The sequence below is a fragment of the Pinus tabuliformis genome, chromosome 3_2 (genome assembly GCF_031772625.1).
Source record: "Pinus tabuliformis cultivar Carrire ecotype Pingquan chromosome 3_2, CPIR1, whole genome shotgun sequence".
In the NCBI taxonomy this organism is placed as follows: domain Eukaryota; kingdom Viridiplantae; phylum Streptophyta; class Pinopsida; order Pinales; family Pinaceae; genus Pinus; species Pinus tabuliformis.
The window spans coordinates 458,706,616-458,850,794 of NC_142302.1; the positions used below are offsets into that span (position 1 = coordinate 458,706,616).

General features: G+C 36.0%; 3 pseudogenes across 1 annotated transcript; all 3 read right to left on the reverse strand.

The window, feature by feature from the left end:
• Positions 1 to 8,512: 8,512 nt before the first annotated feature.
• On the reverse strand, positions 8,513 to 59,996 carry LOC149181279 (oligopeptide transporter 4-like; annotated as a pseudogene). The gene is made up of 3 exons (XR_016257532.1): positions 59,555 to 59,996; positions 10,165 to 10,347; positions 8,513 to 9,184 (listed from the first exon to the last, which is right to left on the reverse strand). The product of XR_016257532.1 is annotated as an oligopeptide transporter 4-like (transcript).
• Positions 59,997 to 61,133: 1,137 nt separating this feature from the next.
• LOC149181280 (oligopeptide transporter 4-like) lies at positions 61,134 to 68,938 on the reverse strand (annotated as a pseudogene).
• Positions 68,939 to 121,328: 52,390 nt separating this feature from the next.
• On the reverse strand, positions 121,329 to 125,447 carry LOC149181281 (oligopeptide transporter 4-like; annotated as a pseudogene).
• Positions 125,448 to 144,179: the final 18,732 nt, after the last annotated feature.

Below are 144,179 nucleotides of genomic sequence, written 5' to 3' on the forward strand. Positions count from 1 at the left end.
TCACCGGACATTTCACCTCTAAAAAGAGGATGAGTTCCAGAGGCTACCTGGCGCTCTACAGGCTCTGCCTAAAGAAATAACCAAGTAAACACTTAGAAGTCTTTGACATACACATACTTGAAGTTTAAGGTCTTGCGGAATGAGACAAGTAACTTTCTGTAGCTGAAAAGGTGATTATGTGTGTATGCAAGTTATATTTATTTGTTGTTTAATACTTTATATGAGTTTTTTTTAGCATATCATCTTCAGCAAATAAAGACACCAAAATGATAAAGCAGTTCACCCCCTCCTGGGCTACATCTGCTGGACCAAGCCTCTCCAACTAGGCTTGTCCTCTTGTATTAAAATTGCTACAAAGGCTAATACAAGAATATGGGTGTCTCAAAGGACAGATCTGACTGTAAATACAGAATCAGAAGATAGGAATTAGCCAAACATGCTCTTTCCCAAACACTAAACAATGAATTTTGTACCTTATACAGTACTTTCCCCAATTGGCCCTCGTGGCCCTTTACACTTGAATGGAGAATTTCGAGGTGAATATGACCTCAATTGGTTCTGAAACCTCTGCCATTAGACTCAGAAGGTCGAAAATAGCAGACATAGGCTTTTGAATCACCAAAAACGGATGAACATAGCCCCCAAACATCTCATGCACTGAAATAGCCCTGGTGGCCCTGAAAGCTTCCCTGAAGCTAAACAGTGAGAAGAATGCCTCAGAAGGCAAAACGAGCTGTAGAAATGGATTCACAAGGCTGGAAAACTTCAGGAATGACCTTCGTTCCACTTCCAATGCCTGCACAATTCCCAATGCAGCTCCCAAACTGATTTGGCCCTGGTGGCTCCTGGAACTTCCACGAAGCTAAAACACCTGCAAATGACCTCATATGGCTGTGAAACCTATGCCAATGGCTTCAGAAGGTCGAAGAGACCCAAAATCAAAAAAAAAATTCATCCAAAACCGCCTTTCCTAGCCAAAGTTATGGCCATTTAATGATCCCCTCCAGTTTAGCCTAAAAGAACTCCAGCTAACTGTAGTGGAGGTAAGTTAAGTCCGCCAATTATGGCGGGTCCGCCAAATTTGGCGCCACTGCCAAATAAACTGCCAGTCTAACTGCAGTTGCATTAAATGCGCATGTGACCAGCTGCCTCGGATTACGTGCCCGGCGGTTAGTGTGCTGGCGGTTGAGGACAAGCTCCCGGTTCTGCAAGCCATGGTCATATGGGTGGGGGCTGGCCCCCTTCATTTCCCGCCAAGAACCGGATTTAAACTTCAAATACAGTTTGTTCCATCCACATAACAACAGTTGCTCACGTGGCCCAACGGTAAGGTGTTCTGTTATGGTAGACGAGGTCGTGGGTTCAAACCATGGAAGTGGCAAAAAATTTTAAATGCATATGCGCCCATTGTTGTTGACGTCATCACAGCCACGTGGCGACCTCTAGGCATGCCACGTGTCAGTTTGTGATTGGCTGTTGTGAAAGGAATATTCCCTGAAATATTCCAAGGAATATTCTACGGAATATTCCTTTTTCAATTTTTTTTCAAAATTCAAAATTCTAATGTTATTAGGCAATTCTTATTTTTGGCATAACTTTCTCATACGGCGACCGTTTTTCGAACCGTTTGCGGCACCAGAATCAGGAAGATGAGCTCTTTCCGGTCGTTTAGGTTCTAATCAGTTCTAAGCACTTTCATTTTTTACCATTTTACGACACTTGGTCCTGAGCTCCTGATCACACCTCCCAAATGAGAAGGCTTTTGGTCCCCAAAAGCTCACTGAATTTCTGAACTGAACTGTACAGCACTTGAGGAACATAAATATCCTCTTCCGTTCAGCAAAAACAGCATACTGATGCCAAAATGTCCTGCCTTATTAACTGTCGTCATGGTGAATGTTGTTGCATAAACCAAGGACTCGTCGAATCCCGACCAACCTTGTTCGCCAGACAAACTGAAAGTTTGCAGAAACCAGCAATGAAACTTGCTGATATATGAGCTGAAATATTTCTCTAAACATGTGGGTTTGCCACTGTCACGATGCCCATCCATGGCACCTCTGCTCCAGAAGAAGAACTGCCTCCCAAATGAGAAGGCTCTTACAGAGATGAAACACTTCATCATTTCTCCTCTTTACAATCTTGGAGATCAAATTAACTTTTTCCAAGTCAAGATTACATTACATGCATGGTTAAAAACAAAGTAATCAACCCTTCAAGTTAATCACACATACATGTTTAAAATACAAGGAAATCATCATGATCCCTGTGCTCATGCATATCATTCTCATGCATGTAGTTTATCCTTCAACTTTCTCTTAAGTACAATCATAAGTACAAGATCCTCGATCACATGTACATGTACTTTCAAAACTGAAATGAATATAACTTTCGCTACGATAGAGTGAGTCTCATACTCAGCTTTTCCATCCTGCAACTTGCATTCCCTTAACAATGAAATCCATTCAATCAAAAGACATGCACCTTCAATTGGATAAGAATTCTAACCATTTCTTACCAATCCATTTCAAAGGCGCTTCCTTTAACTGCACATCGATATCAACATGTGTATCATCCTGACACATATCAATAATGGAAACTTCCTTCCCATTTTTGCCATACTCTTGCTCCAATTTCTTTAACTTTCGTGGAAGCATTGTTGGATTCAGAGTCCAACACCTTTCAGCAGTATGTCCATGCTTATGGCAGTAAGTGCAACACATGTTCACCTTCTTGATAGCATGATTTACATTGTTCAATGGAACTTTGGCTTCTTGCCTCCTTTCCTTCAAAAGTTTCCTGCATGTTGCCATTCTTTTCCAACATCTAGAAACACTATGGTTAAACAGACCACAAAAAGAACATGCAATTATTTTCCAATGCTTGAGTGGAAATTTTCCATGCTTTACATGATCAAAGGAAATATGATTGAAATCAGATTTATACCTTTGTCTTTCACCTTCATTACATTCATGAGGAGGTGAATCAAACGAAGAAGAAGCTCCTTTTGGAACACCATCAATCCCTTCAATGGTTTTAGAGCGTTCACCACTTCCTTGTTCAAGTGCATGCTTATGCACACCTTCTTCCTGCAAGGTCTGTTTCAAACTATTGCATTCCTCAACGATACAACCTTGAGATAAAGAACCTGAAATGAAACTCCTTCTAGGAACTGTTTCAATTGCCTTCATGGCTGCTTTGGAACTTTCTCCACAAGATTGTCCATAGCCAAGACCCAAATTCTTAGGCCTTACCTCAACCATTATTGGCTCAACTATACCCTGTGCATGTTTTCCCAATCCTTTTCCTTCATATCCCATTTTGGACATCAACTTGGACCCTATGCCTCTGGTATGTTTCTCAAAAGAACCAGCATAAACATTCTTATCAGAATTTGAAGACAAACTAGAATTGTTTACCTCTTCTTCAAGCTAATACTTGGCTAAGGCTTCTTTGGCAACAAGGAGTTGTGTCTCCAACTCATGCATCCTTTCCAGCTTCATGTTTGCAATATGAAGTTGGCCTTCCATTTCCTGCAATTGGTTAGAAAGCAACTGCTTCTCTTCCCTCATGGAATTCAACTGCTCTTGAAGTCTAGAGCTCTTTCTTTCATCCTCATACATTTCTCTCACCATATTCATCATGATGAAAAATTCTTGCTTCAAGCCTTCATCAAAGAATCTTGTGAAGGAGGACGATTTTGAGAACTCACTTATGGAAGTTGTCATTATAAAAATGAACAAAAGAGCTTCAGTAAACTCACAAAACAAGTAGTAAAGCAGTCAATCTCCAACACTGCTTAAGACACCTTTCAAGCTACACAATCAAGCTAGTGATGTCAGTCAAGCAACCTAGTGCTCTGATACCATTTGATATGAAAATGGAATGTACTTGTTTAAGGGTGCAAGGTATCCATTTCCAATAATTTCTACTGTGAGCTAGACACTCCAAATGACCTCTAAAAATGTATAAACTTATTATTTCTTATACAAAGATAGACTGTAGGGGCATTCACCGGACATGTCACCTCTAAAAAGAGGATGAGTTCCAGAGGCTACCTAGCCCTCTACAGGCTCTGCCTAAAGAAATAACCAATTAAACACTTAGAAGTCTTTGACATACACATACTTGAAGTTTAAGGTCTTGCGGAATGAGACAAGTAACTTTCTGTAGCTGAAAAGGTGATTATGTGTGTATGCAAGTTATATTTATTTGTTGTTTAATACTTTATATGAGTTTTGTTTAGCATATCATCTTCAGCAAATAAAGACACCAAAATGATAAAGCAGTTCACCCCCTCCTGGGCTACATCTGCTGGACCAAGCCTCTCCAACTAGGCTTGTCCTCTTGTATTAAAATTGCTACAAAGGCTAAACAAGAATATGGGTGTCTCAAAGGACAGATCTGACTGTAAATACAGAATCAGAAGATAGGAATAAGCCAAACATGCTCTTTCCCAAACACTAAACAGTGAATTTTGTACCTTATACAGTACTTTCCCCAATTGACCCTCGTGGCCCTTTACACTTGAATGGAGAATTTCGAGGTGAATATGACCTCAATTGGTTCTGAAACCTCTGCCATTAGACTTAGAATGTCGAAAATAGCAGACATAGGCTTTTGAATCACCAAAAACGGATGAACATAGCCCCCAAACAACTCATGCACTGAAATGGCCCTAGTGGCCCTGAAAGCTTCCCTGAAGCTAAACAGTGAGAAGAATGCCTCAGAAGGCAAAATGAGCTGTAGAAATGGATTCAGAAGGCTTGAAAACTTCAGGAATGACCTTCGTTCCACTTCCAATGGCTGAACAATTCCCAATGCAGCTCCCAAACTGATTTGGCCCTGGTGGCTCCTGGAACTTCCACGAAGCTAAAACACCTGCAAACGACCTCAGATGGCTGTGAAACTTGTGCCAATGGCTTCATAAGGTCGAAGAGACCCAAAATCAAAAAAACATTCATCCAAAACCGCCTTTCCTAGCCAAAGTTATGGCCATTTAATGATCCCCTCCAGTTTAGCCTAAAAGAACTCCAGCTAACTGTAGTGGAGGCCAGTTAAGTCCGCCAATTATGGCGGGTCCGCCAAATTTGGCGCCACTGCCAAATAAACTGCCAGTCTAACTGCAGTTGCATTAAATGCGCATGTGACCAGCTGCCTCGGATTGCTTGCCCGGCGGTTAGTGTGCTGGTGGTTGAGGACAAGCTCCCGGTTCTGCAAGCCATGGTCATATGGGTGGGGGCTGGCCCCCTTCATTTCCCGCCAAGAACCAAATTTAAACTTCAAATACAGTTTGTTCCATCCACATAACAAGAGTTGCTCACGTTGCCCAACGGTAAGGTGTTGTGATGTGGTAGACGAGGTCGTGGGTTCAAACCATGGAAGTGGCAAAAATTTTTAAATGCATATGCGCCCATTGTTGCTGACGTCATCACAGCCACGTGGCGGCCTCTGGGCTTGCCACGTGTCAGCTTGCAATTGGTTGCTATGAAAGGAATATTCCCTGGAATATTCCAAGGAATATTCTACGGAATATTCCTTTTTAAATTTTTTTTCAAAATTCAAAATTCTAATGTTATTAGGCAATTCTTATTTTTGGCATAACCTTCTCATACGGCGACCGTTTTTCGAACCGTTTGCGGCGCCGGAATCAGGTAGACGATCTCTATCCGGTCGTTTAGGTTCCAATCAGTTCTAAGCACTTTCATGTTTGACCATTTTACGACACTTGGTCCTGAGCTCTTGATCATGTACACAGAGATCAACCAGTTAACTAATTAATCAACCTAAATTAACTCATGCATGCACAAAATTCGAGTTACCCAGTTGAGATTGGAGTTCAAGGGAAGGTTATTATCAGTTGTACAATATTCTAAATTGTACATCTCATGCATGCAGTTGGAGGATTGACCTAAAGGAATTACGCAACCCAGATGAGGTAACTTCCTATTTAATAGGGCTAATTCCAAAGCAAACAATGCAAGGAAATAGGATCTTGGAGGCTTGAAAATTTGGCTAAGTGTTGTCCAAGGTTAGTCAGACAGGAAGAGGATAGAAGATACAGGTACAGGTTGAGAAGAGCATATTGTATTCATCCATATCCTTTGATTAATGCAATACATATAGTAAGAGGTTTTGAGCAGTTGCTTTCCCCTAGATAAATCTATGTGCATGTGTGTTGAATCTTGATGCATGCTATTGATTCTTGTTCTTGATCATGAATTTACTTTCGCATATTGATAGAGTAGATTCTTATGTTTTTATTTAGCAAAGTTCATGAGCAGATTAAATCTACAATGAAACTTCTACACAACTATAGAAATATTTAAAATAACTACAAAGAAATAAGAAATGTTTAAGGTTTTAGTATTGAGGGCTAGGGGGAAGTTGGGTGAGAGATACCAAGGTGCACCAATCGATGATCAAGAGACAAGCCCTAAAGGATGAGGGACCAAGCAAATTGACAAACCTATTTAAGCTCAATCAAGTTTTTGAACCAAGTTATCTATTTAATTTTGAGCATTCAAATTTTATTTAATTGAAAACGCAACCTAAGTTAAAGGCAAATCCTCCTATAATCATTAACTAGGTTATACTCTTTGAAGGCCTCATACAAAAGCTTAAGTTATTTTTTATATCTCTTTAGATCCAATACAACCTGAAGTGGTATCAAATTAATGATTTATTGGAACTATGTATTTCATTTTACATGTGTATATTTATTTCTCTTTACATGTGTATATTTTGGTTTAATGGCATAATTTAGAGCTATATTTAATTTTTATTGTGTTATAGTGTATATTGTGTATGTAACAAAAATGTTTGTCCATTTTCACTTAAGAACTAGTGAGTGAAATAATATGTGGTTATATTAGGTAAAACTTTTATAACACAATAAATGAGTATGGAATATTATATTTTGTGATTTGTATATAATAGAAAATGAAGCATCTATATATGTTGAGGTGATTTGTATATACACTTCTGAAAATTTAGAGCAAAATCATTAATAGATTAATAAAATAAAATAATAGAGTAATACTTGTTCTTGTAAAGCCACATGGTATAAAAGTCACTTACATATAGAAACTATTTACAAAACATATAAATATATATTCACGTATTTTAATATGAAAGTATTTAATTGAGAGCTAAAATTAAACTTGTGTTTACATGTTGGTCATCAAGGCTTTAGAGATAATCCTATAGCCATTATTATCATTCTCAAAACATAAGAAACTCGGAATTCAACCATCATTAGCTACCTTAGTATCCTTAGGTATTGTCTTCTCCTTTGATATAGTAAATGTGAGATTGAGAAACATGTCATTTCGAAGCTCTGGAGGATTATGTGGCTAGTTATAGCGAGTCTTTTTCCTTCTTTCAATATCTTGAGCAACACAGTGCATTTCCCTTCCATCAAAGCATTGGGTTTGCTTATACTAAGCAGAAAAAGAAAGAGTAAATAGGAAGCTCACTACTCATAGAATAGGGAGAGCCCCTTTGCCAATACTCCACTAGTTGGTGTAGTTGTGCCACGTCCAATTCCCCCTTCTACACCTAGAGCGCAATCTACATATAGAGATTCATACAAATTAGAGGTTTGAAAATCCACTAGAACAACTAAATGGGTTGCTTTTGATTAAATTTAGATCCATTTCTTTTCTTCCAAATTAGAAATAACACTCAATTCTAATAAGCTCGCAAGTTTCTTGAAATTCAATTGTCTAACTCTATTTTTCACTGAAAAGAGAATCCTTTCATAAGAAAGTAATGGGCAACTTGAAAGTCTAAGGCATAGACGATATGTCACCAAAAGGGTAGGTTTCCGTGAGATTGAAGCAAGTAACTAATCACAAAATTTGTAGGCACAATTATAGACAAACTCAATAGACCTACAAAAATACCCATGAGGTGTAGACCACTTGGTTTGCATGGGTTTAGTCTGTGCGAGGTCATAGGTTTAAACCTCGTGGGGAGGGTTGAGGATGGAAGCCACTTTGGTGAATTAAAATTCCCAAAGGGTCTCCAGACTTGACCGAATGGCATACAATATTGAGGACAAGCATCCCATTATGGGTGGATCTATATTCTTCCATCCAATAAAAGAACTAGCCCCAACCTAGAGATAACTTTAAAAAAAAAAAAAAACATAACTATAAAAAGAGAAAAAATGTTTTAGTTTCTATTACAAAATAAATCTTTTAATTAAATTATAATAAAATAGATAATTCAATGATAATAATCCAAGCTCCCCTAAATAAGATATAAAATATTATTTATTCAAACCTATAACAAAAGTTGGAGGAAGGGCAATTTATAACCATTGCCAAAAGCTTAACTTTTAAAAGATTTGTCCTATTTCTCTTTATTGTGTTGGTAATGTGAAAAATGTAGGTGAACACTTTCTTTCTATAATAATTATTTAATAAAAATATGTGCTATTAAACAAAGTAAAAAAATGAATGTAGAAGAGGTTTTTATTGAATTTTATATAATAGAAAACTACGTATTCACATATACATTGATAAGAGATGATGACATATATACATGTACATACTTGCCAACGTAAAAACACATAATGCAAAAACAGTGACCATCAAATCAGAATTAATACATAGGCTAACCATCCACTTGGATACCCTTAGCAGTGGGGCAGATAGCTAAAGGGAAATTCTCCCCTCTTGTTCCCCACCAATTTATGGATATGTTTTCCATACCCAATGCAAAGTATAGCAATATAGCCATAAAGGCCACACCAGCATCCAGACCTACAAAGAACACATAATTGTAACCTTGTAAAGATAAAATAGTTGAAAATGGTGCCAACGGTGATCCAAGATGTGTGGTTGATTGCACTGCCTAGAGGCATTACGGTTGTAGATCCCATCAAAACTGGCATGTTGATTAGAGGAATTCACTTGACATTTGGAAAGGCCTTGTGCACCAACCACACTATAACTCGAGTAGCTGCTCCACCCAAGAAGAACCAATTTACCTTTGGATACACTACAAGCTTGCCAAATATTCTTTCAAATATCCTTTCACGACCAACCAAACCCCATATGGTTGATGCATCGTAGAACACATGATCATTGGGACATGTCCATGGGCTACTTGGAGGCTCCAACATCCACCATGAAACTCTAAGGTTCACTGTTCCAGCCACTAATGTGCTTATAAACTGCATTGCATCCACAAGGCATCAGTAAACAAAACAAAACAAATGTGGCGAGCCACTAACTTGATCTTCTACAAATAAAGTAACTATGGAAAATTCATTCTAATTTTATAAAAAATGGAATAGCTTGTCCTAAAGAACAAGAATTCTAATGTGTATCTATAATATAGTGTGTTTATCTATAATATGTTTGGAAAGTTTCATAATGGTAAAGAAATTTGAAGCTAAACAGAAGCATGATGATTTGGTTGACATTTTGAACCATCTAATGTGGTTTTGAACCTTTGTCCTGAGAATGAACCACATTTTCAAACCATCTAATGTGGTTTTAAACCTTTGTCCTAAGGATGAACCACATTAGATGACATTTTGAACCATCTAATGTGGTTTTGAACCTTTGTCCTGAGGATGAACCACATTTTCGAACCATCTAATGTGGTTTTGAACCTTTGTCCTAAGGATGAACCACATTAGATGGTTCGAAACGTGGACCAATATGGTTCACGCTTTTCGAACCATCTAATGTGGTTTTGAAACTTTGTCCTAAGGATGAACCACATTAGATGGTTCGAAAGGTGGACCAATATGGTTCACGCTTATCTGGTCAGGAAAAAGGAAAAATCATGTTTAATTTGCTTGAAGAGTTTTTTTTTTTTTCGACTATGGTTCACACTAGGCGTAAAAGAGATTTGATCATGTGACTTTCCAATTGGCAAGATACTTAACAAAGTAAACTCAACCACTTAAACTATCATTGAGACTTGATTTACTTAAAAAATTACTATTACTTATTTTATAATTATTTATGTTTCAATATGAAATTACTAGATTTTTTCCAACTGAGGGTTAAAATAGTATTAGAAGTGAAAGAAAAAAAACAAGACATGATGCTTATGTTCATAAGTTGGGTGAGTGCCATGAGCATAAGGATATATCTATATATTAAACTTTGAAGGAGAGTGAGTATTTTCAACATAGCATACCTGGAAAAGAAACATAGAGCGTGGTGGGATTTTCATGTAATGGCCGAGCTTGAAGTCTGACAGGAAAGCAACTGCCTGTTGCATACTCGTGTAACCATAAACCTGGAAGCAAACGTTGGCAATAAGCTTCCCGGGGAGGATATATCCCATTATGTATTCGGTGATAACGTTCAAGCCTGGTTGCTGTGCCAGAACCAAATAAGAAGATAAAGTATACAAAACAACCAATAAATTTCATCTCAAACAAACTGAAAATCCATGTACTTACCTGAATAGTGGTAGCATTGATGATACCTATGGGAAGAGTGAAAGATCAAGCGATACCACAGCTAAAAAAAAGTGGTTGTACCACTTTTTTTTGTAACTTTTGGTAAATTTTGTAGAGTTTTAAAATATTTACTATTCACTTAATAATTATTGATAATTAAAAAAAATTCTAGAAATTCTATTATCGAACAGACATGCATTTCAAAGTAATTAATAAATTTACATAGTATGATTGAGCTCCAAATCATTAAAATGCAAATAAGATATTTTACAAACTATCTCTATGTTAGAATTAGCATTTTGAGGACCATGAATAAGTTTACATGGTGTTACTCACTTCCAAATCATTATAATGTTTATTTTGGAACACGATTTCCAAATTATTAATTGGGTAGTAGGGATTTAAGCTCCACAAAATATTTTAGAATATATTTAGTAATAACCAGGATCAAAAATAGATGTTTATCTCAAACATAGTTATCTCTTTTATTTTCTTTCATTAAATTGATTAATGAAAAGAGAAAGAAAAACATATAAGTGTGTCATATGAACATGGGTTATGGTTTACTTGACATGTGATATTAGTAAGTTATCATATTGTACCAATGCCTATTTAAAAGTTTTAAAAATGTTGTTACATGTTTAGTTTAGTTTATTTTATTAATTAAATAAATGTATATGTGCTTAACCCTATATTAATTCATATATATATATGTGTGTGTGTGTGTGTGTGTGTGTGAGAGAGAGTTGTTCTATCCACCGCTTTAATAGAAAATAAAATAATTATTAATAGAGTGTTTAATTAAATCTAGATATAATATTATAATTTTAAAATATAAAATAAAATTATATAAAATAAATGGTTGGTGAATACAAATAGACAGCAATCTATGATAAAACACGTATTTTGTAATCCTTACTTAAATTTAAAAAAGTAATAGAAACTAATTTAAATTATAACTCTCTTTGTTAATTATCGTTGTTATTGGCTTAGTCGAAAATGACATTTTTCATGATATTTTTTCTAGTTAATTTTAATTGAAATGGGATATACATATTTAAAAACTTGAGTTTAAATTTTAATTTAAATTGTTTCATTTGCATAATTAGAGTCTCTCGGGTTTTTATAGTGCTTTTAATCTATTTATGCATTCCAAAATGTATATTAAATAACAAAAAATCTTGAAATTGTATTGTCGGATTTTGGTGAATTCTAGTGAAAAAAACTATATCATCTATAATTTAGACTACACAATTGTTATTAATTATAACAAGAATTAATATATGAGGTTAACATATATATTTTAAAAAAATGTAACAACTACACAATTGTTATTAATTATAACAAATTAATATATGATTTTAACATATATTTAAGAAAACATCTAACAATATTCTTAACTATGGAGATTCACTCCCACTTTACCATAGATATTCTCAACTTCTAGGTAGCTTTTCTTATAATACCATGGCTCACCAATACCACGTGCACTTTACCATGGATATTCTTAAGGTCGCTTTTCTTACAATACCATGGCTCATCAGTACTACATGCACTTTACCATGAATATTCTTAACTTCTAAGTAAATTTTTTTACAATAACATGGCTCATCAATACCACATGCCCAATATGACACGCGTTGATATGTTATTTTCTTCAATTAATTAATTTGAAAACAAAAATAGAGATAAATCTTAAGCTTTGATTTATGAATATACTACTACTAATATTTTGGCATATTCCATGGAAGTTAAATATCTACCATCCACCTAATAATTACTAATAATCAAATTATAATTCTAGAAATTCTATTATCAAATAGACATGTCTACCAACGTAATTAATAAATTTACATGGTATGATTGACTTCCAAATCATTCAAATGCAAATAAGATCTTTTATAAACTATCTCTATGTTAGAATTACCATTTTCAGGGTGATGAATAAGTTTGCATGGTGTTATTGACTTCCAAATCATTACAATGCAAAATAGATATTTTACAAACTATTTCTATGTTATAATTACCATTTAACTATGTTATGTATGTTTATTTTGGAATAAGGTTTCCAAATTATTAATTGGGTAATAGAGATTTAAGCTCCACAAATATTTTAGAATATATTTAGTAATAGCCAGGATCAAAAATAGATATTTATCTTAAAAGTAGTTATGTCTTTTATTTTCTTTCATTAAATTGATTAATTAAAAAGAAAAATACTCATATAAATGTGTCACATGAACATGAGTTATGGTTTACTTGGCATATGGTATTAGTAAGTTATTGTATTGTACCAATGCCTATTTAAAAGTTAAGAATCTCCGTAGTAAAATGGAAGTGAATCTTCATCTTTAAAAATGTTGTTACATATTTATTTTATTTAATTTAATTAATTAAATGTATATATGCTTAACTCTATATTAATTCTTTTATAATTATTATTAAAAATTACAATTTAAATAAATTTATAATCGAGTCAAATTTTTATTATTTTTCAATTATGAAAATATGAGATGTGTTATGAGGTAAGCGCTTTGATTTTTATCCACATTTATCACTCATTTAATTTATATGACTACACTAATATATATGTAAACAAAATTATTCACAATATATTTTATGAACATTACGCAAATAAAAAATATAATAAATAAATACTCGCATTTATCAATAATTTATAAAATTTATTAAATATATTAATAATTTACAATTTTTAATCTCATATATATATATATATATATATATATATATATATATATAGATATATATATATATATATATATATATATATATATATATATATATATCTATTTCTCAGAGAGAAAAACCATCATAGATTATATTAAGAAAATATAATAATCTGAATACATAGAAAGAAGCCAGCAGATTCCTGATACTGTTAAGTTTCAGGTGTGTCCAAGCAACTGATTACCAGATACCAAAGAAAGTATTTTCCTATCAGTCCAATTACTTACAGATTTTTCATTTTCAAATCAAACACATATTCCTTGATACACTTAGATGATTTCAAAGATTTTGACTCCCACAAAAAACAAAAACAAAGCAGACTAAAAAACTTAATTTTTATAATTATTATTTAAATTAAATTTTTATACATGAAAAATTGTATTCCTATAAATTTATAATTAAGTATTTAAAAATTAATTCTTTCTAAATATTTCATTATAAAATCGACTTTAAATTTTGAAAGAAAACTCCACATTCAAAATTTTGAAAACAAAATTCGATATGAAATTGCACATATTAATTTTTTTTTAAATTATATATGAAAAAAAAAAAAAATCTAAAATATATTTTAATATACATATCTTTCATTTATATATTTAACTGGTAAATATATAACAGAATTATACTTTTGTTAAGAATTAATTCTTTCTAAATACCTTATTACAAAGTTTACATTATTCATGTTTGACAAACATTTTATATATTTTAAAATACATATCTTTCATTTATATATTTAAAATGAAAGATATTTAACGTTTAAATATATAACAAAGCTATACTTATGTTAAGAATTATTTTTTTCTAAATATCTTATTACAAAATTTACATTATTCATATTTGACAAACATTTTATAGTTAAATTATTTAAAATAAAATTCCATATTAACTTATATATGGTTTATATATTATTAGTTTATTATAATAAAATTATACTTATATGATAATTGTTATAACATTTATATATTATTAATCTATTATAATAGAATTATACTTATATTATAATTGTTTATATGCAATTTAAATATGTATAATATAAATAAAATAATAAAATGTAACACTTCTAGTTAGTACTAGTACTTTAATTTCCTTTTTTATTTTAGATGAAACTCGAAGGTAAAAGACTTATCTATGTAAATTTTGGAAAGAAACCTATATGACTGTGTGGATATTTCTTTTGTTCCTTTAAGAAGAAAACTATAGTTTTATTTTGGTAAGAATTGGATTTTTGGAGAAGTTATATAGGGATTGTCTAACTTCCAAATAATTGTGACGGTTATGGTTTTGGCTTCTCATTCTCGAGATAAGTAAATCTCGATGAATGAGAGGGGTCTTCTTGTTTTTCCTTTTTTGGGAAATATTCTCTGTGGGAAAAGAAGGAAAAGGGCAAAGGAAGAGACTCAAATAGACCAGGTTATTACATAAAGGTGGTATAGTATTACCCCTAGTGGAATAATTCTTGAGTTGGGTTGAACCAGTGGAACTATCCATTTACAGACTAAAGTCAGGAGAATTTTAGGTTGGAGCGGGGTGGTCTCGATATCTCGAAGTTTGACCAAAAGAGGGTAGAGTCACAGAACTTTTGGAATCTTAGGGGCTCATGGGGAGACACAGACATAATCACCGGTCTCGTTGGAAGGGAGGAGAGCACTTCTCTGGCAAAGCTCCTGGATTGCAAGAACCTGAAACAGACAAGTACATCTAACATTGTGTGCATGATTAGTAACTGACTATATGAAAGGTGATGAAAATGTTTTTTTTGCCTAGTAGTTCATTTGAGAATTAGACTGTATAAATTTGTAATTACAGAACACTAGTTGAGAATGCACTGAAAGCTAACCTCTTCACAAAAGCGCAGTAAAGACATGTAATAAGAATAACATACTTAGTCAACCATGTTGCGGTGAAAGGAAATAAATTTGATAACAATAGCTTAATCATGAAAATTTGGGTAGGTTTAGTTCCACCTCAGCAAGAACCCCAAGGCAGAAATAGTCCACTACCATGTTCATCGGTAATAATCGTGTGGGTCAGGAAGAAGCCCAGAAAGGACTTTGACCCTAACCCCGGCATGAGTTAGTTTGTTATAAAAAGAAGGAATTCTTCTACTGAAAACTAAAGAAACAGTAACTACATTACAAAGGCGGAGTCAAGAAACTAGAGGAGTAATTCCTCTCTTGATAACCAATATCTATATTAACGTCATGCAAATTACATAAATAACATTTAGTTTGGGAAATGGGAATATAACAAGTTCAGAGACATATTGATTTAATTACGAATGTTACCAGTTACAAACAGAAAAAACTGAGCACAACCACAAAAAACCATGTGGGCAAGCTATCAAAATTACAGTTCAAAACCCCAAATGCTTGTGGACTGTAGCCGTGAAGGAAAATGATAACCAGTATTTAATTACCACCCTAGAACCAAGTTAAAGATCCCCGACTGCAAAGGCCTATTAACAACACCATAATGTAGTAAATTAGCTAGCTTAAGACCACTGGGAATGACTCTGACAGCTCGAATAGAGTTATGCCAAATCCAACCCACAGCTCGAACAGAGCTATACCAAATCCAACCCATCAAGTGCACGGCTCAGAACTAAGTAGTCTCACAGAAACCCTTTCTGGGTCAAAAGTTATGAAGACAATTTCCATAGAGAATTTGCATTAAAGTCACCATAGGCATCAAAGTCTGTGTATGCTCTCGAAGGCAACACCTAACCAAAGAAACTAGTGTTAGACTCTTAACGGGCCGAGTAACTACTAATGCAACTAAACTAAGAAGGAACTCTTACTTACCCGTAAAACAATGATAACATACCCTTGTTCACCATCTTTCCCCGATAAAACCTAAACATGTCCGCACAAAATTCCATTTTAATTGCAACACTGAAACGAGAAGGATACCAATGAACCATGGAGGGGTGATAGAGAAATTCTGCATTATATGGACCTTGCCAATTCCAGAGCCACCGTCGACGGTGAAAGGAGAAAATGAGCTCGAATGCCAGGGTTTGGGGATGGGGTAATACCTAACCAACCCACAAAGAAATGATCAACATCGTCCAATTCATGTAGAAATTCCTTGTAGATTCAAACTACAAATTGTAACATGCTAAAACAATTGACTTGAATCTACTCTACTCAGCAGCGGAAACAATAAATGATCGTTGAAACCACGGTGCATAAGAGAGAAAGAATGCAATCACACATAACACAATAATTTTGTGGGGAAAGCCAAACCTAAAACCCCTGCTATCTGTATATTGCATTAGTCATAAAATATTAGAATATTACAATGCATTGCTGAAGCCCGAGCAACCTCCACACTATCTCTATCTATGTCACTGCTTCCCAGGCAAGCTCAAGCAAATACTTAGCTAATTGTGCTCCCTGCCAAGCTCATATTTCTTTGTGTATTTTCCTTGGGAATTAGCCCATATTTAATTGGGAAATTCTACAAATATGAATTGTGTAATCCTCATAGGCCTTCCTCTAATTACATGCACCATATGTACAATTTGGATGATTATACAACTAATAATACATTGGCCTTGAACTCTAATCTCAATTGGGTCTTTCTTTGATCTGAAATGCATGAGTTAATTATGAATGAACCTTTAGTTTGTTGGTTGATCATTGTTGGTTACATCCCACTACTACAAGTTACACCCAACTACTAGATCTCCCACTAATTCCTCCATCAGTTGAAACTAGTTTAACTGAATTTAACTCAGTTAGACTAAATTAAATAATTACAACTCAAAATAAACTCAACCAGGTCTCTTATAAAGTAGGAGACACTCTACATGACTCTAGTTAGACCCTCAACTCACATTAATTGAGCCAACTAAGTTAAATTAAATTATTTAACTATTACAAGTTTTCATGAGATGTGGAATTACAATTTAATTCAAGGAAAAAATGAAATTAAGATTTGTCTTAGTGTTATTTTTAACATTTCCTATTGCTATTTTCAACACTCCCTCTCAACAGGAAAGGAATTCAACTCTCTCCTTATCTAGTACCTTTGGAATATTCTGCATCCAAAACTTGTCATTGTTGTTGTTGCTACTGCAACATCTATAATCCAAAAAAGGCATCCAAATAAAATAAATTGAATCAACCGTGCCTCCAACTATCTATTAGGAAAAATGTGCTGCTGCTAACTCTTCTACTGAGCCTCCTGCTCTGATGTCAATAATTCTCTGCACTACTCAGTATCTGACTAACAATAATCCTCCTGCTACTGAGTACTATGGGCCCCCATAGCAAGGCAATGATCCATGAAACAAAAACACCTCCATGGATCCTACGCAATTTCTGAAACTCTTGGACTAAGGTTTTATATCGCCCAACGCCACACCTAGAGGTTTGGTTGCATGTGCTCTCTCTGCCCACTTGGCTTGAAATTTTCCCCTACTAGAGGTCTCTTGATCCAGATTTAAACAGGAACGCAACAAATTACAGAGATAACCATATACACAAAGATGCAGCGGAAATAATACTTCATTTCATTAATGGAAAATACTGACATATGCTTACAAACAGAAATGGCACTAAACTAGCTAGGGCGATGGTAGCTTATCTCTGAGAAGAGATGTGATGGCTACATGCCTCTGAACTGTTCTGAACTGTATTACAATGAGGCTCGAAGGCCTATTTATTGTTGAGAAACAATGGAAAACCCTTCACATACCGAAACCTAACCCTAGAAGATGAAACACCAAATTGTGGGCCCCGTTTGGGTAAATTGGTACATCAATTTCCCGGGGTCGTAACTTTGGCATACGATCTCCGTTTGACGCGTACGATAGCTCGTTAGAAAGATCTATCCGAGTACTACCACTTTGGGAGGCAACATAGGGCTCGATTGCCCCAGAATTCCAAAAAAACGTCGTTTAGGGCCTCAAAACGGCTCCGGAAGTTCAGGACCCGAAAAACTGCTAAAAATAGTAAACTGTGCTACAATTAAGGAAACTGAAAATGCTGAGAAAGACAATGGTGGGGGTCCAGGTGGACCTGGCAGGTGGCCACCAATATCCACCTGGATCATTCCTCCCCCCTTAGGAAGCAATGGTCCCCATTGCGTTGAGCTCCTCCATGAGATGAGGAAACCTCTGCTGAACTTGTTCCCTGGTGAGCCACTTGCCCTGCTGAAGGAGTTGGCCTGCTTTGACAACTCGATACAGTTGGATATGCTGTTGGCGAGTGTTCTTGATCTGTGTGTCCATGATCCGATCAGTTGCAGCTTGTTCCATGCAATCGGGATTTAATTCTGTGGGTTTGAGCTGTTCTGCAATGTCGGATGTGTCTAGCAATGGTGGAAAGTATGGCCGAAGGCGGTCCACATTGAACACTGGGTGCAGGCCAAGGAATGGGGGAATGCTGAGCTCAAATGCATTGTCTCCCATAGCCTTAGTAATGGTGTAAGGACCATATCAAAGTGGTCTCAATTTCCGATAGGCTCCAGTAAGGCGTTCCTTTTGCAAATGCAACCAGACTTTGTCGCCCACCTGAAACTTGTGTGGCACCCGGTGTTGATCATGTCGCTGCTTGTACTTGGCATTTGATTTCTCAAGAATGTCATGGACCTGCTGGCGAATATGTTGGATGCGCTCAATGAAGCTGGTGGCCTTATCTGTTTCGGACTGGACATGAGCTGAATTCATGTGAGTAGCTGCAAGTGGCATGGCCACATCAATGGGGCATAGTGGCTGGAATCCTAAACCCACCTGAAAAGGGCTATGGCCAGTGGAGCTGTGAAGAGCTCGGTTGTAGCTGTGCTGAACATAGGGGAGGCTCTCGTCCCATGTGCGTGGATGCTTTGAGTTATACATGCGCAGAATGTGCACAATCATCCTGTTGACAACCTCTGTCTGGCCATCAGTTTGAGGATGGAAGGCTGTGGACTTCGTGAGTTTGGTGTCCAGCATTGACCAGAGACTGGACCAAAATGTGCTGAGAAACCGACTGTCCCGATCTGAGATGATAGACTGTGGGATCCCAAAGTGCACCCACACTCGTTCAAAGAAGAGTTTAGCAGTGGCTTCTGCTGTGATATTCTTCTTGCAGGCCATCATAATGGCCATCTTTGAGAACCTGTCGACGACCACAAAAACACAGTCATTTCCATGCTTAGTGGAAGGAAGGCCTGACATGTAATCCATGGAGATGGATTCCCAAGGTCGACTAGGGGTAGGCAACGGGGTATAGAGGCCTTGCTTCTTAATGGTCGGTTTGGCAATGGCACAGGCAGTACATGATCGGATGTACTTCCCAACATCCTGTCGAAGATTCGGCCAATAGAAATAGTTTTGCAGTACTGCCACTGTTTTCTCGACCCCGAAATGCCCAGCAGCCCGACTGTAGTGTGCTTCCCAAATCATCTTGGCACGCTCGCTTGAAGGAACACAAAGGTGACCGAGGTGGCATAATAGGGCATCCTGGAGGTGAAAATCTGCAACCTGCCGACCCTCCAAGAGTGTCTGGTATGTGTGGCCGAATTCTGGGTTGCTTTTGTAGAGAAGTGGCCAATCAGAAGTCTCGTGCCCGCAAGAGTTGAGCACGGTGGTTAGCGCCATGATCGGTGGTCGACTGAGGCAATCTGCAACATTATTGGTGCTGCCCTTTTTATACTTGATATTCAAGTGAAACTGTTGCAGGTATGTAGACCACTTCTGATGGCGATCATTCTGCAATTTCCCTTGGGTCTGTATGAATTGCAGAGGTCGGTGGTCTGTGTGGATGACCGTTTCCTTCCCCAAAATGTAATGCTTCCATTGTCGGCAGGCCTGTACAATGGAATACATCTCTTTATCATAAGTGGGGTACTTCCGGACTGTGTCTGAAAGTGTTTCACTGTGATATGCCACTGGATGTCCATGTTGAGTAAGGACTGCCCCAATAGCATAGTCAGAGGCATCTGTCTCGACCTCAAATGGTTGTTGTAAATCTGGTAACGCGAGCACTGGTGCCGTGCAGAGGCGATCCTTCAACTCCCTGAATGCCTTCTGTTGAGATTCAGACCAAAAGAATTTTGCTTTCGCCCCGCCCTTGGTGACTTGACTCAAGGGCCAAGAAATATGAGAAAATCCCAACACAAACCTGCGGTAGAAGTTGGCAAGACCTAGAAAGCTGCGGAGCTCTGTTAGAGTGGTTGGAGAGGGCCAATCCCGAATGACTTGGACCTTGGCTGGATCGACATGCACCCCCTGTTCATCAATGATGTATCCCAGATACTGGACCTCGGTCATGCCAAAAGTGCATTTCTCCAAATTGGCACATAGCTTGTGTTGCCGCAGTGTTTGGAGAACCTGTCGGATGTGGTGGAGGTGCTCTTCCCAACTCTGGCTGAAGATCAGAATGTCATCCAAGTATACTACTACAAAGGAGTTGGTGAATGGCCGCAAGATGTCATCCATTAGCCTCATAAAGGTTGCAGGAGCATTCGTCAATCCGAAAGGCATGACCAACCATTCGAAGAGGCCCTCCTTGGATTTGAAGGCAGTCTTCCACACATCTGAGGGTTCAATTGGTACCTGGTGATATCCTGACTTCAGATCGATCTTGCTGAAATATTTCGCCCCCTTTAGTTGGTCTAGGAGGTCATCAATCCGCGGGATCGGGTACCTATTACGGACAGTGATCTTGTTCAGCGCCCGATAGTCAATACAGAGTCTCCACGTCCCATCCTTCTTCTGTACCAACACTATCGGGCTCCCACAGGGCGAAGAACTCGGGCGGATGTGACCTTTCTGTAGGAGCTCCTGAATCTGCCTCTTGATTTCATTGTTCTCCAGAATGGAGCGCCGATAAATTGGTCCATTGGGTAGCGGCGCACCTGGGGTCAGATCAATGGAGTGCTTGACTTGACAGTGCAGAGGAACCCCTGCCGGGGAGGTGAAGATGTCTTTGTACTCCTCCACAATCTTGTCCATTTGTAGCTGCCGTGCAGAGGGACCTCGTTTGGAGGCCGCGGCCACTGTCTTCTTCTTCCCTTGAGGGCGTATCATCAGGAAAACAAATTTTTTGGTTTTGGAAATGATCTTACTGCATTGTTTTGCAGTAATCAATGAGATGGCGGTAGGTGGTGGTACCTCTGGTATCCTGAACAACTTATTTCCCAATGTAATAATAACAGCACGGGGCCTTGATTCATACATAGCATGTCGCTTCCACAAGTATGGTTGTCCTAGTAATACATCACAAACTTCAAGGGGAGCAATGTCACACAATACCTCATCCGTGAAGGGCTTGATGTTGTATGGAAGGCGACACTGCTGGCTCACGCGAAGATCTCGCCCTTGGTAAAGCCACCCAATGGTGTATGGTTGTGGATGTGCTGTGGTCGGTAAGCCCAACCGCTTCACGACCTCTGCCGAAATGAGGTTCTTTTGACTCCCGCTATCAACAATGAACTGTATCGGGGAGCCCTTAACCCACATCTGGGAGTGGAAGAGACGCTCCTCCTCCTCTGGATCTTCGGGTTCATTTTTCTGGATCTTTGCGGTAGCAACAGTGGCGCTGGGATCCGCATCAATGATCTGCTTCCCTTTTTCATACCCCTTATCGGGTTCTGACTCAGAGTCGGAACATGCATCTGATTCTGAAACCTTTAGCTCAGCCACCAGTGACTGTTTGGCCCGACACTCACTTGTGTTGTGAGTGGAGCTCTTATGGAACTCGCACCATTTTCCAGTGTCCTTTCTCGGCTTCGCGGCGTTGCTCTTTGCTTGCAGCTTCAGCTGGTTGTCTTGGGTTGTCCCGCCTTGGCTTTGTCCTTTGTTCTGTGGTTTAGGGGCACCCTTCCCCTGCTTTGGATTCGCAGATCCAAAGTCTCGCTTCTTTTGTTTAAACTTCTGCTCGACTTTGACGGCATACCGGTATGCTGCGCCGAGCGAGGGGATGTTTAGGAACTGTATTTCTTCCTGGATGTACTTGTGCAGGCAGCCACGGTATTTGAGTATCAAATGTTGCTCCGAATCCTTGATACCCAACTTTGTGCGAAGGGTATGGAAAAGATTGGTGAACTCCGGCACATCTTGGTCCCTTCCCTGCCGCAGCGTGGTCCACTTTATGTATTCATCCTCATAGCTTCCGACAGGGTAGTACTGCTCCTTGATGGCATCCCGGAACGAATCCCAGGTGGGTGCGGCTGAAAATAGTGAGCCAGTACTTTCATCCTTCTGCTCGCAGTAGGTTTCCCACCAGTCCTTGACGTGGGGGGCTGCTTTGAGAAGAGCAAAAACAATCTTTTCCCGACTCGAAAATTCATGAACAGAAAAATAACCCTCTAGCAGATTTAACCATTTATCTACGGCATCGGCGTCTATCTGACCCTCGAATATGGGGATTTCAAAATTAACTTGTACCTTAAAGGGTGTGGCGTTTCCAGAGGAGCTGCTGGAAGCCGATGCGCCGCTTCTGGGTAGCCGCTGAAGGATCTGCGCAAAGCTGTCCATCATCGCGTTCCGTTGTCGCTCGAGCGCTTCTTCGAGCAAGATTTTGATGGGATCTCCTGCCCCCTCGTCTTTCTTCTCGTCCGCCATGGGAGGCCGTCGGGATTTGCGAGGCTGGTCTTGCAAAGGTTCAACCAGTTCAAGCCCTAACTCCTTATATCCCGACCTTGTTGGGGACATGCAAAGAAAAACAGAGAAAAAGCAGACCGCTCTGATACCACTGATCCAGATTTAAACAGGAACGCAACAAATTACAGAGATAACCATATACACAAAGATGCAGCGGAAATAATACTTCATTTCATTAATGGAAAATACTGACATATGCTTACAAACAGAAATGGCACTAAACTAGCTAGGGCGATGGTAGCTTATCTCTGAGAAGAGATGTGATGGCTACATGCCTCTGAACTATTCTGAACTGTATTACAATGAGGCTCGAAGGCCTATTTATTGTTGAGAAACAATGGAAAACCCTTCACATACCGAAACCTAACCCTAGAAGATGAAACGCCAAATTGTGGGCCCCGTTTGGGTAAATTGGTACATCAATTTCCCGGGGTCGTAACTTTGGCATACGATCTCCGTTTGACGCGTACGATAGCTCGTTAGAAAGATCTATCCGAGTACTACCACTTTGGGAGGCAACATAGGGCTCGATTGCCCTAGAATTCCAAAAAAACGTCGTTTAGGGCCTCAAAACGGCTCCGGAAGTTCAGGACCCGAAAAACTGCTAAAAATAGTAAACTGTGCTACAATTAAGGAAACTGAAAATGCTGAGAAAGACAATGGTGGGGGTCCAGGTGGACCTGGCAGGTGGCCACCAATATCCACCTGGATCATCTCTACTTGAGTGGATGTCTCCACTCAATCTCCTCTTTCCTTCTCCAATTCTAGCTGCTCCACAACTTGTTGAGGCTACTTTTGAGGTTGCTTTTGAGGCTGCATGGTGAGAGGTAATTTATGATCCCTCTCAAACACCAAGTCTCTAACCTTTTCCTTGCTCCTCAAGGCTTCGCATGCATCTTGTACCTCAAGTGCATATAGGTTTTTGACTCGCACACCGATCTATTTCACCTGTCCCATGGCAATGTGTCTAAGGAAAACCTTTCCTTTCCTTAAAATCACATCTTAGCCACAACCTTCCAATACCGCGATGGAGACAAGATTCTTCTTTAGTCCTGGAACATACCACATATGTGAGGCTGAGATGGGAGCCAAACTCCCTATGAGAAGTAACAGTACCAATATCGGTCGCGCTATAGATCCCATCATCTCCAAACTCTATGTTTTGCTTGAGGTCTTTCTCCTATCAGTCATTGAAGAAATCTCTATTCCCCTTCATATGGAACGACGAACCACTATCGAGATACCACATGCTTCCCATTATAGTGTTTGTCATGCATGCAATGAGAGTAAAATCAAGTTCGAATTGTGAAGCTAGAGCTTCACCTGATGCTGCTACTGCAGGTACCTTCTTGATTTCTTTCTTATGTGGGCATTTCATGGCATAGTACCCGAACTCGTGATAATGAAAACACTTGATGTTCAACAAGTCCTTCTTTTTTCCGCCCCCCCCCTCACCTTGGGACAACTTTCCCTTGGATTTTTTTTCTTTGCTGACTAATGTGAAGTCCTCTTCCCCTTCTTTGGATGAGGTCCCATCTTTGGTATTCTGTTGAATCTCTTCTTGTACCAAGTCAGACCACAATCGCTCCCTCTCTGGTAGCTTCTCCCTCCCATTAACTCAGTCCTAGTAGTTGTGCCAACTCTTGGGAAGTCCTAGAAGTGTTAGGCTCACCAAATTGCCTTCAACAACTACAACACTGATACTTCCATTGTCATCCTAACATTGGGTGAACTTGGTCAAGTATTTCGGTATTGTGTCGCCCTTCTCCATCTTCATTTTTCTGAGCTTGTCCTTCAGTGCCAACTTCCTGTGGTCAATGTTACTTTGAAACAGGTCTTTCAATGCCTTGCACATTGCAAATGGAGTTTCCTTGCCGTGGAGGTTCGAGACAATATGATCTCGAACTCCTTCTAGGTTAATCCTTCTCACCTTTGCCACACACTTCCTCCATTCATTCAAATCTTGAGCATTACCTAGCTTAGGAATATCTTTGTCTATGAATTCCTTAAGCCCGTTGTCTTCCAACACTGCCCCCATCATGTCTTTCCAAGCAATATAGTTTGAACTACCCTCAAGGGCATATTCCAGTCTCAATCTGTAGAACAACATCCCACTGGCTCTAAAGTATGATACTGTAAATTCAATTTCTCCTGCAAAAGACAAACTCGTATTCTCCTCTTCTATATTGACTTCTGCTTTGATACCATGTAGACATTTCTACAAATCTAGCTATGATATGATGTATAAATTTCTACAAATATAGCTATGGTACCATGTAGAAATTCCTTGTAGATTTAATTTGTTGTTTAAATCTAAAAGGAATTTCTACAATTCACACCTTGTCCAAACCATTGATCTGAGCCACCTACTTAGATCTCTATGAAGTGTGATCCAGTTGTTCAAAAATTTCAAGATTCGTCTAGTTAAGGGAATAAGGGTCACATACATTACAAAAGTTAGGTTTGAGACTTACGTCAATACTACCATATCATATAAGATTTGTATGCATAGAAAAATACGAATAAATGAATTAATATGAAATCAACACATATACAGTGAATGTGAATTCAACTTAGCACTTACAAATTACATCAAGTAATTGAGTTTACTTGGTATAATAATAAAAGTCCTTAAAAAATTACTATTAAGCATTTTCATATTAACCAAAAATAGATTAGATATGTTGACATGTTACATAAAAGAAATAAAATTTAATGATTAAAATATTTTTTTAAATATACATATGTATTTTCATATTTTGACCTTATATTTTATTGAAATATTAAACTTTTCATATATATATATATAAAGATTAAAATATTTTTTTAATTTACATTTATTTCTTTTTTATATTTAATTTTTATATTTTACAAAAGTATTAAGCTTTCATTATATATATAAACCAAACTTAAAGATTAAATTATTTTTTTAATTTACATATGTTTCTTTTATATAATTATTTTTTTATATTTTATCGAAAAATTATATTTCTATTATAATTGTTTATAAATATATAAAAATTTGTATAATTTGAACTTGAATGGTTATATATATAATTGTTTCAATTGCAAACACAGTTGATTTAGTTTTTTTTTATGTTTTTTCAGTTGCAGATGTTGCAAAAGTAGCAACAATAGTGAGAGGTGGTGCATGCAGTATGTTCCATAGGTGTAGGATAGAGGTGGTTGATAATCCCTTTCTTGCTAAAAGGGAGTATTGAAAATGCGGCAAGAAAATCTCAATTTTGATTTTTCCTTAATTAAAATTGAGGAAATTTGAAATTCAACTTCAACAGACAACTTGGAGGAGTTAATTGAGGTGACATAGTGTTGGTCAATAATTACCATTGATGAAATATAAATCTCTTGATGGACATTGATTTGATGACATATGATGTCATGGTTGGAGGTCACCAAGGATGATGCATGGTTAATGACATGAATGCCACCATGATCACATGGAAAACTTGGAGTCATGATGATGACACACTATGATGAGGACAGTCTGCACAAAAATTTATGCACAGTAAACAAAACAATTAAATATGGACACCGTGAAGGCATCCTCTCGAAATGAACTCTACACCATCTGAAAGAGGATTGCTTCCCCTTTCCAACGAGCCCTCGCACACCTCCAAACTCCTGGTGGTTAGAGAGAAATCGAATTTTTAAGTTGGAAAATATATATATAATTATCTATCTGACCTACACTTTACAATCATGTCGGCCTATTCTTAAAGACATGTCTCCTCACTTCCTTTGCCAAAACCACTATAAATATAGTTTCAAACCTCATTCCTTTAGCATCTTTCGATCAACCAATGCTTAGAAAAGGAGTCGTAGTTCACAACTCGTGAACACAAAAGGAGGCAGCATTAGGAATGCCAGCGGTGGATCTTTGGTTTGGGTCTTAAATATTACTGATAGCATGGAAAACCAAATTTGATCACCTTTAAGCATCTAAACAGAAAGTCTCGAACTATGTATTATCTCATACACCTCGGCCTTCATACCTTTGAATTGTGGTGGGTTTGATTCTGCAACATCTCATTTGCTCGAACTATGATTATAGTAGCTCAGACTGTGGTGACTTAGATCTCTTGTTGTACCCTATCATACCTCGAACTGTGTATAATACCTTGGACTGAATACCTCATTACATGACTATTCTTTTTTACTATTATTTTTTACTTCATTACATGACTACACCTCGGCCTCATTGCATAATTGTTCTCTTTCTCGGCCTCATTACAGGACTATTACAGATAGTTACAGTGACTGTTACAGTTACTGCACCTCGGTCTTTATTACAGATAGTTACAATGAGGAGGCCATCTAAGGCACTATAGCTTTGCTCTAAACTACAAGCCTTCTTCTATACCCTCGGACTATGACTCTTGTACACTCAGACTGTGTCTACAACTCCAGATCAGGCAGCCTTTTCTACATGTACTGGTGGTCATCTACTACTAACAGAGCTTGGACTGTGGTAAGACAGTGGCTTGAAGAGATTGAAGGTGTTATCACCCAAAAATTTTCAAAACATCATTGTGTCAACTCTGCTTTTGGTCATGATTTCAAGGAGGTCTAAAAGTCATTTTAGTCTTGATAAAAGGGTAAGTGATAAGCGTTTGAAGTCTTAAAATGTCATCTTTCATTTCCAAATAAAGTCCTTTAGGTTCACTTCATGGTCAAATAGGTCACATTTTCCATTTAGAAGTCATTCCATTAAGTTTAGGATTAAATTTTTGCAATCATACAGGAATTCGAAGTTTTGTAGCACAGCTACTTCAAAAAAAGGTGATTTACGCTATGAAAACAAGCAGTTTCGTAGCGCACTATGAGGCAAAAACCCTGTTTTTATGTTTTTAGTAGTCAACTTCCAAGGGGGTTCTTGAGCAATTGAAAACTCATTTTCGAAAAATTAAAGAATTTTTTCTTATAAACATTCTTATCTACAAAAACCTCCTCCATTTTTGTAGCAGCTATCAGGGATCAAGAGATAGGAGCTCAGGAGTGCAACCTTCTTTTTCAGGAAAAGCAAAGTTACTTTTATTGGTTGATGAAGTGGTTGTTGCTTTCCACTCCCTCATCTTGTCACCTTTTTCTCCACATTTGAATACCATTCCTTAAACAAGTTACCCAAGCTCCTCTCTATCATTTACTTTTCAACCTTTGCATGTATCAACCTGCTGTCACTTTTGAAAAGTTAACTTTGTGACAAACAGCTTGTTGTCCAAAATGTTCTTTACAGGTGTCATATTTTTAAGAGGGCAGTTTGGGTTATAAATGGAAATTTCCATGAAGATGAAAGGATAAAAATAAGTCTATCATGGATGACCTCAGCTTCACACAAGCTTTCATCCATATAGGTTACATGTATTTCTACGAGGAGCTGCAAGGGGGTTTGTGTGTTTCTTGGACTGTTTTGAGCTGTTGGTTTCAAAAGGAATTTTCAAGAAACTGAAGATGAGTTTCAAAAATATGAAGGAGGTTTTTTCTAAGAGCATAACCCGGAACAAAAACCTCTTTCAAATTTCTCCCAAGTGCTACCAATTTGGAGATTCGAAGTTTCCTTTGAGAACCATTTTCAGAATTATGAATTTTTCATGTTTTATACATGATTTATAATGCAGATTCTGGACAACTGAAGTTGGTTTTCAAAAAACTGAGAGAGGTTTCTCTTATAAAAATTCTTATCTACAAAAAGCTCCTCCATTTTCGTAACAGCTATCAGGGATCAAAATATATAAGCTCTGTCTCAAAACCTATTTTCCAGATAAAAACAGTGCAAAAAATGACAAATTGATAGGTCAGTCTTTCATTAAAGAAGCTAGATTTGTAACGATGATGAATGTTTAGTTGAAAGCTACCAACAGGATATTGAAGAGGAAAATTGAAGACCTAGAAATACAACTAACCAAATCTAGAAAAGGGTCTACAGCAATAATGAAACAAGGTGTTGAAAAGGGGCAGTGAAGGAGATATACTAAAACAGTTTTGGCACATAAAAAGAGTTTTGGCATATAAAAGGAAGGGCATCTGTGAAGAAGAACATCTCATAAGGTTAAGTTGTTTTGATTTTTTGTGATCAGATTAGTCTTTATGAAATTTTGAAAATTCCCAAAACTACAGATTTTTGAAAACTGTGTTGAAAAAAAAGTTCATACACAACAGTTTCGTAGCGCGCTATGAAACTGCTGAAGGTGACTATTTAGCACTTTATATATGCATTTCGAAGGTAAAGTCTGATAAATTCCAAGTTTTGAGGTTGCTGGTAGACATGGGATCATATATGAAGTTTCAGATGGCAGTGATGCAAAAAAGAAAAGTTCCAAGAAGTATTCCATAAGTGATGTAAAAACTGTGCTTCGAAAACAAACTATTTTCGTAACACAGTCATGTTTTCATCCTCTTTACCATATGCCCGAGTTTCCTTTTTACATAGGTGGAAAATGATGTTTCAATGGATTATTAATGCATGCCACCTATACACCAGCAAAACTGCTTGAAGATAAGCATAGAGGGTTAAGGGCCTTAAAAGGAGGAACTCTGTCTCCTAGTTTTCAGGACAGTTAGGTCATGACTCAGCAGGTTTTGCAACAACACTGTGGACATCATCAAGCTCGAAGACATGGGTTGGCAGCTGATTAAAGAATGTATTGAAGACCCAGATAATGTTGTTGAAAGCATGTTTTAGGATTTTTACTCCTATTTGTATTAAGACTCTTAAAGACAGCTAGTTGTCAAGTTGTAATTAAGTAGTTTGTTTTGTGAATGGATAGGTGTCTAAGTTAGGAATTCAAATTCCTCTAAAGGTGGATCATAGTATCCAAGGATGGAAAACTCTATATTAAGCTTTAGAATCAAATTCCTCAAGGGTTGTTAATTTCATTAGCAAAAGAAAGTTGTGTTATTGTAAGAAATTGTGGTTTTCATACTTAATACAGAGATTAGTTTGACTACTCAAGATTCACAAGGAGTTTAAGTGATTGATGTTTCTTATGGCCTTGTTCAATTACTTATTTATAGTGGTATGAGCTTGTGATACTTAGAATTCATTGTAAAATGCTCAACTTCCTTCACATGCTTGTAAATTTTGTTGTTTCATTGTGTTACTGTTTTATTTATAAACCTAAACTCTAAGTGCCTTGACTTCCATGTTTTTCTGATCATGTTGTTTTGTTGAAGATCATCTTGACTCCATAGCCCAATAGATGTTTGCTAATCCTTGATTCAACCAGCAAACCATTATACATTTGTCCATTTTGTTCCTAGAGTTAGCCATCTAATCGTTAATCAAAAACCTTAAACCTATTGAGAGAGCCCTCTTAGGTTGAGGAGGCTAAGCCTCAACCAAAAGATTGGTTTGAAAGAGTTACTCAGAGTCTGCTTGATCCGCAGCCTATCAAGGCCAGATTTTGTGATAACATTTTGGTGCATCTGTCGGGAGCCTGAAGATTACTCATTCTCGAAATCAAAAAGCTGAAATTCTGAAGGTAGCAGGAGCTCAGGAAGTTGTTCGAGGCTACATATACCTTGGAAACTCCACACATCAAATAGCAAATTGGAAGGTGACTCCACTGCTATAAGATCAGTAACTTGATGAAGTTTCAATATGACTGCCATTGCAAGAATGAATGCCAGGGATGCCCCTATGAATCGGTCTCATATCCCTGGTTTTCCAAATCCTATTCCAAAGGTTGAATGGTTAGATGATCTTCCAATATTCAAAGATGAAAAGAAAGACAATGCTGCTCTTCATTTGGTTAGGTTCCATATGCATGTACACAGTCTTAAGGTTTAGTTCCATGAAGATTGTCTCATGAAGATGTTTATGACCACTTTAGAAGGAAAAGCATGGTCTTGGTATAGAGGCTTGGAAAATGGTTCATTATATTCGCTTGCTAATTTCCATGATGTATTCTATGAGATGTATAAAGAGTGTCATCCCTTCTTATTGCTGGTCAAAGATTACTGTAAACATTCTATGAGTTTTATTCAATATTTGGAGGATTGTTATGCTGATGATGAATTCATGGATGAAGAAATTTTAGAGGCTCTTCATAACAATACATTTCAACACCAAGAAGAAAGGATAACTTCCCATGAAATGCAACATGAAAATCAGCAGGGGTTTACTTATGAAAACCATGTTACACCCTCTAAGATTAATGTAAAGATGCAGCAAACTTGTCAGCCTTTTGATCATAAAGAGTATGAAAATCATTGCAAACACCAAGAAGAAATACTGGAAGATAGCTTTTATAACCCTCAAAGAGAGGAAAAGGTTGATTTTTTATGTCATACTTTGCAGTAGCTTACATCAAAGAATGATCATAATAATGAGGAAAATTACATTGTTTGTGGGAATCATTCAGAAAAGCAGTTGGATAGCATATCAAAGGAATCTTGTGTGGTTGAGAATCAATTGTCTGAAGATATAGAATGTTATGATGATCATCAAACTAACCATGTCCTCTTTCACCCTATAAATGAATACATGGCAAAGCTTTGCACACCAGTATTTCATTTTCATTTGCATTATGAAGATCATATACATTATAAGTTGATTTGTTCATCTCACTTTCATGGTTATTTTGAGGTTAAATGCAGTCAAGAGCCTAAAATATCATAAAAGTCAATTGATTGGCTTTATTGAAAATATCATGTTGCCTGATGTAAAGTGGAAATTGCAGCTGATAGGGTAGGTAGGAATGTGCAAATAAGCTCAGGGTAGGTTGATTGAGCATTTTTTAGTAGGAACAGTCTGAGTCCCTCTTGCAGAAATCATTAAAGCTTGGGAAGCAGATTGGGAAAAATTTTAGAATTTTATTCTAAAGGATGGATCGTAGCACTGGAGCTACTGGTTCTTAGTGTACCACTGGGGCACACTATCCCTAGTGGAGCCGCTGTTATCACCCAAATATTTTCAAAACATCATTGTGTCAACTCTGCTTTTGGTCATGATTTCAAGGAGGTCTAAAAGTCATTTTAGTCTTGATAAAAGGGTAAGTGATAAGCATTTGAAGTCTTAAAATGTCATCTTTCATTTCCAAATAAAGTCCTTTAGGTTCACTTCATGGTCAAACAGGTCACATTTTCCATTGAGAAGTCATTCCATTAAGTTTAGGGTTAAATTTTTGCAATCATATAGGAATTCACAGTTTCGTAGTGCAGCTAGTTCAAAAAAGGTGATTTGCACTACGAAAACAAGTAGTTTCGTAGTGCACTATGAGCAAAAACCTTGTTTTTATGTTTTTAGTAGTCAACTTCCAAGGGGGTTCCTGAGCAATTGAAAACTCATTTTTGAAAAATGAAAGAGGTTTTTCTTATAAACATTCTTATCTACAAAAACCTCCTCCATTTTTGTAACAACTATCAGGGATCAAGAGATAGGAGCTCAGGAGTGCAACCTTCTTTTTTAGGAAAAGCAAAGTTATTTTTATTGGTTGATGAAGTGGCTGTTGCTTTCCACTCCCTCATTTTGTCACCTTTCTCTCCACATTCGAATATCATTCCTTAAACAAGCTACCCAAGCTCCTCTCTGTCATTTACTTTTCAACCTTTGCATGTATCAGTCAGTTGTCACCTTTGAAAAGTTAACTTTGTGACAAACAACTTGTTGTCCAAAAAGTTCTTTACAGCTGTCATATTTTTAAGAGGGCAGTTTGGGTTACAACGAAAGGACAAAAATAAGGCTATCATGGATTACCTCAGCTTCACACAAGCTTTCATCCATACAGGTTACATGTATTTCTACCAGGAGCTGCAAAGGGATTTGTGTGTTTCTTGGACTATTTTGAGTTGTTGGTTTCAAAAGGAATTTTCAGGAAAATGAAGATGAGTTTCAAAAATATGAAGGAGTTTTTTTCTAAGGAATAACGAGGAACAAAAACATCTTTCAAATTTCTCCCAGGTGCTACCAATTTGGAGATTCGAAGTTTCCTTTGAGAACCATTTTTAGAATTCTGAATTTTTCCTATTTTATACATGATTTTATAATGCAGATTCCGGACAACTGAAGCTAGTTTTCAAAAAGCTGAGAGAGGTTTCTCTTATAAACATTCTTATCTATAAAAAATTCCTCCATTCTTGTAACAACTATCAGGTATCAAAAGATATAATCTCTGTCTCAAAACGTATTTTTCAAATAAAAACACTGTAGAAAATGACAAATTTATAGGTCAGTCTTTCATTAAAGAAGCCAAATTTGTAACGATGATGTTGAAAGCTACCAACGGGAGATTGAAGAGGCAAATTGAAGACCTAGAAATACAACTAAACAATCTAGAAAAGGGTCTACAACAATAATGAAACAGGGTGTTGAAAAGGGGCAGTGAAGGAAATATATTAAAACAGTTTTGGCACATAAAAAGAGTTTTGGCATATAAAAGGAAGGTCATCTGTGAAGAAGAACATCTCATAAGGTTAATTTGTTTTGATTTTTGGTGATCAGATCAGTCTTTATGAAATTTTGAAAATTCCCAAAACTACAGATTTTTGAAAACTATGTTGAAAAAAAAGTGCATACACAGCAGTTTCGTAGCGCGCTACGAAACTGCTAAAGGTGACTATTTAGCACTTTATAGATGCATTTCGGAGGTAAGGTCTGATAAAATCCAAGTTTTGAGGTTGCTGGTAGACATGGGATCATATATGAAGTTTTAGATGGCAGTGACGCAGAAAGCAGAGTTCCAAGGAGTATTCCATAATTGATATAAAAACTGTGCTACGAAAACAGACTATTTCCGTAACACAGTCATGTTTTCGTCCTCTTTACCATATGCTCGAGTTTCCTTTTTTCACAGGTGGAAAATGATGTTTCAATGGATTATTAATGCATGCCACATATAAACCAACAAAACTGCTTGAAGATAAGCATAAAGGGTTAAGGGCCTTAAAAGGAGGAACTATGTCTCCTAGTTTTCAGGACAGTTAGGTCATGACTCAGCATGTTTTGCAACAACACTGTGGATATCATCAAGCTCGAATACATGGGTTGGAAGATGATTAAATAATGTATTGAAGACCCAGATAAGGTTGTTGAAAGCATGTTTTAGGAGTTTTACTCCTATTTGTATTAGGACTCTTAAAGACAGCTGGTTGTCAAGTTGTAATTAAGTAGTTTGTTTTGTGAATGGATAGGTGTCTAAGGTAGGAATTCGAATTCCTCTAAAGGTGGATCATAGTATCCAAGGATGGAAAACTCTATATTAAGCTTGAGAATCGAATTCCTAAAGGGTTGGTAATTTCATTAGCAAAATAAAGTTGTGTTATTGTAAGAAATTGTAGTTTTCATACTTAATACAAAGATCAATTTGACTACTCAAGATTCACAAGGAGTTTATGTGATTGATGTTTCTTATGGCCTTGTTCAATTACTTATTTGCAGTGGTATGAGCTTGTGATACCTAGAATTCATTGGAAAATGCTCTAACTTCCTTCACATGCTTGTAAACTGTGTTGTTTCATTGTGTTACTGTTTTATTTATAAACTTAAACTCTAAGTGCCTTGACTTCCATGTTTTGTTGATTATGTTGTTTTGTTGAAGATCATCTTGACTCCATAGCCCAATAGATGTTTGCTAATCTTTGATTCAACCAGTCCACCAGTATACATTTGTCCATTTTTTTCCTAGAGTTAGCCATCTAATCGTTAATCAAAAACCTTAAACCTATTGAGAGATTCTTCCTAGGTTGAGGAGGCTAAGCCTCAACCAAAAGATTGGTTTGAAAGAGTTACTCAGAGTCTGCCTGATCCGTAGCCTATCAAGGTCAGATTTTGTGATAACAGAAGGACAGTGGCTTGGAGCTTGTACCTGGTCTATGGTGTTATTAATTGAATTTTCAGCAATAGTGAAGTCTAGTGGAGGATGTGGTACAATGAAGAGTAAGTGAAGTCAATTTCAAGTATTTATGGAATAGTGAATAATTCTATCAAAGACATCCAAGTAAGTACATCACACATTCTCTATTAAAAAGCAAATAGGATTGTTGTCCTAGGGGTTGGAGCCCTTAAACACAAGCTTGAAGCCTTGAGAAGAATAGGGTCGAAGCCCTAGAGGTCAGAGCCTCATTAAAAAGTCCAAGTTGGTACGTGGTTACAGGTTGGTCCCTGGAACTTTGAGGGGTTGGTTCCGTCAACTATTATTGCACTCAATTATTTGAAAAAGAGGATTAAAGTCCTCTCTTAATAAAGTTATTATTTATTTCATTTTTTATTATAAATATGAAGAATCTAAGTGGTAAAAAGAACAATTGAAAAGAAATATTGATTCACCCCCCTCTCAGTATTTCCAACATTTGGAATCGGAGCCAGCTTCTTCATCATCAACCTAACAGTTGGAAGAATGATTCACATTCACAATGAAGAATCAGGAAATGACCGGAAAGATTCCCTTGTTTGATGGTACAAACTTTGGTTTTTGGAAGAAGAGGATGTCCTACTATTTAATGTCTCTTCGACTTGAAGTATGGAAATCTGGTTTGGATGAGTACAAAGCTCCTCCCACTCTTTTGACTGATCAAGATGGAAGGAAATATTACATTGCAAATTCCAAAGCTTTAAATTCCATAACTATTGGAATTACTGACTCTGAATTCAAAAAATTCATGGGTTGTGATTTTGCAAAACAAATGTGGAACAAACTCATTGCTTTATATCACGGGGACTCCAAAGTTAATAAGGAAAAGATCCAAACTCATAGAATGCAATTTGAGAGTCTTAAAATGGATGATGAAGAAGATATTGCGTCAGTCTTTCTCCAAGCAGCTGAAGTCGTCAACTCACTTAAAAGCTTAGAAGAAAAATATTGAAGAAAGCACAATTTTTCAAAAGGTATTCAGATCTCTTCCACATAGATTTGACTCCAAGGTAATTTCCATAGAAGAAATGAATGATTTGGATACTTTAAAAATGGATGACCTTCATGGAATTCTCATTGCTTATGAAATGAGAAAAAGGATCCCAAATTCCAAGGAAGCAACATTGAAAGCTTCAAAATCAAAAAAGAAGGGGAAGAATTGGAATACTAGTAGTGATGACTCTGATACTTGTAGGTTTTAACCCCGTACAGAAATTACCTGCATACGAATTCTAAATCATAGAAAAATAAACAATGCGAGAGCATAACACATAAAACACATATACACAGAGATTTTCCCCTAGATCACAAAACCGGGACTACCAGCTTGATTTTTCATTATATTCCTTTCAATGTTACAATACATATTTATACATGCCGAAGCATCCAATACCATGGACCGAAAACCATCGCGTCCAAAACCAAGGACCGAAAAACCATAGGTAGGTTCGCCCAACCTAATATAGTGTCCAAAAAAAATTTTCCCGGGGCAGCCCCATAGAGGGGGGCTACCCGCCCCCCTCAAACCCCCGAACAGGGGGGGCTGCCGCCCCCCCTATGACCCCCCCGCTGCACAATCAACGCAACAAAGAGGGGGCTCCGCCCCCCTCTAACCCCCCCAGTTCACTATGTGGGTTAGTCATGGAAAGAATATAACACAACCCAACAATCTCCCACTTGTTGTTTTATTTCCACAGGAGAGCTTAGTCATTTTTCCAGCCTTGAAATGCCCATTGTTTCTCTACACCAAGAGAACTTCTTAGAGCTCACCGATTTTGTCAATGCATCTGCAGTATTCTTCAAAGTGTCCACCTTTACCAGCAACACCTTTTTGTCTTCTATCATATCCCTCACAAAGTGATACTGAACATCAATGTGCTTTGTCTTTGAATGATAAGCAGGGTTCTTTGCCAAGAAAATTGCACTTTGGCTGTCACAGTCTATTCTTATAGCTCCCTGTACTAACCCCATACTTGAACACAATCTCTGCAACCAAACTGCTTCCTTGCTTGCATGAGTGGCTGCCATGTATTCTGCCTCTATAGTTGATAGTGCCACTACAGATTATTTCTTACTCATCCAACTGACTACACCTCCAAATAGGTTAAACACATACCCACTTGTAGATCTTCTCTGATCCAGATCTCCAACCCAGTCTGCATCAACAAAGCCACGAATATCCAACACTCTGTCCAATCCTGGTCTTCCTTGGTAGCACAAACCATAATCACTAGTGCCACGCAAATACCTGAAAACCCACTTCACTGTTGTCCAGTGCTCCGTCCCTGGTTTTGACATAAACCTGCTCAATACTCCCACTGCATGTGCAATGTCTGGTCTAGCACAGACCATTGCATACATCAGGCTACTGACTGCGCTTGCATATGGAACACGGGACATGTCCTCTTCCTCTTCTTGTGTCTTGGGACACTGTTCAACAGATAACCTCACACCTACAGGAATAGGAACCTTCACTGGTTTACTATCCTGCATATTAAACCTCTGCAGTATTGTCTCGACATACTTCCTCTGGTTTAACCAAAGCTTCCTCTTTGCCCGATCTCTTTTAATTTCCATGCCCAAAATATAGTTTGCAGCACCAAGATCTTTCATGTTGAATTTGGAGGACAATTGGGTCTTCAAATCCTGTATAATTTCTTTGTCATTTCCAACTAGGAACATATCATCCACATACAAGACCAGATAAATAACACGGTCACCAATCAATTTAAAATACACACAGTGATCTGCTTTGCTTCTGGTGAAGCCAAGTCCCCGTATAAATGTATCAAATTTCTGATACCACATCCTTGGTGACTGTTTTAACCCATACAGAGACTTCTTTAACTTGCATACCAGTTCTTTCTTACCCTTCACCGCAAAGCCTTCAGGTTGCTTCAAGTAGATTTCCTCTTCCAAATCCCCGTGAAGAAATGTTGTCTTCACATCCATCTGTTCTACCTCAAAATCAAAAGCAGCAGCAACAGATAAAAGTAATCTAATAGAAGTTACCTTGGCAACAGGAGAAAAAATATCACCAAAATCAATTCCCGGCACTTGGGAATATCCTTTGGCTACCAACTGAGCTTTGTATTTATCCACCTTCCCTTTTGCATTTGTCTTCTTTTTGAACACCCATTTGCTGCCAATGGGTTTCCTTCCAGTCGGCAACTCCACCAGATCCCAAGCCTCATTTTTGTGCAAAGATGCCATTTCGTCAACCATGGCCTCTTTCCAGAGTTTTCCATCCTCTAAATCTACTGCTTCCTTCACAGTTCTGGGATCATCATCAATAATAGACAAAGAAAAATTTGAACAGAAAGCAGAAGGACTATACCTTTCTGGCTGCCTTCTTTCTCGAATTGATCTTCTCACAGCCGGAGTTTGTGGCTTTTCATCTTCTGATTCCTCCTCTACTGCAGAGTCTGATTCTTCCTCCTTTAGCTCAAACTCTATCTTCTCAGGTTCCTTTGGTTGGACTTCATGTTTAATAACATCTTTCACCTCTTTGAACACCACATCTCGATTGTACACAACAACCTTCCTTGTTAATGGGTTCCAAAGCTTATAACCCTTTAAACCATCCTTATACCCAATAAAGATGCACTTTTCAGATTTACTATCCAACTTGGTTCGTTTCTCCTTTGGAACATGTACATATGCATCACATCCAAATACCCTCGGATGTGAAAGAGGGGGTTTCTTACCAGTCCATACTTCTTGTGGAGTCTTATCCTCCAACGCTGATGAAGGTGACCTGTTGACCAAGTAACATGCAGTATCCACCGCCTCTGCCTAGAATTCCTGTCCTAACCCGGCACCACTGAGCATGCTTCTTGCCCTTTCCATCAACGTCTTATTCATTCTTTCTGCGACTCCATTTTGCTGTGGTGTATATGGAGTAGTCTTCTGCCGTGCTATACCACACTTCTTACATAATTCTTCAAATTCCTTGCTGCAAAACTCTCCACCATTATCTATCCTCAGCACCTTTATCTTCTTCTCTATCTGATTTTCCACCAGAGCCTTAAATTCTTTAAACTTGTCAAAGACTTAAGATTTCTTCTTAAGGAAATATATCCATGTATTCCTTGAGAAGTCATCTATAAATGATACATAGTACACAGACTTACCCAGTGATGGAACTTTCACAGGTCCAAACACATCACTGTGCACAAGCTCTAATATCTGTTTCACCCTCTTAGCACCAGAAGGGAAACTCACCCGATTCTGCTTCCCATATACACAATTTTCACAGAAATCAAAATCCAGAGAGCTATTACTCATACCTTCTACCATACCTTTACCATGAAGTATTCGAAGACCCTTCTCTCCAATATGTCCAAGCCTTTGATGCCACAGCATGGTCTTCTCTCCAGAGACCACTAGATTTTCAGCTCCACTTTCAGGAACCATAGAACTCTTGCATCCATCAACAACAGTGCTACCTTGCAGCTTGTACAGAGTTCCAGTCCCAACTCCCCGCATCAATACCAGTGCTCCCCGAACCATCTTGCAGGTATCCTTCTCGAACACTGTTTTTACACCTGCATCATCCAACTTGCTTACAGAAATCAAATTTCTCGCCAATGCGGGAATATGCAAAACACCCGGAAGTGTTCTAACCCTTCCACCTTGCAACTTCAACTTTACTTTTCCGCGACCAATGATTCTAGCCTTCCTATCATCTCCTAAGAAGACATCACCACCATCGTATTTCTCATACTCGCAGAACCACTCTCTATGGAGAGTGAAATGAAAGGATGCACCTGAGTCAATCAACCATGCCTCATGATCTACATGTGTACTTGAAGAAGCCAAGTACACATCCCCACCTTCATCTGAGGTGGTTTTCGCCTTTGCAGAAGGAGCATCATCAGATCCCTTTCCTTTATCAGGAGCTTTAGATTTACAGTCCCTTTTGAAGTGCCCTTCCTTTCCGCATTTCCAGCACACCACCTTTACAAGTTTTCCTGGAGATTTAGATCTCCCTCTAGATTTAGATCTCCCACTCAATGACTTATTTTTGTTTCTATTCTGGGACCGTCCTCGTACAGACAAGGCATCACCATTCTGGCTCTCCATATTTTTCCGTCTCATCTCCTCCGTCAGCAAGGCTGAGACTATTTCATCAAACTGCAAAGCAGTTGCATTGCTACCTATTGCAATAACCAGACTATCCCATGAATCTGGTAGAGAACACAACAAACTGATGCACTTATCTTCATCTGAAATTTTAATATCAACGGATGCTAACTGACTTACCACAGTATTAAATGCGTTCAGATGCTCTGTCACCGAGTCTCCATCTTTCATCCTCAGGTTATACAGCTTTTTCCACAGGAACAGTTTATTCACCAGAGACTTCGATTAGTACAAAGTCCCTAACTTGTCCCACAAAGCCTTTTCCGTAGCTTCCCCTGATACATTCAGCAATACTGAATCTGAGACACACAATCGTATTGTGCTCTTTGCCTTCCGATCCAACTTCTTCCATTCTTCATCGGTCACTCCCGTTAGTTTAGTACCTGGATCTACCACGATCCACTGACTTTATCCACCAACAGATCCTCCATCTTGAGTTTCCACAACTCAAAACTCTAACCATTGAACTTCTCGATCTCTATCTTTCTACTGCTCGCCATCTTCTTTCACCACCAGAATCGATCTCACAAATCTCCCACTAAACAGGGTCTACCATAGGCCTGAGCGAAACCCCTCAGCAACAAAGGTGTCCCCTTGAAGCCAAAATAGCTCTGATACCAAATGTAGGTTTTAACCCCGTACAGAAATTACCTGCATACGAATTCTAAATCACAGAAAAATAAACTATGCGAGAGCATAACACATAAAACACATATACACAGATATTTTCCCCTGGATCCCAAAACCGGGACTACCAGCTTGATTTTTCATTATATTCCTTTCAATGTTACAATACATATTTATACATGCCGAAGCATCCAATACCATGGACCGAAAACCATCGTGTCCAAAACCAAGGACCGAAAAACCGTAGGTAGGTTCGCCCAACCTAATATAGGGTCCAAAAAAAAATTTCCCGGGGCGCTGCCCCAGACCCCGTAGAGGGGGGCTACCCACCCCCCTCAAACCCCCGCTGAACAATCGGTGCAACGAAGGGGGGGCTCTGCCCCCCCGGTTCACTACGTGGATTAGTCGTGGAAAGAATATAACACAACCCAAAAATACTGAATCTAAACTTGCACAGTTTGAACGAAAGCTAAGAAAAGGATCAGAGTGAAAAGGCAAGTATCCTCTCATTTTTCTTAAATGTGGAAGGATGGGTCACTATGCTGCAAAATGTCCTCATAAATATGATAGTGATGACAAGGAGGAATATAAAAAGGGATGTACAAAAAGAAAGATTTTAACAAGAAGAACTTCTTCTCCAAACAAGACGATCCTAATGAAGATGAATTCGTGATCACGAAGAAGAAATCAACTAAAATTATCACTTTTCACAAAAGAAATGATGATAAGTCAGATGAGGAAAATGACTATGCTAGAAGCAAAGAAGTGTTATTCATGGCATTTACAAATGATGATGACTCTGAACAAGAAGGCGAAGGAAATGTGGATGAGTTACTAATGTGTGCCATTAAAGAAAATGAGAAATTATGAAAGAAGATTATTTCTCTCAAAGTAGAAAAGGAATAAGCAAAAAGAATGGAAGATTTCTTGAACAATAAACTAAAAGAAAAAGAAGATATTTGCAAAAAATGTGAAACTAAAATTGTTTCACTAAGAAAATAATTGGATCAAGTTAAAAGGAGTTGGCAAAGCTCTCAAACACTTGATAACATCCTTAATGCTCAAAGATCTCAATATGACAAATCTGGGATAGGCTTCAAAGGAGAATCATCAAGTACAAAGGAGAATGTGAATAAGATAATCCAAAGAAGCTATGCTAACATTCTTTCTAGTCATCCAAAAGAAAAGAAGTCATCTCACCAAGAACAAAAATTCACCTTTATCAACCCAAGGAATGAAGGAATGACAACTCTAAGGAAGAATTCTACCTCAAGTCAAGGTTATTCTAACAGGTACCAAACAATCTTTCTTGGTTATTGTTTTCATTGTAAAAACTTTGGTCATCAAGCCAAGCATTGCAAGGCTCGTAAAGACAATGCTTCAAGAAATAAGAATCAACAAAGCAAGCCACTTGGCTCAAAGAATAAGGACAAATTAAGACTTACAACTCTTCTGATTCTTTGGCTAAGTATGATCCAAGTTGCTCATTATGTAATGATTATGGTCATGATGAACAAAATTGTCCATTCAAAAAGGAATATCTACAAAAGGATGAACCCACTCTTGATAAATGTAGCCTAGCCCTATGTGCTGATAGTGATGAAAATCAATGGTTCGTAGACAGTGGATGTTCAAAACACATGTCAAGTTACTGAAATAAATTTACCTCCTTAATCAAGAAAGATGGAAATGTGTCTTTTGGAAGTGGATCGACCAAGATAGTTGGAAAAGGAACTGTTGCTCTCATCAATGGAAAATGAAAAGCCCAAAATTCATTGTTGGTGGAAGGACTCAAAAACAATCTTTTGAGTGTGAACCAACTTTGTGATCAAGGACATAAGGTTGTCTTTAGTAAAAAAGATTGTGAGATAAGGAGGTCCTCCTCAGGTGAACTTATAGATAAAGGGATAAGAACACCAGATAATGTATACATTTTGAACAAAATTCAAGAAGATAAATGTTATGTAAGTCAAGTAGATGAAAGTTAGCTATGGCACAAATGATTGGGACATATAAGCTTTGATAACTTAATCAATATTAGCAAAAAAATTGCAGTAAGGGACATTCCAAAAATTATCAAGCCAAATCGATTTGTTTGTGGACCATGTCAACATGGAAAACAAACAAGAATCAGTTTCAAGACTAAGGAGTTCTCTACATCAAAACCTTTGGAGATCATACATGCATATTTATGTGGACCAACCAGAACTGCAACTCTACAAGGCGAAATGTATTTTTCTTTATTTGTTGATGACTATACTAGAATGATGTGGGTATACTTTATAAAATTCAAATCTGAAGCTTTTGAATGTTTCAAAAATTTTAAAGCTCTAGTAGAAAATGAGAAAGAATCAAAGATTAAATGCCTTAGAACAGATAGAGGAGGAGAATTTACTTCAAAATAATTTGATGAATTTTGTAAAGTACATGGAATCAAGAGAAAACTCTCTGTTGCTAGAAATCCCAAACAAAATGGAGTAGTAGAAAGAAGAAACTGAACTGTATAAGAGATGACAAGAACAATTCTACTAGCAGCTGATTTGCAGCCCAAGTTTTGGAAAGAAGCAGCCGGGACAATAGTTTATACCTTGAATCGAACTCAACTAAGACCAAATAATGACAAGAAACCATATGCAATATGGAAAGGGAGACCTGCTTCGGTAAAGTACTTTAGAATCTTTGGAAGCAAATGTTTTATGAAGATCAATGATGACTCACCAGGAAAATTTGATTCTCGGGTCAATGAAGGAATACTCCTTGGATATTCTACAAGAAGAAAAGCTTACAAATGCTACAATAATCAACTACGAAAAGTAGCAGAAAGCATTGATGTAAAAATTGATGGAGCTCTTCTAGAAAAGGAAATTGAAGTCCATGAAGAAGATTATATCCTTAAAGAATTCAAAGAAGAAGAGTCAGCAAAAGAGGGAAAAGATCAAGAAAATAAAAAGAACCATCTCAAACTCCTTCAAAAGTGAAATTCCTCCAAAAACATCATCCGGAAAAGAAGATTATTGGCAATGTATATGAGGGAATACAAACTCGAAGAAGGATGATGAATACACCAAGGAAAGATGATGTTTCTCTCTTATCTATGATAGAACCAGAAACTTTTACTCAAGCAAGTAAGGATCCTCATTGGGTGGAAGCCATGGAAGAAGAAATGTCTTAAATCGAGAACAACGAAACATGGGATATGGTACCTCATCCAAAATATAAAAATATAATTGGAACCAAGTGGGTGTTCAAACACAAAATGAGTGAAGATGGACAAATCATCATAAATAAGGCAAGGCTTGTTTGTAAAGGTTATTCACAAACTGAAGGAATTGACTTTGAAGAAACCTTTGCACCGGTAGCTCATATGGAAGCTATAAGAATGTTTTTGGAATTTTCTTGCTCAAAAGGATTCAAATTCTATCATATGGACGTAAAATCAACATTTCTGAATGGGGAACTCAAGGAAGAAGTCTACATGGAGCAACCAGAAGGGTTTGATCTAGCAGAAGGAAAAGACTTTGTATGTAAGTTGAAAAAGGAATTATATGGGTTGAAACAAGATCCTAGAGCTTGGTACACAAGATTAGATCACTATCTACAACAAAAAGGCTTCAAAAACGGGGTGGCAGGAAGTAATCTCTACATGAAGATCGACAAGGATAAATTACTAGTCACTCTTCTATATGTTTATGATCTGATTTTTTCTAGCAATGATGATGAGATGAGCCATGATTTTTCTCAAAATATGTCAAAAGAGTTCGAAATGTCAATGATTGGTGAGTTATCTTACTTCCTTGGACTACAAGTATCTCAAACCACAATAGACATGTTCATATCTCAAGAAAAATATCTTAAAGACATGCTTAAAAGATATGGGATGGAAGAATGTGCACCTATGAGCACACCAATGACCACAGACTGCAAATTAAGCAAAGCTGATGAATCCCCCTTGGTATATGAAACTCTTTACAGGTCAATAATTGGAGGTCTCATATACTTAATTGCTAGAAGACCCGACATTATGCAAGAAATAGTAATGGTGGGAATATTTCAATCAAATCCTAAGCAATCCTATTTGTTGGTTGTGAAAAGAATACTCATATACTTGAAAGGAACTCCTGAATTTGGTCTTTGGTGTCCCAAAAGCACAACTCTTACAGTTATAACTTACAATGCTTCTGATTGGGTAGGAAGCGTGGACGATCAAAAAAGTACCAGCGGAAATGCATTATTCATGGGAGATTGTCTAATATCTTGGCTCAGCAGAAAGAAATCATCTATATCTCTTTCCACAGCTGAAGTCAAATATATAGTTGTTGCAGATTGTTGTACACAGATACTATGGATGAAGGAAGCTTTGAAGGATGACAACATAGAAACTAAACAGCTAATCACCATCTATTGTGACAACACTAGTGCCATCAGTTTTAAAAAGAATACAATCATGCACTCAAAGACCACACATATTCCAATCAGATATCACTTTTTCCATGAACAGGTCGTTGAACAAAACATCAAGTTGGAGTACATCAATACCAAAAACAAATGTAAACTTTGAAATGGGAACTGATATTGTTACCTGTTTCATAGAGATAGCAAAAAAGTGACCCGATTTTCAAAAGGGGCGATGCAGAACACACATATTTTTTTTAGAGCATAGTTTTTGACACTTTAAATTTTTTTTATGTACATTACATTTTAGAATGTTAGTGATTTGCATGCTCATTTAAAAAAGTGGTGATTCTACATGAGGCCCTTTTTTTAAAAGACCTATCTTTTTACTTTAAATTTTCTAATGTATGAAATGTAAATAATTTTTTTTATATATTTTACAATTTTTAACACTTTAAATTTTTTAATGTATTAAGTGTTGATATTTTTTTTAAATATTACATTTTTTTACATTTTAAAATTTTTTATGTCAAATTTTTTTTGACATAAAAAAAAAAATATATATATATATATATATATATATATAAAGACAAAAAAAACACATAAAAAATAAAAATAAATAAATATAATTAAGTAACTAAAAATTTAAAAAGCATTAACAAAAAAAAAATTAAAAATTAAAAAGAAACTAGATTAGAAAAAAAATTAGAAAATTAAAAAAAAAACCAATAAAAATCTAAAAAACTATTAAAATCAAGATTAAAAACATTTAAAAAACATAAATGCACGTAGCTCCGTCACACAGGGTCGCACCCCCATGGGTGGCCGGGCGGTGGCTATCCGAGTTTGAGAATCAGATACCACCCCCATGGGCAATCGGGCAGTGGCTATCCGATTCCGAAAATCGGACAGCCACCGCCCGACCACCCTGGGGACGCAACCCTGGGCGGTAGAGCTGCACGCAGCTCCGCTGCCCAGGGCAGCACCCCCACGGGCGACCAAGCAATGTCTATCTGATTCTCGGAATCAAACATGCAGCTCCGCCGCCCAGGGCCGCGCCCCCATGGGTGGCCAGGTGGGGGCTATCTTATTCTCAGAATCGGATAACCACTTCCCGACCACCCGTGGAGGTCGCTATCCGACTCTCGGAATCGGATAGCCACCGCCCGGCCGCCCATGGAGGTGGCTATACAATTCTCGAAATCTGATAGCCACCGTCCGACCACCGCCCAGTCGCCCGTATGCAACTCCAATACCCAGGGTCGTGCCCCCACAGGGGGACGGGCAGTGGCCGATAAAATTGTTCTTTTTCAAATAAAATATACATTTTTCTAAATATGTTAATTATATTTTTTTAAAATATAAATTTTAAATATTTTTTTTTAATTTTATATACATTTGTAAAATATTTTTTTTAATATTTTAAATGTTATTTAAAAGAAAATCAAAAATATATTTCATTTTTTTTTTAAATGTTTTTTTTTTTTTTTTTTTTTTTTAAATTGAAATTTTAAATCAATGTGAAATCCAAATTTTAAATTTTAATTTTTTTAATATAAAATTTGAAAGATTTTCTTTAGTTTTTTTTAAATCAAAAATATAATACTTTTATAAATGTTTTTTTTATTATTATTATTTAAATTTGAAAACATGTAGAAATCCAAATTTTAAATTTTAATTTTTTTAATATAAAATTTGAAAGGTTTTCTTTAGTTTTTTTTAAATCAAAAATATAATATTTTTTTAAATGTTTTTATTATTATTATTATTTAAATTTTTTTTTTGTAAGCTTAGGTGGGACCTTCTCATTTTACATGTCCGTTATTCACCCCATTTCCAGGGAGGGTAGCACAAGAATCGAACCCAAGATCTCCGGTTCGGTGAGACTTCATTTCCACGGCCATTGCCACTTGAGCTACCCCATGCAGACATTATTATTTAAATTTGAAAACATGTATATTTTTTAAAATTTTAATTGTTTTTGGTTTTTTTTTTTAATTTCAGCATATTTTTGGGTTTTTGGGGTGTTTTTTAAGTGTTTTCAATCTTAATTTTATTAGTTTTTAATTTATTTATTTGTTAATTTTCTATTTTTTTTAATCTAGTTTGTTTTTATTTTTTTAGCTTTTGTTAATGCTTTTTAAAAATTTCCTATTTTTACTTAATTTTATAGTTTTTTTAATTTTTTATGTTTTTTTTTTATTTGAAATTTTTTTATGGTTTACGAGATTAAAAAAAAATTGCTTTTTTTTAAATATGTTTTTCTTATTATTTATTTCTTTATATTTTTTAAATATTTTAATTCTTATCTTTTATAGGCTAATTTTGTTTTTTTTTAACATATTTATGTTTTTTTTTTTATATATATTTTTATTTACCTTTCGCTATTTTTTTAACCTTTTTTTTTGTTTTTTTTCATTGCTTTAATTTTTTTTTTTCTAATTTTATGTTTTCATTATTCTTTTGAAATTTTAATGTTTTTCGGAGTCATGATAAAAGCTTTTACATCATTATTTCAAAATATTGAAAATTTACCCTTAAAAAAAAAGGTGTTTTTCCAGCGTCAACACTTTTCGTTTTGAGGGTGTTTTTTGCACAATTTTTTCACAAAAAATTTGTTTTCACTGTCATCTTTAAAACATGTTCAAAATTAACCCTAAAAAAAACCATCGTTCCAGTATACACACTTTTCATTTTTAGCACTGTTTTTCATGTTCTTTCGAGGGTTTTTTTGGCCAAAGTTCCCATTTTGAGTTTATAGTTCCCGTTTCAAAGTTTACATTGTTAAAAGAACAAATTGCAGATATCTTCACAAAGCTTATTCCACAAGAAGCATTTGAACAACTTCGCCAAAAGATGGGGGTTATTGCTCTTGCATCACATTAAATAATCATCTTCACAAGAGTAGGGCAACATGTCAGGGAGAGAAGCATGACAAAGAAATCAATTTGATAGGGGGAGTACTTGGCCACCCCATTTGCCATTGATGTCAAAGGGGGAGAGGATGTCCAGATATTTCCATCAATGACAAAGGGGGAGACTGTTGGTCAATAATTGTCATTGATGAAATATAACTCTCTTGATGGAAATTGATTTGATGACATATGATGTCATGGTTGGAAGTCACCAAGGATGATGCATGGTTGATGACATGAGTGCCACCATGATCACATGAAAACTTGGAGTCATGATGATGACACACTATGATGAGGACTCTTTGCACAAAAAATTATGCATGGTCAACAAAACAATTAAATCTGGACACCTTGAAGGCATCCTCTCGAAATGAACTCTAGACCATTTGAAAGAGGATTGTTTCCCCTTCCCAAGAATCCCTCACACTCCTCAAAACTCCTAGTGGTTAGATATAAATTGAATTTTTAAGTTGGAAAACATATATTTAATTGTCTAGCCGACCTACACTTCACACTCATGTCGGCCTATTCTTAAAGACGTCTCTCCTCACCTCCTTTGCGAAAACCACTATAAATAAAGGTTCGGACCTCATTACTTTAGCATCCTTCGATCAACCAATACACAAAAAAAGATTCGTAGTTCACAACTCGTGAACACAAGAGGCAACATTAGGAAGGGCAGCGGTGGATATTTGGTTTGGGTCTTAAATATCACTGACAGCATGGAAAGCCGAAGTTGATCACTTTTAAGAATCTAAACACAAAGTCTCAGACTATGTATTATCTCATATACCTCGACCTTCGTACCTTTGAACTGTGGTGGATCGGATTCTGCAACATCTCCTTTGCTCGGACTGTGATTATAGTAGCTCAGAATATGGTGACTCAGATCTCTTGTTGTAGCTTATCATACCTCGAACATTGCATAATACCTTAGACTGAATACCGCGTTACAAGACTGTTCGTTTCGGCCTCATTATAGGACTGCACCTCGGCCTCATTACAGGACTGCACCTCAGCCTCATTGCATAACTATTCTCTTCCTCAACCTCATTGCAGGGCTACACCTCAGCCTCATTACAGGACTATTACATACATTTACAATGACAGTTACAGTTACTCCACCTCGGGCTTTATTTTAGAAAGTTACATTGACAAGTCCAGATCTAAGACACTATACCTTGGCTCTAAACTACAAGCCTTCTTCTATACCCTTAGACTATGATTCTTGTATTCTTGGAATGTGTCTACAAATCCATATCAGGCAGCCTTTTCTACATGTACTGGTGGTCATGTAATACTAACAGAAGCTCAGACTGTGGTAAGATAGTGGCTTGGATAGACTAAGGGATAGTGGCTTCGAGCTTGTAGTTGGTCTATGGTATTATTAACTAAATTTATAGCAACAGTGAAGTCCAGTGGAGGACAAGGTACAATGAAGAGTAAGTGAAGTCAATTTCAAGTATTTATGGAATAGTGAATAATTTTATCAAAGACATCCAAGTAAGTACATCACACATTCTATATTAAAAAAGCAATTAGGATTGGTGTCGTAGGGGTTGGAGCTCCTAAACACAAGGTTGGAGCCTTGAGAAGAATAGGGTCAAAGCCGTAGAGGTCAAAGCCTCATTAAAAAGTCCAAGGTGGTGCTTGGCTACAGATTGGTGCCCTCAACTAGTATTGTACTCAATTATTTGAAAAGGAGTAATAAAGTCCTCTCTTAATAAAATTATTATTTATTTCATTTCTAATTATAATTGTGAAAAATCTAACTGGTAAAAAGAACAATTGAAAATAAATATTGATTCCACCCCTCTTAGTATTTCCAACACATAGCACTTGTCACTTAGTTAAGAACAATAAATTCGAGTTAATGAGTTGAATTTATGTTTACTTGAGTTGATTCCTAAAAATTAAGAGTCTAACTCAGTTAATTTGAGTTAGGGGCATAGAGTTCAGTTGTGTGTAGTGGGTTTCTAAATTTTAGGGGCCTAGCTTGAGTTAATTTTAGTTGTAACAATTTAATTCAGTTAAATTGAGTTATGGTCACTTAAACTAGTTCCAATTATTGGAGGAACTAGTGGGAGGTCTAGTAATGGGGTGTGTACACAGTGATCAACCAGATAACTAATTAATCATCCTAAATTAACTCATACAAGCACAAAATTTGAGTTACCTAGTTGAGATTGGAGTTCAAGGGACGTGTATTATCAGTTGTAGAATATTCTAAATTGTACAGCTCATGCATGCAGTTGCAGGATTGACCTAAAGGAATTACGCAATCCAGATGAGGCAATTTCCTATTTAATAGGGGCTAATTCCTAAGGAAACAACTCAAGGAAATAGGAGCTTGGAGGCTTGAAAATTTGGCGAAGTGTTGGCCAAGGTTAGTGAGACAAGAAGAGGATAGAAGATACAAGTGCAGGTTGAGCTCAAGGTTGAGTAGAGCATATTGTATTCATCTAGATCCTTTGATTAATGCGATACAGATAATAAGAGGTTTTGAGTAGTTGCTTTCTCCTAGATAAATCTATGTACATGTGTGTTGAATCTTGATGCATGCTTTTGATTCTTTTTCTCGATTGTGAATTTAATTCCGCAGATTGGTAGAGTATATTCTTGTCTTTTGATTTAGAAAATTTCATGAGGAGATTAAATCTACAATTAAATTTCTACACAACTATAGAAATATTTAAAATAACTATAAAAAAAAAAGAAAATTTTAAGGTTTTAGTATTGAGGGCTAGGGGGAAGTTGGGTGAGTGACACCAAGGTGCACCAATCGATGATCAAGAGAAAAGCCTTAAAGGATGAGGGACTAAGCAAATTAACATGCCTATTTAAGATCAATCAAGTGTTTGAACCAAGTTATCTATTTAAATTTGAGCATTCAAATTTTATTTAATTGAAAACTCAACCTAAGTTGAAGGAAAATCCTCCTATAGTCATTAACTAAGTTATACTCTTTGAAGGCCTCATACAAAAGCTTAAGTGTTTTTTTATATCTCCTTAGATCCAATCCACTCTGAAGTGGTACCAAATTAATGACTTATTGGAACTATTTATTTCATTTTACATGTGTATATTTATTTCTTTTTACATGTGTATGTTTTGGTTTAATGACATAATTTAGAGCTATATTTAAGTATTATTGTTTTATAGTGTACATTGGGTATGTAACAAAAAAATTTGTCCATTTTCACTTAAGAACTAGTGAGTGAAAGAATATGTGGCTATGTTAGGTAAAACTTTTATAAAACAATGAGTATGGAATATTATATTTTGGGATTTGTATATAATAGAAAATGAAGCATGTATATATGTTGATGTGATTTGTATATACATTTCTCAAAATTTAGAGCAAAATCATTAATAGGTTAAAAAAACAAAATAATAGAGTAATACTTGTTCTTATAAAGCCACATGGTATAAAAGTAGCTTACATATAGAAACTATTTACAAAACATATAAATATATATTCACATATTTTAATATGAAAGTATTTAATTGAGAATTAAAATTAAACTTGTGTTTATAGGTTGGCCATCACGGCTTTAACGATAATCCTATAGCCATTATTATCATTCTCAAAACATAAGAAAGTGGGAATTCAACCATCATTAGCTACCTTAGTATCCTTAGGTATTGTCTTCTCCTTTGACATACTAAATGTGGGATTGAGAAACATGTCATTTTGAAGCTTTGGAGGATTATGTGGCTAGTTATAGCAAGGCTTTTTCCTTCTTTCAATATCTTGAGCAACACAATGCATTGGCCTTCCATCAAAGCATTAGGTTTTCTTATACTAGGCTGAAAAAGAAAGAGTAAATAGGAATCTCACTACTCATAGAATAGGGAGAGCCCCTTTGCCAATGCTTGATCAGGTGATCATGTCCTAAGTGGAAAAAATGCTCAAATTTTGAATTGCTCAAAAGTGGTTGAAACCAGAACGATCGGATAAGCCTCGTTGAAACGATCCTGTAGCCGTGAACGGCACTCAAATTCAACACCGTATGGAGGATTTATCGCATTTTGAAAATGCCCAATAAACTGCAAAATTTGAATTTAAAAAAAAAAAAAACATATATATATATATATATATATATATATATATATATATTCCAAGGAATATTCGTGGAAATATTCCATTTTGGAGGACCAATCAAGGGCCGACACGTGGCAAGCCTAAAGGCCGCCACGTGGACCCAAGTTTACAAAGTTTATTGTGGGAAAATTTTGGTGGACTTGGCAAGCTTCAAGGCCAGGTCGAGACCACAAGCCCGACCAGCCCACCTAACGTTGGTTTCTAACAACTATGGTGCTCATATCCTATTTCAAGTTTATTTAAAGTTTGGTTGGGGTGGAAAAAGGGCCAGCCCCTAACCATATGACCTAGGCGTGAAAACCACACCCTAAACCCGACGAAGATGGTTAAACCCGACGGTTACGTCCATGTGGTCACATGCGCGAAGATCCTGCCAACAATTACAATCCATTTGGTAGTCAGTTAGGCTGACTCCACCAATTTAGGCGCAGTTGCCAAAAATAGCGGAGCTAACTGCAGTCCAGCCAAGTTTAGTGGAGTTTCTTTAGGGGAAACTGGAGAAAACTTCTAGAGGTCATAACTTTGGCTAGGGAGATCCTTTTTGGATGATTTTTTTTTTTTATTTTGGGTATTTTGAGCATTCCAGAGCCAATGGTATAGGTTTCAGAGCCAACAAAGCTCATCTTCAGGTGTTTTTTCAGCGAAGAAGCTTGGAGAGCCATCAGGGCCTAGAGAGTGTTGGAGCTATATTGGGCCATGGTTAGCCATTGGAGGTAAAAAAAAAAATCATTCTTGACTATTTTCTATGTTCTGAACTCATTTTCACAGCTTATTTTTCCTGTTTAGGCTTTCTTATCATGGTATAACCATTTTGAACGTCTATTAAGAGTAAGGACATGCCCATTTAGGGGCCTTGGACCCGACAGATGTAGCCCAGGAGGGGTGAATTGCCCTATCAACTGTTGTGTTATATTATGTGAATTTATCTTGCTATGTTTTTCAGATTTGATATGATAAACAGTAAATTGAAATAATCCTCCTTCACACATAAGACTCAGAAATTTACCAAAAACACTTTGTTTCAATTGCAAGACATCAGTAACAGTTTGCACATATAATTTAATGGAAATGAATACCTTGCACAGCAAATACAAGTAGTTTCATTTTCAAATCAGTTGGTATCGGAGCTCAGTTTTGAGTATTAGTTTTGTGCAAAGATATTTTTTATTGTTTTGCAAGTTTTAATGCTTACCAGGCTTAAGCTTCAAAGAGGGAAAGGACAATTGGTTAGAGCACAAGATAATCCTCAACCAAGGAGGGCCAGGGTGCCATTATCTCCACCTTCTGATTCACCCTCAATAGCCTTAAAAGAAGCTTCAAGTATGTCTGAAAGGGAAGGAGAAGTTCCTGAAGACATGGATCCAAGAGAAGAAGAACGGGTATTCAGAAAAGATTTTTTGGACATCACTGAGATGGTAAGAATCTTATACCAGGAAACAAATGATAGGTTGGTTGGAGAAGGGTCTAAACATCAGAAAGAAGGAGTGGGATCTTCAGGAGGAAAGAAAGGTGATGATAATTCAAAGAAAGTACATGGAGGAAATGGTGATCCACCATCTCCATCATCATCCTCTTCCTCTACATCTTCATCCTCTACCTCGGTAAATCAACCTCATAAGTCTAAATCTTCTGGAAAAAATCCATTTTTAAAGCTAGATGTTAAATTTGAATTACCCATGTTTAATGGTGAAGTCAATGCAAAGAAACTTGACAACTAGATAAGACAGTTGGAAGTTTATTTAAGGATTCAAAACTTACATGATGATGACACCAATATTCAGTTAGCCTCTTTAAGGATGGAAGGAGCAGCATTGGTATGGTGGGAAGCTGAGACCAAGGATGAAATTAAGAAACATGGTAAGATTACTTTATCATGGGCTGAATTTATTTCCGCAATTAAGAAGCAATTTTATCCTCTTGCTCATTTACAAAAGGCTATAATGAATTGGCAAAGTTTTAGACAACTTAAAGGACAAAGTGTTCAAGAATACACCCAAGAGTTTAGGAGAAGAGCACTCTTATTAGGGGTAGACTTACAAAGTCAAGACACTTTGCTAAAATATATAGGTGGTTTGCACAGCTACCTTAAACATACTATCCTTATGTTCAATCCTACTAGTCTAGACGAAGTTTGTGTACAAGCTACACATTTAGAGACTAGAGGGAAAAACACTTTTGATGGAAATGAGGGTAGTGATTTTAAAGGCAAAGGAAGAAAAAGGATTGCAAACTCTAGAAAGGAAAAAGGGAAATTCTTTTGCAAGAACTGTTCAAAAACAAGCCACGATGAAGACCACTGTTGGAAGCTTCATCCGGAGCTGAAACCAGAGAAATATAAAACCAAAGACAAAACCAAAGAAAAGGAAAAAACTATAGCAACTGTTGAATAGGACTTAGGGTCTGAATCAGGTGATGAGACAAAAAGTATTGCCATGGTATTAAAGAACATAAAGGGGAAAGAGGTTGTACAAGAAACAAATCCCAGTTCTAGCACATTAAACTGTCACAAAGAAACTCAAAATGAAAAGAGGAGGATAGAGCTATTTCATGTGAGGATAATCTCAAACCACATAAAGATAGACACACTTTTTGATAGTGGATCTCAAGCTAGTCTCATCTCAGAAGACTTGGTCAAACAGCTGAAACTTGAGACAGTTCCACATCCAAAGCCTTATCCACTTGGGTGGATATGCAAGGATGCAAACTTACAAGTCTCAAAGAAGTGCATCTTGTGCTTCACCATAAAAGCTCATTATGTTGACTGGGTTGAACTGGATGTAGTACCGCTTGACATTACACGTGTTGTATTGGGTAGTCCATATTTATTTGACAGAAAGGCAATCTTCCATCGCCATGAGAATAAGTATCACTTGTTCAAGGATGGAAAAGAGTACATTGTGAGAGCACATAAGAAGAAGCTAGAATCTTCTTTAGTCCATGCAGGGCAATTGAAAAGGCTAGTTAATGCAAGTCAAAATCTGACTTTGTTGATGGTTAAACAACAAGATTTTGTACAATTTCCTTTTCATATTATCGCTGATATAAATGATGGTATGTTTCAATCTAATAATAGTTTGTCTTTGAAAGAAGATGACAAAAGGTTGCACAAGATACCTTTGGTGTCGATCGGTGCAGAGAACGAAGTGTCGGTGCAAAGCGGTGCAAGATTCCATGAGAAGGAAAAGCATACAAGCAAAGTGGGCACACAGTTCAGCATGGGTCATTGTTGGTTTCAAAATCGCAGATTGGTATGGCGAGAAAACTTGGTCGGGATTCAGCGCAAGTACAGGGCTCATTCAACAAAAATTCGCCATGTGAACAGTTGGCAAGGTGAAATTTATTCTAAGTTTTCTTTGAAGTTTGACCATTGTAGAAACAGTATGCTTTCTGCAAAATATAGTTGTTGTTCTACAAATTTCAAGAATTTGCATCATGACTCAATCAATTTTAGCAACAGTCGGTCAGTGAATTCAAGGGAAAATTTATCTTTTTATGAGAAGCTCAATTTGATGAAGTCGGGAAGATTTCAGTTATTCAAGGTTGGAAGAGTGGAGAATCAGTCTCCTCGTCTTCATTTTCAGTAATCAGAGAGCTTTTGGGGTCCAAAAGCTTCCCATTTGGGAGGTGTGATCAGGTGATCATGTCCTAAGTGGAAAAAATGCTCAAATTTTGAATTGCTCAGAATTGGTTGAAACTAGAACAACTGGATAGGCCTCGTCGAAACGATCCTGTAGTCGTGAACGACACTCAAATCCGACACTGTATGGAGGAGTTATCGCATTTTGAAAATGCCCAATAAACTGCAAAATTTGAATTTAAAAAAAAAATATATACATATATATATATATATATATATATATATATATATATATATATATATTTTGAAGAATATTCCATGGAATATTGGCGGGAATATTTCGTTTTGGAGGACCAATCAAGGGCCAACACATGGCAAGCCCGGAGGCCGCCACGTGGCCCCAAGTCTACAAAGTTTATTGTGGTAAAATTTTGGTGCACTTCGCAGGATTCAACCCCGGGTCGGGTGGCCGCCAGCCCACAGGCCCGACCAGCCTGCCTAACGTTGGTTCTTAACAACCATAGGGCTCATATCATATTTGAAGTTTAGTTAAAGTTTGGTTGGGGCGGAAAAGGGGCCAACCCCTAACCATATGACCTGGGCGCGAAAACCACACCCTAAACCCAGCGAAGACGGTTACGTTCATGTGGTCACATGAGCGAAGACACCACCAACAATGATGGTCCATTTGGTGGTCAGTTAGGCAGAGTCTGCCAATTTAGGCGCAGTTACCAAAAATAGCGGAGCTAATTGCAGTCCAACCAAGTTTAGTGGAGTTTCTTTAGGGGAAACTGAAGAAAACTTCTAGAGGTCATAACTTTAGCTAGCGAGATCCTTTTTGGATGAATTTGTTTTTGATTTTGGGTATTCTAAGCATTCTAGAGCCAATGGTACAGGTTTCAGAGCCAACAAAGCTCATCTTCAGGTGTTTTTTTAGCGAAGAAGCTTGGAGAGCCATCAGGGCCTAGAGAGTGTTGGCGTTGTATTGAGCTATGGTTAGCCATTGGAGGTGAAAAAAAAAGTCATTCTTGACTGTTTTCTGTGTTCCGAACTCATTTTCACAGCTTATTTTGCATGTTTAGGCTTTCTTATCACTGTATAACGATTTTGAGCATTTATTAGGAGCAAGGACATGCCCATTTGGGGGGCTTGAACCCAGCAGATATAGCCCAGGAGGGGTGAACTGCCTTATCAACTACTGTGTTATATTATGTGAATTTATCTTGCTGTTTTTCTCAGATTTAATATGATAAACAGTAAATTGAAATAATCCTCCTTCACACATAAGACTCAAAAATTTACTAAAAACACTTTGTTTCAATTGCAAGACATCAGTCACAGTTTGCACATATAATTTAATGGAAATGAATACCTTGCACAGCAAATACAAGTAGTTTCATTTTCAGATCAATACTCCACTAGTTGGTGTAGTTGTGCCACATCCAATTTCACCTTCTACACCTAGAGCACAATCTACATATAGAGATTCATACAAATTAGAGGTTTGAAAATCCACTAGAACAACTAAATGGGTTGATTTTGATTAAATTTAGAGCCATTTCTTTTCTTCCAAATTAGAAATAACACTCAATTCTAATAAGCTCACAAGTTGCTTGAAAGTCAATTGTCCAACTATATTTTTTACTAAAAAGAGCATCCTTTCATAAGAAAGTAATGGGCAACTTGAAAGTCTAAGGAATAGACGATATGTCACCAAAAGGGTAGGTGTCTGTGAGATTGAAGCAAGTAACTAATCACAAAATTTGTAAGCACAATTATAGACAAACTCAATATAGTTACAAAAAAACCCATGAGGTGAAGACCACTTGGTTTGTGTGGGTTTAGACTGTGCGAGATCATAGGTTTAAACCTCGTGGGGAGGGCTTGAGGATGGAATCCACTTTGGTGAATTAAACTTCCCAAAGGGCCTCCAGGCTCAACCGAGTGTCATACAAATCTTAGGGATACACATCCCATTATGGGTGGATCTATATTCTTCCATCCAATAAAAGAACTAGCCCCCACCTAGAAATAACTTTTAAAAAACAAAAAAAAAATACTATAAAAAAAAAGAGAAAAAAAAATTAAGTTTCTATTACAAAATAAATCTTTTAATTAAATTATAATAAAATGGATAATTCAATGATAATAATCCAAGCTCCCCTGAATGAGCAATAAAATATTATTTATTCAAACCTATAACAAAAGTTGGAGCAAGAACTATCTATAACCATTGCCAAAAGCTTAAGTTTTAAATGATTTGTCCTATTTCTCTTTATTGGGTTGGTGATGTGAAAAATGTAGGTGCACACTTTCTTTCTATAATAATTATTTAATAAAAATATATGCTATTAAACAAAGTAAAGAAATGAATGTAGAAAAGGCTTTTACTGAATTTTATATCATAGAAAACTATGTATTCACTTATACATTGATATGAGATGATGACACATATACATGTACATATTTGCCAACGTGAAAAACATAATGCAAAATCAGAATTAATACATAGGGCAACCATCCACTTTGATACCCTTAGCAGTGGGGCAGATAGCTAAATGGCAATTCTCCCCTCTTGTTCCCCACCATTTATGGATATGTTTTCCATACCCAATGCAAAGTATAGCAATATATCCATAAAAGCCACACTAGCATCCAATTGTAACGTTCCCACAAAGCCTTGCGATATTTAAAGATAAAATGGTTGAAAATGATGCCAACGGTGATCCTTGATGTGTAGTTGAGTGTACTAGATAGAGGCATATTGGTCGTACCTCCCAACAGAACTGACATGTTGATTAGAGGAATCCACTTGACATTTGGAAAGACCTTGTGCACTAACCATACCAAAACTGGAGCAGCTGCCCCACCCAATAAGAACCAATTTAACTAGGGATACATTCCAAGTTTGCCAAGTATCCTTTTGGGACCAGCCAAACCCCATATGTCTGATGCATCGTAGAACACATGATCAGTAGGACATGTCCATGGGCTACTTGGAGGCAAAAGATCTGTTTGTCATATATCTTTCACCGACTCTAACATCCACCATGTAACTCCTAGGTTGACTGTTCCAGCCACGAATGTGCTTATAAACTGCATTGCATCCACAAGAGATCAGTAAACAGAATAGAAAAAATGTAGCCAGCAACTAACTTTTCTGCAAATAAAGTAAATATGGAAAATTCATTATGATTTTCTAAAAAATGGAATACCTTGTTATAAAGAACAAGAATTCTAATTCTAATGTGTATCTATAATACAGTGTATTTATCTATAATATGTTTGGAGAGTTTTATAATAGTAAAGCAAAATTTGAAGCTAAACAAAAGCAATGCTAGATTTTAGACTTTTGTGATCCATAATAATAACGAGATTGTTTTTCGAATTGATGACATTATGACTATTTGGTGGACAATTCGAACCATCTAATGTGGTTTTGAATCTTTGTCCTGAGGATGAACCATATTAGATGGGAACTTGGACCAAATCCTCATGATGTGATTAATTAGAAAGACAATCTAAAGTTTAATTTGCTTGAAGAGGTTTTTTTTTTCAATTATGGTTCACGCTTATGCGCTGAGGCCTAACCCAAGGGGTAGAAGAGATTTGATTCTATGACCTTTCAATTGACAAGATACTTAGCAACAGAAAATCAACCACTTGACCTATCCTTAAGGCTTGATTTACTTAAAAAATTGCTATTACTTATTTTATAATTATTTATGTTTCAATATGAAATTACTATCTAGATCTTTTCCCAATAGAAGGTTAAAATGATATTAGAAGTGAAGAGAAGAAAAAACAAGACGTGATTCTTATGTTCATAAGTTGGGTGAGTGCCATAAGCATAAAACTTTGGAGAGTGAGTATTTTCAACATAGCATACCTAGACAAGAAACATAGAGCGTGGTGGGTTTTCATGTAATGGCCGAGCTTGAAGTCTGACAGGAAAGCAACTGCCTGTTGCATACTCGTGTAACCATAGACCTTCCTAGGGAGGATATATCCCATTATGTATTCTGTGATAATGTTCAAGCCTGGTTGCTATGCCAAAACAAAATAAGAAGATAAAGTATACAAAACAACCCATAAAATCTACAAAACGACCAATAGAATTTCATCTCAAGCAAATTGAAAATCCATTTACTTACCTGATTCGTAGTAGCATTGATGCTACCTATGGGAAGAGTGAAAGATGAATCAATAGCACAAGCAAAAAGTAAACCCCATCATGGTAGTTGTACCACTTCCTTGCAAACCTCGCAGAGTACGATGCCAACAGCCAGATTCCCACACAAGAGAGTGTAGAACCACCATTTTGGGATATCAGGGTATTTGCGCATCAATTTAGTATGGATATCAGGCTTACTGTTTTTGGATGTTGTTATAGTGTGCTCCCATATTTCCCTGCACCATAAATGCATGTCCGACCATAATTGATGGTATGGATATTATCAATTAGATTGTAAATTTTTTGGAATATTTCAGAATCTGATATAATAATTGGTAGTATGAGTATTTTTAATTAGATTGTAGATTTTTGTTAATTAGATGGCTGCAGGTCATGACAATGAAGAAGAACATAGTACAAGACATCCCCTTTCCTTAGTGTTTTTCATGCAATAACCTGAATGTCAAACACAACCTTCTCCATTACCAATTCTCAACATAGTACAAGACATCCCCTTTCCTTAGTGTTTTTCATGCAATAACCTGAATGTCAAACACAACCTTCTCCATTACCAATTCTCAATGTATAATTAAATGAAAAGTAACTTAATAGGTGGATTGGCTCATTAAATTTATTTATCAATTTCATCGCAAGGGTATGAAAGTGATATGTAATTCCCTCTAGAATCATGTTACATTGATGCTTAAGATGAGTTAATATGGATTAAAATTAACTATTTATTAAGTAATAGATTTATTAACATAAACATAATTTACTTGAAATATAATAAAGAACTTTATTTATACTCGAACAAGGTGGAATTTGATAAAGAAAAATAATTGAACTTAGAAGCTCATTTTGTTACTTAGTAAAAATATGCCAATGATATCTAATTCCCTCTAAACTCATGTTATATGGATACATAAAATAAATTTATATTAATTAAATTTAACCATTTATCAAATAGTAAATACATTAACATAAACACACTAAAAAGCTAAAAAACTTTGGAATAGTCTACCCAGGCGGAGGACGGCTAAAAGTGGCCGGAATATCTGAGCAAAAAAATTCAAAAAATTTTATAGAGGCAGTGTTTGAATCGCATTTTTGATGGTTGTGATGTCCCCAGATATACTGTAAATATTTATTTCACCACAGTAAAAACACATATACTGTAAATATATATTTTACCACGGTAAGAAGATATATTGTAATATTTTGTTTTATCATAATAAGAAGCAAATTGGTGATTATGGTTGTTAATGTTAAGTTTCAAATCTTATTTGTTTCAAATTTTATTTGTTTCAAATCTTATTTGTTTCCCTAGGTGTATATATTCTATTTTTCTACTCAATTATTTTGAATTTAAATTTGTAAACGAAATGTATATACTCTATTCCTCGGTTTTATGAATTTAAATTAGTGAAATTCATAAACTTCTTAAAAAAACACATTTTTTCCTTACTCTATCTTTTGGAATTTAACTTTGTAAACTTCTTATTAAAAAACACATTTTTTTCACCACTAAATCCATTCTCTATTAATAACTTCCTCTGTAATCACACACAATCTAAAAAATAATATATTTCACTGCAAACACTACCTAATACCTAAGTTGTTACTACAATGAGCCAAGCTGGTAAAAAGGAGATATTCCTCTTGTAGAAGACCTTAATGATGTTGAAAATGCCCATTGCATAGGCCAACCCATTACCGAAGGCAGCCCCTGCAGTGGCAAAGATTGTGATGAGGACATGCTCCTTCATATTGAATGGCCCTGGATTCAGAGACACCTCCCCTAACAAAGGCACTCTGAATCTCCGCTTTGGCAGAGCCAAGGACATGAAACGCCCAAGGGGAAGCGCTGCCACCTGCACTGAAATCTGTGTGATGATAAGTGGTGCCTTCCTGCAATAAAAGAATTGGTTCAAAAATGAGAGTAGCACGCATGAAAGCATTCCCAGAACCCACATTCGAAATGTCCATACAGGAATAGTTGGATCGTCTTCTGTACTCACAGTCATTGCAACCTACTCCACTAGTGAATTCTCATTCTCCTCCTCTTTACTCACTTCCAATGATTTCTCCATTGCCATTCTAATTCTCTACACCACAACAACAAATACCTGCTTAGACCTTAATAGCCTGCCTTAACCTATCCTTATAGGTTGAGATCTTTGTCCATCACTGAGCTGATATATCCACCCCTTCAGTAGAAAAGCGCAGCATATAACACAAAACTCAGCTTATTGAACACAGCACAAGTAAAATCACACAGAACACTTGCTCATTCGATTGCCAAAGAGGGTTTTTATATATAGTGGAGAAGTTTCTGGAGTCAGTGGCTTCTTCAGGAAGCTATCTAGCTCTCGAAACTTCCGCTGAATTCTCCAAAAGAAGTTAGACTCTACATTTAATGTAGGTGGTTGGAATTATTAATGTTTTCCAACACTCCCCCTTAATTCCAACCATATGACAAATATACTATAGCACAATATATAAGACAATGTAAACATACTCTTAATTTTCATGCTTGCTGGTCTAAGTCTCAGCTAGGCTTACAATATAATCTTGATTTTCTACAACACATAACTTACTTCTACAAAACTCAAATTTTGCCTTCCCAAGAGGCTTAGTGAATATGTCAGCTACATTCTCATTTGTATTACAGTATATTAGAGAAATTTCTTTTGATTGGACATTTTCTCTTACAAAATGATATTGTGTGTCTATATGTTTTGACCTTGCATGACATACAGGATTGTTCCCCAGTTTGATGGTGCTTTGATTATCACATCTGATCACTGTAGGTTCTTGTTGACCTTCACCAACATCTTCAAGTATTCTTCTGAGCCATATAGCTTCACAGGTGCCACTACATAATGCTTTATATTCTGCTTCAATTGATGACAAGGAAATTGTTGCCTGTTTCTTACTGCTCCATGATATAGCTCCCGATCCTATATTGAAGATGTATCCAGTGGTGGATTTCCTGTCATCTGGATTTCCAGCCCAATCAAAATTAGAATGACCTGTCAATTCAACATTACAAGCATTAGTATATTCAATACCAAAATTGATAGTTCCCTTTAAATATCGAAGGACCCTTTTTGCAGCTATCCAATGGCTTTCATGAGGCTTAGCCATGAATTGACTAAGTATGCTTACTGCATAAGCAATGTCTGGTCTAGTGGTAGTGAGATAATTCAGACTTCCCACTAATTGTCGATACAATGTTCCATTCACCTCTTTTGTTCCATCATCACTTCTTAATTTGATATTTTGTTCCAATGGAGTACTCACTGCTTTACATCCATTCATATGAAATCTCTTTAGTACTTCATTTGTATATTTGCTTTGTATGATTAAGGGTCTTCCATCATCTCTCCATACCTCAATACCTAGACAATAGTGCATCTCACCAAGATCCTTCATCTCAAATTCCTGTGATAACTTCATTTTTATATTTGTAATCAATTTATCAGCACTCCCTGTTATTATTAGATCATCAACATATATAGAGAGCAATACTATATCCCCATTTCTATCTATCTTGACATACAAATTAGGATCATTTTTACTTTTTTTAAATCTTTGCTGAAAGAAGAATTTGTCGATTTTCTCATACCAATATCTGGGAGCCTGTTTTAGTCCATATAAGGCCTTTTTTAACTTGCATACAAGATGTTCTTGACCATTCTTTACAAATCCTTCTGGTTGAACAAGATAAATCTCTTCTTTTAAGTCACCATTTAGAAAATCTGACTTTACATCTAATTAGTTGCCAATGCTATCATTATTCTGATTGTATTCATTTTTGCAATCGGAGCAAAGGTATCTTCATAATCTATACCTTCTTTTTGTGAATAACCTTTTGCAACCAATCTTGCCTTATACTTGTCTATGCTACCATCTGCATTAAATTTTGTCTTGTACAACCATTTTGATCCTATAGGGACTTTATTTTTAGGTAATTCTGTTAATTCCCAAGTTTCATTTTTCATTATAGATTCATATTCTTCTTTCATAGCTTCCATCCATTCTTTATGATTTTTGGCTTGTTCATAATTTAAGGGCTCAAAAACAGTCATTACTTGAGACATTAAAGCATAATATTTATACCTGATGGGGGCTTGAATTTGTCATGTTGACCTTCTTAGAGGTTCATTACTTTGTGGAGTACCTTCTCCTTTTCTTCTCTATGGAGTGCCTTCATCACTTCTTTGTGGACTTTGATTCCTTGATGTGTCTTTTGGAATGTCCATGTGTTCTTGTACTTGAGTTGATTCCACAACTTCTTCTTCTTCCTTAAAGTTTTCATAAGGAGACTGCCATATATTATGTTCATCTTCTTTTATTTGTTTATCTACATGCTCATGAAATATAACATCTCTACTTGCAAAGACCTTGTGAGTACTTGGATCATACATTTTATATGCTTTTTGATCAGTGCAATATCCAATAAAAATACATTTGATGGCTTTGGCATCTAACTTTCTCCTATCCTTTTTAGGAATATGAGCAAAGGCCTTGCATCCAAATATCCTTAAATGAATAACTTTAGGTTTAAAACCATAAAATGCTTCAAATGGTGTTTTGTGCTCAAGATACTTAGTAGGGCTTCTATTTTTAAGATATACAGCTGTATTAATGGCTTCAGCCCAAAAACTATTAGAAAGTCCTTTACTTTTTAACATACTACGAGCACATTCAACTAATATTCTATTCTTTCTCTCAGCTACTCCATTTTGTTGAGGTGTATGTGGTACTGTAAATTGTTGCATAATTCCATTTCGTTTGCAATATTTGATAAAAGCTCTTGAAGTGTACTGACCACCTTTATTTGATCGAAGAATTTTAATGCTCTGTCCTGTTTGCTTTTCAATCATACTCTTGAATTCTTTAAAGTATTCAAACACGTCACTTTTGTTTCTTATAAAGTACACCCAGGTGTATCTAGTGCTATCATCAATAAATATAAGAAAGTAATATGCTCCACCAAGTGACTTAGTTTGCATTGGACCACATACATCAGTATGCACTAGTTCAAGTATTTCACGTTTTCTTCTATTTTCATGCATAAGAAATTCTTCCCTATGTTGTTTTCCTAGTGCACAACCTTCACATTCAAAGTGTTCACCCTTAATAATTGGAAGACCTTCTACCATCAATTTCTTTTGTAGTAACATTAGGTCATTATGATTTAAGTGTCCATACCTTTGATGCCAAAGCTCTATAGTTGACATGCCTGTTGATGCCAAAGCTTGATGCCCATTCTTCATTGCATCCAACTTGTATAAGCCTCCAACTCTCATTCCTTTTGCAACAACCTTGTAGTTGTCCTACACATCCTTTACCAAACAATGTGATTTCACACATTCAACTTTTAAATGTTGATCTGTGATAGTAGAGACTGAAATTAAGTTCTTCTTTAATCCTGGAACATACACCACATTTTGAATTTGTTTTTCTTGTCCATTAGGCGTCATAACACTTATATCACCATATCCTTTAATTTCATGTGATCTATTGTCTCCTAAATAGATGTGTCCACCATTATTAATCTCATGATAAGTATCAAACAATCTCTTTTGCATGACATACGGATTGATGCACCAGAATCTATAAACCAAGCATTATCATCATTAGTTTCTGCTGATAAAGCAGCATTGGACACAAACAATTTAAGATTGCTAAAGTCATGACTAATTGCTTCATCTCTATCAACATAATTTCCTAAGTGCCTTCTTTGTTTAAATTGATCAAACCTTCTTTTCATGCAATTCTTAACAAAATGACCAGGTTTTCCACAGTAATAACACACATCATCTCTACTTGATTTGGCATTTGTCCTTGGTAAAGGTGTACCTTGAAATGATTTTACCTGTGGCATTTTGCCTTTATTTTTCTCCCATTGTTTGCCTTTGAAGGACTGCTTCCCTTTGGCCATTAATGCCAAATCTAAATTGGGAGATTTTTGTTTAAGGCTTCTTCTCCGCTCTTCTTCCTGCATAAGTATACCTGCCAACTCATCAAAAGTAGGAGCCTTCTCTCTAGCTGAAAGACCAGTTATAAACATTTGATATTCATCAAGCATTCCATTTAATGTCATAGTAACCAAGTCTGTACTAGATATTGATTCACCAATGTCACCTAATTTATCCTTTAGATCTTTAATTCTAGAAATAAAATTACTAACACTTTCATTTTCTTCCATCTTAATTGAAAGAAGCTTACTCTTTAAATACAATATTTGATTTGTAGTCTTCGTCTCATACAAATTTTTGAGAGTGTCCCATGTCTCCTTGGATGTTTTGCACTCTCTAATGTGTGGAATAATGTTGCCCTTAACTGTCATCTACAAAAGCACCTTTGCTTTGTTTTCCCATCATTCCCAATCTTGAATTGCAACATCTGTGGCTTGAGGGGACACTGGCTTAACTTCAGCCCTAGACACAATCGTCCATGTACTGTTGCCTTCCATCAAAGTCTGCAACTTAAACTTCCAATTTGCATAATTTTCATCGTCTAACTTGTTAGAGTCAGATAAATAAGATTATGCCAATACATTAGCCATGTTACATATTTTCACCATACCAATCACCAAAAAAAAAATTACTGATTTTCACAAATATAAACCCTAAAGCATAAATCATAAAATTTTATCCAATATCATTGGATAATATGGCTGCCTTTTCGGAGAACATAAACAACTCTACGTGACTTTAACCTTTCAACTTTGGAATACGATTTTTTTCTTTTTTTAACCTTTCAAATCATTGGTCAAACGAACTTTGAAGAGCTAATATAAAAAACAAAAATATTGGCCCCACTCGCTTGTTTTGGGCTACAACTCCTCCTTGGGAATTGAAAATCTTCAGCTAGATTTCATTGGCAGCAAATGGCTCACGAACCAGTTGACTGCACAATCACAATGGCTCCACTTGCAAACAAATTCTCACCAGAACTGCACAACACGGAGTCTTCTATGCACCAATGTTGTCTCCTTAATCATCCTCTACACCAGCAAACTTCTCCACGCAGACTGTAACTACTCTTCAAATTTCAAATTTGAAGCTTAGGTTAATAAAGATGAAAAAAACATTCAAGATTTAACCCTTGCAATATATGATCACTACCGAAAATCCACAAGAATCAATGAAACAACAGTAAAACAGGTGCAAAAGATAAGGAATAATTTATATGTGACTTTTTCGCCTACAAAATTTGAAATTTTATGAAATTACCACCGAACACAATGTCAAGAATACCACAGGAACTTCTAGTTCAGCTCCACACCCGCAAAACTGAAGCAAGAATCAATTTTTTGTTTGGATTTCAGATGCTGCGGGCCAACTTTGCATTACAGACAAGTTCACAGCTCTTCACCAGCACTCCCTTCGAACTTCACACATATTGCACTTTCTCAACAACTCCTCTTGCAATAGCGCTCTCACGGCAATGCATAGATCTCTTCCATCAAACAAGCTAAAAACTCTGACCACCAAATTACCCTTCACCAAAAGCTTGTGTTGCACACATACACACTGGTTCAGCAATCTCTCACTCTAACTTTGATCACTCCCACACAAGAACCTTACACTCACAGCACTCAACCTCACCTCGCTCTGACACCAAATCAGAAAGCGCAACATATAACACAAAACTCAGCTTATTGAACACAGCACAAGCACAATCACACAGAACACTTGCTCATTTGATTTCCAAAGAGGATTTTTATATACAGTGGAGAAGTTTTTGGAGTCGGTGGCTTCTTCAGGAAGCTATCTAGCTCTCGAAACTTCCGTCGAATTCTCCAGAAGAAGTTAGACTCTGCATTTAAAGTAGCTGATTGGAATTATTAATGTTTTCCAACAATTGCAACCTTCTCCACTGGTGAATTCTCATTCTCCTCCTCTTTACTCACTTCAATGATTTCTCCATTGCCATTCTAATTCTCTACACCACAACAACAAACACCTGTTTAGACCTGAATAGCCTGACTTAACCTATCCTTATAGGTTGAGATCTTTGTCAGTCACTGAGCTGATCTATCCACCCCTTCAGTAGAAAAGAAAAGGATTATTAATATTTATTTAATCAAATAAAAAGATTATTAATGTACTATCTAATAAAATTTTGATATAAAAAATAATTTTATAAATTAAAAACGTTGTATAGTATTTAAAAATAGTTCAAGAACTCTTACAGTAGTAGTGTTTGAATCATGTTTTTTTATCGTGGTAATCCAATCATATTTTTGATGGTGGAAATGCATTCAGCACCATCAAAAACCTTGGGACATTCAAAATCTTGAAATTTGACAGCTATAATCTCCATTTACAAAAATCATTGCCCGATTTTATCAAAATATTGTCAAAATTTCCATGGTTTCTGGGACAAAAAAGCAGTCTGATAAGATTACAGCATTAAAAATAATATATAAATATAAATTAAAATGATAAATTATATATAAAATTATTAAAGTTATATAAAATAAATGGTTGGTAAATGTAACTAGACATCCATCTAAGATAAAATACTACTTATCTCACAAATCATCTCATATTACTTAAATTAAAAAATGCCATATTTTTTTGTAAATTATAACTCTTTTTTAATTATTATTAATTAGAAGAAGAATTAATATATGAGTTTAACATATATATTTAAAAAAAACATGCAAAAATATTCTTAACTATAGAGATTCATTCCCACTTTACCATGTATATTCTTAACTTCTGTGTAGTTTTTCCTCATAATACCATGATTCATCAATACCACATGCCTAATATGACAAGCGTTGATATGACTTGTTCTTCAATTAATTAATTTGAAAAAATATTACTTAATAATTAGAAATAAATCTTAGCCTTTGATTTGTGAATTAACTACTATGAATATTCTAGCATATTCCATGGAAGTTAAATAGATTCTACCATCCACCTAATAATTACTAATAATTAAATTAAAATTCTAGAAATTCTATTATCAAACAGACATATTTATCAAGTTAATTAATAAATTTACATAATATAATTAACTTCCAAATATTAAAATACAAATAAAATATTTTACAAACAAACTACTATCTCTAGGTTAGAATTACCATTTTGAGTGCAATTAATAAATTTACACGGTGATACTGACTTCCAAATCATTACAATGCAAAAGAAATTACACACTATATCTATGTTATAATTACCATTTAATTAAAAAAAAATTACAAACTCTATCTATGTTATAATTACCATTTAATTATGTTGACCGTCTCCAAGTGATTATACCTGAAGACTTTGCTTGGACAGATGGTAACTCCTCCTTGAGGGCACTTTCTCTTTATATTCTCTACGCGAGCATCCATGTATAGAGGAGCTAAAGGTGTTTGGATACATGTGTTAGTAAATAAGTCAACTTTGCCCATAAGTCAAACTTGAGGGTGGAAAAACTAAGGGTTGTCACTCATTTCAGTGAAGAATTATAGGGGAGGGGAATGTAGGTTTATTATGGTAGAGGGTTTTCAAATTATTAATTGGGTAGTAGGGATTTAAGTTTTATATAATATTTTAGAATATATTTAATAATAGTTAAGATTAAAAATAGATATTTATTTTAGAAGTAATTATGTTTTTTATTTTTTAAATTAAATTGATTAATTACAAAGAAAAACATATAAATGTGTTATATGAACATGAGTTATGGTTTACTTGGCATGTGGTATTAGTAAGTTATCGCTTTATACCAATATTTATTTAAAAGTTTTTAAAATGTTGGTACATGTTTATTTTATTTAATTAAATAAATAAATGTATATGCGCTTAAGTCTATATTAATCTTTTATTTATATATATATATCTTTGTTTGTCACTGAGTTGATTTATCCACCCCTTTAATAGAAAATAAAATTATTATTAATAGAGTGTTTAATTAAATCTCAATATAAAATTATAATGTTATAAAATCAAAACCATTTATAAAAATTTATATATAAATATAAAATAAATTATTAAATTATATATAATTAGTAAAATTATATAAAATAAATGGTTATGAATACAAATAGATATCAATCCATGATAAAATAAGTATTTTGTAATCTTTATTTAAATTTAAAAAATGAATAGAAATTAATTTAAATTATAACTTTTTTTAATTACCCAGCTGTAAAAAGTTTCCTCCAAAAACAACTCCCTCCAAAAACAACTCCCTCTACGATTTTTAGTCCAGTAATTGAAGTAGAGAAAACGATTAGCTTAGAAGTTCTTCAGCAGTACTTTGTTGGAAGCTTGAAAGGTGCTACAAAGAATATTAGTGGTAAATACTTTATCCAAATCTATAGAAAATTTGTTGAGCCAAGGGTTGAGTTTTGTATATTTTAGAAAATCATAATAGGAAAAATGACAAGAGTTTCAAAAATTCATGAAAGGGAAAAATAGACAAGCTAGCAAACCTCAATTCAAAACATTGCTCATTGAATATGGATTATCTGTGGTCTGTTTTATTCCACTACCTCTTTTTAGGTTGTTGCAATTGACAAGTATGCTATTAAGTGATTTCATTTCACAATGGTGGTATGTTGTTCCTTCCATTTCTTCTTGTGAAGTTGTCCATTTCCATGTGCCATCAAAACAAACAACCATGGCTTTCTATATTTCCCATAACCTGGGTTCTCAATAGTGGAATGCCAAGTTGGTAAAAGTGGGGCGTTGTTAGAGCCCCAATTAGGTTTCAAGTCTCAACTAGGACTATTATTCAATATATCTTAGACATTATGACAAATTATTTCATTCGTAGAGACATCTTGAATTTTTTTTTAGGAAGATAATGAAATTGGGACAAATATACCACACACATTAGCTTATAATATAGGATGTATTCAATGCTTCATTGTTGCTTGCACTCAGGAAGATGCTCATTTGCAGAGACATCCTGAAAAATGTTTCAGGAAGAGAATGAAATTGGGAAAAATATATGACCACAAGTATTAGCCTATAATATATGATGTATTCGATGCTTTATTGTTGCTTTCACTCAAGAGGATGCTCTCCAGTAGGTTTGCTTATTATTTGTACAATTTTTCCTTTCTTAGATGCAAGTTGATTTGACTTTCTTGGCTTTAAATCTTCTTCTTCATTTGCGTTGTCATCTTCACGTCGTCTTCCTTGTCCTCATTGTTTTCTTCATCAATGTCCTCTAATTCATCTAGCTAGGAAACACATTAAGTGGAATTAATTTGAAGTCCTAACATAAACTAATGGCAAATGCGCCCATTTCCTTTTCGCTTCTGTGCACCCCATTTTCCCCCAGGAATTGTTCTGCTTCTCTCTTAGTAACTTTGCTCAACTCAGAGTCTATCAAAATGTACAACAATAAGAGATTGAGGAATCAAATCTATAATATTTGAAACATCATGAAAATAAATCAACTCATGTTGATACGAAAGTTTTTGTTGTTCCTTCTAATGATATTTCTTGTTTTGGTTCATTCCCGGAGCATACAAACATCAGGAAAGGACTTGAAAAGAAGAAAGGTAAAGTGGAGAAAATGTTCAGCTTGGAAGTTCTTTAGCAGAACTTTGTTTGAAGCCTGAAAGGTGCTACAAAGAATATTGGTGGTAAATAATTTATCCAAAACTATAACAAATTTGTTGATTCAAGGGTTGGGTTTTGGATATTTTAGAAAATAATAACACGAAAAAGGAGAGAGTTTCAAAAATTCATGAAAGGGAAAAATAGACAAGCGAGCAAAACTCAATTGAAAACATTGCTTATTGAAGATGGATTATATGTGGTCTGTTTTATCCCACTGCCTCTTTTTAGACTGTTGCAATTGGCAAGTATGCTATTAAGTGATTTCATTTCACAATGGTGGTATGTTGTTCCTGCGATTTCTTCTGTTGAAGTTGTCCATTTCCATATGCCATAAAATCAAACATCCAGGGCTTTCTATATTTCCCAAACCTGGTTTCTCAATGGTGGAATGCCAAGTTGGTAAAAGTGGGGTGTTGTTAGAGCCCCCACCAGGTTTCAAGTCTCACTCAAGATTATTATTCGATATATCTTGGATATTATGACAAATTCTTTCATTTGCAGAGACATCTTGAAAAATCTTTCAGGAAGAGAATGAAATTGAGACAAATATACCACACACATTAGCCTATAATTTAGGATGTATTTGGTGCTTTAATGTTGGTTGCACTCAAGAATATGCTCATTTGCAAGGACGCCCTGAAAAAAAAAAATTAGGAAGAGAATGAAATTGGGACAAATATATGACCGCACACATTAGCCTATAATATAGGATGTATTTGGTGCTTTATTGTTGCTTGCACTCAAGAAGATGCTCTCCAATAGGTCCACTTCTTTGTACAATGTTGCCTTTCTTAGATGCAAGTTGATTTGACTTTCTTGGCTTTAAATCTTCTTCTTCTTCCGCGTTGTCATCTTCACCGCCTTCTTCCTTGTCCTCGTCGTTTTCTTTATCAATGTCCTCTAATTCATCTAACTAGGAAGCTTCTCTAGTAAATCATGACACATCAAGTGGAATAAAGTTGAAGTCCTAACATAAACTAATGACAGATGTGCTCCTTTCCTTTTCCCTTGTGTGCACCCCATTTTCCCCTAGGAATTGTTCTGTTTTTCTCTGAGTAACTATGCTCAACTCAATGCCTATCAAATTGTAGACATTAGCAACAGCAACTAGAGCTTGAGGAACCAAATCTATCAGAATTGAAACATCATGAACATGAATCAACTCATGTCAATACAAAATTTTATGTTGTTCCTGCTAATGATATTTCTTGTTCTAATTCGTTCCTAGAGCATACAAACATCAAGAAATTACTTGAGAAGAAGTGAGGTAAAGTGGATAAAACGATCAACTTAGAAGTTCTTTAGCAGTAATTTGTTGGACGCTTGAAAGGTGCTACAAAGAATATTGGTGGTAAATAATTTATCCAAATCTATAGAAAATTTGTTGAGTCAAGGGTTGAGTTTTTCATACTTTAGAAAATCATAACATGAAAAAGGAGAGAGTTTCAAAAATTAATCAAAGCGAAAAATATACAAGCGAGAAAAACTCAATTGAAAACATTGCTTATTGAAGATGGATTATATGTGGTATTTTTTATACCAGTGCCTCTTTTTAGACTGTTGCAATTGGCAAGTATGTTATTAAGTGATTTCATTTCACAATTGTGGCATGTTGCTCATGTCATTTCTTCTGGTGAAGTTGTCCATTTCCATGTGCCATCAAAACAAACATCCATGGCTTTCTATATTGTCGATAACCTCGGTTATCAATGGTGGAATGTCAAGTTGGTAAAAGTGGGGTGTTGTTAGAGCCCCTGCCAGGTTTCAAGTCTCACCTAGGATTATTATTCAATATATCTTGGACATTATGACAAATTCTTTCATTTGCAGAGACATCCTGAAAAGATTTCAGGAAGAGAATGAAAATGGGACAAATATACCACACACATTAGCCTATAATATATGATGTATTCGATGCTTTATTGTTGCTTGCACTCAGGAAGATGCTTATTTGCAGAGACATCCTGAAAAAAACTTTTAGGAAGATAATGAAATTGGTACAAATATAGGACCGCACACATTAGCCTATAATATAGGATGTATTCAGTGCTTTATTGTTGCTTGCACTCAAGAAGATGCTCTCCAACCAGTCAACTTCTCTGTACACTGTTACAATTCTTATATGCAAGTTGATTTGACTTTCTTGGCCTTAAATCCTCTTCTTCATCCACGTTGTCAGCTTCACCATCGTCTTCCTTGTCCTCATTGTTTTCTTCATCAATTTCCTCTAATTCATATATCTTGGAAGCTTCTCTAATAAAACATGTCACATCAAGTGGAATTAATTTAAAGTCCTAACATAAACTAATGGAAGGCGTGCTCCTTTCATTTTCCCTTGTATGCACCCCATTTCCCCCCAGGAATTTTTCTGCTTCTCTCCGAGCAACTTTGCTCAACTCAGTGTTTATCAAAATGTAGACGTAAACAAAAGAAGAGAGAATTTGTTTCATCGTGCCACCTTGCTCTCACCATTAGTTATTAGAATAACAGTAAGCTACGAATTATATACCTCACTTTTGATTGTGCATCAATGATGGAATATGTTCTGACAATATCTTGATTTCTCCTCCTTCCTCTTGAAGGCATTTCAATCTTGTAGTGCATATATGATAGGAGCGACGATCCCATATTATTCTCTTACCTACCTCGTGGACTCCATGTTTGTTCCTATTTCACCCATTCATTGGATTTTGCATCACCAATTCTTCAAAATTAAGTTAATGAGATTGGTTTTCGACTCTAAAAAAAATTCAACATTCATGTGGAGAATTTCAAAATTAGGTGACATGAACTGACAAAATTTAGAGAAATCAAAGTAAGAGACATGACTAACCTGAGAGCCCCTATACCACAAAAGAACACATACCTGTATTGGTTTCTATAGTTGGCAACATACCAGATACATACGAAGAAGCACAGATTATCAATGAACATACTTCTAAAAAAGTAGATATTGATGGGATTCTTCAAACTACTGCCCTTCCTAACTGTTGTAGCTCAAATATGCAAAGTTCAAATTGTAAAGTTGTTCTGAGAGAAACACCACTAAAGAAACAAAATTTCATAAAAATTTAACTTCATTTTCCTATGCTATTCTTTCTTATGCCACTGCCTTACAACGTTTCCTTTGCAACATGTGGTGAAATTGCTAGTTATTATTGTTATTGGCGTAGTCTAACTTATAGATGAAATGACATTTTTTCACGATATTTTTTCTCATTAATTTTAATCAAAATCTGAGAGACATTTTTAAAAACTTGAGTTTAAATTGTTTCATTTGCATAATTAGAGTGCCCCATGGGTTTTTTAGTGTGTTGAATCTATTTATGCATTCAAAAATGTATTTTAAACAACAAAAATCTTGAAATTGTATTGCCTGATTTTGGTGAATTCTAATTATCGTCTATAAGTTAGACTGGGCAATTGTTATTAATTGTAACAAGAATTAATATATGAGTTTAACATATATATTTTATGCATTCAAAAATGTATTTTAAACAACAAAAAATCTTGAAATTGTATTGCCATTTGGTGAATTCTAGTTATCGTCTATAAGTTAGACTAGGCAATTGTTATTAATTATAACAAGAATTAATATATGAGTTTAACATATATATTTAAGAAAACATGTAACAATATTTTTAACTATTGAGATTCACTCCCACTGCTCCATGATATAGCTTCCGATCCTATATTGAAGATGTATCTAGTGGTGGATTTCCTATCATCTGGATTTCCATCCCAGTCAGAATTAGAATGACCTGTCAATTCAACATTACAAGCATTAGTATATTCAATACCAAAATTGATAGTTCCCTTTAAAGATCGAAGGACCCTTTTTGCAACTATCCAATGGCTTTCATGAGACTTAGCCATGAATTGACCAAGTATGCTTACTGCATAAGCATTGTCTGGTCTAGTGGTAGTGAGATAATTCAGACTTCCCACTAATTGTCGATAAAATGTTCCATTCACCTCTTTTGTTCCATCATCACTTCTTAATTTGATATTTTGTTCCAATGGAGTACTCACTGCTTTACATCCATTCATATGAAATCTCTTTAGTACTTCATTTGTATATTTGCTTTGTATGATTAAGGTTCTTCCATCATCTCTCCATACCTCAATACCTAGACAATAGTGCATCTCACCAAGATCCTTCATCTCAAATTCCTGTGATAACTTCATTTTTATATCTGTAATCAATTTATCAGCACTCCCTGTTATTATTAAATCATCAACATATATAGAGAGCAATACTATATCCCCATTTCTATCTATCTTGACATACAAATTAGGATCATTTTTACTATTTTTAAATCTTTGCTGAAAGAAGAATTTGTCGATTTTTACATACCCATATCTGAGAGCCTGTTTTAGTCCATATAAGGCCTTTTTTAACTTGCATACAAGATGTTCTTGACCATTCTTTACAAATCCTTCTGGTTGAACAAGATAAATCTCTTCTTTTAAGTCACCATTTAGAAAATCTGACTTTACATCTAATTGATGTAGCTTCCAATCATATTTAGTTGCCAATGCTATCGTTATTCTGATTGTATTCATTTTTGCAACCGGAGCAAAGTTATCTTCATAATCTATACCTTCTTTTTGTGAATAACCTTTTGCAACCAATCTTGCCTTATACTTGTCTATGCTACCATTTGCATTAAATTTAGTCTTGTACAACCATTTTGATCCTATAGGGACTTTATTTTCAGGTAATTATGTTAATTCCCAAGTTTCATTTTTCATTATAGAGTTATATTCTTCTTTCATAGCTTCCATCCATTCTTTATGATTTTTGGCTTGTTCATAATTTAAGGGCTCAAAAACAGTCATTACTTGAGACATTAAAGCATAATCTTTATACCTGATGGGGGTTTGAATTTGTCATGTTGACCTTCTTAGAGGTTCATTACTTTGTGGAGTACCTTCTCCTTTTCTTCTCTATGGAGTGCCTTCATCACTTCTTTGTGGACTTTGATTCCTTGATGCGTCTTTTGGAATGTCCATGTGTTCTTGTAGTTGAGTTGATTCCACAACTTCTTCTTCTTCCTTAAAGCTTTCATAAGGAGACTGCCATATATTATGTTCATCTTCTTTTATTTGTTTATCTACGTGCTCATGAAATATAACATCTCTACTTGCAAAGACCTTGTGAGTACTTGGACCATACATTTTATATGCTTTTTGATCAGTGAAATATCCAATAAAAATACATTTGATGGCTTTGGCATCTAACTTTCTCCTATCCTTTTTAGGAATATGAGCAAAGGCCTTGCATCCAAATATCCTTAAATGACTAACTTTAGGTTTAAAACCATAAAATGCTTCAAATGGTGTTTTGTGCTCAAGATACTTAGTAGGGCTTCTATTTTTAAGATATACAACTGTATTAATGGCTTCAGCCCAAAAACTATTAGAAAGTCCTTTACTTTTTAACATACTACGAGCACATTCAACTAATATTCTATTCTTTCTCTCAGCTACTCCATTTTGTTGAGGTGTATGTGGTACTGTAAATTGTTGCATAATTCCATTTTGTTTGCAATATTTGATAAAAGCTCCTGAACTGTACTCACCACCTTTATTTGATCGAATAATTTTAATGCTCTTTCTTGTTTGCTTTTCAACCATACTCTTGAATTATTTAAAGTATTCAAACACGTCACTTTTGTTTCTTATACAGTACACCAGGTGTATCTAGTGCTATCATCAATAAATATAAGAAAGTAATATGATCCACCAAGTGACTTAGTTTGCATTGGACCACATACATCAGTATGCACTAGTTCAAGTATTTCACATTTTCTTCTATTTTCATGCACAAGAAATTCTTCCCTATGTTGTTTTCCTAGTGCACAACTTTCACATTCAAAGTGTTCACCCTTAATAATTGGAAGACCTTCTACCATCAATTTCTTTTGTAGTAACATTAGGTCATTATGATTTAAGTGTCCATACCTTCGATGCCAAAGCTCTATAGTTGACATGCATGTTGATGCCAAAGCTTGATGCCCATTCTTCATTACATCCAACTTGTATAAGCCTCCAACTCTCATTCCTTTTGCAACAACCTTGTATTTGTCTTGCACATCCTTTACCAAACAATGTGATTTCACACATTCAACTTTTAAATGTTGATCTGTGATAGTAGAGACTGAAATTAAGTTCTTCTTTAATCCTGGAACATACACCACATTTTGAATTTTTTTTTCTTGTCCATTAGGCGTCATAACACTTATATCACCATATCCTTTAATTTCATGTGATCTATTATCTCCTAAATAGATGTTTCCACCATTATTAATCTCATGATAAGTATCAAACCAATCTCTTTTGCATGACATATGGATTGATGCACCATAATCTATAAACCAAGCATTATCATCATTAATTTCTACTGATTTGGACACAAACAATTTAAGATTGCTAAAGTCATGACTAATTGCTTCATCTCTATCAACATAATTTCCTGAATGCCTTCTTTGTTTAAATTGATCAAACCTTCTTTTCATGCAATTCTTAGAAAAATGACCAGGTTTTCCACAGTAATAACACACATCATCTCTACTTGATTTGGCATTTGTCCTTGGTAAAGGTGTACCTTGAAATGATTTTACCTGTGGCATTTTTCCTTTATTTTTTTCCCATTGTTTGCCTTTGAAGGACTACTTCCCTTTGGCCATTAATGCCAAATCTGAATTGGGAGATTTCTGTTTAAAGTTTCTTCTCTGCTCTTCTTCCTGCATAAGTATACCTGCCAACTCATTAAAAGTAGGAGCCTTCTCTCTAGCTGAGAGACCAGTTATAAACATTTGATATTCATCAAGCATTCCATTTAATGTCACAGTAACCAATTCTGTACTAGATATTGATTCACCAATGTCACCTAATTTATCCTTTAGATCTTTAATTCTAGAAATAAAATTACTAACACTTTCATTTTCTTCCATCTTAATTGAAAGAAGCTTACTCTTTAAATACAATATTTGATTTTTAGTCTTCGTCTCATACAAATTTTTGAGAGTGTCCCATGTCTCCTTGGATGTTTTGCACTCTCTAATGTGTGGAATAATGTTGTCCTTAACCATCATCTGCAAAAACACCTTTTCTTTGTTTTCCCATCATTCCCAATCTTGAATTGTAACATTTGTGGCTTGAGGGTACACTGGCTTAACTTCAGCCCCAGACACAATCGTCCATGTATTGTTGCCTTCCATCAAAGTCTGCAACTTAAACTTCCAATTTGCATAATTTTCACCGTCTAACTTGTTAGAGTCAGATAAATAAGATTATGCCAATACATTAGCCATGTTACTTATTTTCACCATACCAATCACCAAAAAAAAAAATTACTAATTTTCACAAATATAAACCCTCAAGCATAAATCATAAAATTTTATCCAATATCATTGGATAATATGGCTGCCTTTTCAGAGAACATAAACAACTCTACGTGACTTTAACCTTTCAACTTTGGAATACGATTTTTTTCTTTTTTTAACCTTTCAAATCATTGTTCAAACGGACTTTGAAGAGCTAATATTAAAAACAAAAATATTGGCCCCACTCGCTTGTTTTGGGCTACAACTCCTCCTTGGGAATTGAAAATCTTCAGCTAGATTTCATTGGCAGCAAATGGCTCACGAACCAGTTGACTGCACAATCACAATGGCTCCACTTGCAAACAAATTCTCACGAAAACTGCACAACGCGGAGTCTTCTATGCACCAATGTTGTCTCCTTAATCATCCTCCGCATGAGCAAACTTCTCCACATAGACTGTAACTACTCTTCAAATTTCAAATTTGAAGCTTAGGTTAATAAAGATGAAAAAAACATTCAAGATTTAACCCTTGCAATATATGATCACTACTGAAAATCCACAAGAATCAGTGAAACAACAGTAAAACAGGTGCAAAAGATAAGGAATAATTATATGTGACTTTTTCGCCTACAAAATTTGAAATTTTATGAAATTACCACCGAACGCAATGTCAAGAATACCACAGGAACTTCTAGTTCGGCTCCACACCCACAAAACTGAAGCAAGAATCAATTTTCTGTTTGGATTTCAGATGTTGCGGGCCAAATTTGCATTACAGACAAGTTCACAGCTCTTCACCAGCACTCCCTTCGAACTTCACACAGATTGCACTTCTCAACAACTCCTCTTGCAATAGCGCTCTCACGGCAATGCACAGATCTCTTCTGTCAAACAAGCTAAAAACTCTGACCACCAAATCACCCTTCACCAAAAGCTTGTGCTGCACACATACACACTGGTTCAGCGATCTCTCACTCTAACTTTGATCACTCCCACACAAGAACCTTACACTCACAGCACTCAACCTCACCTCGCTCTGACACCAAGTCAGAAAGCACAACATATAACACAAAACTCAACTTATTGAACACAGCACAAGCACAATCACACAGAACACTTGCTCATTTGATTGCCAAAGAGGGTTTTTATATACAGTGGAGAAGTTTTTGGAGTCGGTGGCTTCTTCAGGAAGCTATCTAGCTCTCGAAACTTCCGCCGAATTCTCCAGAAGAAGTTAGACTCTGCATTTAATGTAGGTGGTTGGAATTATTAATGTTTTCCAACAATTGCAATCTACTCCACTAGTGAATTCTCATTCTCCTCCTTTTTACTCACTTCAATGATTTCTCCATTGCCATTCTAATTCTCTACACCACAACAACAAATACCTTTTTAGACCTGAATAGCCTGACTCAACCTATCCTTATAGGTTGAGATCTTTGTCCGTCACTGAGCTAATCTATCCACCCCTTCAGTAGAAAAGAAAAGGATTATTAATATTTATTTAATCAAATAAAAAGATTATTAATGTAGTATCTAATAAAATTTTGATATAAAAAATAATTTTATAAATTAAAAATGTTGTATACTATTTAAAAATAGTTCAAGAACTCTTACAGTAGTAGTGTTTGAATCATGTTTTTTTATTGTGGTAATCCAATCATGTTTTTGATGGTGGAAATGCATTAGCACCATCAAAAACCTTGGGACATCCAAAATCTTGAAATTTGACAACTATAATCTCCATTTGCAAAAATCATTGCCCGATTTTATCAAAATATTGTCAAATTTTCCATGGTTTCCGGGACAAAAAAGCAGTCTGATAAGATTACAGCGTTAAAAATAATATATAAATATAAATTAAAATGATAAATTATATATAAAATTAGTAAAGTTATATAAAATAAATGGTTGGTAAATGTAACTAGACATCCATCTAAGATAAAATACTACTTATCTCGCAAATCATCTCATATTACTTAAATTAAAAAACGCCATATTTTTTTATAAATTATAACTCTTTTTTTAATTATTATTAATTATAAGAAGAATTAATATATGAGTTTAACATATATATTTAAAAAAACATGCAAAAGTATTCTTAACTATAGAGATTCATTCCCACTTTACCATGTATATTCTTAACTTCTGAGTAGTTTTTCCTCATAATACCATGATTCATCAATACCACATGCATAATATGACAAGCGTTGATATGCCTTGTTCTTCAATTTTTTAATTTGAAAAAAAATTACTTAATAATTAGAAATAAATCTTAACCTTTGATTTGTGAATTAACTACTATGAATATTCTAGCATATTCCATGGAGGTTAAATAGATTCTACCATCCACCTTATAATTACTAATAATTAAATTAAAATTCTAGAAATTCTATTATCAAACAAACATATTTATCAACTTAATTGATAAATTTATATAATATAATTAACTTCCAAATATTAAAATACAAATAAAATATTTTACAAACTACTATCTCTAAGTTAAAATTACCATTTTGAGTGCAATTAATAAATTTACACGGTGATACTGACTTCCAAATCATTACAATGCAAAAAAAATTACACACTATATCTATGTTATAATTACCATTTAATTAAAAAAAAAAATTACAAACTCTATCTATGTTATAATTACCATTTAATTATGTTGACCGTCTCCAAGTGATTATACCTGAAGACTTTGCTTGGACAGATGGTAACTCCTCCTTGAGGGCACTTTCTCTTTATATTCTCTACGCGAGCATCCATGTATAGAGGAGCTAAAGGTGTTTGGATACATGTATTAGTAAATAAGTCAACTTTGCCAATAAGTCAAACTTGAGGGTGGAAAAACTAAGGGTTGTCACTCATTTCAGTGAAGAATTACAGGGGAGGGGAATGTAGGTTTATTAAAGAATTATAGGGAAGGGGAATGTAGGTTTATTATGGAAGAGGGTTTTCAAATTATTAATTAGGTAGTAGGGATTTAAGTTTTATATAATATTTTAGAATATATTTAATAACAGTTAAGATTAAAAATAGATATTTATTTCAGAAGTAATTATGTTTTTTATTTTTTTTAATTAAATTGATTAATTAAAAAGAAAAAATAAAAAAACATATAAATGTGTCATATGAACATGAGTTATGGTTTACTTGGCATGTGGTATTAGTAAGTTATCACTTTATACCAATATCTATTTAAAAGTTTTTAAAATGTTGGTACATGTTTATTTTATTTTATTTAATTAAATAAATAAATGTATATGTGCTTAAGTCTATATTAATCTTTTATTTATATATATCTTTGTTTGTCACTGAGTTGATTTATCCACCCCTTTAATAGAAAATAAAATTATTATTAATAGAGTGTTTAATTAAATCTCAATATAAAATTATAATGTTATAAAATCAAGACCATTTATAAAAATTTATATATAAATATAAAATAAATTATTAAATTATATATAATTAGTAAAATTATATAAAATAAATGGTTATGAATACAAATAGATATCAATCCATGATAAAATAAGTATTTTGTAGTCTTTATTTAAATTTAAAAAATTAATAGAAATTAATTTAAATTATAATTTTTTTTAATTACGCAGCTGTAAAAAGTTACCTCAAAAACAACTCCCTCCAAAAACAACTCCCTCTACCATACTACTTGTGTCATCGTTGGCCATTGATTTTAGTGTTAGACGATTAAAATAATAGATACTATCAGAGTAAAAACATATATTAGTTACTTACATTTCAATCTGATAATAAGTTACAGTTCACTCCGGATGGCTTCAGCGATCGATCGTTTGATTTGAAGTTCGTAACTCGGTTTACAGAATCTGTGCCACATAGCTCACCCAGAAGTTCGTAACTCGGTTTTCAGAGAAGGCGAAACTTGTTAACAAAGACCACATATAGAAAGCGTGTGGCCCCTACCCGTAGCAAGTCAATGTTTCGAAAACCATAAGAGGAGGAAGGTCGTAGGAAAACCCTGAATTTGGCTTTCTGTTAACCAAACGAGAGAACGATGAGTGATTGGTTGCAGTGATTAAAAAATTTACTCACAGAAATGGCGGTGTGTTAATTTTGTTCATTACGATTTTTAGTCCAGTAATTGAAGTAGAGAAAACGATTAGCTTAGAAGTTCTTCAGCAGTACTTTGTTGGAAGCTTGAAAGGTGCTACAAAGAATATTAGTGGTAAATACTTTATCCAAATCAATAAAAAATTTGTTGAGCCAAGGGTTGAGTTTTGCATATTTTAGAAAATCATAATAGGAAAAATGACAAGAGTTTCAAAAATTCATGAAAGGGAAAAATAGACAAGCTAGCAAACCTCAATTCAAAACATTGCTCATTGAATATGGATTATCTGTGGTCTGTTTTATTCCACTGCCTCTTTTTAGGTTGTTGCAATTGACAAGTATGCTATTAAGTGATTTCATTTCACAATGGTGGTATGTTGTTCCTTCCATTTCTTCTGGTGAAGTTGTCCATTTCCATGTGCCATCAAAACAAACAACCATGGCTTTCTATATTTCCCATAAGCTGGGTTCTCAATAGTGGAATGCCAAGTTGGTAAAAGTGGGGCGTTGTTAGAGCCCCAATTAGGTTTCAAGTCTCAACTAGGACTATTATTCAATATATCTTAGACATTATGACAAATTCTTTCATTCGCAGAGACATCCTGGAAAATATTTCAGGAAGTGACTGAAATTGGGACAAATATACCACACACATTAGCTTATAATATAGGATGTATTCAGTGCTTCATTGTTGCTTGCACTCAGGAAGATGCTCATTTGTAGAGACATCCTGAAAAATGTTTCAGGAAGAGAATGAAATTGGGAAAAATATATGACCACAAGTATTAGCCTATAATATATGATGTATTTGATGCTTTATTGTTGCTTTCACTCAAGAGGATGCTCTCCAGTAGGTCTGCTTATTATTTGTACAATTTTTCCTTTCTTAGATGCAAGTTGATTTGACTTTCTTGGCTTTAAATCTTCTTCTTCATTTGCGTTGTCATCTTCACGTCGTCTTCCTTGTCCTCATTGTTTTCTTCATCAATGTCCTCTAATTCATCTAGCTAGGAAGCTTCTCTAGTAAAGCATGACACATTAAGTGGAATTAATTTGAAGTCCTAACATAAACTAATGGCAAATGCGCCCATTTCCTTTTCACTTCTATGCACCCCATTTTCCCCCAGGAATTGTTCTGCTTCTCTCTCAGTAACTTTGCTCAACTCAGAGTCTATCAAAATGTAAAACAATAAGAGATTGAGGAATCAAATCTATAATATTTGAAACATCATGAAAATAAATCAACTCATTTTGATACGAAAGTTTTTGTTGTTCCTTATAATGATATTTATTGTTTTGGTTCATTCCCAGAGCATACAAACATCAGGAAAGGACTTGAAAAGAAGAAAGGTAAAGTGGAGAAAATGTTCAGCTTAGAAGTTCTTCAGTAGAACTTTGTTTGAAGCCTGAAAGGTGCTACAAAGAATATTGGTGGTAAATAATTTATCCAAATCTATAACAAATTTGTTGATTCAAGGGTTGGGTTTTGAATATTTTAGAAAATAACACGAAAAAGGAGAGAGTTTCAAAAATTCATGAAAGGGAAAAATAGACAAGCGAGCAAAACTCAATTGAAAACATTACTTATTGAAGATGGATTATATGTGGTCTGTTTTATCCCACTGCCTCTTTTTAGACTGTTGCAATTGGCAAGTATGCTATTAAGTGATTTCATTTCACAATGGTGGTATGTTGTTCCTGCGATTTCTTCTGTTGAAGTTGTCCATTTCCATATGCCATAAAATCAAACATCCAGGGCTTTCTATATTTCCCAAACCTGGTTTCTCAATGGTGGAATGCCAAGTTGGTAAAAGTGGGGTGTTGTTAGAGCCCCCACCAGGTTTCAAGTCTCGCTCAAGATTATTATTCGATATATCTTGGATATTATGACAAATTCTTTCATTCGCAGAGACATCTTGAAAAATCTTTCAGGAAGAGAATGAAATTGAGACAAATATACCACACACATTAGCCTATAATTTAGGATGTATTTGGTGCTTTAATGTTGGTTGCACTCAAGAATATGATCATTTGCAAGGATGCCCTGAAAAAAAATAAAAATAAAAAAAAATTAGGAAGAGAATGAAATTGGGACAAATATATGACCGCACACATTAGCCTATAATATAGGACGTATTTGGTGCTTTGTTGTTGCTTGCACTCAAGAAGATGCTCTCCAATAGGTCCACTTCTTTGTACAATGTTGCCTTTCTTAGATGCAAGTTGATTTGACTTTCTTGGCTTTAAATCTTATTCTTCTTCCGCGTTGTCATCTTCACCGCCTTCTTCCTTTTCCTCGTCGTTTTCTTTATCAATGTCCTCTAATTCATCTAACTAGGAAGCTTCTCTAGTAAACCATGACACATCAAGTGGAATAAAGTTGAAGTCCTAACATAAACTAATGACAAATGTGCTCCTTTCCTTTTCCCTTGTGTGCACCCCATTTCCCCCTAGGAATTGTTCTGTTTTTCTCTGAGTAACTATGCTCAACTCAATGCCTATCAAATTGTAGACATTAGCAACAACACCAACTAGAGCTTGAGGAACCAAATCTATCAGAATTGAAACATCATTAACATGAATCAACTCATGTCAATACAAAATTTTATGTTGTTCCTTCTAATGATATTTCTTGTTCTAATTCGTTCCTAGAGCATACAAACATCAAGAAATTACTTGAGAAGAAGTGAGGTAAAGTGGATAAAACGATCAACTTAGAAGTTCCTCAGCAGGAATTTTTTGGACGCTTGAAAGGTGCTACAAAGAATATTGGTGGTAAATAATTTATCCAAATCTATAGAAAATTTGTTGAGTCAAGGGTTGAGTTTTGCATACTTTAGAAAATCATAACATGAAAAAGGAGAGAGTTTCAAAAATTAATCAAAGCGAAAAATATACAAGCGAGAAAAACTCAATTGAAAACATTGCTTATTGAAGATGGATTATATGTGGTATTTTTTATACCAGTGCCTCTTTTTAGACTGTTGCAATTGGCAAGTATGTTATTAAGTGATTTCATTTCACAATTGTGGTATTTTGTTCATGTCATTTCTTCTAGTGAAGTTGTCCATTTCCATGTGCCATCAAAACAAACATCCATGGCTTTCTATATTGTCGATAACCTCGGTTATCAATGGTGGAATGTCAAGTTGGTAAAAGTGGGGTGCTGTTAGAGCCCCCGCCAAGTTTCAAGTCTCACCTAGGATTATTATTCAATATATCTTGGACATTATGACAAATTCTTTCATTTGCAGAGACATCCTGAAAAGATTTCAGGAAGAGAATGAAAATGGGACAAATATACCACACACATTAGCCTATAATATATGATGTATTCGATGCTTTATTGTTGCTTGCACTCAGGAAGATGCTCATTTGCAGAGACATCCTGAAAAAACTTTTAGGAAGATAATGAAATTGGTACAAATATAGGACCACACACATTAGCCTATGATGTATTCAATGCTTTATTGTTGCTTGCACTCAAGAAGATGCTCTCCAACTGGTCAACTTCTCTGTACACTGTTACATCTCTTATATGCAAGTTGATTTGACTTTCTTGGCCTTAAATCCTCTTCTTCATCCACATTGTCATCTTCACCGTCGTCTTCCTTGTCCTCATTGTTTTCTTCATCAATTTCCTCTAATTCATATATCTTGGAAGCTTCTCTAGTAAAACATGTCACATCAAGTGGAATTAATTTAAAGTCCTAACATAAACTAATGGAAGGCGTGATCCTTTCATTTTCCCTTGTATGCACCCCATTTCCCCCCAGGAATTTTTCTACTTCTCTCCGAGCAACTTTTCTCAACTCAGTGTTTATCAAAATGTAGACGTAAACACAAGAAGAGAGAATTTGTTTCAACGTGCCACCTTGCTCTCACCATTAGTTATTAGAATAATAGTAAGCTACGAATTATATACCTCACTTTTGATTGTGCATCAATGATGGAATATGTTCTGACAATATCTTGATTTCTCCTTCCTCTTGAAGGCATTTCAATCTTGTAGTGCACATATGATAGGAGCGACGATCCCATAGTATTCTCTTACCTACCTCGTGGACTCAATGTTTGTTCCTATTTCACCCATTCATTGGATTTTGCATCACCAATTCTTCAAAATTAAGTTAATGAGATTGGTTTTCGACTCTAAAAAAAATTCAACATTCATGTGGAGAATTTCAAAATTAGGTGACATGAACTGACGAAATTTAGAGAAATCAAAGTAAGAGACATGACTAACCTGAGAGCCCCTATACCACAAAAGAACACATACCTATATTGGTTTCTATAGTTGGCAACATACCAGATACATTCGAAGAAGCGCAGATTATCAATGAACATACTTCTAAAAAAGTAGATATTGATGGGATTCTTCAAACTACTGCCCTTCCTAACTGTTGTAGCTCAAATGTGCAAAGTTTAAATTTTAAAGTTGTTCTGAGAGAAACACCAATAAAGAAACAAAATTGCATAAAAATTTAACTTCATTTTCCTATGCTATCCTTTCTTATGCCACTGCCTTACAACGTTTCCTTTGCAACATGTGGTGAAATTGCTAGTTATTATTGTTATTGGCGTAGTCTAACTTATAGATGAAATGACATTTTTCATGATATTTTTTCTCATTAATTTTAATCAAAATCTAAGAGACATTTTTAAAAACTTGAGTTTAAATTGTTTCATTTGCATAATTAGAGTGCCCCATGGGTTTTTTAGTGCGTTGAATCTATTTATGCATTAAAAAATGTATTTTGAACAACAAAAAATCTTGAAATTGTATTGCTTGATTTTGGTGAATTCTAATTATCGTCTATAAGTTAGACTAGGCAATTGTTATTAATTTTAACAAGAATTAATATATGAGTTTAACATATATATTTATGCATTCAAAAATGTATTTTAAACAACAAAAAATCTTGAAATTGTATTGCCATTTGATGAATTCTAGTTATCGTCTATAAGTTAGACTAGGAAATTGTTATTAATTGTAACAAGAATTAATATATGAGTTTAACATATATATTTAAGAAAACATGTAACAATATTTTTAACTATGGAGATTCACTCCCACTTTACCATAGATATTCTTAACTTCTAAGTAGCTTTTCTTACAATACCATGGCTCACCAATACCACATGTACTTAACTTCTAAGTAGTTTTTCTTACAATACTATGGCTCATCAATACCTCATGCACTTTACCATGAATATTCTTAACTTCTAAGTAGCTTTTCTTACAATATCGTGGCTCATCAATACCACATGCCCAATATGATAGCCATTGATATGATATTTTCTTCAATTAATTGAGTTGAAAAATAATAATTAATAATTAGAGATAAATCTTAAGCTTTGATTTGTGAATATACTACTATGAATATGAATATTCTAGCATATTCCATGGAGGTTAAATATCTACCATCCACCTAATAATTATTGATAATCAAATTAAAATTTTAGAATTTCTATTATCAAATAGACATGTCTATAATTAATAAGTTTACATGATATGATTGACTTCCAAATCATTAAAATGCAAATAAGATACTTTACAAACTATCTCTATGTTAGAATTACCATTTTGAGGGCAATGAATAACTTTGCATGGTGTTATTGACTTCCAAATCATTACAAAATAAAAGAGATATTTTACAGACTATCTCTATGTTATAAATACCATTTAATTATGTTGATATGTATGCTTATTTTGGAATAAGGTTTCCAAATTATTAATTGGGTAATAGGGATTTAAGCTCCACAAAATATTTTAGAATATACTTAGTAATAGCCAGGATCAAAAATAGATATTTATCTCAAAAGCAGTGATGTCTTTTATTTTCTTTAATTAAATTGATTAATTAAAAGAGAAAAAAACCATATAAATGTATTATATGAGCATGAGTTATGGTTTATTTGGCATGTGGTATTAGTAAGTTATTGTATTGTACCAATGCCTATTTAAAAGTTCAAGTCTCTGTAGTAAAATGAGAGTGAATCTTCATGGTTAAAAATATTGTTACATATTTATTTTATTTAGTTTAATTAATTAAATGTATATATGCTTAACTTTATATTAATTCTTTTATAATTATTATTAATAATTATAATTTAAAATAAAGTTATAATTTAGTCAAACTTTATGATTTTTCAATTATGAAAATATGAAATTTGTTATGAGATAAGTATTTTGATTTTTATCCGTATTTATCACTCATTTAATTTATATAACTACACTAATATATATATATATATATATATATATATATATATATATATATATATATATATATATAATATATATATATACATTATACAAATAAAAAATATAATAACTAAATACTTCTATTTATAAATAATCTATAAAATTTATTAGATTAATCAATAATTTACCATTTTTATTTTTATTTTTAAATAAAATAATTATATTACTTAATTTTACAATTAATTTTTTATATATAAAAAATTGTATTCCTATAAATTTATAATTAAATATTTAAGAATTATTTCTTTCTAAACATCTCATTATAAAATCGACTTTAAATTTTGAAAAAAAACTTAACATTCAAAATTTTGAAAACAAAATTCAATATTAAATTACACATATCAATATCAATATCAATATCTATATATATATATATATATATATATATATATATATAATTTTTAACTACATAACAAAATTAAACTTCTCTTAAGAATTAATTCTTTCTAAATATCTTATTACAATATTTACATTATTCATGTTTGACAAACATTTTTTCTTTTTTGAATTTGATTTAAAAAACCTTCCTCCCTTACGGAGATAGGTGGGCGAACCTTTTGGTCGGGGATAAAAAAGAAGGGGGATTTTCTTTAGAGGGGAGGAAATTAAAAAACTGAATTCCTACTCGAATCCAACCGAATAAGCCATTAAAGAGGCCGTTGTTCCAGGCCTAGAATAGGAGTGGCTCCCTGACTTCTTTCTACCTTACTAACTGTACCCAGATAATCAATGTCTTCACCCTAACCCATACACCTATCCATATTTTGCCGTATCCACTGCACGCCCTAAAGAAAGATTGTCACCCGAGCTCGTATCATTCGAATAGAAAGAATCAGTGACCAGATCCGTGTACCAGAAAGAAGTTGCTGAAAGACATGATGCCCCGAAGCCCTCAATTGGTGGGAGGCCCAGTCGTAAAATCAAGATCGGCCCGTGAACATTCGTCACGGAGATAGGTGGGGGAACCTTTTGGTCGGGATAAAAAAGAAGGGGGATTTTGTTGAGAGGGGAGGAGATTGAGGGTGGGGTTTACATAAAATAAATCCAAATGATGGATGATTCTTATATTTTTTTATCGGGGGTTTCGACTCTCAATTTGGTAAGGCCTAATGGTTAAGAGTATGTGTTTCTTTCTAAAAGGTCATAGGTTCAAAACCAAAGGGGTAGATTATATATGCTTTCGTAGATTTAGCAGTCAAATCGTTGCACAGAGGTGGGTCCCTTGTCCCGCAAACAAGGGGTTCTCATACACCAAGTTGGTGTCTGGATTGGTCGTGACCTTAAAATTGGATTTTATATATATATATATATATATATATATATATATATATATATATATATATATAATATTATAATATAATAATTGTTTAAATATAATTTAAATATGTATAATATAAATAAAATTTCAAAATAATAAAATGTAACACTTCCCGTTAGTCTTAATATTTATTGATAATTTTTTTAGATGAAATTCGGAAGTAAAAGACTTATCTATATAAATCTCGGAAAGAAACATATATGATTATGTGGATATTTCTTTTGTTCTTTTAAAAAGAAAACTATATTTTTCTTTTGGTAAAAAAAGGATTTTCGAAGAAGTTCTACAGGGATTGTCTAACTTCCAAACAATTGTGACGGTTATTGTTCTAGCTTCTTATTCTGGAGATAAGGAAATCTCGGCGAATGAGAGGGGTCTTATTTTTCTTTTTCTAGGAAATTTTCTCTATGGGGAAAAGAAGGGAAAGGGGAGGAAGAGACTCAGAGAGACCAGGTTATTACATAAAGGTGGTATAGTATTACCCCTAGTGGAATAGTTCTTGAGCTGGGTTGAACCAATGGAACTATCCAATTACAGACTAAAGTGAGCAGACTTTCAGGTTGGACCCAGGTTGTGAGGACCTGCGGTTCCGCCCGAAGTGCGACCGCGTTCAAACGATGAGTGCGCACAGTCGGAAGTGAATGAATAGCAGATTTGGACGAAGTGCGAACTCAGACTTGTGCGATGGAGTGTTATGCGCATAAGAGGAGGGCGAGTTGAGTTTATAGAGGCGTGGGGAGCATGAACGCTCAACCCACGGCCGACCCACAAAGAAACAAAGGCCGACATGAAGTTTAATGGCTTTTGCGATGAAGTGAGGGCGTGGGGAGGTTGGCTGGGCAGCCACGACCTCGCCCTACGACTCATATATGTTGGCATTGCGTGGATGGCATTTGGACAAGCATTCATCGCTGAAACATCTTCGCTCATGTAGAGAAGTGCGCATTTACAAGGGGTGGACGCAGCAAGAGGTGAAGGCACAGTTTGGAGATGCGCCCATTCTTGGGCAAGGCCGCACGGAGCTCAAGTGCAGATCTCAGTTTTGGGTGAAGAGCGTGGGCAGGGTCACCCGCCGGTTGGAGTAAGGCGTGCATGGGTGTGTGCTGCCCGGTTTGTGCGACAACTTGGCACGGGTTCTTGGGTGGCTCGGGTGAGCGCCCGCCCGTCGTGCAAGTGTGCACGGTGACTTGGTGAAGTGTTGAGATTGTGAACGGAGGTGTGTCTCGGGTAGAGGCGCTCGTGTGTGGTGACTTGGAGGCGCGCCCAAGTTGGGCAAACAACACGTTCGTGCTACGAGGTGAACGAAGGGTTGGTGAGTCATGCGGCCGCCGTACAGAGGCGCCGACGAGTTAGGCAACCGAGTTTGCCGAAGATTGTAAATTTGGCTAAGTATGAAACTTGGTGTTTCCAAGTATACTTGTAAAGCGTTGTAACTGTTATAATATATTATTCGGGCAGACTCATTGTTCAGGGAGTTGCCCCTCCCTTTATACTATGCAATTGTGTTCTTCGTTTATAATTGCTGACGTTAATGAATGTGTATGGGGGTTCATTGGTATAAAGGATAACATTAATAATACTTGGTTGCAAAACACAAACTAAGTAGGGAAAAGTGAATTAGGCGTAGTCCACGAACATAAGTATTGGTGAAAAGAAAGTGTTCGGTGGTGCCGCACCTCGCCAAGCGTGGTTGAAAGACTACCGCCAGGTTGGGGGCGTGACAGGTGGTATCAGAGTTGATATCCTGGTTGATGATTGAAGCTGATTCAAGGTTGAAGAAGCTTGACAGTTGGTGACAGTGAAGCAAGTACTTGCAGGTGAAAGAGGTTGGTGAACACTTCCTGATAAGTGTTGCATCAAGGACTTGGGTTGTAGGCATCTTGGTAAAGTTGTTGGATGGTCGAAACTAGATTGCAAAGGAGAAGGAAGCTGTTAGCAATGGCAGGTGAATCTCAGATTGGGTCTAGTCACGGTGTGAAGGATGCTACTATGGCATTCATTGAAAAAGTGTTGGAGAAGATGGAGGACTTAGAGACTTACTAGACTAAGAAGATGGACTTGTTCGATAGGGAGCAAGAGGCCAATTCAAAGATGAGGGAAGAGCTCGATGAACTCCGGACTCAACATGAGTACACTGATCTTATGTGTACACAACTTGAAATAAGGGTCAAGGAGGTTGAAGAGGCAAGAGACCGGGGTCTTGCAGAGATCTTGGGCTTGCATAAATCTCTTGACAAAGCCAGAGATGAGATCGCGGTGTTGAAGAAGGCCATGAGGCATAACTTAGGTGGAGGAGTGCCTCATGTGAAAGTCAAGGAACCAGAATCTTATGATGGTACAAGGAGTGCAAAGACTCTTGGCAACTTTCTATGGGACATGGAGCAATACTTGGAACGCTTGGGTCTATCTGATGATGAGACAAAGGTGAAAGTGGTTGCTCAGTTCTTGACAAAGGATGCTAAGATGTGGTGGCGAAGGAGGATGGATCAGATTTCCAATGGTAGTGCTAGTGACATTACTTCGTGGGATGACATGAAGAAAGCTTTGCAAGCTCATTTCAGTCCTTAGGATGAAACGTGGGAAGCAAGGATGAAAATTAAGTTCATAAAGCAGACAGGGAACCTACAGACATATCAGCGGGAGTTTGCAAGTGCGGTTTTGGAACTTCCCGACATGGCAGAGAGGGACAAGGTGTTCAACTTCATTATTGGGTTGAAGCCTTGGGCACGCAATGAAGTGAAGAGGCAGAAGATTAAAACACTTGAGGAAGCTTTTGCTGCTGTGGACAGGTTGGTGGAGCATTATGATGAGACTTCTGATGATAGGAAGAAGAAGTCCGATAAGCCGAAAGAGAAGAAGAAGGATGATGCTTCAAAATCGGATGATAATTCGAAGATGAAGAAAGCCTTGAAGTGTTGGATATGCGCTGGACCACATACAGTGAAGAATTGTCCTTCTAGACCGAAAGTGGCTGCGATTGCACAATCTAATGCGAAGAATGAAGAAGCTTCTATGGGGATGATGCATATACTTGGTGTTGCTGCTGCTACAGAGGTGGTCTCTCGGAGGGATCCTGAGAGGAACAGTTTGGAGTATGTTTGGATGAAGGTTGGAGGTGCTGATATACTCACTATGGTGGATAGTGGGGCTTCTCACAACTTCATGGGAGAAGATACTGCGAGAAGAATTGGGCTGAAATTTGTACCAGTGAAGGCACAGATGAAGACAGTGAATTCTCCTCCTGATAATTTTCTTGGTATAGCTGAAAAAGTGGACACAACACTAGGTGAGTGGAGAGGAAGGTCGACTTCACTATAGTGCGGATTGATGACTATGAGGTTGTGTTGGGGATGGAATTCATGAAACAATTTGATGCTATGATTGTTCCACATTTGAAGAAGTTGTACATTTATGATGGAAGGGAAGATGTACCCATTGGTGTTCCAACCATTGGAGTGACAAAGCCTGATTGTAAGTTGGCAGTGATGCAGATGGAGGATGAGAATCGGATGGAAGACATGAGTAAGCGATTGTCTACAGTTGATACAAAGCTTATCAAGCAGTCATTGGTCATCAGGACACTTTCAGATAGTATCTTGGATTTGTCAAGAAGGTTAGAGGTGGTTGAGGATGATGATGACGATGATGAGGCATATGTGAGGCTGAATGTCCGGGAGGAGGATCAGGTCACTTATCTACAGAGGATGGAGATAGAAGATCCTGATAGATGGATTGAGCTTATTAGCGAGGGTGAGCCTTCAGGCTCTACTCCCTCCACATCTTCTTAGATGACAAAGAAGATGGGGCTCATTGTTAGCTGCTCATAGCAGTGAGTCCTTAAAACAGGTTGAGCAGGTATGACAGATGGTGCAGGGATGGCTTGGCATCAAGCATCATGACACGTTGCAGATGGGATGGAGTTTCCATGGACCTGAACATGGTTGTAGATTCTTGGTGAGTCCAAGATGTGGCAAAATCTGAGATAGACTGGTGAAGGCATAAGGATGTTCACTCTCATGGCTTGAGTGTGACAGTTGGATTAACTACCCAACTAGTTCAGACATGGGGTCCGGAAGTGCACGAAGAGATGTTGGCATTAGGAAGATGAGGAGGACAGTTCACAGGATGAGACGACACATGGTGGAGATGGAGTTCTACATATGTTGTAGGGATGTTTGCAGTATGTGGAGGAGTTGACATCATGGACCAAGGATGAGACAGATATTGATGATGTTCTTGGTGGATGGCTACCAGGATGGTATGTTGTCGGGGACGACAATGACTTCAGGTGGAGGAGGATGTGAGGACCTGCGGTTCCGCCCGCAGTGCGGCCGCGTTCAAACGATAAGTGCGCGCGGTTGGAAGTGAATGAATAGCATATTTGGACGAAGTGCGAGCTCAGACTTGTGGATGGAGTGTTATGTGCATAAGAGGAGGGCGAGTTGAGTTTATAGAGGCGTGGGGAGCATGAACATCAACCCATGGCCGACCCACAAAGAAACAAAGGCCGACATGAAGTTTAATGGCTTTTACAATGAAGTGAGGGTTGTTGGGCAGCCACGACCTCGCCCTACAACCATATATATTGGCATTGCGTGAATGGCACTTCGACAATCATTCATCGCTGAAACATCTTCGCTCATGTAGAGAAGTGCGCATTTACAAGGGGTGGACGCAGCAAGAGGTGAAGGCATAGTTTGGAGATGCGTCCATTCTTGGGCAAGGTCGCACAGAGGTAAAGTGCAGATCTCGGTTTTGGGTGAAGAGCGTGGGCAGGGTAGCCCATCGGTTGGAGTAAGGCATGCATGGGTGTGTGGCGCCTGGTTTGTGCGACGACTTGGCACGGGTTCTTGGGTGGCTCGAGTGAGCGCCCGCCCGTCGTGCAAGTGTGCACAGTGACTCGGTGAAGTGTTGAGATTGTGAACGGAGGTGTGTCTCGGGTAGAGGCGCCCGTGTGTGGTGACTTGGAGGCACGCTCAAGTTGGGAAAACAACACGATTGTGCGACGAGGTGAACGAAGGGTTGGTGAGTCATGCGGCGACCGTGCATAGGCGCCGACCAACTATGCAACCGAGTTTGCCGAAGATTGTAAATTTGGCTAAGTATGAAACTTGGTGTTTCCAAGTATACTTGTAAAGCGTTGTAACTGTTATAATATATTATTCGAGCAGACTCATTGTTCAGGGAGTTGCCCCTCCCTTTATACTGTGCAATTGTGTTCTTCGTTTATAATTGCTGATGTTAATGAATGTGTATGGGGGTTCATTGGTATAAAGGATAACATTAATAATACTTGGTTTCAAAACACAAACTAAGTAGGGAAAAGTGAATTACGCGTAGTCCACGAACATAAGTATTGGTGAAAAGAAAGTGTTCGGTAGTGCCGCACCTCGCCAAGCATGGTTGAAAGACTACCGCCAGGTTGGGGGCGTGACACAGGTGGTCTCAATATCTCGAAGTTTGAGCCAAAGAGGTCACAGTCACAAAATTATTGGAAGCTTAGGGGCTTGGGGGAGACATGGACATAATCGCCGATTTCATTGGAAGGGAGGAGAGCACTTCTCTGGGAAAGCTCCTGGATTGCAAGAACTTGAAATAGATAAGTACATCTAGCACTCTCTGCATGATTAGTAACTGACTGTATGAAAGGTGATGAAAATGTTTAGTTGGCTTGTAGTTCATTTAAGAATTAGACTGTATAAATTTTTAATTACAGAACACTGGTTGAGAATGCACTGAAAGCTGACTTCTTCACAAAAAAACAGTAAAGACATGTAATAAAAATAGTATACTTAGTCAACCATGCAGCAACGAAAGGAAATAAATTTGATAACAAAAGCTTAATCATGAAAATTTGGGCAGGTTTAGTTCCACCTCAGCAAGAACCCCGGGCAGAAATAATCCACTATCGTGTTCATCGGTAATAACCCCGCAGGTGAGGAAGAAGCCTAGAAAGGACTTCAACCCTAACTCGGGTCATGATTTAGTTTGTTATAAAAAGAAAGAATTCTTCTACTGAAAACTAAAGAAATAGTAACTATATTACAAAGATAGAGTCAAGAAACTAGAGTAATTCTTCTCTTGATAACGAGTATATATATTAATGTCAAGCAAATTACAGAAATAAAATTTAGTTTCGGAAATGGGAATATAACAAGTTCAAAGACATATTGATTTAATTACGAATGTTACCAGTTACAAACAAAGAAAACTTAGCACATTCGCAAAGAGCCATGTGGGCAAGCTATCAAGTTACAGTTCAAAACCCCAAATGCTGGTGGACTGTAGCCTTGAAGGAAAATGATAACCAATGTTTAATTATAACCCCATAACCGAGTTAAAGAACCATGACCGCGAAGGCTTATTAACAACACCATAATGTAGTAAATTAGCTAGCTTAATACCATTGGGAACGACTCTAACAGCTCGAATAGAGCTATGCCAAATCCCAACCCATAAAGTGCACGGGTCATAACTAAATAGTCTCATAGAAACCCTTTCTAGGTCAAAAGTTATGAAGACAATTTCCATAGAGAATCTGCATCAAAGTCACCATAGGAATTTAGGAAGCCAGAACACGAGACTTGGGAAAAGAATTACCTTCTTAATACAACGTGCTTAAACATGGATTCTGGAAAAGAGCAGAGCGACTCTAAGAGAAGGTCCTCACCTGCAAAATCCAAGAAAAACATGACTTGAGTATATAGTGGCTTAACCCATGATCTAAAAAATTTAATTAACTGAAGAAGTGAAAAAAAAAGTCTTACCTATTAGCTGGAAGTCTGTGTATGCTCTCAAAGGCAACACCTAACCAAAGAAACCAGTGTTAGACTCTTAATGGACTTAGTAATTGCTAATGCAGGTAAACTGAGAAGGAACTCTCACTTACTCGTAAACCAATGATAAGATACCCTCGTTCACCATCTTTAGCCAAAAAACCTAAACATCTCCACACAAAATGTCATTTTAACCACAACAATGAAACGAGAAGGATACGAGTGAACCATGGAGGGGTGATAGAGAATTTTGGCATTGGATAGACCCTGCCTATTCCAGAGTCGTCATCGATGGTGCAAGGAGAAAATGAGCTTGACTGTCAGGGTTTGGGGGTGGGGTAATACCCTAACCAAATCACAAATAATCTGGGCCCTTGATTTCATAAAGAAATGATCAAGATCATCCAATTCATGTAGAAATTCCTTGTAGATTCAAACTACAGATTGTAATATGCTAAGACAATTAAATTGAATCTACAATACTCATCAGCATAAATAATAAATGATCGATGAAATCACGATGCATAAAAGAGAAAGAAAACAATCACACATAACACAAAATTTTTATGGGGAAAGCCGCAACTAAAAACCCCTGCTATCTGTATATTGCATTAATCAGAAAATATGAGAATATTACAATGCTTTTCTCAAGCCTGAGCAACCTCTACACTATCTCAATATATCTCACTACTTCCCAGACAAGCTCAAGCCAATACCTAGCCAATTCGGTTGTCTGCCAAGCTCCTATTTGCTTGCGCATTTTCCTTAGGAATTAGCCCATATTTAATTTGGAAATTACACAAATATGAAGTGCGCAATCCTCATAGGCCTTCCTCTGATTGCATGCACAATATGTACAATATGGATTATTATACAACTGGTAATACATTGGACTTGAACTCCAATCTCAATTGGGTATTTCTCTGATTTGACATGCATGAGTTAATTATGAGTGAATCTTCTATTTACTGGTTCATCACTATTGGTTACATCCTACTATTGTAGATTACACCCCACTACTAGATCTCCCACTAATTCCTCCATCATTTGAAACTAGTTTAACTCAATTTAACTTAGCTAGACTAAATTAAATAATTACAACTCAAAATAAACTCAACGAGGGCTCTTATAAAGTAGGAGACACTCTATATGACTCTGGTTAGACTGTCAACTCAAATTAACTAACCCAAATAAGTCAAATTAACTTAGTTAAATATTACAGGTTGTCATGAGATGTGGAATTTCAATTTAATTCCTAATTTAATGCAAGGAAAAAATGAAATTAGGATTTGTCTTGGTGCTATTTTTAACATTTCTTGTTGCTATTTTCAACACTCCCTCTCAAGAAGAAAGGAATTCAATGGATCCTGCCCAATTTATGAAACTCTTGGACTAAGGTTTTATATTGCCCCACCTCACACCTAGAGGGATGGCTGCATGTGCTCCCTCTTCCCACTTGGCTCAAAATTTCCCCCTACTGGAGGTCTTTTCTTGAGTGGATGTCTCCACTCAATCTCCTCTTTCCTTCTACGATTATGGCTGCTCCACAACTTGTTGAGGCTGCTTTTGAGGTTGCCTCTAAGGCTGCATGGTGAGAGGTAATTTATGCTCCCTCTCAACCACCAAGTCTCTAACCTTTTCCTTTCTCCTCAGGGCTTTGAATGCATCTTGTACCTCAAGTGTATACAAGTTCTTGGCTCGCACACCGATCTATTTCACCTATCTCATGGCGATGTGTCTAACCTTTGGTTAAAATCACATCTCAGCCATGATCTTTCAATACCGTGATGGAAACAAGATTCTTATTTAAATGGATCAGATTTGTAATGTTGTGCTAATTCCCCATTCAGAATATAAAAATGTGCTTGAGGTTTGTACTCCAAAATAGCAAGTAAAAACATGAATTTTATGTGTTTTTTTACTTAAGTTAGTTTCATGAAGAAAACTTAAAACATGAAACCAAAACACTGAATGGAAGCATGCATTAATCAATGATACACCGGCCATTGATAAAGGAGTTCACCCCTCATGGGCTACATCTCCTTGGATCAACTCTAAAGGCATGACCCCTTCTCATTATGCTCAATATCTAGAAAAGAAGAGTACATAAACTGCTGAAATGGAATGGTTAGTTTCTCCTTCAAAGAAACAACTTTTTTCAAAAGTTTTGAGTCCATACACATGTTTACCTACAATCAAACATGTAAACCTTTAGCAAACACAAGCATCTTACACCAAGACCCCATACTCCAAATTCAAAGAGCATAAACAATACCATAATCCACTTGAAATACATCAATAAGTCTGTTGTCCAAAACACATATAGAGAAAAGAAGAGATAGAACCATTACACTGATGTAATGGCTACTGTAGAAAGAACATGGAGGTTGGAAGACCCCTGCAAGGTCATCTCCATCTTTATACTCCTCCTTAAATTGAATCAAAACTCTGGTTGAACAAAGCACCCATAGGCTTCATTTTTCAAAAATATTATCCATAAGTGCTCCTTTGATTCTGAAACCTATTCCAATCAGTTCAGAATGTCCAAAAATGGCTATCTAGCCTCTTTTTGCATCCCATTTGGTCGAAAATTGCCTTAGTTATGATTTATTTCAGTCTTTCCACAATTTTCTCCTCCAAATCTGGCTTACTGCCAGTTAAATTCATTATCTAGAGTTAAACATGGCAGTTTCGCTGAAATCGGTGGTCTCGACATCTTCTTGCCAATCTCACAGTTAAGGTCGAGTGGTCACATCCAAAGTGGTCAGCCCGACAGAAAAGGCGACGTTCCACAGCTCTGTCGCAACTCGCAATCGGTGAAGTCTAACCATCGACAGATAGTCCCAAGCCTAAACAACAAGTACTCTGTGATACACGGACCCGCCAGGATTATAAAACACAACATATAACATATCGCATTTGGGGACACCATCGCAATCACAATCGGAATTTTCCCTCGGCGGATATCAAAGTCCATACACTGCGATAACAATGGACCCGTCGGGGTTAAAAAATACAGCGTATAAAAATATCGGGTCTAAAATCCCCCACATCACAAATCGCAATTGACGGTGGCCAGGGTGTTACTTCATGCTCATGTTGCAATCTGCGATTGTGATTTTTTCGCATCACAACCAAACTACGTTAGAGGCCGATTCTCATTCCTCCTTTGTCTTGCAATATTGCAATCATAACCGGGATCCTGACGGGGGTCGATTCTCAACACTTTCTCTTTATGCGATTGTGATATGCGATTATCACATCACCACTTGCCTAAGGCTGATTATCCTTAAGCCGCTCCTATGTTTTTCTCCAATATGCGATATGCAGGACCCAATGACAACCTAACACTTGGCACTTCCACATTTTCTGGGACCTTTGCCATGTTATTCAATCATGCCATGTCTCCAAGTCAAACTTGAACTTTGACTTGCTCTAACTTCTGCATACGAGATCGGATTTGAGTGTCATTCACACCATTGGATTCAGAATGATGAAATCTTCGATCTAAAGCTAAGCTTATCAAGATTCTGACACTTTGATGTTTTTGCAAATTTTGAGCTCCTGATCACTCTTCCCCGTTGAAAAACTTTTGGTCTCCAAAAGTTTACTTTCAATTGTTTAGCATTTGAAGGTACAATTCCTTAATTTTTCCAAACTCGATCCAATCGATGTTTGAAGTGCCCTGAATTGTACTTGTCTTGGATTTTTCTCAAGAAAAAATTTAAATATAACTTGACCAAATAATTCAAGTTCGATGTTCTTCTCGGCCTGTCCATGTCACTATGGCCATCCACAACAACATCCTTCCCAAGAAGAATTCCAAAGTGCTCATCTAAAAAATCCTTATCAGGGATAAGATCCCAAAAAGACTCTGCCAAATGAACCAAAACAAGCCTCACATAGTGAATAATTGTATAACTTGAGTGCTAAACACATTTGAAACATACTAAATGTGTTGCAACTACTCATACAACAATTTTAAAATTCTTTCTCAAACTACAAATAGAAATGAATTATTTTAAATGGAATAAACTTGACTCCCAAATTTTCCATTCGAATTGACTATCAACAAGCCAAACTAGCATTGTAATGCTTAAACAAAACACTGTTGCATATAAGTGATTTATTTATGAACATCACTTTTACAAGTTACCCAACTATGGGCATATGCAACTAGTGCAAAACAAAAATTTACAAACTTCAACTGGACAAATAGTCCACCTATTTCTTACCCAACTAGGTAAATGAACCCTCTATTTGAACTTTCTCTTCTTTTGAAGCTTCTTCATGGATGGTCGCATGTTGCGCCAATTTTTTTTTTCTCGCTTCCTCTTCTAGTTCTTGCATAATTTTCTTTCCCTTACCATGAAGTTTTGGAAACAATTTCTATCACTTCTTGACCTAATGTCCATTGATATTGCAGTGAGTACAAAAAATCGTTTGAGCTCCTCTTGGCTCACTTGCCTTTAACCTTGGATGAGATTTTCTCTTGTCGGTCTCAATTCCAATAGCCGTAAACATCTTCGTAATGACTTCTTTCCTTTTATCACACTTATATACACAATGGTTATTTGAAAGGAAAAAGGTGCATGGAAACATATTCCTCAACATGTTATTCAAATATGCTTGTTGTTTTCCATTATGAACAACGTTCGAATTAACAAAATGGATATATCTCTATTTGTTGTCCTTTGGATTATGTTTCTTGTGTGAGGAACTCGCATGGCAAGAAGAATTTATCTTCCCTTCTTCTTCGACATCTTCATCTCTCTTTATCGACGCTTTGCACTTCGAGTCTTCCTTACGCTTGAGGAACAAAGAGGGAACCAATTTTGGATGCAAATTCCAATATCTTGCCTCCTCATGTCCTCTCTTACGGAAAAAGGAACACGATGCCCATGAATTGTCACTATAAGACCATTCTTCTTTTGCAACATATCCTAAGCCTTCATATTTATAACTCTCCTTGGCCTCAATTGGATTTTTAATACCTTGCTGGTTTACTCCAAGGCCTCCTCCCTTGTAACCCATCTTGGTCAAGAGCTTGGATCCAATGCCTTTACTATGTTTTTCAAAGGCCGCAAATGAATTTACGTCAACACTTTTGCATAAGGAAGAAGCATTTAAATTCTTACCATTTGCCTCATCTTTTTATTGACATACCAATATGTTTTTGAACTCCCTTTTTATTTTGGATGTGTCCTCTTGGACTCTTTGGCTCTCTTCTTTCAGCTCCTTGAATTTGGGTGCTGATAGAACCTCATATTCCACATCATGTGGACAAAAGGTACAAACTTGTCCATCTACCTTTACTGAGGGACTTTCTACACTAGCATCTTGCATAAGAGTTGTAGAAAACATGAATATTGTGGAGAAGATGGTGGTTTATCACCATTCTTGTTACCTTCTTCCCTTGGAGAACATTCTCCTCTTGGAGGTCTAGAGCTTTCAACTTGCAATTTTGTATTCCTCTCTTCATTGAGGATTTTCACCATTTATGCCATGTCTAAGGAAGCCTTTCTAAAATCCTTCACATCCTCTAACATCCTTATAGGCTCTTCTCCTTGGGACATGCTTTACTTGAAGCTTCTACTCCAATTTGTGGTAGAACTTGGTGGTAGAGATTGTAACATTCTTGCTCTCCTTTCCAAAACCTTCTCCTCACTTGAGCTTCAAAACACATTCACTTGCAAACAATAGTCAATTCCTCCTTGAACAAAGAAAACCTATGCTCCGATACCAACTTGATCTGAAATGGATTAGATTAGTAATGTTGTGGTAATACCCTATTCAGAATATAAAAATGTGCTTGAGGTTGTACTCCAAAATAGCAAGCAAAAACATGAATTTTATGTGTTTTTTTACTTAAGTTAGTTTCATGAATAAAATTTAAAACATGAAACCAAAACACTGAATGGAAGCATGCATCAATCAGTAATACACCATCCATTGATAAAGGATTTCACCCCTCCTGGGCTACATCTCTTTGGATCAACTCTACAAGCATGACCCCTTCTCATTATGCTCAATATCTAGAAAAGAAGAGTACATAAATTGTTGAAATGGAAGGGTTAGTTTCTTCGTCAAAGAAACAAATTTTTTCAAAAGTTCTCACTCCATACACATGTTAACCTACAATCAAACATGTAAACCTTAACACCGACATCTTACACCAAGACCCCATACTCCAACTTTAAAGAGCATAAACAATACCACAATCTACATGAAGTACATCAATAGGTATCTTCTCCAAAACACATATAGAGAAAAGAAGAGATAAAGCTACAACACTGATGTAATGGTTGCTGCAGAAAGCACATGGAAACTGGAAGACCCCTGCAAGGTCATCTCCATCTTTATACTCCTCCTTAAATTGAATCAACACTCTAGTTGACCAGAGCACCCATAGGCTTCACTTTGCAAAAATCCTATCCAAAAGTGCTCCTTTGAACCTGAAACCTATTCCAATCAATTCAGAATGTCGAAAAATGGTTATCTAGCCTCTTTTTGCATCCCATTTGGTTGAAAATTTCCTTAGTTATGACTTATGTCAGTCTTTCCACAATTTTCTCCTCCAAATCAGGCTTACTGCTAGTTAAATTCACTATATGGAGTTAAATCTAGTAGTTCTACCAAAATCGGTAGTCCCGCCATCTTCTTGCCTATTTCACAGTTAAGGCCAAGTGGTCACATACAAAGTGGTTAGTCTGGCAGAAAAGGTGACAGTTTCGCAGCTCTGTCGCAACTCAAAATCAGTGAAGTCCAACCATTGGCGAATAGTCCCAAGCCCAAACAATAGGTACTTTGCGATACACGGACCTGCCGAGATTATAAAACACAACATATAGCATATCGTACACAGGGACACCATCGCAATCGCAATCAGAACTTTCCCTCGGTAGATATCAAAGTCCATAAACTGCGATAGTAGCGGACCCGTCAAATTTATAAGATACAACATATAAAAATATCGGGTCCGAAAGTTCCCCCAGCGCAAATCACAATCAGCGGTGGTTGGGGTGTTACTCCATGCTCCTAATGCGATCTGCAATTGTGAGTTTGTCGTATCGCAACCGGGCTATGTCGAGGGTTGATTCTCGTTATCCTCCGTCTTGCGATATCGCAATCGCAATTGGGATCCTGCCGGGGACCGATTCTTAACACTTTCTCTTTGTGCGATTGCGATATACGATTATCGCATCGCCACTTACCTAAGGACGATTCTCCTTAAGCCACTCCTCAATTTTTCTCCGATATGCGATATGTGGGACCCAACGGCACCCTGCCACTTGGCGCTTCCCCATTCCCTAGGACCTTTTCCATGTCATCCAATCCTGCCACTTGTCCAAGTCAAACCTAAACTTTGACTTGCTCTAACTTCTGCATACAAGCTCGAATTTGAGTGAAATTTGCACCATTGGATTCAAAATGACAAGCTCTTCGATCTGAAACTAAGTTTATCAAGGTTCTGACACTTTAATATTTTGGAAAATTTTAAGCTCCTGATCAGTCTGGAACATACATCACATCTGTGAATCTAAGAGGGGAGCCAAGCTCCCTCTTAAAGTAATAGTACCGATATCGATCGTGTTATACCTTCCATCGTGTCCAAACTCTATGTTTTGCTTGAGGTCTTTCTCCTACAATTCATTGAAGAGATCACTATTCCCTGTAATATGGAATGAGGCACCACTATCGAGATACCAAATGCTTCCCATTACAGTGATTGTCATGCATGCAATGGGAGTAAAATCAATTTCGAATTGTGAAGCTAGAGCTTCACCTATTGCTTCTACTATAGGCTCCTTCTTGCTTGCTTTCTTCTGTGGGCATTTCACGACATAGTGCCAAAACTTGTGACAGTGAAAGCACTTGATGTTCGACAAGTCCTTCTTCTTGTCGTTGTCCTCACCGTATTATTGCTTTCCCATGGATTTCTTTTCTTTTCTCATTAAGTCAAAGTCCTCTTCCACTTGTTTGGATGAGGTCCCATCTTTGGTGTTTCATTGAATCTCTTCTTGTACCAAGTCAAACCACAATTACTCTCACTCTGATAGCTTCTCCCTCCCATTAACTGAGTCCTGGTAAATGTGCCAGCTCTTGCAAAGACCTAGAAGTGCTAGGCTCACCAAATTGTCTTCAAAAAATATAACACCGACAGTTCCAAGGTCATCCTGACATTGGGTGAACTTGGTCAAGTACTTCGGTATTGTGTTGCACTTCTCGATCTTAATTTTTCTGAGCTTGTCCTTCAGTGCCAACTTCCTATGGTCACTATTTCTTTGAAATAGGTCTACCAAGGCCTTCCACATTGAAATGGAGTTTCCTTATCATGGAGGTTCGAGACAATATGATCTCGAACTCCTTCTAGGATAATCCTTCTCACCTTTGCCACACACTTTCTCCATTCTGCGAGATCCTGAGCATCAACTGGCTTAGCAATATCTTTGTCGATGAATTCCTTAAGCTTGTTGTCTTCCAACACTACCTCCATCATGTCTTTCCAAGAAATATAGTTTGAACTACCCTCAAGGGCATATTTGAGTCTCAATCTATAGAACGACGTCCTGCTGGCTCTGAAGTATGATACTGCAAATTCAATTTCTCCTGCAAAAGACAAAATCATATTCTCCTCTTCTATAGTGGTTTCTACTCTGATACCATGTAGAAATTCCTTTTAGATTCAATTTGCAATTTGAATCTACAAGGAATTTCTACAATTCACACCTTGTCCAAACTATTGATCTAAGCCATCCACTCATATCTCCATGAATTGTGATCCAGTCGTTCAGAACTTTCGAGATTCGTCTAGTTAAGGGGATATGGGTCACATACATTACAAATGTTAGGTTTGAGACTTACATCATTACTACCATATCATATAAGATTTGTATGCATAGTCAAATACGAATAAATGAATTAATATGAAATCAACACATATACAGTGAGTATGAATTCAACTTAGCATTTACAAATTACATCAAGTAATTGAGTTTACTTGGTATAATAATAAAAGTCCTTAAAAAATTACTATTAAGCATTTTCGTATTAACCAAAAAATAGATTAGATGTGTTGGCATGTTACATAAAAGAAATAAAATTTAAAGATTAAAATATTTTTTTAAATATACATATGTATTTTAATATATTTGACTTATTAAACTTTTCTTATATATATATATATAATACTTTTGTAAAATATAAAAATTAAATATAAAAAAAGAAATAAATGTAAATTAAAAAATATATTTTAATCTTTAAAAGAGATTTAAAGATTAAAATATATTTTTTATTTACATTTATTTCTTTTTTATATTTAATTTTTATATTTTATATATATATATATAGTTTCAGTTGCAGATACAGTGGACAGTTGCAAACAGTTTATTTAGTTTTTTTTTATGTTTCTCAGATGCAAATGTTGCAAAAATAACAACAATAGTGAGAGGTGTTTCATGCATTACATTCCACGGGTACAGGATAGGGGTAGTTGATAATCCCTTTCCTGCTAAGAGGGAGTGTTGAAAATGCAGCAAGAAAGTCTCAATTTTGATTTTGCCTTAATTAAAATTAAGGAAAATTGAAATTCCACATCAACAGACAACTTGGAGGAGTTAATTGTGGTGACATAGCACTCTTCACTTAGTTAAGAACAATAAATTCTAATTAATGAGTTGAATTTAAGTTTACTTGAGTTGATTCCTAAAAAATAGGAGTCTAGCTCAGTTAATTTGAGTTAGGGGCATAGAGTTCAATTGTGTGCGGGTTCCTAAATTTTAGGGGCCTAGGTCGAGTTAATTTCAGTTGTAACAAATTAATTCAGTTAAATTGAGTTATGGTCAGTTAAATTAGTTTCAACTGTTGGAGGAACTAGTGGGAGTTCTAGTAGTGGGGTGTGTACTTAGTGATCAACCAATGAACTAATTAATCCTCCATAACTAACTCATGCATGCACAAAATTCGAGTTACCCTGTTAAGATTGGAGGTCAAGGGCATTATCAGTTGTAGAATATTCTAAATTGTACAACTCGTGCATGCAATTGGAGGATTGACAAAAGGAATTGCGCAATCCAGATGAGGTAATTTCCTATTTAATAGGGACTAATTCCTAAGGAAACAACACAAGGAAATAGGAGCTTGGAGGCTTGAAAATTTGGCTAAGGATTGGCCAAAATTAGTCAGACAAGAAGAGGATAGAAGATACGAGTGCGGTTGAGTTCAAGGTTGAGGAGAGCATATTGTATTCATCGAGATCCTTTAATTAATGCAATACCTATAGTAATATGTTTTGACCAGTTGATTTCCCCTAGATAAATATATGTGCATGTGTGTTGAATCTTAATGCATGTTATTAATTCTTGTTCTTGATTGTGAACTTACTTCCACATATTGGTAGAGTAGATTCTTGTCTTTTGATTTAGCAAATTTTATGAGAAGATTAAATCTACAATTAAATTTCTACACAACTATAGAAATATTTAAAATAACTACAAAGAAATAAGAACTATTTAAGGTTTTAGTATTGAGGGCTAGGGGGAAGTTGGGTGAGTGACACCAAGGTGCACCAATCATGATCAAGAGACAAGCCCTAAAGGATGAGGGACTAAGAAAATTAACAAGCCTATTTAAGCTCAATCAAGTGTTTGAACGAAGTTATCTATTTAAATTTGAGCATTCAAATTTTATTTAATTGGAAACTCAACCTAAGTTGAAGGAAAATAATCCTATAGTCATTAAATAGGTTATACTCTTTGAAGGCATCATACAAAAGCTTAAGTGTTTTTTTATATCTCTTTGGATCCAATACATTATGAAGTGGTATCAAATTAATGATTTATTGGAACTATTTATTTCATTTTACATGTGTATATTTATTTCATTTTACACATGTATATTTTGGTTTAATGACACAATTTAGAGCCATATTTAAGTATTATTGTTTTATAGCATACGTTGGGTATGTAACAAAAATGTTTGTCCATTTTCACTTAAGAACTAGTGAGTGAAAGAATATGTGGTTATGTTAGGTAAACCTTCTATAAAAGAATAAATTAGTATGGAATGTTATATTTTGTTATTTGTATATAATAGAAAATGAAGCATGTATATATGCTGAGGTGATTTGTATATATACTTCTGAAAATTTAGAGCAAAATCATTAATAGATTAAAAAAATAAAATAATAGAGTAATACTTGTTCTTATAAAGCCACATGGTATAAAAGTAGTTTACATATAGAAACTATTTACAAAACATATAAATACATATTCACGTATTTTAATATGAAAGTATTTAATTGACAATTAAAATTAAACTTGTGTTTATAGGTTGATCAAGGCTTTAGAGATAATCCTATAGCCATTATTATCATTCTCAAAACATAAGAAAGTGGGAATTCAACCATTAGTAGCTAATCTAGTATCCTTACGTTGGCCTTCCATTAAAGCATTGGGTTTGCTTATACTAGGCAGAAAAAGAAAGAGTAAATAGGAAGCTCACTAATCATAGAATAGGGATAGCCCCTTTGCCAATACTCCACTACTTGGTGTAGTTGTGCCACATCCAATTCCACCTTCTACACCTACAATGTTATCTATAGATAGAAGTCTATACAAATTAGAGGTTTGAAAATTCACTAGAACAACTAAATGGGTTGACTTTGATTAAATTTAGAGCCATTTCTTTTCTTCCAAATTAGAAATAACACACAATTCTAATAAGCTCACAAGTTGCTTGAAAGTAAATTTTCCAACTCTATTTTTCACTCAAAAGAGCATCCTTTCATAAGAAAGTAATGGGAAACTTGAAAGTATAAGGCATAGACGATATGTCACCAGAAAGGTAGGTGTCTGGTAGATTGCAACAAGTAAATAATCACAAAATTTGTAGGCACAATTATAGACAAAATCAATATAGCTACAAAAGGCCCATTATGTCTAGACTAGTTGGTTTGTGTGGGGTTTAGTCTATATGAGGCCAAAGATCTAAACCTCATGGGGAGGGGTTGAGGATGGAAGCCACTTTGGTGAATTAAACTTCCCAAGGGGCCTCCAAGCTTGACCGAGCGTCGTACAATATTGGGGATAAGCATCCCATTAACATCCCATTATAGGTGGATCTATATCCTTCCATCCAATAAAATAATTGGCCCCAACCTAGAGATAACTTAAAAAAAAAAAAAAAAAACATAACTATGAAAAGAAAAAAAATGTTTAAATTTCTATTACAAAATCAATCTTTTAGTTGATTTATAATAAAATAGATAATTCAATGATAATAATCCAAGCTCCCATGAATGTGGAAAAACAAAATTATTTCTTAGCCTCAACCAAAAGTTCCCATAAAATTCAAATTTAAAAAAGCTAAATCTTTTACTAACACAATAAAATATTATTTATTCAAACCTATAACAAAAGTTGGAGCAAGAGCTATTTATAACCATGGCCAAAAGCTTAAATTTTAAACGACTTGTCATGTTTCTCTTTATTGTGTTGGTGATGGAAAAAATGTATCTGCACACTTTCTTTCTATAATAATTATTTAACAAAAAAATATGCTATCAAACAAAGTAGAAAAATGAATGTAGAAGAGGCTTTTATTGAATTTTATATAATAGAAAACTACATATCCACATATACATTGAGATGAGATGATGACATATATACATGTACATACTTGCCCACATAAAAAAGCATAATGCAAAAACAGTGACCATCAAATCAGAATTAATACATAGGACAACCATCCACTTGCATACCCTTAGCAGTGGGGGCTAAAGGGAAATTCTCGCAACTTGTTCCCCACCAATTTAAAGGTATGTTTTCCATACCCAATGTGAAGTATAACAGTATAGTCATAAAGTCCACACCAGCATCCAGGCCTGCAGAGAGCACATAATTGTAAAGTTGCCACCAAGCTTTGTGATATTTAAAGACAAAATAGTTGAAAATGGTGCTAACGGTGATCCGGGATGTGTAGTTGACTGCACTGACTCGAGGCATTGCGGCTGTAGATCCCAACAAAATTGGCATTTTGATTAGAGGAATCCACTTGACATTTGGAAATGCCTTGTGCACCAACCACACTAAAACTGGAGCAGCTATCCCACCTAAGAAGAGCCAATTTAACTAGGGATACACTCCAAGTTTGCTAAATATCCTTTCGGGACCAGCCAAACCCCATATGACTGATGCATCGTAGAACACATGAACATTGGGACATGTCCATGGGCTACTTGGAGCAAAAGAGTTGTTTGGCATATATCTTTCACTGACCCCAACATCCACCATGCAACTCCCAGGTTGACTGTTTGAGCCACTAATGTGCTTATAAACTGCATTGCATCCACAAGAGATCAATAAACATAACAGAACCAATGCGGGTAGCCACTAACTTGATCTAAAGAACATTATGCAAATAAAGTAAATATGGAAATTTCATTCTGATTTTATAAAAAATGGAATACCTTGTTCTAAAGAAAAAAAATTCTAATGTGTATCTATAATACAGTGTGTTTATCTATAATATGTTTGGAAAGTTTCATAATGGCAAAGAGAAATTTGAAGCTAAACAAAAGCAATGCTTTCATCAATTCACCAAGATGTTCAATAACAAGTTTAAACATGAATAACACTAGTTATTTTGGCATAAAGAATAAACTCCTCAAAAAATGCCAAAGCCTAACACTAGTTGCTTTGACATAGAAAGAATAAACTCCTCAAATATTTTTATTTTCAATCATCTGATAAATAACAATCTAGTTTCTTGGAGTAGTTAATGGTCCAAAATGTAACCAAAAAATAAAGTTTAATTTGGTTGAAGAGTTTTTTTTTCAACTATGGTTAAAGTTTATCTGGTCAGGCCTAAGGAAAAAGAAAGTTTAATTTGGTTGAAGAGTTTTTTTTTTCAACTATGGTTCACGCTTGTCTGTTCAGGCCTAACCCTAAGGGGTTGAAGAGATTTGATCCCTTCCCATTGGCAAGATACTTAGCAACGAGAACTCATCCACTTGAACTATATTGTGAGGAATTTGTACAATTTGAATATATATATATATATATATATATATATATATATATATATATATATATATATATATATATATATATATATATAGATAATTGTTTCAGTTGCAGACACAGTAAACAGTTGCAGACAGAGTTGATTCAGTTTTTTTTTATGTTTCTCAGTTGCAGATGTTGCAAAAGTAGCAACAATAGTGAAAGGTGTTGCATGCAGTACGTTCCACAGGTGCAGGATAGGGGTGGTTGATAATCCCTGTCTTGCTGAGAGGGAGTGTTGAAAATGCAGCAAGAAAGTCTAAATTTTGATTTTGCCCTAATTAAAATTGAGGAAATTCGAAATTCCACATCAACAAACAACTTACAAGAGTTAACTGAGGTGACATAACACTTTTCACTTAGTGAAGAACAATAAATTCGAGTTAACCAGTTGAATTTAAGAATACTTGAGTTGATTCCTAAAAAATAGGAGTCTAGCTCAGTTAATTTGAGTTAGGGGGTTAGGGGCATAGAGTTAGGTTGTGTGCAATGGGGTCCTAAATTTTAGGAGCCTAGGTTGAGTTAATTTCAGTTGTAAGAATTTAATTCAGTTAAATTGAGTTATTGTCAGTTAAACTAGTTCCAACTATTGGAGGAACTAGTGGGAGGTCTATTAGTGGGGTGTGTACTCAGTGATAATCATCCTAAATTAACTCATGCATGCACAAAATTTGAGTTACCTAGTTGAGATTTGAGTTCAAGGGCAAGGTATTATCAGGTGTACAACATTCTAAATTGTACATCTCATGCATGTAGTTGGAGGATTGACCTAAAGGCATTGTGCAATTTAGATGAGGTAATTCCCTATTTAATAGGGGCTAATTCCCAAGGAAACAACACAAGGAAATGAGAGCCTGAAGGCTTGAAAATTTGGCTAAATGTTGGCCAAGGTTAGTGATCCAGGAGGATCTCGTCAAATCAGTTACACAATTTTAGTGTCGTTGTGAGCATTCAATTCAGTGTCGTCAGCTTCGACAATTTTGTTTATGGTTAAAGTTGTTTAGGTGATGTCAATGGTTTTCATGGTGATGGTTTTGTACTTGGTTGTCGACATTTGGTTGTCGTCAGTTCCGCCAGGATTTGGTCGTCGACATGTGTTTGTTGTCCACTTCGCAGGATTTGGGTTGTCGACATGTGGTTGTCGCCCACTTTGTAGGATATGGTTGTCGACGAATTTGTCTTCATGTGGTGTCATCGCACATGCAGTTTGGCGTCGAAGATATGTGTGTGGGTGAATGTCACTTTGTGACAAATGGTTGTAAATGGGTTTTGATGTAAAGTCTAAAAACCTAATCCTAAACCCTAACCATGCCTTGATATGTCAAAAAACCTAAGTCCTAAGAACCTAACCTATCAAATCCATGTATTAAAACATTAAACCTATGCTAATAGACCTAAACCCTAAGTCTAAACCTATCGAACCATATTACCACCCTAAATACATAAAAATACATAAAATCTATGTATACAAACAAACCTAAGTTATAAATGACTCTCAGCCTTTGCAAATATATGTAAAACATTACAAATTGAATAAACAGTCCTAAACTACCATATCTAACCGCGCAGGGACCTTTGTCCATGTGATCAGTGTGTAAGCCTTGGAGTTAATCGCATCAAAGTTCACCAGACCACAACAACTACCATGGCAAGTTGTAGCATCTGAACAAAGTCTAACCATCAGGAATAAACCACTGGGTTTGGAAACCGTAGAGGAGACCGCATCGGGTTGTGGCATGTGAACGGGGCCGGAGGTTATGTCACCACGTCAGAATCACCAGGGTAAGCCGCAACGGTCAGAGGTAAGGTGGGCACATGCAAAACCGTCGGTGTTAGACCACCAACTCGAAGGTTTTGGTTAGACCGCAGCCTATTCACATGGGTGGTCAAACTCCTCCACCCGGTCAGCAAGCCCCCAACGGTTTTGACTTTATTATATGGTTTTATTTGGGTTTTTGTTGGAGTTTTGGGTGAAAAACTAATTTGATGACCAAACAACCTTACCCTAGGTGTCATTTCATAACTTGACTGAGACTCATGACCCCAAACTTCAGCCAATTCATGCCAAGTTTAGTCCAGAGTAGTTCGAATGTACTTGCAGGGCTATAAGAGGCAGTTTTTGTTCATTGAAGAGAAGGAGAGTGGTTTTGGGTTTTTGTATGGAAGTTCTGGAGGTTATAGTTGATTTTGTTTTCAGTGTAATAGGAGCATCCGAAGTCAAAATTGGGAACCGTGACAGGCGTTGGAAAGCTGGTTCAGATAGCTTTCTCATGACAGTAACCAGAAGTGCCTGCATGTACATTCATTTCGGTCAAATTGCTGTGTAATCAACCTCTTTGGTTTCAATCCTAATAAAGCGGTCACCCATATTGAAAGCGGACCCAGAGACGTAGTCCAGTAGGGACGAACTCCGTAATCAATTTTGTTGTCTGGTATCACTGTGTTTTTTCTTTTTTCACTACTGTTTTGCATCTTATTCATGTTTTCCCATCTGTCGTAAAGTCTTTTCCTCAAAGAGTTCTCACGGTTTCAGCACTTACAGTTAACATTCTATTCATTAATGGCTAATCAATTTTACATCAGTTTTAACATATGATCATTTCAGATTAGTTAGTCAAATAGGAAGAAGATAGAAGATACATGTTCAGGTTGAGCTCAAGGTTGAGCAAATAATATTTTATTCATCCAAATCCTTTGATTAATGCAATACAGATAGTAAGGGGTTTTGAGTAGTTGCTTTCCCCTAAATAAATCTATGTGCATGTGTGTTGAATCTTGATGCATGTTATTTATTCTTGTTCTCATTCGTGAATTTACTTCCGCAAATTGGTAAAGTAGATTCTTGTCTTTTTATTTAGAAAATTTCATGAGCAGATTAAATCTACAATTAAATTTATACACAACTATAGAAATATTTAAAATAAATACTAAGAAATAAGAAATGTTTAAGGTTTTAGCATTGAGGGCTAAGGGGAAGTTGGGTGAGTGACACCAAGGTGCACCAATCAATGATCAAGAGACAAGCCTTAAAGGATGAGGGACCAAGCAAATTAACAAGCCTATTTAAGCTCAATCAAGTGTTTGAACCAAGTTATCTATTTAAATTTGAGCATTCAAATTTTATTTAATTGAAAACTCAACCTAAGTTGAAGTCAAATCCTCATATAGTCATTAACTAGGTTATATTCTTTGAAGGCCTCATACAAAAGCTTAAGTGTTTTTTTATATCTCTTTAGATCCAATACACTCTGAAGTGGTACCAAATTAATGTTTTATTGGAATTATTTATTTCATTTTACATGTGTATATTTTGGTTTAATGACATAATTTAGAGCTATGTTTAAGTATTATTGTTTTATAGTATATATTGGGTATGTAACAAAAATGTTTGTCCATTTTCACTTAAGAACTAGTGAGTGAAAGAATATGTGGTTATGTTAGGTAAAACTTTTATAAAAGAATAAATGAGTATGGAATATTATATTTTGTGATTTGTATATATTAGAAAATGAAGCATGTATATATGTTTAGGTGATTTGTATATACACTTCCAAAAATTTAGAGAAAAATAATTAATAGATTAAAAAAATAAAATAATACTTGCTCTTATAAAGTCACATGGTATAAAAGTAGCTTACATATAGAAACTATTTACAAAACATATAAATATATTTTCACATATTTTAATATGAAAGTATTTAATTGAGATTTAAAATTAAACTTGTGTTTATAGGTTGGTCATCAAGCCTTTACAGATAATCCTATAGCCATTATTATCATTCTCAAAACATAAGAAAGTGGGAATTCAACCATCATTAGCTACCTTAGTATCTTTAGGTATTGTCTTCTCCTTTGACATAGTAAATGTGAGATTGACAAACATGTCATTTCAAAGCTTTGGAGGATTATGCGGCTACTTATAGCGAGACTTTTTTCTTCTTCCAATATCTTGAGCAACACAATGCATTGGCCTTCCATCAAAGCATTTGGTTTTCTTATACTAGGCATAAAAAGAAAGAGTAAATAGGAAGCTCACTGCTCATAGAATAGGGAGAGCCCCTTTGCCAATAGTCCACTACTTGGTGTAGTTGTGCCACATCCAATTCCACCTATAGGTTTTTACCCCGTACAGAAACTACCTGCATACGAATTCTAAAACACAGAAAATAAACAATGCAAGAGCATAAGACATAAAACACATATACACAGAGATTTTCCCCTCAATCCCAAAACCGGGACTACCAGCTTGATTTTTCATTATTTCCCTTTCAATGTTACAATACATATTTATACATGCCGAAGAATCCAATACCATGGACCGAAAACCATCGCGTCCAAAACCATGGACCAAAAAATCATGCACAAAACCATAGGTAGGTCTGCCCAACCTAATATAGAGTCCAAAAACAAAATTTTCCGGGGCGCTCCCTCGGACCCCATAGAGTGGGGTTACCTGCACCCCTCAAATTCCCTGTGACTCCCCCCGCTACGCAATCGGCGCAACAAAGGGGGGGCTTCGCCCCCCTTCTAACCCCCCGGTTAACTACGTGGGCTAGTCGTGGAAAGAATATAACACAACCCAACATTCTCCCACTTCTTGTTTTCTTTCCACAGGGGGCCACAAGAGAGCTTAGTCATTTATCCAACCCTGCAACACCCATTGTTTCTCTACACCAAGAGAAATTCTCAGAGCTCACAGATTTTGTCAATGCATCTGTAATATTCTTCAAAGTTTCCACCTTTACCAGCAACACCTTTTTGTCTTCTATTATATCCCTCACAAAGTGATACTGAACATCAATGTTCTTTGTCTTTGAATGATATGCAGGGTTCTTTTCCAAGAAAATTGCACTTTTGCTGTCACAGTCTATCCTTATAGCTCCCTGTACTAACCCCATACTTGAACACAATCTCTGCAACCAAAACTGCTTCCTTGCTTGCATGAGTGGTTGCCATGTATTCCGCCTCTATAGTTGATATTGCCACTACAGATTGTTTCTTACTCATCCAACTGACTGCACCTCCAAATAGGTTAAACACATACCCCCTTGTAGATCTTCTCTAATCCAGATCTCCAGCCCATTCTGCATCAACAAAGCCACAAATATCCAACACTCTGTCCAATCCTGGTCTTCCTTGGTAGCACAAACCATAATCACTAGTGCCACGCAAATACCTGAAAACCCGCTTCACTGCTGTCCAGTGCTCCTTCCCTGGTTTTGACATAAACCTGCTCAATACTCCCACTGCATGTGCAATGTCTGGTCTAGTACAAACCATCGCATACATCAGGCTACTGACTGCACTTGCATATGGAACATGGGACATGTCCTCTTCCTCTTCTTGTGTCTTGGGACACTGTTCAACAGATAACTTTACACCTACAGGAATAGGAACCTTCACTGGTTTACTATCCTGCATATTAAACCTCTACAATATTGTCTCGACATACTTCCTCTGGTTTAACCAAAGCTTCCTCTTTGTCCGATCTCTTTTAATTTCCATTCCCAAAATATAGTTTGCAGCACCAAGGTCTTTCATGTCGAATTTGGAGGACAAATGGGTCTTCAAATCCTGGATAATTTCTTTGTCATTTCCAACCAGCAACATATCATCCACATACAAGACCAGATAAATAACACGGTCATCAATTAGTTTAAAATACACACAGTGATCTGCTTTGCTTCTGGTGAAGCCAAGTCCCCGTATAAATGTATCAAATTTCTAATACCACATCCTTGGTGACTGTTTTAACCCGTACATAAATTTATTTAACTTGCATACCAGTTCTTTCTTAAGCTTCACTGCAAAACCTTCAGGTTGCTTCATGTAGATTTCCTCTTCCATATCCCCATGAAGAAATGATGTCTTCACATGCATTTGTTCTACCTCAAAATCAAAAGTAGCAGCAACAGGTAAAAGTAATCTAATAGAAGCTACCTTGGCAACAGGAGAAAAAATATTACCAAAATCAATTCCCAGCACATAAGAATAACTTTTTGCTACCAACCGAGCTTTGTATTTCTCCACCTTTCCTTTTGCATTTGTCTTCTTTTTGAACACCCATTTTCTACCAATGGGTTTCCTTCCAGCCGGCAAATCCACCAGATCCCAAGCCTCATTTTTGTGCAAAGATGCCATTTCATCAACCATGGCCTCTTTCCTGAGTTTTCCATCCTCTGAATCTATTGCTTCCTTCACAGTTTTGGGATCATCGTCAGTAATAAATGAAGCAAAATTTGAACAGAAAGCAGATGGATTATACCTTTCTAGCTGCCTTCTTTCTCGAACTGATCTTCTCACACCCGAAGTTTGTGGCTCTTCATCTTCTGATTCCTCCTCTGCTGTAGAGTCTGATTCTTCCTCCTTTAGCTCAAACTCTATCTTCTCAAGTTTATTTGGTTAGACTTCATGTTTAATAACATCTTTCACCTCTCTGAACACCACATCTCGGCTGTACACAACCTTCCTTATTACTGGGTTCCAAAGCTTATAACCCTTTAAACCATCCTTATACCCAATAAAGATGCACTTTTCAGATTTACTATCCAACTTGGTTCGTTTCTCCTTTGGAACATGTACATATGCATCACATCCAAATACCCTTAGATGTCAAAGAGAGGGTTTCTTACCAGTCCATACCTCTTGTGGAGTCTTATCCTCCAATGTTGATGAAGGTGATATGTTGACCAAGTAACATGTTGTCTCCACCGCCTCTGCCCAGAATTCCTATCTTAACCCGGCACCACTGAGCATGCTTCTTGCCCTCCCATCAACGTCTTGCTCATTCTTTCTGCAACTCCATTTTTCTGAGGTGTATATGGAGTAGTCTTCTGCCGTGCTATACCACACTTCTTACAGAATTCTTCAAATTCCTTACTGCAAAACTCTCCACCATTATCTATCTTCAGCACCTTTATCTTCTTCTCTGTCTGGTTTTCCACCAAAGCCTTAAATTCTTTAAACCTGTCAAAGACTTCAGATTTCTTCTTAAGGAAATATATCCTTGTATTCCTTGAGAAATCATCTATAAATGATACATAGTACACAAACTTATCCAGTCATGGAACCTTCACAGGTCCAAACACATCACTATGCACAAGCTCTAATATATGTTTCGCCCTCTTACCACCAGAGGGGAAACTCACCCAATTCTACTTCCCATATACACAATTTTCACAGAAATCAAAATCTAAAGAGCTATTACTCATACCTTCTACCATACCTTTACCATGAAGTATTCGAATGCCCTTCTCTCCAATATTTCCAAGCCTTTGATGCCATAACATGGTCTTATCTCCAGAGACCACCAGATTTTCTACTCCACTTTCAGGAACCACAAAGTTGTTGCACCCATCAACAACAGTGCTACCTTGCAGCTTGTATAGAGTTCCAATCTGAACTCCTCGCATCAATGCCAATGCTCCCCAAACCATCTTGCAGGTATCCTTCTCGAACACTATTTTTACACCTGCATCATCCAGCTTGCTTAGAGAAATCAGATTTCTAGCCAATGCAGGAATATGCAAAACACCCGGAAGTGTTCTAACCCTTCCACCTTACAACTTCAACTTTAGTTTTCAGCGACCAACGATTCTAGCCTTCCTGTCATCCCCCAATAAGACAATACCACCATCATATTTCTCATACTCACAGAACCACTCTCTATGGGGAGTGAAGTGAAAGGATGCACCTGAGTCAATCAACCATGCCTCATGATCTACATGTGTACTTGAAGAAGCCAAGTACACATCCCCACCTTCATCTGAAGTGGTTTTTGCCTCTGTAGAAAGAGCATCATCAGATCCCTTTCTTTTGTGAGGAGCTTTAGATTTACAGTCCCTTTTGTAGTGCCCTTCTTTTTTACATTTCCAGCACACCACCTTTACAGGTTTTCCTGGAGATTTAGATCTCCCTCTAGATTTAGATCTCCCACTCGATGACTTATTTTTGTTTCTATTCTGGGACCGTCCTTGTACAGACAAGGCATCACCATTCTGGCTCTCCATATTTTTCCATCTCATCTCCTCCGTCAACAAGGATGAGACTATTTCATCAAAATGCAAGGCAGTTGCATTGCTACCTATTGCAATAACCAGACTATCCCATGAATCCGGTAAAGAACACAACAAACTGATGCACTTATCTTCATCTAAAATTTTAATATCAACAGATAATAACTGACTTACCACAGTATTAAATGTGTTCAGATGCTCTATCACCGAGTCTCCATCTTTCATCCTCAGGTTATACAACTTTTTCCGTAGGAACAGTTTATTCACCAGAGACTTAGATTGGTACAAATTCCCTAACTTATCCCACAAAGCCTTCGCCGTAGCTTCCCCTGATACATTCAGCAATACTGAATTTGAGACACACAATCGTATTGTGCTCTTTGCCTTCCGATCCAACTTCTTCTATTCTTCATCAAAAACTCCCGTTGGTTTAGTACCCGGATCTACTGTAATCCACTGATCTTTATCCACAAACAGATCCTCCATCTTGAATTTCCACAACTCAAAACTCTGACCATTAAATTTCTCGATCTCTCTCTTTCCACTGCTCACCATCTTCTTTCACCACCAGAATCGATCTCACAGATCTCCCATTGAACAAGGTCTACCACAGGCCCGAGCGAAACCCCTCAACAACAAAGGCATCCCCTTGAAGCCAAAACAGCTCCGATACCAAATGTAGGTTTTAACCTCGTACAGAAATTACCTGCATACGAATTCTAAAACACAGAAAATAAACAGTGCGATAGCATAACACATAAAACACGTACACAGAGATTTTCCCCTGGATCCAAAAACCAAGACTACCAGCTTGATTTTTCATTATTTTCATTTTAATGTTACAATACATATTTATACATGTCAAAGCATCCAATACCATGGACCGAAAACCATCGCGTCCAAAACCATGGACTGACAAATCATGCACAAAACCATAGGTAGGTCCACCCAAACTAATATAGGATCCAAAAACAAAATTTTCTGAGGCGCTGCCCTGGACCCCATAGAGTGGGGTTAACTGCACCCCTCAAACCCCTTGTGACTCCCCTCGCTACACAATCAGCGCAACGAAGGGGGGCTCCTCCCCCCTTCTAACCCCCCGGTTAACTACGTGGGCTAGTCGTGGAAAGAATATAACACAACCCAACACCACCTTCTACACCTAGAGTGTAATCTACAGATAGAAATTCATACAAATTAGAGATTTGAAAATTCACTAGAACAACTAAATGGGTTGATTTTGATTAAATCTAGAGCCATTTCTTTTCTTCCAAATTAGAAACAACACTCAATTCTAATAAGCTCACAAGTTTCTTGAAAGTCAATTGTCCAACTCTATTTTTCACTCAAAATAGCATTCTTTCATAAGAAAGTAATGGGCAACTTGAAATTCTAAGGCATAGACAATATGTCACCAAAAAGGTAGGTGTCTGGGAGATTGCAGCAAGTAACTAATCACAAAATTTGTAGGCATAATTATAGACAAATTCAATATAACTACAAAATGCCCATGAGGTGTAGACCAATTGGTTTGCGTGGGGTTTAGTTCGTATGAGGCCATAGGATTAAACCTCATGGGGAGGGGTTGAGGATGGAAGCCACTTTGGTGAATTAAACTTCCCAAGGACCCTCCAAGCTTGACTGAGCGTCGTACAATATTGGGGATAAGCATACCATTAACATCCCATTGTAGGTGGATCTATATTCTTCCATCCAATAAAAGAATTGGCCCCAACCTAGAGATAACTTTAAAAAAACAAAAAAAAAACTATAAAAAGAAAAAAAATGTTTAAATTTCTATTACAAAGTTGATCTTTTAATTGAGTTATAATAAAATAGATAATTCAATGATAATAATCCAAGCTCCCATGAATGTGGAGAAAATAATTTATTTCTTAGCCTCAACGAAAAGTTCCCGTAAACTTAATTTAAAAAAGCTAAATCTTTTACTAACACAATCAAATATTATTTATTCAAACCTATAATAAAAGTTGGAGCAAGAGCTCTTTATAACCATGGCCAAAAGCTTAACTTTTAAAGGATTTGTCCTATTTCTCTTTATTGTGTTGGTGATGGGAAAATATGTATGTGCACACTTTCTTTCTAAAATAATTATTTAATAAAAAGAGATGCTATTAAACAAAGTATAGAAATGAATGTAGAAGAAGCTTTTATTGAATTTTATATAATAGAAAACTACGTATTCACATATACATTGAGATGAGATGATGACATATATACATGTACATACTTGCCCACATAAAAAAGCATAATGCAAAAACAATGACCATCAAATCAAAATTAATACATAGGGCAACCATCCACTTGGATACCCTTAGCAGTGGGGCACATCGCTAAAGGACAATTCTCCCCACTTGTTCCCCACCAATTTATAGGTATGTTTTCCATACCCAATGTGAAGTATAATAGTATAGTCATAAAGGCCACACCAGCATCCAGGCCTGCAGAGAGCACATAATTGTAACGTTGCCACCAAGCCTTGTGATATTTAAAGATAAAATAGTTGAATATGGTGCCAACGGTGATCCAGGATGTGTAGTTGACTGCACTGACTGGAGGCATTGCGGCTGTAGCTCCCAACATAACCGGCATGTTGATTAGAGGAATCCACTTGACATTTGGAAATGCCTTGTGCACCAACCACACTAAAACTGGAGCAGTTGCCCCACCCAAGAAGAACCAATTTAACTGGGGATACACTCCAAGTTTGCCAAATATCCTTTTGGGACCAGCCAAACCCCATATGACTGATGCATCATAGAACACGTGATCATTGGGACATGTCCATGGGCTACTTGGAGACAAAAGAGCTGTTTGACATATATCTTTCACCGATGTTAACATCCACCATGCAACTCCCAAGTTGACTGTTCCAGCCACTAATGTGCTTATAAACTGCATTGCATCCACAAGAGATCATTAAAAACAACATAATCAATGTGGGTAACCACTAACTTAATCTAAAGAACGTTCTACAAATAAAGTAAATATAGAAAATTCATTCTGATTTTCTAAAAAATGGAATCCCTTATTCTAAAGAACAAGAATTCTAATGTGTATCTATAATGCAATGTGTTTATCTATAATATATTTGCAAAGTTTCATAATGGAAAAGAGAAATTTGAAGGTAAACAAAAGCAATGCTTTCATCCATTCACGAAGATGTTCAATAACATGTTTAAACAAGAGTAACACTAGTTCTTTTGGCATAAAGAATAACCTCCTCAAAAAATGCGAAAGTCGAACAGTGGTTGCTTTGACACGGATAGAATGAACTCCTCAAAAAATTATTTGTTTTTTCAATCATCTCATAAATAACAACCTAGTTTTCTGGAGTAGTTAATGGTACAAAATCAAACCAAAAAATAAAGTTTAATTGGGTTGAAGAGTTTTTATTTCAACTATGCTTAAAGTTTATGGTCAGGACTAAGGAAAAATAAAGTTTAATTTTTTTGAAGCGTTTTTTTTTTTAACTATAGTTCACGCTTAGTCAAGTCTAATTCCAAAGGGTATAAGAGATTTGATCCTGTGACCTTCTAATTAACAAAATACTTAACAACAAAATCTCAACCACTTAAACTATCTTTTGGACTATCCTTGAGACTTTATTTACTTGAAAAGTTGCTATTACTTATTTGATACTTATTTATGCTTCCATATGAAATTACTAAACCTTTTCCCATGGAAAGTTAATACCTTAAAATGGTATTAGAATTGAAGAGCAAAAAAACAAGACATGATGCTTATGTTCATACGCTCGGTGAGTGCCATAAGCATAAGGATATATCTATATATAAAACTGTGAAGGATATATCTATATATAAAACTTTGAAGGAGAGTGAGTATTTTCAACCTAGCATACCTGTACAAGGAACATAGAGCGAGGTGGGATTTTCATGTAATGGCCGAGCTTGAAGTCTGACAGGAAAGCAACTGCCTGTTGCATACTCGTGTAACCATAGACCTTGAAGCAAACATTGGCAATAGGCATCCCAGGGAGGATATATCCCATTATGTATTCGGTGATAATGTTCAAGCCTGGTTGCTGTGCCAAAACCAAATAAGAAGATAAAGTATACAAAACCACCAATAAAATCTATAAAACAACTAATAAAATTTCATCTCAAGCAAACTGAAAATCCATGTACTTACCTGATTAGTAGTAGCATTGATGATACCTATGGGAAGAGTGAAAGATGCAGCGATAGCACAGGCAAAAAGTAAGCCCCACCATGGGAGTTGTACCACTTCCTTGTAAACCTCGCAGAGTACGATGGCCAAAACCAGATTCCCACACAAGAGAGTGTAGAACCACCATGGTGGGATATCAGGGTATTTGCGCATCAATTTAGTATGGATATCAGGCTTATCGTTTTTGGATGCTGCTACAGCACGCTCCCATATTTCCCTGCACCATAACAATGCATGCTTAATTTTGGAATATTTCAAGAATTTACAGTCGAAATTTTTACTTTTAATTCACTAATAATAATAACGAAAGTGAAATCAATAAAAAAAATTCAAAACTTACTTCCCGTAAAACAGAGCTACATGCGTAACTGTAGAGGCGATAGTGGCAAATCCAAACCCATAGGAGAGAGCAAAAATCAAACTTAAATGTATTTGACCATTCTGATTGTATGCATCATGATCCAGCTCAAATTTATCGTTCACAATCGCTGAAATATTATAACTTTGACCTTGGGCATTGAACAAATCCAAGCTGAAAATAGGAAAAGCTTTTGCATTGTACATGTTAGCGCCCCAATATGCAAGAGGGACTGCAAAGTATACCACGAGCACATAACCAACCATGACATTCATAATGGCAAAGAATGGAGAAACAAGAGGACTGGACAAGAAGGCTGCGATGGTGTTCCAATCGAAAGCAAAGGCAGCTAGTCCGAGACCACTCATGCCAGAGCCAATTTGCTGTGCTGTGACAGAGTGAGGCCAAATCCAACAAATCCAGGATACGCTGGTCAGGGTGGAGAATAGAAAACCGGGGAATACATAATAACAAAAGCTGCAGGTCATGGCAATGAAGAAGAACGTATCACGAGACATCCCTTTTGCTTGGTGTTTTTCATGCAATACCCTGCATATCAAACACACAACCTTCTCCATGACCAATTCTCAGTATAATTAAATGAAAAATGAAAAGTAACTTAATAGGTAGACTGGTTAATTATTATTTATCAATTTCATTAGAATTATTTTTCTGAATGTGTTAACGAAAAAATTATTGAGTTTAAAGGCTCATTTTGCTGCCCAGCACTATGGTATAAAAGTGATATGTAATTTTCTCTGGACACATGTTATATTGGTGCTTAAGATTTTAATATTAATTAAAATCTATTACTTATTAAGTAATAGATTTATGTATAATTCATTTAAAACACATTAAAGAACTTTATTTATATGGGAACTTGATAAGAAAATATAATGGAGCCTAGAAAATCATTCTGCTACTGAGTAAAATATATGAAAGTGATATGTGATATGTAAAATTTATATTGATTAAATTTAACCACTTATCAAATAGTAAATCCATGTTACTTCCCTACCCCAAATAAATTTATATTGATTAAATTTAACCACTTATCAAATATATCAAATAGTAGATCCATTAACATAAACTTTATTTATACCTAAACAGGGCCACCTGGACCAGTGTGCCAGGCCACCTGGACCAGTGTGCCAGGCCACCACATGTGTGCAGGTTCTACAACATACTTATGAAGCAGTCCAGCCCATCCATATCTTAACACCTGATTCATCACAGCACAGTATCAAAAACTGATAAATTCATCACAGCACAGTATCAAAAACTGATAAATTTACAAAGATAGGAATGAAATCACATGCACTTAATAAAACATTAAGTTAAACATCAAACAGTACCTAATACCTGAGTTGTTACTACAATGAGCCAAGCTGGTAAAAAGGAGATATTCCTCTTGTAGAAGACCTTAATGATGTTGAAAATACCCATTGCGTAGGCCGATCCATTACCGAAGGCGGCCCTGCAGTGGCAAAGATTGTGATGAGGACATGCTCTTTCATATTGAAGGGCCCTGGATTCAGAGACACCTCCTTCCCCAACAGAGGCACTCTGAATCTCCGCTTTGGCAGAGCCAAGGCCATGAAACGCCCAAGGGGAAGGGCTGCCACCTGCACTGAAATCTGTGTGATGATAAGTGGTTCCTTCCTGTAACTGAAGAACTGGTTCAAAAATGAGAGCAGCACGCATGAAAGCAGCCCCAGAAACCACATTCGAAATGTCCATACAGGAATAGTTGGATCGTCTTCTGTACTCACAGTCAATGCCACCTGCTCCACTGGTGAATTCTCATTCTCCTCCTCTTTACTCACTTCCAATGATCTGTCCATTGCCATTCTAATTCTCTACACTCACAGCAATAAATAGCTATTTAGACCTGAATAGCCTGGCCTAAGTTATAAGGATAGGCTGAGATCTTTGTGAGCTGATCTATTCACCCTTTTGGTAGAAAAAAAAATTAATAATTAATATAGTGTTTAATCACATCTGGATATAAATTTATAATTTTATAAATTCAAAACAATCTATAAAAATTTATATATAAATAGAAAATAGAATATTAAATTATATATATAATTAGTAAAACTATATAAAATAAGTGGATGGTGAATACAAATACACATCAATCCACTTGTATTTGTTAATCCATCTCATATTATTTAGATTTTAAAAAGTGATAGAAATTAATTTAAATTATATATATATATATATATTTTAATTATTAGTGTTGTAGGCTAATTTAACTTACAGAGTAAATGGCATTTTTCATGACATTAATCCATCTCATATTACTTAGATTTTAAAAAGTGATAGAAATTAATTTAAATTATAATCTTTTTTTTTTAATTATTATTGTTATTGGCCTTGTCTAACTTATAGAGAAAATGCATTTTTCATGACATTTGTTCTAGTTAATTCTAATTAAAATATGAGAGTCTGATTGAAAAAGACTATATAGTCTATAAGTTAGACTAAGCAATTGTTATTAATTATAACAAGAATTAATATATGAGTTTAGCATATATATTCCAAAAAACATGTAAAAATATTATTAACTATGGAGATTCACTCCCACTTTACCATGTATATTCTTAACTTCTAAGTAGTTTCATCAATACCACATATGATAGGTGTTGATATGACATGTTCTTCAATTAATTAATTTGAAAAAAAAAATTAATAATTAGAGATAAATCTTAACCTTTGATTTATGAATATACTACTATGAATATTCTCGCATCTTCCATGGAGGTTAAATATCTACCATCCACCTAATAATTACTGATAATTAATTTAAAATTCTAGAATTTATGTTATCAAATAGACATGCCTATCAGCTTAATTAATAAGTTTACATGGTATGGTTGACTTCCAAATCATTAAAATGCAGATAACATTTTTTACAAACTATCTCTATGTTAGAATTACCATTTTGAGGGCATTGAATAAGTTTACATGGTGTTACTAACTTCCAAATCATTACAATGCAAAAAGGATAGTTTACAAACTATATATATGTTATAATTACCATTTAACTATGTTGATATGTATGTTTATTTTGTAACAGGGTTTCCAAATTATTAATTGGGTAGTTGGGATTTTGTAACACCCTCCTCCCACATCCACCCAAGTAACCATGATAACCAGGGTAAACGTGAGACAAAGGGCTACTATGATTAGCTTCGACCTCCTAGGTGACCTTAAGGAAGTGGAATTGAATTGGACTTTCGGAGAAGATCTACAAGAATTACCTAAATTCCAAACATTTGTGATGATTATGGTTCTGTCCTCTCATTCTCGAGATAAGGAAATCTCGATGAATGAGAGGGGTCTTCTTGTTTTCCCTTTTCAGGGAAATTTTCTCCGTGCGGAAAAGAAGGAAAAGGGTAGAGGAAGAGACTCAGGCAGACCAGGTTATTATAGAAAGGTGGTGTAGTATTACCACAGGGGGCTTCACTGGGGGCACAATATCATAACACGAGGGTTCATATTGGGGGATATATATGTTGGAAATAATACTGAGAGGGGGGGTGAATCAGTATTATCAAGTCAATTATTTCCTTTTTCAAATCCAGATCATATACGCTACTTCAATTAGTGGAAACCCGTATATACGCAACTACGTATGAGGAAACCCGCGTATACCATGCAAACTTATAATTTACTTTATCTTACAGATGTTGATCATTAATTTGTGTATCAGAATCAAATAAACAGTAACCAGAAACAGTGAAAACAGAGCAGAAGACAATCACACACAAGAACACAAGATATAAGGTGGAAACCCAATGTGGGTGAAAACCACCTGCTGCAATTCGTCTCTATCTTCTTTTTAATTAGAAACTTCTTTTTACAATGATTATGTACTAGTGCAGTCCTTTACCAGTACGCAGGCTGCAACCTGCAGAGAGCTACAACCCTCTCTTGTTCTCCAGCTTCTCCTAGAAGGGAGCTACAACCCCCTTAGCTCTTGCACTAGTCAAGATACTAGTACGTAGGTGCTAGCCTACAGAAGGCTACAACCTTCTCTTTCTTCCAAGGACCACTTTTCATAAATTTTCAGACTGGATCCATGAACATCAATCAATTATCAAGAATTTCTGCATCAAACAATCTCCTTTTCACCAATTAGAACTGAATCAAGTAAACACTTCTCTGACAGTTGTACCCAAAACACAGCAACAGTAACCACACACCAAATTCTGAACCCAGAACACTGCAACAATAAACAAAAGCAGCTAGAACACAACTCAAGAGATGTACACTACTTCAATAATTAGGAACCTGCGTGCATACGCTTCTGTGTTTGAATCAACCTGCGTATACGCCGTTTTACTCACATAACCTGCGTGTATACGCACCTTCACCTCACTGAACCTGCGTACAGATCTATAAAGGATAATTCACACTTTCAAATATTCAGACATTAATTAACCCAGATTATTAGATTTATAGATCAAGCATGCGCCACATATAACAGATCAAAATCATATAAAGATATTCAAGCCTTAAGATTATGACCCATCAATAGGACTTATCCTTCTCTTTGCGCTCAGGTTCCTCCTTCATTCAGATCTAGATCTGCACCATAACCCAATCACCAATATTCCAAATCTAGCACTTTATCAGATATTCAATAATTTAGATAATGCTTTGCCAAATGATCTCCTTCCTCTTTTATAGTCTTAGGCCTTTCTCAATACCACGGTCCAAAACCATAACAAAACAATACCATGGACCCAATACTTGGGATCAACACTTCTGACAAGATACCATGGCCCAAAACCATAGGTTCAATTACCAAGGACTAAATACCATGGACCAAATGTAAGTTCTTCAACATGTACGCGCTTTTCCTTGAGTGAAAGTGTGTGTGTATGCATACGTGCCTTTGAAACGTCTAACCCACGTATATACGCGTCTTCGTCTAGATGAACCTGCATATATATCTTTTCCTTCATTTTGAGAGCCTGAACTAAGATCTGTCACCAAAGTGAGTTGCCATCAAGGACAACACCTGTGCCATAGCTCCAAACCTGTGCCATAATGCCAACAATATATTGGGGGGAAAATGACATAATATATTGGGGGATATATAGGTGGTAAAGGGTTTTTATATATAACAAATTGAGCTTAAAGTTAATGAAAAAATATAAAGGGGTATAAAAGATGTTAATGAAAAAAGAGATACCTACAATATCTAGTGAAAGTAGGCTTTTTTTTTAATTGGGAAGTTCTATTGGGTTCATATCGGTAGGGGTTAAATAATGTCAATTTTAGAGGGATTTTCCAATATGTAGTCAAATTAAGGGTATTGTTTAATATGCCACGAACACACGTATTATTTCAGAGTTTCACTGAGTGAATCCCCCTTAAGTATTACCCCTATTGGAATAGTTTTTGATATGGGTTGAACCAGTGCAACTATCCATTTACAGACTAAATTCTGGGTACTTTCAGGTTGGACCCGGGTGGTCTCGATATCTGGAAGTTTAACCCAAATAAGTCACAATCACAGAATTGTTGGAAGCTTAGGGACTAGGGGGGAGACACAGACACAATCGTCGGTCTCGTTGAAAGTGAGGAGAGCATTGCTCTGGCAAAGCTCATGGATTGCAAGAACTTGAAACAGATAAGTACATCTAGCACTGTCTGCATGATTACTAACTGGCTGTATGAAAGGTGATGAAAATGTTTTGATGGCTAGTAGTTCATTTAAGAACTAGAATGTATAAATTTGTAATTGTAGAACATTGATTGAGAATGCACTGAAAGCTAACAGAAAAAAGCAGTAAAGACACGTAATAACAATAGTATACTTAGTCAACCATGCAGTGATGAAAGGAAATAAATTCGATAATAATAGCTTAATCATGAAAATTTTGGTAGGTTTAGTTCCACCTCGGTAAAAACCCCAGGGCAGAAATAGTCCACTACCATGTTCATTGGTAATAACCCCGTGGGTCAGGAAGAAGCCCAAAAAGGATGTCGACCCTAACCTGGGGGATGAGTTAGTTTGTTATAAAAAGAAGGAATTCTTCTACTGAAAACTAAATAAATAGTAACTACATTACAAAGACAAAGTCAAGAAATTAGAGGAGTAATTCTTCTCTTGATAACGAGTATATATATTAACGTCAAGCAAATTGCATAAATAACATTTACTTTCAATAATGGGAATATAACAATTTCAAAGACATATTGATTTAATTGCGAATGTTACCAGTTACAAACAGAAAAAATTGAACACGACTGTAAAGAGCCATGTGGGCAAGCTATTAAAATTACAGTTCAAAACCCCAAATATTGGTGGACTGTAGCCATGAAGGCAAATGATAACCAATGTTTAATTACAACCCTAGAACCAAGGTAAAGAACCACGGTCGTGAAGGCCTATTAACAAGACAATAATGCAGTAAATTAACTAGCTTAAGACTATTGGGAACGACTCTAACAGCTTGAACAAATCTATGCCAAATCCCAACCCATTAAGTGCACAGGTCAGAACTTAGTAGTCTCACAGAAACCCTTTTTGAGTCAAATTTATGAAGACAACTTCCATAGAGAATTCGCAACAAAGTCACCAGAGGCGTTTAGGAAGTCAGAACTCAAAACTTAAGAAAATAATTAGCTTATTAATACAACGTGCCTAAACATGGAATCTGGAAAAGCGCAGAGCTGCTATAAGCGAAGGTCCTCACCTGCAAAATCCAAGAAAAACATGACTTGAGTATATAGTGGCATAACCCATGACCTAAGAAATTTAATTAACTGAAGAAGAGAAAAAATATAGTCTTACCTAGTAGTCGGAAGTCTGTGTATGCTCTTGAAGGCAAGACCTAACCAAAGAAACATGTGTTAGACTCTTAATGGACCGAGTAACTGCTAAAGCAGGTAAACTGAGAAGAAATTCTCACTTACTCGTAAACCAACGACATCATACCATCGTTCGCCATCTTTAGTTGATAAAACCTAAACATCTCATCACAAAATGCCATTTTGACCGCAACAATGAAAGGAGAAGGATACCAGTGAACCATGAAGGGGTGATAGAGAAATTTGGCATCAGATGGACCTTGCCTATTGTAGAGCCACCACTGAGGGTGCAAGGAGAAAATGAGCTCGACCACCATGGTTTGGGGACGGGGTAATACCCTAACCAGCCCACAAATAATCTGAGCCCTTGATTTCACAAAAAAATGACCAACATCGTCCAATTCATGTAGAACTTTCTTGTAGATTCAAGCTACAGATTGTAATATGCTATAATAATTGACTTGAATCTACTCTACTCATCAGCAGAAACAATAAACAATCGATGAAATCATGACAAATAAAAGAGAAACAATTCAATGACACATAACACAATAATTTTCTTTGGAAATCCATAACTAAAAACCCCTGATATATGTATATTGCATCAATCAGAAAATATGAGAAGATTACAATACTTTGCTCAAGCCCGAGCAACCTTTGCACTATCTCTATCTATCTCACTGCTTCCCAAACAAGCTCAAGCCAATACATAGCCAATTCTACTCTTTGCCAATCTCCTATTTAATTTGGAAATTCCAAAAATATGAATTATGCAATCCTCATAGGCCTTCCTTTGATTTCATGCACCATCAGTACAATTCATACGATAATACAACTGCTAGTACATTATCCCTAAACTCCAATATCAACTAGGTGTTTTTCTGATCTGACATGCATGAGTTAATTATGAGTGAATCTTCAGTTTACTGGTTAATCACTGTTGGTTATGACCCACCACTGCAGGTTACACCCCACTACTAGTTCTCCCACTAATTCCTTCATCAGTTGGAACTAGTTTAACTGAATTTAACTTAGTTAGACTAAATTAAATAATTACAACTCAAAATAAACTCAACCAGAGCTCTTATAAAGTAGGATACACTCTACATGACTCTAGTTAGACCCTCAATGCAAATTAACTAAGCCAACTATGCCAAATTAACTTAGTTAACTATTACAAGTTGTCATGAGATGTGGAATTACAATTTAATTCCTAATTTAATTCAAAGAAAAAACTAAATTAGGATTTGTCTTGGTGCTATTATTAACATTTCTTGTTGCTATTTTCAACACTCCCTCTCAACAAGAAATAAATTCAACTCTAACCTGATTTATTACCTTTGGAATGTTCTGCATCCAACACTTGTCACTGTTGTTGATGCTACTGCAACATCTGTAATCCAAAAAAAACATCCCAACAAAATAAAATGAATCAACTGTGTCTCCAACTATCTTTTGGGAAAATTGTGTTGCTATTGACTCTACTACCGAACCTCCTACTCTGTTGTCAACAGTGTTATGCACTCCTCAGTATTTGACTAACACTAATCCTCCTGCTACTGAATACTGTTGGCCTTTGTAGCAAGGTAATGATCCATGAGACAAAACCACCTCAATGGATCGTGCCCAATTTATGAAACTATTGGACTAAGGTTTCATATCGCCCCACGTCACACTTGGAGGCATGGTTGCATGTGCTCCCTCTACTCACTTGGCTAGAAATCCCCCCCTACTAGAGGTCTCTGCTTGAGTGGATGTTTCCACTCGGTCTCCTCTCTGCTTCTCCAATTGTGGCTGCTCCACAACTTGCTGAGGTTGTTTTTGAGGTTGCTTCTGAGGCTCCATGGTGAGAGGTAATTTATGCTCACTCTCAACCACCAAGTCTCTAACCTTTTCCTTGCTCCTCAAGGATTTGCATGCATCTTGTACCTTAAATGCATACAGGTTCTTGACTCGCATACTGATCTATTTCACCTGTCCTATGGTGATGTGTATAAGGAAAACCTTTACTTTTCTTAAATCACATCGTAGCCAGGGTCTTCCAATACCTCGACGGAAACAAGATTCTTCTTTAATCCTAGAACATACATCACATGTGTGAGTCTGAGATGGGAGCCAGACTCCCTCTAAAAAGTATCGGTACTGATACTCGTCATGTTATACCTCCCATCATCTCCAAACTCTATGTTTTGCTTGAGGTCTTTCTCCCACAAGTCACTGAAGAGATTTCTAGTCCCTGTCATATGGAACAAGGCACTGCTATCGATATACCACATGATTCCCATTATAGTGAATTCCATGCATGCAATGAGAGTAAAATCAAGTTCAAATTATTAAGCTAGAGCTTCACCTGTTTATGCTACTGTAGGCTTCTTCTTGCTTGCTTTCTTCTATGGGAACTTCACGGCATAGTGCTCGAACTTGTGACAGTGAAAACACTTGATGTTCGACAAGTCCTTCTTCTTGTCGCCCTCCTCGCCTTGGGACAAATTTCCCTTGGATTTCTTTTTCTTACTGACTAATGAAAATTCCTCTTCCACTTCTTTGGAGGAGGTCCCATCTCTTATGTTCCATCGATTCTCTTCTTGAACCAAGTTAGACCACAATCACTCCCACTCTGGTAGCTTCCCCTTCCCATTAACTAAGTTCTATTAGTTGTGCGAGCTCTTTAGAACACCTAGAAGTGTAAGGCTCACCAGATTGCCTTCAGCAAATATAACACCGACACTTCCAAGCTCATCCCGACATTGGGTGAACTTGGTCAAGTACTTCAATATTGTGTTTCCCTTCTCCATGTTGATTTTTCTGAGCTTGTCCTTCAGTGCAAGATTACTATGGTCACTAATGTTTTGAAACAAGGTTGTCAAGGCCTTCCACATTGAAAATGGAGTTTCCTTACCATGGAGGTTAGAGACAATATGATCTCGAACTCCTTCTAGGATAATCCTTCTCGCCTTTTCCACACATTTGATCTATTCTACCAGAGCTTGAGCATCAAGTGGCTTAGGAATATCTTTGTCTATGAATTCCTTAAGCCCATTATCTCCTTTTCCACACATTTTAACTATTCTACCAGTGCTTGAGCATCAAGTGGCTTAAGAATATCTTTGTCTATGAATTCCTTAAGCCCACTGTCTTCCAACACTGCTTCCATCCTATCCTTCCAAGCAACATAGTTCGAGCTATCCTCAAGGGCATATTCGAGTCTCAATCCCTAGAACGACATCCTATGTGCTCTGAAGTATGATACTACAAATTTGATTTCTCCTACAAAAGACAAATTCGTATTCTTCTCTTCTACAATGATTTCTGCTTTGATACCATGTAGAAATTTCTACAAATCTAGCTTTGATACCATGTATAAATTTCTACAAATCTAGCTTTGATACCATGTCGAAATTCCTTGTAGATTCAATTTACAGTTTGAATCTACAAGTAATTTCTGCAATTCACACCCAGTCCAAACCGTTGATCTAAGCCACCCGCTTAGATCTCCATGAAGTGAGATCCAACTGTTCAGAACTTTCGAGATTCATCTAGTTAAGGGGATAAGGGTCACATACATTACAAATGTTAAGTTTGAGACTTACATCATTGCTACCATATCATATAAGATTTGTATGTATAGTCAAATATGAATAAATGAACTAATATGAAATCAACACATATACAATGAATGTTAATTCAACTTAGCACTTACAAATTACATCAAGTAATTGAGTTTACTTGGTATAATAATAAAAGTCCTTAAAAAATCACTATTAAACATTTTCATATTAACCAAAAGTAGATTAGATGTGTTGGCATGTTACATAAAAGAAATAAATTTTAAAGATTAAAATAATTTCTTGGTATAATAATAAAAGTCCTTAAAAAAATCACTATTAAACATTTTTATATTAACTAAAAATAAATTAGATGTGTTGGCATCCTACATATAAGAAATAAATTTTAAAGATTAAATTAATTTTTTCAAATATATATATATATATATTTATTTATTTTAATATATTTAACTTTTATATTTTATTGAAATATTAAACTTTCTTTATAACTATTTATATTCTTTCTTTTTATATATAAGAGAAAGATTTAAAGATTAACTCTTTTTTTTTTAATTTACATCTATTTCTTTTTTATATTTTACAAAAATATTAGACTTTCATTATTATATATGACAATCAAACTTAAAGATTAAATTATTTTTTTAATTTACGTATGTTTTCTTATATAATTATTTTTTATAATTGATTGAAACTTATATTTCTATTATAATTGTTTATATATATATATATATATATATATATATATATAAATTTGTATAGGTTATATATATATATATATATATGTTTATTTATTTATTTTTGTATAATTTGAATTTGAATGGTTATGATTTTATATATATATATATATATATATAGATATATATATATATATATATATATATATATATATATATATATATATAAATATATAATTGTTTCAGTTGTAGATACAGTGGATACAGTTGATTTGGTTTTTTTTTTTATGTTTCTCAGTTGCACATGTTGCAAAAGCAACAAAAATAGTGAGAGGTGTTGCATGCAGTGCATTCTACAGTTGCAAGATAGGGGTGGTTGACAATCTCTTTCTTGCTGAGAGGGAGTGTTGAAAATGTAGCAAGAAAGTCTCAATTTTGATTTTGCCTTAACTAAAATTGAGGAAATTTTAAATTCCACATCAAAAGACGGAGTTAAATTCCAGTTAATGAGTTAAATGTAAGTTTACTCGAGTTGATTCCTAAAAAATAGGAGTATAGCTCAGTTAATTTGAGCTAGGGGCTAGGTTGAGTTAACTTTGGTTGTAACAATTTAATTCAGTTAAATTGAGTTTTGTTAGTTAAACTAGTTCCAATTGTTGGATTAACTAGTGGGAGGTCTAGTAGTGGGATGTGTACTCAATGATCAACTAGTTGACTAATCAATCAACCTAAATTAACTCATGCATGCACAAAGTTTGAGTTACCGCGTTGAGATTGGATTTCAAGGGTGGTGTATTATCAGTTGTAGAGTATTCTAAATTGTACAACTCATGCATGCAATTGGAGGATTGACCTAAAGGAATTGTGCAATTGAGATGATTTAATTTCCTACTTAATAGGGGCTAATTCCCAAGGAAACAATGCAAGTAAATAGGAGCTTGGAGGCTTGAAAATTTGGCTAAGTGTTGGCCAAGTTCAATCAGACAGGAAGAGGATAGAAGATACAGGTGCAAGTTGAGCTCAAGGTTGATTAATGCAATATATATAGTAATAGGTTTTGAGGAGTTTCTTTCCCCTAGATAAATCTCTATGCATGTGTGTTGAATTTTGATGCATGATATTGATTCTTGTTCTCGACCATGATTTTACTTCCGCAGATTGGTAGAGTAGATTCTTGTCTTTGTATTTAGCAAATTTCATGAGCAGATTGAATCTGTAATTAAATTTCTACACAACTATCGAAATATTCAAAATAACTACAAATAAATAAGAAATGTTTAAGGTTTTAGTATTGAGGGCTAGGGGGAAGTTGGGTGAGTGACACCAAGGTGCACCAATCGATGATCAAGGGCCAAGCCCTAAAGGATGAGGGACCAAGAAAAATAACAAGCCTATTTAATCTCAAGCAAATGTTTGAACCAAGTTATCTATTTAAATTTGAGTATTGAAATTTTATTTAATTGAAAAATCAACCAACGTTGAAGGCAAATCCTCCTATAATCATTAACTAGGTTATACTCTTTGAAGGCCTCATACAAAAGCTTAAGTGTTTTTTTATATCTCTTAGATCTAATACACTCTGAAGTGGTATCCAGTTAATGATTTATTGGAACTATTATTTTTTACATGCGTATATTCATTTCTTTTTACATGTGTATATTTTGGTTTGATGACATAATTTAGAGCTATATATAAGTATTATTTTTTATTATAGTGTACATTGGGTATGTAACAAAAATGTTTTTCCATTTTCACTTAAGAAGTAGTGAGTGAAAGAATATGTGGTTATGTTAGGTATGACTTTTATAAAAGAATAAATGAGAATGGAATATTATACTTTGTGATTTGTATATAATAGAAAATGAAACATGTATATATGTTGAGGTGATTTGTATATATACTTCTGAAAATTTAAAGCAAAATTATTAATAAATTAAAAAAATAAAATAATAGAGTAATACTTGTTCTTATAAAGCCGCATAGCATAAAAGTAGCTTATATATAGAAACTATTTACAAAACATATAAATATATATTCACGTATTTTAATATGAAAGTATTTAATTGAGAATTAAAATTAAACTTATGTTTATAGGTTGGTCATCAAGGCTTTAGAGATAATCCTATAGCCATTATTATCATTCTCAAAACACAAGAAAGTGGGAATTCAACCATCATTAGCTACCTACTACCCTTAGGCACTGTCTTCTCCTTTGACAAATTAAATGTGAGATTGAGAAACATGTAATTTTGAAGCTTTGGAGGATTATGTTACTAGTTATAGCGGGACTTTTTCATTCTTTCACTATCTTGAGCAACATAATGCATTGACCTTCCATCAAAGCATTGAGTTTGGTTATACTAGGCATAAAAAGAAAGAGTGAATAGGAAGCTCACTACTCATAGAATAGGGAGAGCCCCTTTGCCAATACTCCACTACTTGGTGTAGTTGTGCCACATCCAATTCCACCTTCTACACCTAGAGTGTAATCTACATATAGAGATTCATACAAATTAGAGGTTTGAAAATCCATTGAACAACTAAATGGGTTGATTTTGATTAAATATAGAGCCATTTCTTTTCTTCCAAATTGGAAATAACACTCAATTCTAATAAGTTCACAAGTTGCTTGAAATTCAATTGTCTAACTCTATTTTTCACTCAAAAGAGCATCCTTTCATAAGAAAGTAATGGGCAACTTGAAAGTCTAAGGCATAGACGATATGTCACCAAAAAGGTAGGTGTCTATGAGATTGCAGCAAGTAACTAATCACAAAATTTGCAGGCACAATTATAGACAAACTCAAAATAGCTACAAAATACCCATGAGGTGTAGACCAGTTGGTTTGCATGGGGTTTAGTCCGTGCGAGGCCATAGGTTTAAACCTCATGGGGAGGGGTTGAGGATGGAAGCCACTTTGGTGAATTAAACTTCCCAATGGACCTCTAAACTTGACTGAACATCGTACAATCTTGGTGATAAAAATCCCATTCCAGATGTATCTTTCTTCTTCATTTCAATTAAAAAAACTAACCCTAACCTAGAACTAGCTTAGTTAAAAAAACAAAAAACATAACTACATATAAAATATATTTATTTAAATTTCTACTACAAAAAGATATTTTTGTGAGATTATACTAAAAATAAATAATTCAATAATCATATTACAATCTCCATGAATTAAAGACGAAGCATAAATGGACTTTCTTAGACTCAACCAAGAGTTCCCATACACTTCAAATTTAAAAAGCTAAATCTTTTACTTACCTATTAAAATATTATTTAATCAAACCTGAGCAAGAGACATTTATCATACCATTGCCAAAAGCTTAACTTTTAAACGATTTGTCTTATCTCTGTTTATTGCGTTGGTGATGTGAAAAAATGGTTATTTATTTTCTTTCTATAATAATTATTTAATAAAAATATATATTATTAAAGAAGGTAAAGAAATGAATGTAGAATAAGTTTTTCTTGAATTTTATACAATAGAAAACCATATATATATATATATATATATATAAGATTTGATATGAGATTTGATGACATGTACATACTTATCAATATAAGAAAAATATAATGCAAAAATAGTGACCATGAAATTAGAATTAATACATAAGGCAACCATCCACTTGGACACCTTCAGCAGTGGGGCAAGTGGTGTAAGGATAATTTTTTGAATTAATTAATTTGAGATAAATTAAATAAAAAATCATAAATAATTAGAAGATAAATCTTAATCAGGTTTGATTTGTGAATATACTACTATGAATATTTTGACATCTTCCATATAGGTTAAATTTTGCTATCCACCTAAAATTACTACTAATTAAATTAAAATTTTGGAAGCTCTATTATAAAAATAGGCATACCTATGAGCGTAATTAATATGTTTACAAAGTATCAATAGTTTACAAGGTATCATTGACTTCCAAATCATTAACATGCAAATACATATTTCATGAACTATTTTTATGTTAGAATTACCCTTTTCAATGCAATTATTAAGTTTACATGGTACAATTGAGTTATGAATTGTTAAAATGAAAAAAAAAAAAAAAAAATTACAAATTATATCTATGTTATAATTACCATTTAATTATGTTGATAGGGATATTTATTTTGGAATAGGCTTCCTAAATTATTAGTTGGGTATCAGGGATTTAAGCTCCACAAAATATTTTAGAATATATTTAGTAGTAGTCAAAGATAAAAAAAAATAGAAATATATCTCAAAAATAGTTGTCTTTTATTTTCTTTAAATAAATTGATTAATTAAAAGGAAAAAAAACCATATAAATGTGTCATATGAAAATGAGTTATGATTTCCTTGGCATGTGGTATTAGTAAGTCATGGTATTGTACTTGTCATGCCCCTACCCTTTGCATAGTCTTTCAACCATGCATAGGCGGGTGCGGTGTCGCCATACTTTTTCTTTTCACCAATACTTAAGTACACAGACTATGCCTACTTCAACACTTAACCAATTTTCTCTAAGTGTTCATAATGCAGCAGAAAATAACATTCATCTTTTATCTTCTTCAATTATCTTCAATTATGCAGCGGAATCATAAATCATCAATATACACAAGTATACACACATATACATGGGAGGAGTAACTCCAGATTAAGTCTGCCCAACTATTACATAAATATGCAATTTACTTCAATTACAATATTTTACAAATTTACACAATTATGTGCAACCACACAAGATTGGCCTAAACACTTTGCTGATTTCTATTGACAGTCGTGCCTAGATCGTGTAGCGCTACCCACCGTGTTGTCGCTGCCACTCGTCCACATTGCCTACTTGGAAACCCCAAGTTTGTGTTGCCCAAAGTCATCGTGCAACACTCTGCCATTCCTATCGAACGCGCCCCTATCATAGCGGTCTTTACCCATCACACATGTATGTCGCATTGTGGCCTAGCACCTCTGCACGATGACCTGTTCACCCGACTTTGCCTCCATTCATAGCCTGCCAACTCTACCTAAGTTAAAAATAATCGTGAAACGATGCTTGTCCTGCCTGTCGCGCGGGCGCATCTCCTATCCTAGTGTCAGTGGCACTTGTCTGGCCATGCCCTACTTGCGACCTGTCTGCCGATTGTCTGACCAGAACCTCTACCTGCATGGGATCCGACTTGTTCTACTGAACGTCCTTTGTCCTGCGACCTTGTCCTTTTTCCTTCGCTCTCTTCGCACTTGTCCTATGTTGAAGGAGTATATGACTTGATTCCAAACTCCTCCAACTTGCTACCAATATATATGCTTCTCCACCAAACATATTTCACACAAAGGTCACGTCATTTAGGTTGCCTATGGGTCGACCCAACATGCATCCGACCTTCCCATCGCATATGAACCGTCGTGTCCACCTCACGGGTCAGCTCACCCATCGTTCAGCCGACTCCAACACGACTTCCACACTTCACACTTCGCTCACTTGAGTCAACCAACTTTCTCGTAACCTGACTCGCCCATTGCACAACTCACCCACTAGTCGCCTTGGTCACAAATCGGCCCCCAATCGCCTTAGTCACAACTCGTTCGTAGCATGACTTGCCCATCGGTCATCTCCACATGGTCGCTTGTCGCAATGGGCAGGTGCCTGCCCACCAACGTGCCCATTATACGTGCTTGTCCACCCATCACACATAATTGACCCAGTCACCTTTAACTGTTGGTGGGGTCACATATAACGGAATGTCTCGCCTCCTAGTCACCTTTAAGTGAATGCTCCACCTGAGTCGCCTTTAATCGAATGTGATCACTCATTGCAGATCTAGGTGTGCCCGTACTACGAGTTCAGTTTTTCGACTCCCTTGGGTGCTCCTGATGCGAAGCCCTGACATCCTCCCCCACTCTAAATAAGGTTGTCGTCCTCGACAACACCATCTTCATCTATCCATAATGTCGCAAAGTGTCGCTAGCTCCAACAACTAATATCCATGTTTCCCAACTCTACTCTCCACCGCACAAACATCCTCTAAGGCTCATGACTCCATAAACGGGAAAGTCTCCTCAGTCTATGATCATATCTATCGTAATCCACTGATGCTACCCCATCGTGGAAGGATGGTCCCTCCAAATCAAGCTACATGAGATCACTACAACATATATCATGTCAATCCATCATGTATCGTCATCATGTGAAATCTCTACCATGATACTCCATCCCAACACAACATATCTCTGTAAAACCTCGACATAGCTCGGTGCACTGCTAGCCCCCATGGCTCGAACTAGTCGGGTGATCAGTCCAACTATCACGTCTAATCCATGAGAATCCTCCTCCTCATGCCACCATTGGTTGTTTCTCTAGCATCCTGTCACAACATCAACTCGATCAAGAATCCATTCCATCTCTATCTAGATGTAAAGTAAGCCATATCTATGTCCATGAAGTAGTCCCTAATCTCATTTGCAACATGTTGTCCATCAATTCTCTAAGTAAGCCATATCCAAGTCCATGAAGTAGTCTCCATATCATCTGCAATATTTTGTCATTGATGCTATCATCCATGTGTTTTCCATGGTCATGTCCCAATTAGCTAGATCCATCCAAGCATCATCTCCATATATGTGAGATGCCCTTTCCCCAAAGGCCCCTTTGTCATGGTGGTACAGTCCTCTTCACCATCAAGGCACTGCACATGCCCATCTCCAAAGTTCTAGTGCATGATAAGGGCCAGGAAGTTGCCTCCCTGACTCTCATCCACTCAATTGTCAAATTTATTTTGCGTCCTCAATTACTCATGCACAACAACAACCTCCTCTTGTGTACATCCAAACTTCTTAGGCTTGGTCTTTGTCAACTGAAAGTCATATATGCCCATAGAATACCTGAATAGTCCACAATTCCAACTAGATCTCTACTTGCATACTGACATCCATCTTTTTCCTTATAAGAAGTACTCAGACTTCCTCTCTCATCAACAACCTCATGGTGAAGTCTCTCAATAGAAGATGCACCTGCCATTTTCTCCATGATGGGTGGAACTGCCTTTCCACCTCCATCCTTATTTTCCTTCATATCTCTCACAACAAAGTCGATCATCCTCTTCTCCTTCATTACTTGAGTCACACATCCAAGTTCCCTTTTCTCCACATAGTCATGCTTCACATTCGGGTCCTTCGGATACAAATTCATCAAAGCAATCCTTGGTCTATATCCCAAGCGACTCTTCCTTGTCATCGGTATGATCATGGTGTTCCCTCCAGATGTAATCAAGATTATGTCACGGTCCACCATTAATATGGATTGTGCATCTACCAAGAAATCCTACCTTGAAACCATAGCATGATCATCCATTGCAATCACCCTTAAATGCAACTTTCCAAACCACCAACTCACTCTTACTTGTGTGTTCTTAAAAACACTTGTCACAACTTTCATGGTTGAGTTAATAACTTTGAAATCACACAACTCCCTTTCCATTTCAACTTTCTTTCTAAGAGATGTTGTTGCCTTCCTGCTTAGGAAACTATGTGTAACTCATGTGTCAACCAATGCAACAAACTTCTTTCCATGTACTATCACCTGCACAAAACTCAACCTCTAGGCATCTCCACCCACCATAAGCTTTGTCTTGAGTCTTACCTCAACAACCTTCTTCAGCAATTCCACCTCAGATTTGTATTTCAACTTGTGCCTCGACCTGACAGTCCTCTTAAGGTATGAAATCTCTTCTTTTAGTTCATTTGAGCAATCTGATCTTGGTCTATCTTGAGTTCCATCAAGCTTCTCCTTCTTCGCATGTTGCTCAAGTGCACCTACTTTGCATACATCGACCTCCTCCACTTGAAGTGACCCAACCATCCACATGTCATCCTTCATGGCCCGGTAGTAAGCTCCAAGTTTTTCAATGTACTCGATCTCAACTTCTTCTATAACAACGGGTTTACGATCAAGAAAGTCCCTCTAGATATCTTCCTCAAGTCCCTTGAATTTATCCTACAAATGGCACTTTTATCCCTTAAGCGAACTCATTCATCCATGAGTTCTTCGAGTCTTTGGTCACGCTATTGTATCTTCTCATTAAGTTTTTCAAGTTCAGCAAACCTTCCATGAATATTGTTCAAGGCTTTCCACACATCCATTATTCGATCTCCAATGTGCCCCAAGAGTTCCCACTCTTGCACAAGAGCTTCATAGTGTTGTTACCTCTTGTCCTTCCAATAACATGTAATGTATTCAAGTTTTTGAAAATCTCTATCTTCCATCTTCCTTCATTCAACTTCGCCCAAGCTCCATGGTCAACTATGTCGCACTGCGACCAAATCCTACGTGTCCAAGCTTCAATACTAACTACAACCACTGTCATCGTATCGTTGCTTCTCAACCTCAAGTCAAATCGGCTTGCCCTGAACCAAGATCTGACACCATCTATCACGCCTCTACCCTTATGGTAGTATTTCAACCATGCATAGGTGGGTGCAACACCGTTGTACTTTTTCTTTTCACCAATACTTAAGTACACAGACTACGCCTACTTCAACACTTAACCAATTTTCTCTAAGTGTTCACAATGCAACAAAAAACAAAATTCATCTTTTATCTTCTTCAATTATCTTCAATTATGTAGCGGAATCATAAATCATCAATATACAAACATATAATTGGGAGGGGCAACTCTTGGTTAAGAGTGCCAAACTATAATATAAATACACAATTTACTTCAATTACAATATTTACAAAGTTACACAAGTTCGTGTAGCCACCCAAGGTCGGCCTGCACACTTTTCCATTTTCGCCCAATAGTCATGCCTGGGTTGTGCAGCGCTACCCACCATATTGTTGCTACCACCTGTCCACAGCTCCTGCCCTGAAACCCCAAGTTTCTACTTACCAAAGTCATCATGCAACACTCTTTCATTCCTGCCGAATTCACCCCTACTATAGCGGTCTTTGCCTGTCACACACTTATGTCGCGTTGTGGCTCAACACCTCTGCACAATGGCTTGTTCACCCGACAATGTCTTTATTCACAATCTTCCCACTTTGCCTAAGTTCATAATAGTCATGCAACGCTTCCTATTCTACCCACTGTGCAAGCGCATCGCCTAGATTAATGCCGGCAACACTTGTCTGCCCGGGCCTTGTCTGCCCCCTTCCTATGGCCTGCTTGCTGACTATCTTCCTAGAACCTCTGCCCGCCTTACGACCCAAATTGTTCTCCTAAATGTCATTCGCCCTGCGACCTTGTCCTTTTTTCTTCACTCTCTTCGCAGTTGTACTATGTTGAATGAGTGGATGAGTCGACGTCCAAACTCCTCCAACTCGCTGCCAATATATACACTTCTCCACCAAACGTATTTCACCCAAAGGTTGCCTTGTTTGGACTGCCTATGGGTCGGCCCAACATGTAGCCGACCTACCCATCACCACGACACACCCATTGCAAATGAATTGTTGTGTCCACCTCACAGGTTGGCTCGCCCATCGTTCAGCCGACTCTAACACGACTTCCACACTTCGTACTTCGCTCATCCGAGCCGACCAA